Raw genomic sequence first — 144,179 nt, 5'->3', positions numbered from 1 at the left:
ACATTCTCACTTTTCTCTTAAGGCTGGCACACCTCCATTTCCAGACTTTTGATGATTAAATGGAGATAAGAGTCTCTTGAATTTATCTTCTTGGGCTGACTTTGAACCGTGGTCCTCATATCTCTACCCCGTGAGAAGCTAGGATTACAGGTGTGAGCTACTGGTGCTCAGTTTTAGATTTCCTCTTACCATTTTGCTTACCAAATTGACAGTTTTATACCAGTTTGGCAATTCTTCATGTTAATTTCTTTTTATTAAGGCAGATTTGGGGAATTTCTCTTTTTTATTACCTTTAAATAATTAAACAAGGGGTTTCAGTTCGACGTGTCAGTTTGTGAGTATAAGGCATGTTTATTTTATTATTTTTTAATTATCTTTAAGTAGTTGTATAAAGGGGTTTCAACTCACCGCTCCCATCATTCTCCCCTCTCTCTCCCAACCCCACTCTTCCTCTCAAGTTGCCCAGTTCCATCCTCACATATGTACATTGAATTTTATGACTGTATTCATCTATTCAAATATTATGATTCAATTAGTCTATCCCTCCCTCCCTCTCTCTCTTTTTTTTTGTCAGTCATGGGACTTGAACTGTGGGCTTGGGCGCTGTCCCTGCGCTTTTCAGCTCAAGGTGAGCACTCTACCATTTGAGCCACAGTGCCACTTCCGGTTTTCTAGTGGTTTATTGGAGATAAGAGTCTCTCAGAACAATCCCCAAGTTGAAAATGGTTAAAGCCAGAAAACCAAAGGATCTAGGCCTATGAGTCTCTATTTGGAAGAGAATTCTCCATCAAACCAGAGTTCTTGCTTGGTTTTTATGGGAATGAGTAGTGACATGATATGGGGGTGGAGCCGTTACAGGTTTGGAGGTTAGTATGTTACCACAATAGCCAGACTGTGGCAGGTGCCCTGTCTCAAAAAGATGCCACTTGCCAGCTTCAGCCAACGGTTGTCCAGTAGCAATGTGGGACTGTCTGGTCAATCTTCTGCTTTATTCCAAGTGAACCTTGAATTCCTGATGTTTTTATGGAAAACTTCTTGCTTTGTAAGTGATTTTTTTTTTCATTTAGGGATGGGTGATAAAGTGGTGGCCTAGCATGTGTAAGACCCTGTGTGATTGAGGCCTGGCTCCACAGAAAAATTAAAAATAAAAAATAAGGGGACGGGGAGATGGGAAGGGATGGAAAGGGGAAACAAAGGAGGAGGCAACAATGCTTGATGAGAAATGTACTCATTACCTTGCCCATGTAATTGTAACCCCTCTGGAGGTATTTTCACAATAAAAAAACTTATTTAAAAAATAAATAAAAATACAAAACAGTAAAAAAAAAAAAAAAAAAAAAAGAGTCTCTCAGAATTTCCTGCCTTGGATGGCTTTGAACCACGATCCTCAGATCTGAGCCTCCTGAGTAGCTAGTATTACAGGCATGAACCATCTGGTGCCCAGAACCACAGCTTCACTTCCAGTTTTCTGGTGGTTAATTGGAGTTAAGGGTCTCACAGAGCTGGGAAGGTGGCTCAGTGGTAGAGCGCTTGCCTTGCATGCATGAGGCCCTGGGTTTGATTCCTCAGCACCACATAAGCAAAAAGAAAAAAAAAGCCGGAAGTGGTGCTGTGGCTCAAGTGGCAGAGCACTAGCCTTGGGCCGAAAAGCTGAGGGACAGTGCCCAGGCCCAGAGTTCAGGCCCCACGACCGGCCCCCAAAAATAAAAATAAATAAATAAAGGAGATGTACAAAGGGTTACAGTTACATAAGTCAGATAATGAGTACATTTCTTTTGGGACAATGTCACTCCTTCCCTCACTCCCATTTTTATTTTCAGTGTCAAATGTAACACTTAAAATTTCTTCTTTTATTTTTCTGTCTGTGTGTGGGCATGCACACGCGTGCGTACACGCACACACACACACAGGTGCCAGTATTGATGCTTGAACTCAGGACAGCCTGGGCACTATCTCTTAGCTTTCTTTTTTTTTGGGGGGGGGAGGGTAGGTCCGGTCGTGGGGCCTGAACTCTGGGCCTGGGCGCTGTCCCTCAGCTCTTCAGCTCAAGGCTAGCTCTCTACCACTTGAGCCACAGCGCCACTTCCGGCTTTTTTCTTTTTGCTTATGTGGTGCTGAGGAATTGAACCCAGGGCGTCACGCATGTAAGGCAAGTGCTCTACCACTGAGCCATCTTCCCAGCCCTATTTCTTAGCTTTCTTACTTAGGGATTGCACTCTACCACTTGAGCAACATCTCTACTTCAGACATATTGCTGGTTAATTGTGGATAAGAGTGTCTGCCTAGGTTAGTTTTGAACCTAATCCTTCAGATCTCAGCCTCCTGAGTAGCTAAGACTACAGGTATGAGCCACTGTGCCTGGTTTCCTCAGGCTTTTTTAATGCACAGTCAGCTCCTATCTCAGGTCAGCTGGATTCCAGTGCAAAATCATCAGGAAGTTTCTCCTACACTACGGAAAGGAAAGGTCCACTCAATTAGGTAGATTAAGCTCTTCTGTGACACAAGGGTATCAATTAGTCAATTTCTTCTCCTAAGAGATTAACTAAGTCTTAGGTAGATGTTATAATGGATGCATAAAGCTATACTTTGTTCAGTGAAATTATGTTTTTTTAAAATATATAAGCCTGGGTTGACTCAGATGTATTGGCTCAGATGTAGACAAACCAGATAGCAGCAGGCCTTGTTACAGGAGTTGTGAGAACGCTGTTATTATTGTATTGTGTGGAAAACTCTTCTTGGTGAGGATCTGCTTCATCAATGGTCTCCATACAGGTCTATCTAGTACTATGCTTTGGAGCAAGACTTCATAAAAGCAACGGGAAAGTCTACTGTGAAGCCAGGCACGTGTGCTCAAGCTTGTAATCCTAGCTACTCAGAAGGCTGAGATTTGAGGATTGCAATTCAAAGCAAGCCTAGGCAGGAAAGACCATGAGAGTCTTGTAAGGTCCGCTCCTGGATGGCTAGCAGACTCCACCCTCCTCGCAGCAAAGTCTCCACCCAGTACCTGCGTTACCTAGGCAACTGGGACACCTGGAAGAGGTCACATCTGCATCCGCTGAGGTCACATCTGAATTTGATGTGGCCACACCTTTCCCCGCCCTTACCTTACATAAGGCCTAGCCCAGGCCCAGACCCTCTCTTGCTCTTCTTTTCTAGCTCTCTCTTGCTCTTGCTCTTCTTTTCTAGCTCTCTTGCTCTTGCTCTTCTTTTCTAGCTCTCTCTGCTCTCTCTCTGCTCTAGCTCTTTCCTCTCTCTTTCCCAGCCACGTGGAGTGCCAACCTTGCCTGGTCCCAGCAGGTCTACTGAATAAACCTACCCCTTACCTGAATACCACGTGCGTGCTGGTGCTGTTCTTACTCGGCTACCTCTTTTTAAAAACCTAACAAGTCTTACCTTCAATGAATTAATAAAAGGCCAGAAGAGGAGGTATGGTTGAAGTGGTAGAGCACCAGCCTTAAGTGAAAAAGATACAAAAGAGGCCAAGTTGTGAGTTCAAGCCCCACTACCCGCATGCACATGCGCACACACACACACACACACACACACACACAGCTTGCATAGTTTCAGTGGGCTATTTATAAGACACAGTACTTCTTTTTTTTTTTTTTTTTCCAGTCTTGGGGCTTGAACTCTGGGCCTGGGTGCTGTCCCTGAGCTTTTGTGCTCAGGGCTAGAGCTCTACCACTTGAGTCACAGCTTCACTTTCAGCTTTATTTTTTGGTAGCCTACTGGAGATGAGTCTCATGACCTTTCCTACCCTGTCTGGCTTTGAACTGCGACCCTCAGATATCAGCCTCCTGAGTAGCAAGGATTATGGATATGAGCCACTGGCACCCAGCCAACTTTCCTCATTTTATCCATCCAAAAGACTGCTTGAACCAGCACATTGATCATATTGAACACTTATTGCCATCTAGTCTTGCCTATTTTATCATCTGGGTTTGTTATAGTGACTGTACTTTCAAATCTTCTAGCCCGTAAGTATCAGGTATGAGGTGAAATAATGGTCATTCCTGGGCCATATTTTGTCATTCCCATCTCAGCTGTCACAGCCATTACCTTTAGCATGTTCCTGGCATGTCCTAGGCATGTTCACTGTCAAGCCTTTTTTTTCCCTCCTATACTGGGGTTTAAACTCAAAGTCTTACATTCTCACTTTTCTCTTAAGGCTGGCACACCTCCATTTCCAGACTTTTGATGATTAAATGGAGATAAGAGTCTCTTGAATTTATCTTCTTGGGCTGACTTTGAACCGTGGTCCTCATATCTCTACCCCGTGAGAAGCTAGGATTACAGGTGTGAGCTACTGGTGCTCAGTTTTAGATTTCCTCTTACCATTTTGCTTACCAAATTGACAGTTTTATACCAGTTTGGCAATTCTTCATGTTAATTTCTTTTTATTAAGGCAGATTTGGGGAATTTCTCTTTTTTATTACCTTTAAATAATTAAACAAGGGGTTTCAGTTCGACGTGTCAGTTTGTGAGTATAAGGCATGTTTATTTTATTATTTTTTAATTATCTTTAAGTAGTTGTATAAAGGGGTTTCAACTCACCGCTCCCATCATTCTCCCCTCTCTCTCCCAACCCCACTCTTCCTCTCAAGTTGCCCAGTTCCATCCTCACATATGTACATTGAATTTTATGACTGTATTCATCTATTCAAATATTATGATTCAATTAGTCTATCCCTCCCTCCCTCTCTCTCTTTTTTTTTGTCAGTCATGGGACTTGAACTGTGGGCTTGGGCGCTGTCCCTGCGCTTTTCAGCTCAAGGTGAGCACTCTACCATTTGAGCCACAGTGCCACTTCCGGTTTTCTAGTGGTTTATTGGAGATAAGAGTCTCTCAGAACAATCCCCAAGTTGAAAATGGTTAAAGCCAGAAAACCAAAGGATCTAGGCCTATGAGTCTCTATTTGGAAGAGAATTCTCCATCAAACCAGAGTTCTTGCTTGGTTTTTATGGGAATGAGTAGTGACATGATATGGGGGTGGAGCCGTTACAGGTTTGGAGGTTAGTATGTTACCACAATAGCCAGACTGTGGCAGGTGCCCTGTCTCAAAAAGATGCCACTTGCCAGCTTCAGCCAACGGTTGTCCAGTAGCAATGTGGGACTGTCTGGTCAATCTTCTGCTTTATTCCAAGTGAACCTTGAATTCCTGATGTTTTTATGGAAAACTTCTTGCTTTGTAAGTGATTTTTTTTTTCATTTAGGGATGGGTGATAAAGTGGTGGCCTAGCATGTGTAAGACCCTGTGTGATTGAGGCCTGGCTCCACAGAAAAATTAAAAATAAAAAATAAGGGGACGGGGAGATGGGAAGGGATGGAAAGGGGAAACAAAGGAGGAGGCAACAATGCTTGATGAGAAATGTACTCATTACCTTGCCCATGTAATTGTAACCCCTCTGGAGGTATTTTCACAATAAAAAAACTTATTTAAAAAATAAATAAAAATACAAAACAGTAAAAAAAAAAAAAAAAAAAAAGAGTCTCTCAGAATTTCCTGCCTTGGATGGCTTTGAACCACGATCCTCAGATCTGAGCCTCCTGAGTAGCTAGTATTACAGGCATGAACCATCTGGTGCCCAGAACCACAGCTTCACTTCCAGTTTTCTGGTGGTTAATTGGAGTTAAGGGTCTCACAGAGCTGGGAAGGTGGCTCAGTGGTACAGCGCTTGCCTTGCATGCATGAGGCCCTGGGTTTGATTCCTCAGCACCACATAAGCAAAAAGAAAAAAAGCCGGAAGTGGCACTGTGGCTCAAGTGGTAGAGCGCTATGGACAGAGCTGAGGGACAGCGCCCAGGCCCAGAGTTCAGGCCCCACGACCAGACCCCCCCCCCCAAAAAAAGAAAAGAAAATACTATTTTAGCCGGGTGCCAGTAGCTCACGCCTGTAATCCTAGCTACTCAGGAGGCTGAGATCTGAGGATCATGGTTCAAAGCCAGCCTGGGCAGGAAAGTCCGTGAGACTCTTGTCTCCAATAAACCACTAGAAAACCGGAAGTGACGCTGTAGCTCAAGTGGTAGAGTGCTCACCTGGAGCTGAAGAGCACAGGGAAAGTGCCCAAGCCTAGAGTTCAAGCCCCACAACCGACAAAAAAAAAAAAAAAGAGTCTCACAGACTTTACTGCCCGGGCTGCTTTTGAACCTCAATCCTCAGATCTCAGCCTCCTGAGCAGCTAGGATTACAGGCATGAGCCAACGGTGCCCAGCAGGGCTTTGATTTCTTACTTGGCTTTTTTCACTCAAGGTGATACTCTACCATTTAAGCCATGCCACCAGTTCCCAGAGCAGATTCTAAAAAGGCAGAAGTAGAAATATCAGAAACAGAAATAGACCCAAGAGTTTACATGGATTACCAAGCCTGACTACAATAATGGTTATAGCATAAATGAATTAAATGATCACAGTTTGCTGGACAGAGTCCATACAATATCATGAGTTCTTTTTTTAAATTTTGTATTGTGAAATTACATGGGCAAAGGTAATGAGTACATTTCTTTTTTTTTTTTTTTTTTTTTGGGGGGGGGGGCCTGGTCGTGGGTCCTGAACTCTGGGCCTGGGCGCTGTCCCTCAGCTATTCAGCTCAAGGCTAGCACTCTACTACTTGAGCCGCAGCGCCACTTCTGGCTTTTTTCTTTTTTGCTTATGTGGTGCTGAGGAATTGAACCCAGGGCCTCATGCATGCAAGGCAATTGCTCTACCACTGAGCCACCTTCCCAGCCCCCAATGAGTACATTTCTTATCAAGCATTATTACCTCCTCCTTTGTCATGAGTTCTTATTAGATCTTCAAAATGTAGTTATGCCTGAGCACAGATAGTCATGCCTGTAATCCTAACTACACAGGAGGCTGAGATCTGAGGATCACAGTTTGAAGCCAGCCCAGGAAGGAAAAAAGACTAATCTCCAATTAGCCAGAAAAAAAAGTCAGAAATGGAGCTGTGGCTCAATTGGTAGAGGAACAGCTTTGATTTTTAAAAAAGCCAAGTAAAAGTCTCAAACCCTGAGTTCAAGCCCCAGGACATACAGACACACACAGATAACTCACACATACACACAACCACATATGTGCATGCAGGGAAAAAATGGGCGAGAAAAAAATAATTCTGGGGAGGAGGAGGGGAATAACAAAATGCAAATAACAAAATCTTATCTCCAGTTAACCAGAAAAAAGACAATCTGGCTCTGTGGATCAAGTAGTAGAGTGCTAACCTTGAGAAAAAAAAAGAAGTGAGAGCTGGAGGCCCCAAGTTCAAGTCCCAATGGCAGCATACACACATTCTCTCTCTCTCTCTCTCTCTCTCTCTCCCCCCTCTCTCTTTCCTCTCTCTCTCTTTCTCATGCATACAAAACTTTCCCAAGAATCAGGGGTTCACAGCTCATGCTTGTAATCCTAGCTAGTCAGGAGGGTGAGATTTGAGAATCATTGTTCAAAGCCAGCCCATGCAGGAAAGACTGAGATTCTTAGCACCACTAAACTACCAAAAAAAATCTGTAAGGAGACCTGTAGCTCAAGTGGTAGAGTGCTAGCCTTAAGCAAAAGAAGCTCAAGGGACCCAGGCCTCGAGTTAAAGCCCCAGGACTGTAATAACAACAAAAAGAATCCTTAACTATTTCCAAATCACCCCTCTAGAAGTATGTCATCACCCTACAAACTCCCACACCAAATTTACAAACCACAACTGATAAATGAGTTTCAGTCTAGACAATCATATCATGGTCTCTTTGAGACTTGCAGACAAGACATACAAATTGCTCAATGCTTACACAAAGACTGTCAGCTAAGGTTTCTTTCTTCAGAGACTTTAACCATGCTATTTAAGGAAATATAAGTCTAACTTTTGCACTTTGGCTCTAATTAAAACTTAATATGGTCAAGCATTTGTGGCTCATGCCTGTGATCCTAAACTACTCAAGAGGATGAGATCTTAGGATCAAGGTTTGAAGCCAGTCTGGAAAGAAAAGTACAAAAAACAATTTCTCTCCAATTAAGCAGCAAAAAGCCAGAGTTGGAGGTATGGCTTAAGAGTGTCAGCCTTGAGCAAAAATCAGAGTATGAGGACTTGAAGTTCAAGCCTCAGAATCAGCACCAAACCAAACCAAACCAAACAAAATTCATAGCTGGTGCCAGAGGCTCATGCCTGTAATCCTAGCTACTCAGGAGGCTGAGATCTGAAGTAGTGGTTCAAAACCAACCCAGGCAGGAAAGTCTGTGAGACTCTATTAAACTTCCAAAAAAATGCCTGAAGTGGAACTGTGTCTCAAGCAGTAGAGCATTAGACTTGAGCAAGAGAAACTCAGGGACACAAACAAAAAAATAAATACCATTATTATTATACATGAATTCAGCTGGATAATTTCCTTTATTTCTTCTCATAGTAATTTTAATTTGGTCACGTGTTAGCATACAGACTAAATGTGAGGATATTCTTCTGAACATATGGCTTCCTGTTGTTGTTGATTGTGGGGCTTGGACTTGGGGTCTGGTCACCTTCCCTGAGCTTTTCTGCTCAAGGCTAGCACTCTACTTCTTTGAACCACAGTTCTACTTCCAGTTTTGTGTGGCTAATTGGAGTTAAGAGTCTTACAAACTCCTGCCTGCGATGGCTTTGAACCACAATCCTCAAATCTCAGCCTCCTGTGTATCTAGGATTACATGCATGAGCTATCTATCAGTCTAGTGGTGAATGTTTCTTTTGCACTGATGATTGATTGCCAGTACTTGCGCTCAAACTCAGGGTCTGAGTGCTGTTCCAGATTCTTCTCAAGGCTAGTGCTCTACCACTTGAGCCATGATTCCACTTCCATTTTTAAAAATATATGGTTTTTCTTCTCTCTCTTTCTCTCCTTTTCTCATCATGTGTATATTTATGTGTGTACATAGACACTGCTAATAGCACTTGAATTCCAGGTCTGGACACTGTCTCTTACTTTTTCACTCATGTCTAGCACTGACCATGTGAGCCACAGATCTACTTCCTGCTCTTTGACAATTAATTGGAGATGAGTGTCTAGTGGAGTTTTCGCCTGGTGTGATTTTCAACTGTGAAACTCAGATCTTACCATCCTGGGTAGCTAGAACTATAGGTGTTACCCAGCTGTGCCTGTTTTTATGTACTTTCTTTAGCTGTGCTCTTCTGTTTGCATCTCTTTCCAGTTCAAAGTTCTTTATTCCCTTTTTTCTGGGGGGTGGGGGGAGAAGGGGTGGGTTTAGGGGCCTGGTCCTGAGGCATGAACTGAAGGCTTAGGCACTGTCCCTGAGGTTTTTTTTTTTTTTGTGCAAGGCTAGTGCTCTAAAACTTGAGCCTCAATCCCACTTTTGGCTTTTGGGAATTAATTGGACATGTATGTCATGGACTTTCCTTCCAGGGTTAGCTTTGAACTGAAATCCTCAGATCTCAGCCTCCTAAGTAGCTAAGATTATAGGTGTGAGCTGCTGATGCTGGCTTCTCCATTGACTTTGATAATTACTGAGCAATAAGTATTACCTGTGTAGAATGTTAGATTATTTTAGACTTTGCCAGAAAACCATGCAGACATGGTACAGAGAACAAAGAAAGGTTTATTGTCAGAAAAGCGGCCAGCAGGACCCCTTCTCACAGGGAGAAGTGAGAAGAAGCCCTGGCTATTGTCTGAGGTGACCTATATAACTAGGAAGTTTATTTAGGAGGGGCTAGAAGGGGCTAGGAGGCGGAGATCCTGGTGTGGATGTAAGGACCAGGGGCTTCATCGTGGAAGACAGAATTTATGGCTGCTGCCCAAATTGTAGATAAGGGACCCCGCAGTTGCCCAGACCTGAAGATCACTCTAAAGGGCTCCTGTTGCCTTATATGGTGGTAGCTGCCCCAGAGAAGTGCCATCCCAAGGTAGAGGGGGTTGGCAGCTGATTATTTACTGGCTGATTACTTGCTGTCTTTGCTACATAAGCCTAGCATTTGCCTAAAAGGGGAGCATGCTAAGCTGTGGAAAGAGAAGAGTGTACTAAGCTATGGAAATGGAGCTCTTTGGGCTAAAATAGAGCAACTTCAATTAAGTTACATTTTAAATCATTCCCTGGAAACCAAAGGTTTAAATTACTATTTATCGAAACAAATTTACAAAATGGAAACAGGTGTTTTTTTGGTTTTTGCTGTTGTTGTTGGTGATGATGATGATGTTTGGCTTTTGGTTGTGGGTTTTTGGTGTTTGTTTTGTTTTTTTTTTGTCTTTTTAATGGGAGCAAGAGGGAAATGCAGAAATAGAGGGACAAAGGGTAAACAAATAACAGTCATGGTATTCAATATACACTATGTGGAAAATGAACTGTGCAATTTGTGGGTGGAAACTGGGAGAAAACAAAGGAAGAAGTGACATTGTTCAAAAAAGAAATGTACTCATTACATGACATGAAATAGTAACCCCTCTGTAAAACAACTTAATACTAATAAATTTATATTTTAAAACAACTGGAAGTGCAGCTGTGACTCAAGAGCATAGTGCCAGCCTTGAGTGAAAAAGCCAAGGGAGAAATTTGGAGCCAAAGAAATTTGGAGCTTTAAGCTAGGATGGTAATCCTAGCTACCTGGGGGGTTAAGATAGGAGGATTGTCATTCAAAGTTAGCCCAAGCAGAAAAATCTGCGAGATTCTTCTTAGCATTATGCCCACCTTTGGTCCTCAGCTCCAACCAGACTGAGCTCCTCCTGGTCCCAGAGTTCCCACCATACAGCTGGCCACTTCCTCTTTCCACCCAGATCCATCTGAGTACATACCTACCTCACTTCCTGTCCCCCAGTCCCTCCAGCTACCTGGATAGGGACAGATGCCATGTGCTTCCTCTCCTGAGAAATATGGCCCCTCTAATAAATCTTATTGAAGTGACCCTGAGAGGAGACTGGTACAGCTTCTTTCCAGACTTTGCCTTAGTTTTAGGGGTTTTAGGAAAAAAAAAAAAAAAAAACAAGGTTAACTCGACCTTGGCTCCAACCAGCCCAGTTCTTGGAATGGAAAGAATGCCTCTAGGTTTCCCTCCTCTTAACAACTTAACCCACCTTCATTGTTCTGTTAAGGACTGACCCATTAAACAGGTAGCCAGTTATCTGGCTCATAATGGCAACATCACGAGTTACCATAAATTCCACCTTTTTCACTGCTTATGTTAAACTCCACCAAACTCCTCCTTTGTGTATGCTTACCGTAAGCTCCGCCTTACCATTGAATTCGTGAGTCATTTAAACCAAAAGTGATAGGCTGGTTTAAACAGCCATTATGTGACAAAGTGTAACCTCATTGGCCACCTGCATGTGGTCTAGTATGACTGTGCAATCTTTTGGATGCATGACCAGACTTGACCTTGTGAATTTTGCCTTTAAAAACCTAAGTACGTGGGCCGCTCTAGGTCGCAGAATCAGCTCCTGAGCCTGTGCTGCCCTGGCAGGTCAGTGTAGGAACCTTCTCAATAAAGTTGCTTCTTTATTAACAACTTTGTTGCGATGGGCTCTGTCACTCTGGATGACTAGGTGGGCTTGCCTGCCTGAGTGGGTCTTCCTACTACACTTACAATAATCTTTCTCCTCTGCCTGCTTGCCTCCATGTAGTTCCCTGGGATGGACATGGAGGATCCTTTCAATTCTCATCTCCAATGACTTATTAGCAAAAAGCCAGAAATGGAGGTGTGGTTCAAGTAATAGAGCACCAATCTTGAGAAAAAAATAAGCAAGCAGGAACACAAGGCCCTGATTTCCCCCCAAAGCAAAACAATACAAAGGAAAGAAAACAAAACTGGAATTCTGCCAATAAGCAAGAAGAAAGGATGGTTGTATTTTTTTCCTTTTTGTGCCAGTACTGGGGCTTGAACGGAGGGCATGGGCACTGTCCTTGAGCTTTTCCTAGCTCTACCAGTTGAGTGACAGTTCCATTTGTGTTTTTTCTGGTGGTTAATTAAAGTTTCATGGACTTTCCTGCCCAGGCTGGCTTCAAACCATGATTCTCAGATCTCAGTCTCCTTGGTAGCTAGGATTACAGGTATGAGCCACCAATGCTGGTACTCACTGTTGCATTTTGCACCTTTTGTTAAAATTATAACCCGAGGTACCCAGGAGGCTGAGAGCAGAAGATAATGGTTCAAAGCCAGCATGGGGCAGGAAAGTTCAAGAGACACATCTCCAGAGAAGGAAGTGGAGCTGTGGCTCAAGTGATAGAGAGCACTAATCTTGAGCAGGAGGAGCTCAGAGGTGGTGCCCAGGCCCAGAGCTTAATCCTTAGGACCAGCCAAAACAAAACAAAAAAAAAGTAAGGATAAAGTCTAGAAAGGATGTAGAGAGAAGTGGCCATCTGAGGGCCTGGGTACTGTTTACATCTGAGCCACTGAGTCTGTGCTCAAAGCATGGTACTTGCTGGTTGATTCATTCTTAAAAGTCAGCAATGTGTCTACAAATAGAGCTTCAAAATAGGGAAATATGACATGATAGAGAATATGTTTTAGTCTGAGCTAATTGTAGAAAACTGGTAAATAATTTTTTCTCCTAATTAGTTTCCTAAAGTCTACTCAGTGGTTGTGTGTGTGTGTGTGTGTGTGTGTGTGTGTGTGTGTGTGCATGTGTATGAAATTAGGGCTTGGTTGCTGGCCCCCTGAGTTTTTGTGCTTAAGGCTAGGAAGATACCACTAGAGACAGAGTTCCACTTCCAGCTTGTTTTGGGGGGAGTAGTGTGGGGAGAGTTAATTGAAGATCGGTATCATGGACTTTATTTCCTCAGATCTCAGCCTTCTGAGTAGCTAGGATTAAAGATGCTGGCCATTGGCTCCCAGCCCCACTGTTTGTTATTTACCAGTAATTAGGACCTCCATGTCTCCTATTGTCAGAGATGAAAATCATGACCAATTGTAAATTAGCAGTAAGGAGTTTTTAAAGGTTTTTCAGAGTTTTCTAAAAGTTTAAAGTAGATACAGGCATTGTAGAAAATGGAGAAAAGTACGATTAAAATACTTATGATTTCACAAATTAGAAGTTATCAGCACTATGGATTCCATACTTTCAATCTCTTATGACATTTACACGTTGTTGGATATAAATATTCAGTATATAATATACATATAACTATATAACACTATATATAACTATATGTATAGATATATAATCACTTTTTGCCCAGGCCAACCTCGATAATGATCCTATTTCACACATCCCACTGTAGGTGAAATGACAGATTCAAACCACCAAACCCAGCTTTACAACACACTTTCTTATCATTGTTTTTCTGAATTATTCTTATGTAGTTATACAAAGAAGTTTCAATTCAACATGTGAGCTTATAAGTGCAATGAATCTTGACCAATGTGCTGCTTTTTTTTTTTGGTCGATCATAGTGCTTGAACTTGGGGCCTGGGATCTCTCCCTGAGCTCTTTTGCTTAAGGCTAGCACTCTACCACAGCTCCAGTTCTGGTTTTCTGGTAGTTAATTAAAGAGTCTCACGATGACTTTTCTGCCTGGGATGGCTTCAAACCGCAATCCTCAGCTCTGAGCCTCCTGAGTAGCTAGGATTACAGGCATGAGCCACTGGCATCCAGGTGCAACACACTTTTTATGACTGCATTCTATTTGGTTGGGTTCACATTCCAACTTATTTAACCAATCCCTTAATTATTGGGTATTTCCATTTCTTCTGGATTTTCATTACTCTAAATGATGATGAATACTATTTGTAACTCACTCCTACCCCTGATTCTTTAATAATAGGAGAGGATGACCATTGTATTTGGGTATCTCTTGTTTCTGTTTGCTCAGAATTCCTATCCTAGGAATTGAAGTCTCTCTTCCTCATTCATTTTCTTCTAGGCACTGCCTCTGCCATCAGTGAGGATATCTAATCACATGGCTGGGGTTGATTGAAGTACCCAGCTCTTGTCACTCAGCACAGGGTACAGGAGGAACAATTAGAGGGAATTTTCTGAGCCTAATAATGCAAAGAGAGTAATATCTGTTTCTTTCTAGATGTGTGTGTGTGTGTGTGTGTGTGTGTGTGTGTGTGTGTGTGTGCATGTGTGCACATGCACGCATGCATACTAGTCCTGGGCTTGAACTTAAGGCCTGGACACTGTCCCTGAGTTCAAGAATGGCTGATGCCCTACCATTAAGCCACATCTCTACTTTCAGCTTTTTGGTGGTTAACTAGAGATAAGAGTCTCATAGACTTTCCTGCCCTGGCTAGCTCTGAACTGTGGTCCTAAGAAATGAATCTCAGCCTCCTGAGTAGATAGTATGATAGGTGTGAGCCACTAGTAGCTGACTCCTTCTGCCATTTTTAAAAGACACTGAAGACCATTTAAAATGGATTCTAATGAGTTTCATTTTGATGAAACATATGTAAGAAAACACAGCTGAGCAATAGATCAGAAAGGGGGATCCTGATGACAATATTGGAGTACCTGCTCCAAAGAAAGATGCCAATTACCAGAAGCCCTCTAGACTGGACCAGTTCCTTGGCCTGATGATTTTCATTTCTTTCTTGTATTCTTTACTGTTCATACCAGTTCTGGTGCAGTTTAAATTAGATACAGGTATTATAGACAGTAGAGAAAACTATCATGCAGCACACTCAGGGCCTGGGAGTTCTCTTTTAACTTTTCTGCTGTACCAATTGAGACACATCTCCATGTCTGGCTTTTTTTTTACTTTAAAAAAAAATGATACACAGAGAAGTTAGAGTTAAGTAGTGAGTACATTTCTTTTTGAACAATGTCACCCCCTTGCTCTCTCCCACTACTTCTGTTTTTTTTTTTTTTTTTTACCAGTTAAGAGTCTCATGGGGTTGGGAAGATGGCTCAGTAGTAGAGCGCTTGCCTTGCATGCCTGAGGCCCTGGGTTTGATTCCTCAGCACCACATAAGCAAAAAGAAAAAAGCCGGAGTGGCACTGTGGCTCAAGTGGTAGAGTGCTAGCCTTGAGCTGAAGAGCTGAGGGACATCGCCCAGGCCCAGAGTTCAGGTCCCACGACCGGACCAAAAAAAAAAAAAAAGAGTCTCATGGACTTTTCTGCCTAGGCTGGCTTTGAACTGAAGTCCTCAAGTCTCAATTTCCTGAGTACCTAGGATTACAGGCAAGAGCCACTAGTTCTTACCTCCTTTCTTATTTAAACTTACTTGAGCTGAAATGGCATTTTTTTTTCATTGAAATTTAAAGTTGTTGTCTAATGGATATGTTCTTAAGGTTTCCATACATGTTTCATTTTCTTTTCCAGAACAAATAGAGTTAGGGAGTATGGGATTTTAAACTGAAGTAAGTCAGTATTGCTGCAAAGGGTCAATATAGACTTACAATGTGACACATTCCCACTGAAATTTTTCATATTGTTATTCAAAAGGAGAACACCACATGGTTCATGAGATGGAGGTGTGTGGAGAGTGAAGAAAAGTAAAGCTGGAGGGAGAGAGGAAGAGAAAAAGAAGGGGGTCTGCAAGGACAGAGAAGTGAAGAGAAAAAGAGAAGGAACTTTGGGTGAGTGGGATTATATAGGGAAATTTGGGAAGTATAACCAAAGTGGATGTTACTGTAAGTGATCTCAGAGCCTTAGGTACCTCTCACTGTCCTAAGGAGGCATGATGGGGTGTTTCAGGCAGTGACATCAGCAGATGAGGAAGTTTCCTCATAGCCTGGGGTCATATGCTGACTCACAGTCAGGTGATTGTTGGTTTCAGGCAGGTGATTTCTGGTAAGGCTACATGTTGTCTTTCACAAAGAGGAAAGGATGAGGCACTGTTCTCCCCAGAAGACCTAGTTGGTATCAGTTCCTGATTAAAGCAAAGCATTCCAGTCAGATCAGAGAAGGGTGAAGACTGTGATGGAGAGAGATCAGAATAAGATTGTATTTTAATAGTGCATCAGGTAAAGTAAAAGTTTTTGTAATTGGAGATTGAGATGAGTCAATATACAAAGTAGCCAATTACCTATTGTGTCTCGAACACCTTTAATTCCTTCACAACTTCAGAAGCAAAGTTAAGAGAGGTCTGAGGATGGATCAGTTTATGAAAGAGGGTTAGGGAGGGGGACCCAAGATGGTGAGGGAACAGTAGGGAAACAACACAGATCGCTCTAACCAAATAAAGAGTTGGAGTTCCAATGCTCAGTTTCCCCAAGAGACTGACAACAGCAAAAAGGCGAACACTGGAGAAATACAGGAAGTGAAAAAAGAAAAGGAAAAAACTACAGAACCTACAAAAAGGTGGAAACGTTCGAAGAACCTTCCCCTACCCTGGTGGCAAGACTCTGTGCCAAGCTAGCAAAGTGGCCCTGCCCATGGCTGCCAGGGACCCCAGAGCCACAGCAGTCCTTAGAGCACCAGCAAAAAAGACTCCCATGATGCCAATGCTGGACCCAGACAATATAAACAGAGACAGAGACTGTGAAACTCAGACCCAGAGCCCCACCCCACCACCTGGCCCAGTTTACAATCATCTCAATGGATGCGGAATGCGGTGGTGGCCAGCGACCTACAATGCACAGAAACAGCAATCTGCCACAGCACTGCTGGACAGCCCCCAACCAGTTCCAGGATAAGTGAGTATCCCACGGGGGATGCCCCCTCCACCCTGCCATGGGAGATTAGTGCTGGTGGTAACCCCCAGAGCTTGATCTGGATCCCTCCCCCTACCACATGGGCTACTGGTCCCACTGAAGCTGGGAGTTGTGCAAGCACCCTAGCAACCGGTGGAACACACCCAGCCCACCAAGGTTGACCAAGAGTACCCCTGGGAGGAAGCTGGAACATGGCCCATTGTGCCCGCAGGCCTCAGTAGCCAATGGCTGAAGAAGTCTGACCTGTGTGTCCTGGGTGGGAGACCCAGCAGCCCAAGTCAGACTCAGCAGCCTAAGTCTCACCAGAGCCCAATCTGTGTGTCCTGGGCTGGAGATGGGGCAGCTCAGGCCTCTAGTACCTGGCTAAAGTTGGGAACAATGAGTGGGTTCCAACAACTGGTGGAGTACATCCAGCTCACCTGGTTGCCAAGGGCCCCTGGGAGGGAACATGAACAGTCTAGGCTGCTGGTCATTGGCTGAAGTCAGGAACTTCCTGTGGGCTCCAACAGGTGGCTGAACGAGCCCCACCTGTGTCCCAAGTGAGAGCCTTAGCTGTCTAAACCACCCATCCCTGACTGAAGTCAGAAACTGAGCACAAACCTCAGCAGAGGGTGGAGTGTGTCTGCCCACCAGAATCCAACAAGAGGGAGCCCTATGTGAGACAGATTAGCAGCTGGAGGTCAGCCCCTCCCTGAACAGAACTGAGACCCGGTAAAGCCTCTCTCAGCCAGCCCAGGGTTAAGAGTGGCTTCAACAATTACCCAGGAACCAACCCAGAACTAAGTGAAGGCAGCCACCTATTGACCAAAACAGTCAGAGTTCAGGATTTGTCTCCAATAATTTCTGAATCCTCATGCAAAAATCACAGTGAAAAATTACAAGATTCATCAACAGCCAAGGCAGCAAACCACCCCCAAAGGCCAGCAGCCACCCAAGGAAGAACTCTAGTGAAAGCAAAAAAGAAATGGAAGACAAATGCCACATCCAAGAGTTGATAGAGGCAATGACTTAAGAATTAAAGCAAGAAATGGAACAGAAATTTAAAGAACAAAGAAACAAAGGATCAAAAGAGATCCAGGAGTTCAAACAATAGATGCACTCAAAAATAGATTCAGTACACACCTCTTTAAAAGATGGAATTAGTACTTTGAGAACTGACATAGAAATCATAAATGGTGGGGAAAAACAAGTCGTTTAAGGATACAGGTGGACCCGTTGCAACAATGAGAAGTACAAGTTGTCATGTCGAAAACGAACTTTACAACTTTGGGGGGGAGAGGATAAGGTGAGGGGGAGGCTGGGAAGGGATGTGAAGGGTAAACAAAGGAGGAGGCTGCAATGCTTGAAAAGAAATGTACTCATTATCTTGCCCATGTAATTGTAACACCTCTGTACAGTATGTTCACAATAAAAAAATTTAAAATAAAGAAAAGAAATCATAAATGGTTCAATTTCCTCCATGCAAACCACAATGGTAGCCATAGTTAATAGAATGAATGAAATGGAAAATAGAATATCAGGTACTGAAGACAAAATGCAACAACTGGAAAAAAGTCATAGATGTGGAAAAACTCAAATTATGCAAAAGGGAAGTTCATGAGCAAGCAGACAATGCCAAGAAATTTAACCTTCATATAATTGGGTGAGGAATACCAGAACAGAGGGATGCAACACTTATTAATAAGATTATTGCCAAAAAGGTCCCCAAACTTAAAAGTGAAAATCTTACCTACATAACAGAAGCATACAGAACACCTAGCAAACAGGATCCTAGGAGAAACACTTCTGGGCACATCATAGTAAAAATGGTAGATTTGAACAATAAAGAAACGATCTTACCAAAAGCAAAGAAGGAGCTATACTACAATGGGAAAAATATCAGAATCATTGCAGATCTCTTCACACAGACACTGAATGCGAGAAAAGCCTGGGAAAGTACCATCTGAGCCCTGAGAATCAACAACTGCCAACTCAGACTGGTATATCCAGTGAAGCTTGCATTCACATTCAGCAGAGAAATGAAAATTTTTAATAGTAAAGAGAAACGAAATTAATTCATAAACAATAAGCCAGCACTACAAAGAATATTAAGAGGGGGATTACAATCTGAAGAAAACAATCAAGATCAGGGATCCTCATCAGACAGATATCACTAGAAGACCAAATTAGTAAGCAAAGGAAGAAAGGAAAGAAGAAAATCTTAGGAAAGCAGGAAAATGACAGGAAACACAACACACCTCTCTATAATAGCCATAAATATTAATGGACTCAATCCACCAATAAAAAGAAAAAGAACTGCAGATTGGATCAGAAAACAAGATCCATCCATTTGTTGTCTTCAACAGACCCATCTCACAGCCAAAGATAAGAACAAACTCTGAGTGAAAGGATGGAGGAAGATCTACCATGCAAATGCTCCCAGCAAGAAGGCAGGAGTTGCCATCTTGATATCTAACAAAATAATTTTTCCATTAAAATCAATACAAAAAGACAAAGAAGGACACTACCTATTAATACAGGGAACAATCCAAGAAGAAGATATCATCATTATAAATTTATACTCTTCAAACTTTGGTGCACCCAAATATGTTAAGCAAACACTTTCAGACTTACAGGAAAAAATAGGTCCAAATACAATAATACTAGGAGACTTTAATACTCCACTCTCACCAAAAGACAGGTGTACCAACTAGAAGATTGACAAAGAAGCCTCTGAATTAAATGATGCCATGTCTCAAAGGGATTTAGTTGACATCTACAGAGTTTTCCACCCAACAACAACCTAGTACACATACTTCTCAGCAGCCCATGGAACTTTCTCCAAAATAGATCATATCATAGTCCATACAAAGAATTTAAGCAAACACAAGAGGACTGACATAATCCCCTCTATTCTATACAACCACAGTGGAATCAAGCTATTTTTAAATAACAAAGCATACCACAGAAATTATTAAAATATATGGAAATTGAACAGCACGCATCTGAGCAACACTTGGGTCACAGAAGAAATTAAGGAAGAAATTTAAAGTTCCTACAATTCCATGAAAATGAATATACATCACAAAGAAACCCATGGGACATGGCAAAAGCAATCCCAAGGGGCAAATTTATTGCCCTCAGTACACATATCAAGAAAATAGAGACAGGGGCTGGGAAGGTGGCTCAGTGGTAGAGCGTTTGCCTTGCATGCATGAGGCCCTGGGTTTGATTCCTCAGCACCACATAAGCAGAAAAAAAAAAGCCAAAAGTGGTGCTGTGGCTCAAGTGGTAGAGTGCTAGCCTTGAGCTGAAGAGCTGAGGGACATCGCCCAGGCCCAGAGTTCAGGCCCACGACCGGACCAAAAAAAAAGAAAAGAAAATAGAAACAAAGTAAATAATTTCATGATGCAACTAAAACTGCTAGAAAAGCAAGAAAAAAATTGAACCCAAAATTACTAGAAGGAGCAAGATAACCAAAATAAAAGCTGAAATTAATGAGCCAGAGAGTAAGAAAACTATAAATAAAATTAATTTTAAAAAGCTGTGTTTTGAAAAAAATCAATAAAATTGATGGACCTCTGGCAAGATTAACTAAAAAAAGAAGGGAGGAAACCCAAATAATAAGATCAGAGATGCCATAGGAAAAATTACAACAAACATTCAAAACATCCAAACAATTACAAAGAACTATTTCTAGAAGCTATACTCACTATGAAAGGAAAACCCAGCAGAAATGAATGAATTTTTAGAGAAATACAAATTGCCCAAACTGAACATAGAAGAAATAAATCAATTAAATAAGCCAATAACTTACAATGAGATAGAGAAAGCAATCAGAAGTCTTCTAACAAGGAAAATCCCAGGACCAGATGGATTCACTACAGAAGTCTATAATACGACCTTTAAAGAGAAAATAACATCCATACTTCTCAAACTCTTTTGAGAAATAGAAACAGAGGGAGCAATCCCAAACTCAAAGTATGAAGCCAATATCACACTCATCCACAAACCAGGCAAAGATTCAACAAAAAAAGAGCACTACAGAAGAATCTCTTTGATGAATGCAGATACAAAGCTCCCCAATAAAATTTTAGCCAATGGAATCCAGAAACATATCAAAAAAGTCATACATTTTGATCAAGTAGGCTTCATTCTAGAGATGCAGAGATGGTTTAACATACTTAAATCAATAAATGTAATCCATCAAATCAACAGGTCCACAGTGAAGAACCACATGATTATCTCCATTGACGCAGAAAAGGTTTTTGATAAAATACAACATTCATTCATGTTAAAAGCTCTGAAGAAAATAGGAATAGAAGGAACATTCCTTAAAACAATAACAGCCATGTATGACAGACCAATAGCCAATATTATGCTTAATGGGGAAAAACTACAACCAATTCTCCTAAAATGAAGAACAAGGCAGGGTTCCCAACTGGGTGGCCACATGCAGATAATGAAAAGTGGACCCAGCCTGTCACCATGCACTAGCATCAACTCAAAATGGATTAAAGACCTTAACATCAAACCTGAAACTCTGAAACTACTGCAGGACAGAGTAGGAGAGACACTTGAACTTACAGGCACAAACAGGAACTTCCTGAACAGAGTCCCAGGGTCACAACAAATTGGAGAGAGACTTGACAAATGGTACTACCTTAAAATAAAAAGTTTCTGCACAGCTAAAAACATAGCTACCAAACCTGAAAGACAGCCAACTAATTGGGAAACATATTTACCAGCAATATACCAGACAAGGGCCTAATATCTGTTATATACAGGGAACTCAAGGAACTAATCCCTCCCAAATCTAACAAACTAATCATGAAATGGGGAAGGGGGCTAAAGAGAGACTTCTCAAAAGAAGAAATAAAAACAGCAAAGAAACACATGATGGGGGCTGGGAAGGTGGCTCAGTTGTAGAGCGCTTGCCTTGCATGCCTGAGGCCCTGGGTTCGATTCCTCAGCACCACATAAGCAAAAAGAAAAAAGCCGGAAGTGGCACTGTGGCTCAAGTGGTAGAGTGCTAGCCTTGAGCTGAAGAGCTGAGGGACAGCGCCCAGGCCCAGAGTTCAGGCCCCACGTCCGGATCCCCCCCCCAAAAAAGAAGAAACACATGATGAAATGTTCACCATCCCTGGCTGTAAAGGAAATGCAAATAAAAACAACCCTGAGATACCACCTTACCCCAGTCAGAATGGCCCACAACCTAAATTCAGCTGATGACAAATGCTGGAGGGGATGCAGAAAAAGAGGAACCTTACTGCATTGCTGGTGGGAATGTATACTAATACAACCACTTTGGAGGTACCTCAGAAAGCTAAATATAGACCTCCCCTATCATACCACTCCTAGGCATCTACCCTGAGCAACAGAAACCAGGATACAAGGACACATGCACCTCCATGTTCATTGCAGCACTGTTCACAATAGTCAAGATACGTAAACAACCCAGATACCCCACTACAGATAAATGGATCCAGAAATTTTTGTACCTATATACAAGGGAATATTATGCAGCCATTAAAAAGGACAAAATAGTGGCATTTGCAGGGAAATGGATGGAACTAGAACAAATCATTTTGAGCAAGGTGAGCCAAGATTAGAGAGACAAATGGCACATGGTCTCCCTGATATGTGGATGTTAAATCCAAAATGCAAGGAGATATGAGAAAGTAAATAGGACTCAAGAAACAAAGGACCTCCACTTAATTTGGCATATTCTTTCTAAATGACTTCCATTTTCTTGACCACATATATGGTATATACTTATGTATGTGTGCATCTATATCTATCTGTCTATCTATATATATATACATATGTATGTGTGCATCTATATATCTATCTATATCTATCTATCTATATATGGTTAAATTACTCAAGGTAAATTGCCAACTTCAAGTTGTGATCTGAGGCAGAACATTCCAGAAAGAAACTGTGTTTCTCTCCACACTAGGAAGAACTAGCAATTCTGAGTCAAGCCAGTGGGAGCCAAGATGGAAAGATCTAGGTAAGGAGGCCAAATTTACATTGCAAAACAAATTCCAGCACATCACTGGAGTGAATCAGAAGGAGCTATTGCCACATTTTTTTTTTCTTTCTGCTTGTTGGATAGTTGTGGAAATAAAAGTTGGCCTGGCTTCTGGTGGTTCATATAGGTAGTCCTAGCTACTCAGAAGACCCAGATCTTAGGATCCTGGTCCAAAGATGATCTGGACAGAAAAGTCTGTGGAGCTCTTACCTTCAATAACCCAGCAAAAAGCTGAAAGCGGAGGTGTGGCTCAAGTGGTAGAATGCCAGCCTTGAGTGAATAGTGAAGCAACTGTGACACTCTGAGTCCAAAACCTAGCAGTGGCACAAACATGTACAAGTGCACACACATGCACATGCACACACACATCCACACACAAATTTATTCCAGTTTCACTGAAATAAACAAACTCGATGAGACATCACTAGACTTGGAAGGAGCTCCTACACCAGGCTCTATAAACCAAGCCAATTGGAGTCATCCATGAGTCCTTCATGACCATCCCAGGGGACCACACAGAGGCAAGCAGGCACAGAAGAAAGATATTATAAGGTTTATTAGAGGGGCCATATCTCCCAGGAGAGGGTGCAATGGTGTCTGCCCCAATCCAATTGGCAGGTTGCTCGAGGGCAGGAAGTGAGGTAGGTGCAGGCTCATGTAGGTCTGGGGGGAGAGAAAGACTGGCCAGCTATATGGGGAACTCTAGGGCAGGGAGGAGTTCAGGTCTGGGGGAAGCTGAGCATCAGAGAAGGGGATAATACTAACATTCCCAGCTCTTTTGTTTAATAATAATAATAACTAGGTATCAGGCCTGGGGTATGGACAGATGTAATTTCTTCTGGAGCTACTTCTTGCTGTAAAGAGGCAAAGTAGTCAAGGGTTCCTGATTCGTTGCTTGGCTGGGTACCATCCAAGAAGCATTTGCTTGACAGTCTGGTTGGTAAACATCCTCATCTTTTCCATGACAATAGTTATCTAAAAGGCAAGACACAATTAGTAAAAGGCAAAAATTACCGCTATCAGGACCAAGAGAAGAATAAACCAGGGAGGGATTGATTCCAAGAAGGGGCTATCAAAGACCCAAGATTGCCTTTGCTGTCTCATATTGGAGACATAGCATGGTACCTGGCTCCCTGCATCCTGGAGGGGGAGTAAGACTTTTCCCGCTTTAGGATCATAGTAACCTGGGGAGGAGGTAGCAGAGATATTTAAAGGTAGCAGAGCCAGTGGATGTCATGGGCTCTTTTGGCTACTTCCTTCTGGCCTGGGGGCATCAAGGAGTCCCTGGAGCTAGGGTCTTTAGGGTATGGGTCTGTGGTGGGCAAGGCAGGGCAGTGTAAGTGAAGTCTCTGGTTGCCTTGACTTGTTCTCAGGTGGTGTCCTGGGTAGGGGTTGTTATCCTGTTAAAAGAAACTTTTGGAAAGGTCAGGCAAAAGGCTGACAAGGTCAGTTAACATGAATAACATAGGAGAACATATACTGGCCATAGGCCAGAAAAGTTCCATTTAGAGCATAAACCCAGTTGTGGCCCATTACAGGGAAGGAGAAATAACTGGACTTGGGGCAGGAAGAGGGGTGTCTAGGGTTTTGGCAACTGGGTAGGGGAAAGCATAGTGGACTGGTTGGGAGTAATCAGTCAGAGGCTACTATAAATACAAATAACAGTAACAAAGACAAGTCTATAATTTTCTGTCCAGTTAGAAGGTAGACAGGTATGGATACATAGCAACTATTTCTCTTGATCTCCTAGCTCTGATTAATTTTGAAAGTGTGAGTGTAAAGTTACTCCATTTAGAATGTTATCTCCTTTTACTCCTCTCCATGGGTCCCCATTGTCAGGACTGACTTGGTCCTGGGTCTCAGGTTCGTTGCTGGGATAGCTTGTCCCAGTTGGCATTTACAGGGATTGGACTCAAGGCCTGGGCACTGTCCCTGGCACTTCTGCTTGAGGCCAGTGCTCTATTACTTAGAGTCACAATGCCACTTCCAGCTGTTGGTTGGTTACGTGGAGGTGAGAGTCTCTCAAACCATGGCTTCAGCCTGAATCTTTGTTAGAGGGATTCTCTGTGCCCAGGCTGGCTTTGAACTGTAGTCAAAGGAGTCTTTGTCACAAAAGCCCTTTTTATTTCCAATTAAAGCAACAAGGCAATCAATGAAGATACAGGTTACTTGAAACTTATTAACAATTGACTAACAATTACTTGCCAGAGTTTTATAATGACAAAACTCAGTAGCTGTTTTCAAACGGCAACTGAGTAGCACTCTAGGTACTGCAACCTGTCTAGAATGCTTATGTACAACATTTAACGTTTGGCAAATGCATAGACCTTTTCCTGGGTTACAGCAATGTAGCCGTTTAGCACTCCGGTTTGCAAAAACATTTTTCTGTCTGGCTGAGGAAAGTTGATCTCTAGTGACCCTAACAATGCCTAAATTGCCTGTGTAGGCCTTTAGACAGATTTCAATAGGGACATAATCTGAGGTCCCCAAACTTTCTTACCTTGACAGATGAATTTATATGACTGGTGCCAGCGCCAAAGTTACTGCCAATTAGGACTTTGAGCAGATACAGGGGGTTTGGGAGTTAAACTATCCCCCACATTTTACAACCTTAGCTTTTTACTACCCACTATCACAGATGACTGGAAGTTATGAAGTTATGAAGTAGACAAACATGGGCATTAGAAAGGCATACTTATAAACTACTTTCCAAGACCTCCAGGCTCTGATCACTTTTGGAAGGACTGAACTCAAGTAACTTCAGGATCTGACACCATCTCTGTCATCTAGCTGGGATGGCCCAACTTTCCCCTAATCCTTTTTTTTGGGGGTGGGGCATGGAGGTGAACTCAGGGCCTGGGCTCTGTCCCTGAGGTTTTTAACTCAAGGATAGTACTCTGCCACTTTGAGCCACAGCACCACTTACAGTTTTCTGGTGGTTAATTGGTGATAAGAATCTCATTAACTTTCCTGGCTGGGCTGGCTTCAAATCATGGTCTTCAGATCTCAGCTTCCTGTGTATGAGCCACTGGCACCTGGCTCCCTTAGCCTTTTCACTCACACAGGTGCTCCGCCACTTTAGTCACACCTCTACTTCTGCCTTTTTGCTAGCTAATTGGAAATAAGAGTCACAGAGACTTTCTTGCCCAGGCTGGCTTTGAACCCTGATCCTCAGATCTCAGCCTCCTAAGTACAGGCACAAGCCACCAGTGCCCAGCTATCCAGTGGCTTTTTATAGGCAGTTTTCTAGGATTCCAGGTTTTACTTTGAGGACTCTGTTCAGGAAGTTCTTTCTGTGCTTATAAGTTCAAGTGTCTCTCCTACTCTGTCCTGCAGTAGTTTCAGAGTATCAGGTTTTATGTTAAGGTCTTTAATCCATTTTGAGTTGACGTTAGTGCATGGTGACAGGCTAGGGTCCACTTTCATTTTTCTGCATGTGGCCACCTGCCACCCAGTTTTTACAGCACCAGTAGTTGAAGAGGTTATGATTCTTCTGTACATCTTTGGCTCCTTTGTAAAATATCAACTGACTGTATGTGTGTGGCTTTATTTCTGGGTCCTCTAGTCTGTTCCATTGGTCTTCCAGCCTCTTTTTCTGCCAATACCAAGCTGTCTTTGTTGTTATGGCTCTATAGTAGAGCTTGAAATCCGGTATCCTGATCCCTCCTGCATTTTTTCTTTTGCCTAGAATTGCTTTGGCTATTCTAGGTCTTTTGTTGTTCCATATGAACTTTTGGACTGTTTTCTCTATTTCAGTAAAGTACATCATTGGGATTTTAATGGGAATTGCATTGAATGTGTATATCAATTTCGGCAGTATGGCCATTTTCACTATATTAATTCTGCCTACCCAGGAACATGGGAGATCTTTCCATTTCCTGGTATCCTCTGATTCCTTTTTTTAGGCTTTTATAGTTTTCATGAAATAGACCCTTTATATCTTTGGTTAGGTTAATTCCTAGATACTTTATTTTTATTTTTTTTGAGGTTATTGTGAATGGGGTTGTTTCCTTGATTTCCCTTTTTGCTTGTATGTTATTGGTATACAGAAAGGTGACTGATTTTTGTGGGTTAATATTGTATCCTGCTACTTTCTGGCTCTACATTTTTAAAAATTAGCTTACATTAGTTAGTTATACAGAATGGGATTTCATTGTCATCTTTCTACTATCCTCCAGATCTCAGCCTCCTCAGTAGTTAGGTTTACAAGTGTAAACCACCAACTGTTCTTGCTCCATCCCACTTGAATTGGTATATTTTATGTATGTAGTATGGATTGCAGCCTGAAAAGAAAAAAATAGATTATTTCAGTTATACCTATTGTGTCTGTGGTTTAACACTTAATCCTGAAAATGACCAGATAATGTAGTGATACTGATTTTCTCAAGGATAAATTTATGATTAGGCTAGTGCTTTCCCTAAGTACTTATAAAGCAGAGTGTATGGTTTTTTGTTTTTGTTTTTGTTTTGTCATGGGATGGGGCTTGAACTCTGGGCCTGGGTGCTGTCCTTGGTAGTATTCTACCACTTTGAGCCATAGCTCCACTTACAGTTTCTGGTGGTTAACTGGAGATGAGTCTTATGAATTTTCCTGCCTGTGCTGGTTTTGAACCACAATCCTCAGATCTCAGCCTCCTGAGTAGCTAGGCTTAGATACATAAGCCACCAACTCCCAGCTTGTATGAGTCATTTCTAAGTGACTGCATTTTACTAGGTCTTGATAAGCCGAATCAATTTGCAGTTTGGGATTTGTTGTTGTTTTTGAACTCTGGATCTTGCACTTGCTGAGCAGACATTCTGCTATGAGTTATAACCCCACCTTTTTTTCCTTTTATTTTCGTTTTTTTTTTTTTTTGTCGGTTGTGGGCCTGAACTCTGGGCCTGGGCACTGTCCCTCAGCTCTTCAGCTCAAGGTTAGCCTTCTACCACTTGAGCCACAGCTCCACTTCTGGCTTTTTCTGCTTATGTGGTGCTGAAGAATTGAACCCCAGGCCTCATGCATACAAGGCAAGCACTCTACCACTGAGCCACTGTCCCAGCCCTTCCTTTTATTTTCATGTATGGTCTTGCTCTGACTATCCTGGAATGAGGTTCTTTTAGGTGTCCCAAATGGCTGAGATGACAGGAGTGCACCATTGCACCCTCTGCTGAGATGAGATCTTGCTAACTCTTTGGCTGGGCTAGCTTTGAAGCAAGATGTGCCCAACCTCTGCCTCCACAGTAGTTTTTGTGTTGGTATTTGATAAATACTTCAAGAGTTGTACAAAGGGTTTTCAATTCAACATGTCAGTTTGTGAGTGAAATCCATCTCGATCAATGTCATCACTCCCATCTTTCCCACAGATTTTGACCTATCCTTTTAACTTACCTGGTTTCATTGCATTGAATATTATGACTCAAATTTCCCACCCTTCTCTTCATTGGTCTGCCCACCTCTTCTTGCTTTCATCTCCTTCTGAAAAAACATGTTTTGGTTTCCTGGTATTCATTTGGTTAACTTATAAGTTAGTTGTTCAGAGGGGTACACCATTGACATCCTCCACTGTGTATACACTAATTTGTTTGTGTATATATGCATATGGCTCTCTATATATTTTCATATAAATCTCCCTTTAACAAAACATATATAATTTGGGGCAATACTTGGTTTGAATTTAGGACTTTGGGATTACTAACCAAGCATTTTTCCATATCCCCTGCCCTGGTATATCATTTCAACCATCTAAAGACAATTTAAAAACTTCTAATATTCAGATTAAGGATAAGCTGGTTAACAATTGGAAGTGATTTTTCTCTCTTTTTTGTTCTAGTACTGTGACTTTGAACTCAAGGAGTGGACACTGTTGCTGATCTTTTTTGTTTTGGGCTCAAGGCTGGCATTCTACCTCTTAAGCCACACCTCTACTTCTGATTTTTTTTTGCTGGTTAATTAGAGATAAAGTCGCACTAATTTCCCTGTCTGAGCCTCCTGAGTCTAGGATTACAGGCATGAGCACTAGGGCCCAACTGGAAGTAATTCTCTGAGTTTCTTGTCAGAAGGTCAGCTTTGTTCTCTTCTTCTCAAAGCCACTCCTCTGAGTCACCTTACAGAAAGTTGATTTTCATTATATTGTAGTCCCATCCCCCTTAATCCATCGTATCACTTTCCTCCACTTTCAGTTTCCCAGAGTCAACATTTCAAAAATTTTAAGTGGAAAAATACAGAAATAAATGATTCATAACTTTTAAATTGAAGCCATGCTTAATAGATTAATGAAATCTTATACCATCCCAGTCTGTCCCATCCAGGAGGTGAATTATTCCTTTATGGATTTTTGTTGTTATTGTTGGTTATGGGGCTTGAACTCAGGGCCTGGGCTCTGTCCCTGAGCCTCTTTGTGCTCAAGAATTACTCCTTGAATCACAGCACCACTTCCGGTTTTTGAGTGGTTTATTGGAGTACCACAGAGTACCACAGGAACTTTTTTTTTTTTTTTTTCAGGCTCAAGACAGTGTTTTATTTCTATAATGAATCCATGAAAGACACTTTTCACACTGGCAAATACACTGAATGTCTCAACAACTTTACACTGTCTCCCAACAAGACTATCAGTTCTTTTTTTTTTTTTTTTTTTTTTTTTGGGTCCGGTCGTGGGGCCTGAACTCTGGGCCTGGGCGCTGTCCCTCAGCGCTTCAGCTCAAGGCTAGCACTCTACCACTTGAGCCACAGCGCCACTTCCGGCTTTTTTCTTTTTGCTTATGTGGTGCTGAGGAATCGAACCCAGGGCCTCAGGTATGCAAGGCAAGTGCTCTACCACTGAGCCACCTTCCCAGCTCAGACTATCAATTCTTAAAGACAGGGAACACCATTTATTTTACAGTCCTCTTAGCATATGCCACATGGAGGCAGCCCAGACCTCAGAGCACTTACTGTCAAAATTAAAAACTAAACTAGATCCACAATCTCCAGGCATGCAAGCTGAAGTTCCAGTAGGGTTTGAGGACTCCATCACAAGACAACTGAATCTTCCAGGGGACAAAGTAAACCAAAGCCATGTTCATTTGATCCCAGCCACAGTGATCCTTACAGTCTGACCAGCCTAGAGCCTGGGTTGAAACTGAAGGATGGCAGCAATGCCCAGCAATCTCACTGAGTTCCCACAGGGGCTTTTTGTCCGGGCTGGCTTTGAACCGTGATCCTGATCTCACAGCCTTCTGAGTAGCTAGGATTACAAGCATGAGCCATGGCCTCTGTGTGTGTGTGTGTGTGTGTGTGTGTGTGTGTGTGCTGGTCCTGAGCCGTATGTGTGTGTGTGTGTGTGTGCTGGTCCTGAGCCGTATGTGTGTGTGTGTGTGTGTGTGTGTGTGCTGATCCTGAGGCTTGAATTCATGGTCTGGAGACTGTCGCTGAGCTGTTTTGCTCATGGCTAGTGCTACCACCTAAGCCACAGCTCCACTTCTGGCTTTTGGTATTTAATTCCTGCGCAGGCTGGCTGTGGCCTGCGATCCTCAGATCTCAGTCTTCCAAGAAGCTAGGATCACAGGTAAGCTACGGGAAGCTACCGCTCTTTACAGAATTGTGATGTACTTAAGAAAAACCCTCCGGACATCTAAGACGAAGACGAGTGAGTCGCGTCGTAACACACTGGGAGACAAGTTTGAGGCCTGAATTTAGTGAGGGCGAGCGCGAGGACCACAGACTCGCTCACCGTCCAGCCCGGTGGGCGCCGCAGGGCGGAGCCTGCGCTTACGACAAAAGACTACTTCCCGTCGCTGTTCTGTGACGTCAGAGAGAGTTGGACGAGCCCCGCCACTTGGAGGCTGAGGGAGGCCCCTCAGGGGCCGGCGCTGTGGAGGTTGCGGCGGCCGCGCTCGGGGCCGGGGCCGGGGCCGGGGTCGGGGCCTGCGCCGGTGCTGAGGAGGCTGCGGCGGCTGCGGCGGCCCGGGGGCCGGGTCTGAGCCAGGTGAGTGCGCGGCGCCGCGGCGGCCCGGCGGCGGGAGGGGAGCGGCGCCACACGCGCCCCGCCTCTGCACGGCCGAGGCTGGTGTCGGTGTCTTCGGTGTCCCGGGAATGCGATGCCGACGGGGGTGTTGGACGTGTCTCACGGCCTGGGCTCTCCACGCTCCCGGATGGGACCGGCCTCGCGGGCCGGGGAGGCGGCTTCCAGCCCCGGGGAGGGGGCTTTGGCCTTGGTGAAGTCGCTCTTCCTCTCTCGACTGTGGGTCTCCGGCATCCAGGCTCCTCACCCGGCTTCGCGGTCGCGCGTGGCCTTGCTCTGCGCCAACCGCGCCGCGCCTCGGCCGGTGTCTTCGGGGACCAGGCTGGGCTCGAGCTTCTCGGTGTTGGGGCTACGGGGACGTCAGATTGCCGAACCCGCGAAGATTCAAAACAATTTACAGCCAGGCGCCAGTGCCTCCCGCCTGTCAGCCTAGCTACTTAGGAGGCTGAGATTTTAGTCTGGAGGTTCGAAGCCAGCCCAGGCAGGAAGCCTCTTACCTCCAACAACCCAACAACCCTCGTCACAAAAAAATCTGCCCTTCAGTTGGAACGCACACCTTTCAACATCGTTTTCTTCCACTCATCCTTTCATCCTCCCACTTTTTTTTTTTTTTTTTTTGGGTCCGGTCGTGGGGCCTGAACTCTGGGCCTGGGCGCTGTCCCTCAGCTCTTCAGCCCAAGGCTAGTGCTCTACCACTTGAGCCAAAGCACCACTTCCGGCTTTTTTCTTTTTGCTTATGTGGTGCTGAGGAATCGAACCCAGGGCCTCAGGCATGCAGGGCAAGCGCTCTACCACTGAGCCACCTTCCCATCCCCCTCCCACCTTTTTTTTTTTTTTTTTGCTTAGCTTTGGTATCTAGAAAAAATGGTTGGTGTCTCATATGTGTAAATAAGAAAGATCAAATCCATCGTGTGGGGGTTATTTCACCTTTAAAAAGTTGTCAGGTTGACAGCAAAAGAACAAACTACTTTCAAAACTCAGGCTCTTGCGTTTGCTGATGTAACTTTTGTTTTCTGGGCTAATGGGGTTGGAAAGGGGTCGGGGGTGAGGGCAATATCCAAAGATGTGATAGGGTTTTCGTTGCTAGGTAAAATACTAAAGGAACACCCCTGTGCCAATACCCGTGCTTAAACTGAAGGCCTCACAATCTCGCTTAGCTTTTTTGCTCAAAGCTGTCTTTCTACCACTTTTGTTTTTTGTTGCTTATTTGGAGATGAGACCGGACTTTTCTGCCTATGTTGGCTTTGATCTGGGATTGTCTGATCTCAGCCTCCTGAGTAGTTTAGGATTATAGGTGCGAGCATCATTGCCCTACTTGGGGTAATTTTTTATAGAAGCAGCTGACTTGGAAATGGCCTGAGAATTAGTCTTATTCCTGATAAAATATGAGGAAACTACTATGCTTATGACTTTAGGATGGGATTGATGAATGAGAACTTGTCTTCGGTGTGATGTTTGAAAGTTGATTGGTCTTCCCTCTACTGTAAGTTTTTCTTCAGCCTTATTTTGCTTTCCTAATAGAGATTTTTGTAAGTACACTGTCTATTGTATACATATATTGTATAAAGTACTGGAAACCTCTTTGAATTTGACTGGCTTTTCTCTCTATGCCTCTCTATATAAAACAATTAAGTTGTTTATTGTACTCCTTCCCCTGTGGCTGAGAGGCAGTGCAAGTGAATCAACCCTCTGGTGTTTATTTGGAGAGAGAAATTATTCCAAGATAGGATGTTAAATTACAATGTTTATTCGTTGCCTAGAGGTATGAGTCATTTTTTTTCTTGGACTTCACTGAGCTTTGTAACTTATAGGCATGGATGGGAAGGGGAAACTGGGGGGAAAGTGAAGGAAGGGGTGACATTGTTCAGAAAAAGAAATGTACTCATTACCTTACTTTGAAATGATAACCCCTCTATATAACACTATAATAATAACAATGAAGTTATATTAAAAAAAAATTAAAGAGAACAAAAGATGAGATGTTTTCCATTTTCCCATTTGGCTGGGATTTTTGAATGACATGCATAGTTGGTGTAGTTGTGTTTTGAAAGGCCCTGCCACTGGAGAATCAGAAAATTAGACTTAGAAAAACCACATTCAATGAGGATAGCTCTTCTCTAGATTTTTTTTTTTTAATTTTTAAAAAATTTTCTATCAGTCATGGGGCTTGAATTCAGGTCTTGGGCACTGTCTCTGAGCTTTTTGCTCACCACTCTACCACTTTGAGCCACAGCACCACTTTGTTTTCTGGTGGTTAACTGGAGATAAGAGTCTCCTTCTGCCGGGCGCTGGTGGCTCACGCCTGTAATCCTAGCTACTCAGGAGGCTGAGATCTGAGGATCATGATTCAAAGCCAGCCCGGGCAGGAAAGACCGTGAGACTCCTATCTCCAATAAACCACCAGAAAACCCGAAGTGGCGTTGTAGCTCAAGTGGTAGAGTGCTTGCCTTGAGCTAAAGAGCTGAGGGACAGCGCCCAGGCCCAGAGTTCAAGCCCCACGACCGACAAAAAAAAAGTCTCCTCCTTGGGCTGACTTTGAACCACAATCCTCAGATTTTAGCCTCCTGAGTAGCTATGATTACAAGGTGTGATCCACCCATGCCCTGGCTGTTTTTTTTTTTTTTTTTTTTTTGTAAACAACAAATAATTCAAAGAATAGAAATGTAAGATTATTTGTGCAAATTATAAGTTGTCCTTAGCAATTTCTTATTCTGAAATTTAATTTATTTTTATATTATTATAAAGTTGATATACAGAGTTGCAGTTATGTGAATCAGGTGAAGAGTACATTTCTTTTTGGACAATGTTACCCCCTTTTTTCTGTTGTTTTTTTTTCTCTTCTGTCTCTACTCACAAGTTGTATAGTTCATTTTTAAATGTATCTAGTGAGTACCATTGTGAAATTTAATTTCAAAAGCTAGGACATAATAAGAATGAAGTAATAATTATACCATCTAGAAAATGATAAAATAGTGGGTTTAATTCAACCCTTTTCAGAAAAAACTTTTTTTCTTTTTTTTTTTTTCTTTTTTTAAATTTTATTTTATTTTATTTGAGAACATACTGTACAGAGGGGTTACAATTACATGGGCAGGATAATGCATACATTTCTTACCAAGCATTGCAGCCTCCTCCTTTGTTTACCCTTCACCTCCCTTCCCAGCCTCCCCCCTCCCTCCCACCCAATCATACCCCCCCTCCCCCCCACCACACCGACATTGTAAAGCTGGTTTTGACATGACATTTTGTACTTCTCATTGTTGCAACAGGTCCACCTGAATCCTTAAACGACTTGTTTGTCCCCGTCTCCTCCACATGTTATACTGACATCAAATACAGTGAAAGCGGGGGTTACACTGTGGGGGAGGGACATACAAAGCAACAAAGAAATAATCTTATAAATGTGTTAGAAACACATGCATGAAAGAAACAAAAACATTAAAATACATATTTGAGGGTTTGTTTTCCTAACATCACATTATCTGACTTTTTCTGCTTGACTCATACATATACTAGATATTGCAAATAAGGGAAACCATGGGACCTATGTTTCTTTGGGCCTGGCTTACTTCACTTAATATAATTTTTTCCAGGCCTTTCCATTTCCTAACAAATGGGGCAATGTCATTCTTTTTTTTTTTTTGGTCGGTCGTGGGCCTTGAACTCTGGGCCTGGGCGCTGTCCCTCAGCTCTTCAGCTCAAGGCGAGCGCTCTACCACTTGAGCTACAGCGCCACTTCCGGTTTTCTAGTGGTTTATTGGAGATAGGAGTCTCACGGTCTTTCCTGCCCGGGCTGGCTTTGAACCACGATCCTCAGATCTCAGCCTCCTGAGTAGCTAGGATTACAGGCGTGAGCCACCAGCGCCCGGTGGGCAATGTCATTCTTTCTGATGGAGGCATAGAATTCCATTGTGTATATATACCACATTTTCTTGATCCATTCATCTACTGAGGGGCATCTGGGTTGGTTCCATATCTTAGCTATGGTAAATAATGCTGCAATAAACATAGTTGTGCTGGTAGCTTTAGTGTGGTCTTGTTTGTGATCATTTGGGTAAATGCCCAAAAGTGGGATTGCTGGGTCATAGTGGAGTTCTATGTGAAGTCTTTTGAGGAACCTCCATACTGCTTTCCAAAGTGGTTGAACAAGTTTACATTCCCACCAACAATGAAGTAAGGTTCCTTTCTGTCCACATCCCCTCCAGCATCTGTTGTTGTTAGAGTTCTTGATTTTTGCTGTTCTAACTGGAGTGAGGTGATATCTCAATGTTGTTTTGATTTGCATTTCTTTTATGGCTAGGGATGTTGAACATTTCTTCATGTGTCTATTGGCCATCCTTCTTTCTTCTTCAGAGAAGCTTCTCTTTAAGTCTTTCGCCCACTTACTTATTGGGCAGTTGTTTCTTTGAGGGTTTGTTGTTGGGTGGTTTAATTTTTTGAGTTCCAAGTATATTTTAGATATGAGACCCTTGTCCGTTGTATGGCTAGTAAAGATCTTCTCCCAATCCGTGGGCTTTCTATTGATCTTGCTAGCTATGTCATTTGAAAACTTTTTTTCTTTAAGTAAGGAAAACATTGTCTTAGTAAAGTAAGCTAACACTCTAAAAGGTGATATCCAGTGATCTGCTAAAAAGACTTTAAAAGTGATTTTTTTTTTTTTTTTTGGTCAGTCATGGGGTTTGAACTCTGGGCTTGGGCGCTGTCCCTGTGCTCTTCAGCTCAAGGCGAGCACTCTACCACTTGAGCCACAGCACCACTTCCGGCTTTCTAGTGGTTTATTGGAGATGTCTCACGGTGTTTCCTGCCCTGGCTGGCTTTGAACTGTGATCTTCAGATCTCAGCCTCCTGAGTAGCTAGAATTACAGGCATGAGCCACTGGTACCCGGCTAAAGGTAAGTTTTTTGATAGTACATTTTTTGTTGTTGTTGGTCATGGGGCTTGAATTCTGGGCCTGGGTGCTGTCCTACAGCTCTTCAGCTCTACCACTTGAGCCACAGTGCCACTTCTGGCTTTTTTCTTTTTGCTTATGTGGTGCTGAGGAATCGAACCCAGGGCCTCATGCATGCAAGGCAAGCGCTCTACCACTGAGCCACTTTCCCAGCCCCTGATAGTACATTTTTTAAGAGGGTACAAATTAAAGCCAGAAATTATGAAGATGATTTTATGTTACATAAATAATTGTAGGGTAAATTAAGTGAGTATCTGAGAATTCCATCAAAAGCAGCAGATGGGCAAGTTATAATTAGGTTAAATTTGACCATATGCAGAAAGTTTGCTATTGGACTTTTTTTTTTTTGGGGGGGGGGGGGGGTCCGGTCATGGGGCCTAAACTCTGGGCCTGGGCACTGTCCCTCAGCTCTTCAGCTCAAGGCTAGCGCTGTACCACTTGAGCTACAGCATCACTTCTGGCTTTTTTCTTTTTTCTTTGTGGTGCTGAGGAATCGAACCCACGGCCTCCTGCATGCAAGGCAAGCGCTCTACCACTGAGCCACCTTCCCAGCCCATCAATTGGACTTTTATATTTAAAAGCACTATAGCTTTTTGAAGGAAATAATGAAAGCAATCTTTGGCCTTGAACTCAGGGCCCTACTTCCAACTGACTAATTGGAGACAAGAGTCTCTTGGGCTTTCCTGACTTTGAACCTTGATCCTCAGATCTCAACTTCCTAAGTAGCTTGGATTATAGGCATGAATCAGCCTGCATCTGGCTTGTTAACTTAAAATAATAATTAAATGACTCCTTTCTTTTTCCCTTCTCTCTAATGTTTTTTTTTTTTCGTGAAAATACTGTACAGAGGGGTTATAATTACATGGGCAGATAAAATGAGTACATTTCTTATCAAGCATTGTAGCCTCCTCCTTTGTTTCCCCTTCCCATCCCATCTCATCCTCCCCCCTCCACACAACCCCCTTCCCCCCCACCAAAGTTGTAAAGTTCGTTTTCGACATAGGACTTGTATGTCTCATTGTTGCAATGGGTCCACCTGTATCCCTATTTAAATGATTTGTTTTTTTCCCTTCTCCTCCACAAGTTTAACAACATCAAATACAGTGAAAGCAAGGGTTATACCTGGGGGAGGGACATACAAAGCAACAAAGAAATAATCTTATAGATGTGTTAGAAACAATCGCATGAAAGAAAAAAACATTTGAGGTAGTAGACACCATTTTTGTTCTTTTTGTTGTTGTTGTTGGTGGTCGTGGGCCTGAACTCTGGGCCTGGGCGCTGTCCCTCAGCTCAAGGATAGCGCTCTACCGCTTGAGCCACAGTGCCACTTCCAGAAAAAAACATTTGAATACATATCTTAGGGTTCATTTCCCTAACATCAACTTATCTGACCTTTTCTGCTTGACTCAGACATATACTAGTTATTGCAAATAAGGGAAACCATGGGACCTATGTTTCTTTGGGCCTGGCTACTTCACTGAATATAATTTTTTCCAAGTCTTTCCAGTTCCTAAGAAATGGGGCAATGTCATTCTTTCTGATGGAGGCATAGAATTCCATTGTGTATATATATCACATTTTCTTAATCCATTCATCTACTGAGGGGCATCTGGGTTGGTTCCATATCTTAGCTATGGTAAATAAGGCTGCAATAAACATAGTCGTGCTGGTAGCTTTAGTTTGGTCTTGTTTGTGAACATTTGGGTAAATGCCCAAAAGTGGGATTGCTGGGTCATAGGGGAGCTCTATGTTGAGTCTTTGGAGGAACCTCCATACTACTTTCCAAAGTGGTTGAACAATTTTACACTCCCACCAACAATGCAGTAAGGTTCCCTTCTTTCCACATCCCCTCCAGCATCTGTTATTAGAGTTCTTGATTATAGCCATTCTAACTGGGGTGAAGTGGTATCTCAATGTTGTTTCGATTTGCATTTCTTTTATGGCTAGAGAGGTTGAGCATTTCTTCATGTGTCTATTGGCCATCCTTCTTTCCTCTTCAGAGAAGTTTCTCTTTAAGTCTTTAGCTCACTTATTTATTGGGCAGTTGTTTCTTTGAAGATTTGTTGGGGGATTTAATTTTTTGAGTTCTAGGTATATTTTAGATAGGAGACCCTTGTCTGTTGTATGGCTAGTGAAGATCTTCTCCCAATCTGTGGACTTTCTATTGATCTTGCTAGCTATGTCCTTTGCCATGCAGAAGCTCTGCAATTTCATGCAGTCCCATTTGTCCAACCTTTCTTTGATTTGTTGTGTTTCTGGGTCTCTATTAAGAAAATTTTGGCCTGTGCCAAGGAGACCTAGTGTTTCTCCTATTCCATCCTGTAATGTTTTCAGAGTGTCTCCTTTGACTCTGAGGTCTTTGATCCATTTGGAGTTGATTCTGGTGCAGGGTGATATATAAGGATCTAGCTTTAGTTTTCTACAAGTGATTAACCAATTTTGCCAGCACCATTTGCTGTAGAGGCTGTCTTTCTTCCATTCTATTGTTTTAGCTCCCTTATCAAAGATTAGATGGCTATAGGTCTGTAGGTTCATTTCTGGGTTTTCAGTTCTATTCCATTGATCCTGAGGTCTGTTCTCCCTAATGTTTTTTGTTCAAATCATAAGCATTTGGCAATGTATGTCCAGTATTTACATGTACTTTACATAAACTTTCAGTATCTAGGTAAGTACTCATTGACTGGATATTATTATTTACAGCCTTTAGAGAGAGAGAGAGAGGAATGAGAGGCAACAAGGAATAAGATACTGCCTAGTACACTAAAGTGTGTTGTGATTTCTCTCTCAAAGGATGTTTCATCTAATAGGAGAGAAATGTACCCATCCAAATTAACTAGGGTACAAAATGCTTATCTGGAAGCAAAATAGGGAGGGATTGAGTTCTATCAGACCACCTGAACAAGGCCTTTGTGAACATAATTCAGGTGATCTAGTCCAATGATAATAACACTCACTGTATAATGCTACTTGTTATTTGGAACCTTTTTCTTACTTTTTCCCTTACTTACCTGGGTTTAATCCTCACAACTGTCTGGAGTGTTTTTATTGTTCTCATTTTACTAGAGTAAATGAAACATTGAAGTCAGAGTGAGCCAGGCGCCTCTGGCTCATGTCTAGAATCCTATCTATTCAGAAGCCTGAGATATGAGAATCATGTTTGGAAGTTGTCTTGGTCAGTCCAAGAGATCTTATCTTCAGTAAACCACCAAAAAGCCAAAAGTGGATGTGTGGCTCAAGTGGTAGAGCACCAGCCTTGAGCAGAAAAAGCTAAGGGACATCATTCAAGACCTTAGTTCAAGCCCCAAGATCAACGCGCTCATGCACGTGCACACACACACACATACAAAATTCCAACCTACAGATTCTGGCTTGCTCATATATTTATCAGTTACCTTACTTTTCCTTCCATTCAGAATTGCCTTTCTCAGATATACCTGTCAGGATTCAGAAATGAGAACTTGTAACTGTTATTAACTTCTTTACAGAATAGAATGTTCAAATCATTGTGGTTTTTCTCTTGAATTTTTTTTTTTCCTGCCAGTCATAGGGCTTGAACTTAGTCAGGACTGATGCTGCGCCACTTGCCACAACTCTGCTTCCACCTTTGGTGGTTAATTGAAGAGTCTCATGGACTTTCCTACCCAGGCTGCCTCCTTCGCAGGCTATCGCTGAACTATGATCCTCAGATCTCTCAGCCTCCAGAGTGGCTAGGATGATGGCTGTAAGCCATGGGTACTGGGCATATCTTGAATTTTTTTTTTTTTTTTTTTTGTCAGTTATGGGGCTTGAACTCAGAGACTGGGTGCTGTCTCTGAGCTCTTCAGCTCAAAGCTAGTGCTCTACCACTTGAGCCACAGTGCAACCTCTGATTTTCTGGTGGTTAACTGGGATAAGAGTTTGATGGATTTTCCTGCCCAGGCTGGCTTTGAACCGTGATTCTCAGATCTCAGCCTCCTAAGTAGTTAGGGTTACAGGATTGAGCCACCAGCCCTGGCTTATCTTGTAATTTTTATTTTATTTTTTATTTTTTTATTTTTTGGGTCCATCGTGGGGCTTGAACTCTGGGCTTGGGCGCTGTCCCTCAGCTCTTCAGCCCAAGGCTAGCGCTCTACCACTTGAGCCACAGCACCACTTCCGGCTTTTTTCTTTTTGCTTATGTGGTGCTGAGGAATGGAACCCAGGGCCTCAGGCATGCAAGGCAAGCACTCTACCACTGAGCCACCTTCCCAGCCCTTATCTTGTAATTTTTAAAAGCCACCTATTGTTTTTGGATATTACATTTAACTATTTATTGACTGAAATTCAGTGTCAGTACTTTGTTTTTATCCACAAATAACTGTGCTGATAATGGCTAAAATAGGGTTTGAATAGTGTTGCATATGTATACAATGAAAGGAGTTTAGTTACTGATATTTAATGTTGGAGCAACTTTGAAAGTTTATTGAGGGTGGTTCAAAGCCAACCCCCAGGCAATCAGAAAAATATCTGGAAGTAGAGGTATGGCTCAAGTGGTAGAGCTGAAGCCTTGATCAAAAATGCCAAGCAAGAGATCAAAGCCTAGAGTTCAAGGCCCAGAATGTATAGTAAAATCATTGTTATTCTCATCCCAGAGATGACCTGGTTTCAGCCTATTCTGAATAAAGTAACAAACTTTCCTATCACTCTACAGGAAATAGAAACTTCTTTGGGATGTTGAAATAAAAGTTGCCTCTTAATACCCTAGTGAATAATGAGTTATTTAAAAAAATAGTCCATGCTGGGCACTTGGTGGCTCATATAATCCTAACTGTACTTGGGAGACAGTGATCTGAGAATTGAGCTTTGAAGCTAGCCCAGGCACAAAAGACCATGAGATTATTATTTCCATTTAATCATCAAAAAGCTAGCAGTGGAGGTATGGCTCAAATGGTAGAATACCAGCATTGAGCACAAAAGCTCAAGGACAGCATCCTGAGTTCAAGCCCCAGGACCAACACACAAAAAAGAATGGCATAGGGGCTGGGAAGGTGGTAGAGTGCTTGCCTTGCATGCATGAGGCCCTGGGTTCGATTCCTCAGCACCACATAAATAGAAAAAGCCTGAAGTGGTGCTGTGGCTCAAGCAGTAGAGCACTAGCCTTGAGCTGAAGAGCTGAGAGACAGTGCCCAGGTTCAGAGTTCAAGCCATAAGACCAACCAAAAAAAAAAAAAGAAAGTTTATTTATGAATTTTCAGTGTATTACCTAAAAATTGGAATCACAGTAAATTCAATTGATTCAAAGGGAGTATAGGGAGTAAATGGTAGTGGGACTATTGTCTACAGAAACTCAGGCTTTTCTGCTCCTTTGTCATAACACTGATCTCTTAGTGTAAGGAGAGTTACAGAGACTGGTATCTGAACAAATATATGTAAGTTCTTGAATATATGGAGTACGTTGCAGAAGATCCTCATATTGGTATAGTATATGGTTGATGAGCTTAAACGTAGTGGGAAAAGTAGCAGTACTAGTTCCTGGATTTAAAACCCATAATTTTATAATAGTAGAATATGGCAGAGATACAAAGCAAAAAACCAAAAACATTTCATTTTTTGTTGTTATTATAAAGGTGATGTACAGAGGGGTTGCAGTTATATGTTAGGTAATAAGTACATTTCTTTTTAGACAGCTTTACACCTTGAAATTTGCTTTTTAACATAATCTTAAATTAGTAGTGATGGTATACTATTACTTTACTATCCCATGATTGACAAAATCTTCTAGATCATCAACCAACAATTTTATGGAGATGCTTAGAAGTCAACTTCATTATAAAACATTTACAGGTTACTCTAAGTACAGGTTTTGCAAGTTGTACTTAGTAAAAAGGAGCATGACTTGGTCCATTAAAGAGAAAGCAGACATACTCTCACCCTCCTTACAGAAAAAAATTGGGGGGGGGGCATTCTTTCCTACAACAGGGATGCCATCTAGGGGCACTGGTCCATTCTTCACCAGGTACAGAATTAAGAGGCAGAGGAGCAGTGAAGTAGGAAAGCAGCAAGATAATTGAAAATAGAGTACAGACTCTGTAGAGAGGCAACCTGGGGTTGAGAGTCCTATGAAGTCCCTCAGGAAAGTGGCCTTTATGCTGTATTATTCATTTTCTTCCTACCATGGTTGTGATTGGTCAGTGAAGGTTCACTGGTGAATGTGGGTCCCTCATTGGTCTATGATACGGGGCATGCACATGGCAGTAAGTTTGGTCATACACTACCAGGCATGCACTACCTCACTCCTGAGGTCAGATTTTGAACAGGAACCATGGTCTTTATGAGAATAAGCCAAGGGAATTATGGGAACAGGAAGTACCATGATAGGCTGCATGCTGTCTGGTATGTTATGTCTTCTATTTCCTAACATTTCCCATTTCTTTTCCTTAGTAGAATTGCTTTGTCTGCACTGAAAACCTCTTGACATACATAGCCTCCCTCTTAGATCATCCCTGAACAGATCTCAGGGGAGAACTTAGGCTATTTAATGATCTGAGCATTCACATTGGTATGTCAGTTGTCTGTGGCTTACAATAATAGCATTAGTATTATGCTTAGCTTCCTTTCCTTCCTCCCTCTCTGTCTCTGTCTCTCTCAGTCTGTGTCTCTCTGTTTTTTCTGCTTATGTGGTACTGAGGAATTGAACTCAGGGCCTCATGCATGCAAGGCAAGCACTCTACCACTGAGCTACCTTCCCAGCCCTCTCTGTGACTTTCTGTCTCTCTGTCTCTCTCTGTCTCTCTCTCTCCCTTCCCTCCTGGTTATGGGTCCAGAACTCTGGGCCTGGGTGCTGTCCCTCATCTCTTCAGCTTAAGGCTAGCACTCTACCACTTGAGCCATAGCACCAGTTCCGGCTTTTTCTGCTTATGTGGTGCTAAGGAGTCGAACCCAGGGTCTCATGCACTCTACCATTGAGCCACTTTCCCAGCCCTCTGAAAGACTGCAAATTAATTGCAAAGTAGCAGAAGTGAAGGTGTGGCTCAAGTGATAGAGTGCTAGTTTTGAACAGAAATCCAAGTGAGAGTGGGAGGCCTTGAGTTCAACCCCAGTATGGGTGTACACACACACACACACACACACACACACATACACACACACACACACACACACACACACACACACATACACACACACGTTAATGGTAAATCAGTTTTTTTGATGATGGCTTCTAAATCTGCTGCATATCTTTATGTCTTGCTCAGACTTGTCTCCTGGGCTCAACTATTTGCTATGGAGTCTGAACTATCTATCACTGTCTCCTAAATATCACTAACTAGTATATTCATGGATGGATGACTTGACTGCCCAGAGCTGAACTTACCTTTTCCCATTCTAGAACACCTTTCTCTTGCTTCTTATTCTCCAGCTGCCGCTGCCGCTGCTGCTGCCACTGCCACTGCCGCCTCTCCTCCTCTTCCTTTTCCCTCTTCCTTCCTCTCTTCTCCCTTCTCCTTCCTTCCTTCTTTCTCCTCCTCTTCTTCCTCTCCCTCCTTCCTTCCCTTTTCCCCTTCCCACCTTCATTTTCCTCAAGATTTTGCTGGCTTTTAATTCATAACCCTCCTGCTTCAGCCTCCTGAAGTATTATTGTTTACTTGGTAGCCTAATCCACAAATCTAGAAATCATCCTTGACTTTGGCTTTTATCACTGATATTTTATCACACATTTAATCATGAGTCTGATTAAATATCTCTATACTTAAAACTTTCCATGATTCTTCATATCTTCCTATAGATTCACTTTATTTGTTTTCTGTCTGTACTGGGGCTTGAACTCAGGGCCTGGGCACTGTCCCCTGGCTTTTTTGTTCAAGGCTGGTGTTCTACCACTTGAGCCACAGCATCCTTTCTGGCCACGTTGGTTAATTGGAGATAAGAGTCTCTGGGACTTTACTGATCTGGCTGGCTTGGAATCTTGATCCTCAGATCTCAGCCACCTGAGTAGCTAGGATTATAGGTGGGGGCCACCAGCCTGGCTCCTACTCAGTTTTGATTGGATTTGTATAACTCTAGACCACACATTTTCTTTTTCAGCAACTTAGTTTGCTGGCTAATTTCTACCACTTCGTTTCATTCATGCTGGTGTTAGAGAGTGATTTAATTTTAAAAATTTAGGGCACTTTCCCTTTCTATGACTACAAGGCCCTAAGCTCATCTCCAAGTTCAATCTACCATTACAGTGCAGAGTATGGCACTTTTTTCCTTAGTATGACACACAAGTCACTTTATGATACAGCACTTTTTTCATTCTATGCCTTTATCTCTCAGTGTACTTACCTTTGTAGCTGTACTAAACTGCCTTACCTGTGTCCAATACCCTTTTCCAGTTTTTGGCTAGTTCCTATTCTTCAGTGCTTTTTTTTTTTTTTTTTGGTACAGGTTCTGGGGTTTGAACTCAGGAGCCTAGGCTTTGTCCCTGAGCTTTTCTGCTCAGGGCCAGTGTTTTATCACTTGAACCACAGCTCTGCTTCTGGCTTTTTTTTTTTTTTTTTTTGGTAGACTTTACTGCCTGGGCTGGTTTGAACCATGATCCTCAGATCTTAGTCTTTGTATTTATAGGATTATAATAAGTATAAGCAACCACTGGCTGGCTTAGTACTGCTTTATGTTTTGCTTTGTTTTTTAGTACTCTGTTCTAACTTTTTTGTTGTTGTTGTTCATGGGGCCTGGCCTCTGGGCCTGGGCACTATCTCTCAGCTTTTCAGCTCAAGGATAGTGCTCTATCATTTGAGCCACAGCACCACTTCCAGATTTTTCTGCTTATGTGGTGCTGAGGAATCGAACCTAGGGCCTCATGCATGCAAGGCAAGCATTCTACCACTGGGCCACCTTCTCAGCCCCAGTTCTAACTTCTGGTGTCTCTGTGCCAGTCTATCTAATCTATCTTAACCTATTTTATCTAGCATCTTTTTAATCTGTTTTATCTAGCTAATTTTTCAAATTGACCTTACACATCTATTTAATGAACGTTTTCTGTCGGTCAAATCCATCTTATCTGCCTATTGAATCTATCTTATCTGCTTATAATTCATCTAATCTGCCTAGTATCTAGCTGCCTTTTATCTAAAATTTATTATCTGTTTATCAGGATCCCTGGCACCTATTTTATCAATTTAATCAATCTTATCTGTCTACCCATCTGATCTTAAACTCTGGTCCTCAGCTGTGCTGCCTTCTTCCTACTTTCCTTCCCTTTACTCTCTCCTCCCTTCTTTCCTTTCCTTCTACTGGAGGGTAAGAAGGGGGGAGAAAACTAATACCCTGATTCAAATTACTATGATTTTATTTTTCATATTGTAACTTGAGATGTAACCCAACTCTCCAAATGTATTGAGATTTATTTATTTATTTTTGGTTGGTTGTGGGGGCTGAACTCAGGGCGTGAGTACTGTCCCTGAGCTTTTTATTTTAAAGACAGCCTGCCCCTACCATCTTAGTATTTAAAAAAAAAAATTTTTTTTTTTAAAGCAAATCTGCAGGGCTGGGAAGGTAGCTCAGTGGTAGAGTGCTTGCCTTGCATGCATGAGGCCCTGGGTTCGATTCCTCAGCACCATATAAACAGAAAAAAAGCAGGAAGTGGCATTGTGGCTCAAGTGGTAGAGCGCTAGCCTTGAGCTGAAGAGCTGAGGGACAGTGCTCCCCCCCCCCAAAAAAAAAAGCAAATCTGAGTAATTTAGGAACTACATAAAATTTGTAATTTCTCTTAAGAGCAAAATGGATCTGAAACTTATTTTACTTGAGTAAAAAAAAAAAAAAATCTCTAAACTTTTTAGATTTAAGTGAGAATACAAAAAGAATGAAACCTCCTAGCTTCTAATTCATTCTTTTTCCTTGGGCCAGTAGTAAGGGTTGAACTCAGGGCCTTGGACTCTCTCCATGGAGCCTCTCACTTCCAGCTTTTTGTTGGTTAATTGGAGATAAGAGTCTCAGACTTGGCTGCCTGGGCCAACTCTGAACCTTGATCCTCAGATTTTAGCCTTCTGGATTAGATTAGGAAGGATTACTGGTGTCAGCCACTGCCCCTGGCTTTGCCAATATTTTGCATTAAACTCCCTTTATTGGATAGACAAGACTGTGGAGAGCCACTGTGTATATTAGGATAGTGACTCAGCAAGGGTGTGCATATTAGTGGAAAAGTTTAAACCTTTGCTCTGTGCCTTAAATATTGTGTGTTTTCCTCTTTTGCTTTCATCAAGAAAGGACCAGGAAAGTAGCTCTTTTCCTTCCTTTGTATGGCCAAAGAAAGGATTACAAACTAATTGGTTGTATTGAAAGCATCACACGGACTGAGTTTCCTTATTTGTCTTGGAAGGAAATTGAAACTTGGGTGTGGGATGACTGGTCTGTGTTTTGTGATGCTGGGTTCAACTTCCTTGTATTTCATGATGCACCCCTAGTGTTCATGATATGGAAGTCATTCAGGAGACATTAACTCACTATATGTGGCTTTATTTTCTTTCAGCAATGCAAAATTTACTTCTGCAGAAGGGTTTGCCATCAGCCTACATGTGACTTTTGTATGTTCTTACTGGGGCTTGAACTCATGGCTTGGGTGCCCTCAGCCTGGTGCTCTACCACTTGAGCCATATATCCACTTCTGACTTTTTGCTCGTTAATTGGGGATAAGAATCTCTCAGCCTGGGATGGCTTTGAACTGGAATCCTCAAATGTTAGTCTTCCTGAGTAGCCAGTATTACAGGCATGAGTCACTGGTATCTGTCTCTTGTGGTTTGTTTTCAATTTTTCTTTCCCAGCCTGCCTTTCCCCAATGCATATATAATACATATAAAGGCTCTTTCACCTGCCTGGTCTTTGGTAAAAGGCTTTAAAACCATTAATAGTATTCATTCCTTTCTGTGTAGTCAGAGAGCAGTAAATTGCTCTCCAGCCTTTTCTGAGGCCTTTGATATATCCTAAAAACACCTGACGGATAAATGTAGACTGAAGCAATATATAAAGAAGTCCTGGGAAACAAAAATAAACTTATGGATTAAAAGGCCGAATGATTAGAGAGCTGAAATGCAGCCAGTTGCTCGTGGCTCATACTTGTAATTCTGGATACTTGGGAGTCTGAGATCTGAAGATTATGATTGGGAGCCCGCCCAGGCAGAAGAGTTAGTAAGACTCTTATTTCCAATTAACCAGCAAAAAAGTCAGAAGTGGATCCTTGGCTTTCATGGTAGAATACTAGCCGTGAGCACAAAAGCTGCACCAAAAACAAAAGAAAAAAATATACAAACAATAATAGAATAGAAAAGTACCTTGGAGGGTTTAATAGTGTTAAGTTACTGGTTTTAGTGAGATTGTATGAAAACCAACTCACAAGTAAGTTTTCTATTTTCAAAGAAAATCCTTGAAAAAAGAGGAGCTGTTTACCTTCCCTGAGTGACAGTTTCTGAAATAACATGGTAAAGGAGTTAGGGGATCCCTTCACTTTGCATTATCTCATAATGCTTTTACAATTAAATGACCAGCCCAGGTGTATCCTCACATCTGTAGTCCCAGACATTGGGACAATCATGGCTAGCCCAGGTAAAAAATAAAAATTATAAATAGAAAAAAAGACATCTCTCAACAAATGAGCTGAGTGTGGTAGCTCATCACTATGATCCTATCTACGAGAAAGCCATGGATAAGAATATCATGGTTGGTCCTAGGCAGAAATTAGGAAACCCTATCTCCAGGACAATTAAAAAGGGCTGGGTGTATAAATTAGGTTATAGAGCATGTGCCTAGGAAGCATGAGGTATGAGTTCAAACTCTAATACCATTTTTAAAAAGCTACCCCTATTTGAATATTACACAATGTATACAGGTATCAGAACACCATGGCCCCCATAAATAGGTATGTGTCAGTTAATTAGGTACATTATAAAAAATTAGATAACTGGAGTTTGCATATAATTTAGTTTTTTTTTTTTTTTCTTGGTGCTGGTATTAGGGCTTGAGCTCTGGACCTGAGCACTGGCTCTTGGCATTTTTACTGGTACTATACCACTTGAACCACATTCCACTTCTGGCTTCTTGCTAGTTAGAGATAAGTATGTCATAGATTTTGCTACCTGGGCTGGCTTGGAACTTGTATCCTTAGATTTCAGCTTCCAGCTAGGATTACAGGAGTGAGCCACTAGCATCCCAGATAATAATATATACACTTTTAAATTAAAAAAAAATTTTTTTGGTCAGACGTGGGGCTTGAACTCTGGGCTTGGGCGCTGTCCCTGTGCTCTTCAGCTCAAGGCGAGTACTCTACCACTTGAGTCATAGTGCCACTTCTGGTTTCCTACTGGAAATTTCCTACTGGAAATTGGAGATAAGAGCCTCATGGACTTTCCTGCCTGGGCTGGCTTTGAACCGTGATCCTCAGATCTCAGCCTCCTGAGTAGCTAGGATTACAGGCGTGAGCCACCGGTGCCCGGCTTTAAATTTAAATTCTGATTTAAAAAAAATTCTGTGCCTGTCTTGAGATTTGAAATCAGGGCGTAGGCACTTTGCTCTGCCACTCAGGGCTCTACCACTGGAGCCATAGCACCACTTCTGCATAATTAAAAAAAGATTTTTTTTTTTTTTTTTTTGTTGGTTGTGGGGCTTGAACTCCAGGTACTTGAGTCACAGCTCCACTTTAGGTTTTCTGGTGGTTAATTGGAGATAGAGTCTCATGGACTTTCCTGCCTGGGTTGGCTTGAAACAATGCTCCTCACATCTCAGCCTCCTGAGTAGCTGGGGTTAGAGGTGTGAGCAGCAGGCAGCAGGCATAATTTAAATTTTTAAATGCAAGTTTCTGCCCCAGTTCTAGAGCAATGCTCCTAGTTATGTTGAGCTTAGGTTTCCTTCCTGGGAAGGAGATATGGTGCCCATCTTATTTATCCAACTAAAAAATACTCAAACCCCCCCCCCCTTTTTTATAAATATTCCTAGTGTTGCTAAAAATCTGACTCATTCTTGGAATTAATTCTCTAAACAAGTAGATGAACACATACTAGGTCTTCTGAGTGGCACAATAAGGTCCCATGATGTCAGGATACTGGGTGGCATTTCTGTGGATGCAAGTCCTATAGAATAGGAACTTTTCTGGGTTTGTGTCAGGTTATCAAGACCTGGTTCTGGTATGAAATAGCCTGAGAGCCAAAAAACATTAGGGGACTGGTTTTCCTGGACATTAATCTAGTGGTGGCTGTCATTTATGGGCATGATCTGAATAGCTGTTGCTTGAACTATGAGAAGTGCTTGCTTATTGGGTCACCTTCTGTGCTGGAAGATGCTCTTTGTAAAAAGCAACTGAGCCAGATGCAGTGGCTTATTTGTGTAATTCTAGCTACTTAGGAGGCTGAGATCTGAGGATCACAATTCCAAACTAGCTCAGGCAGAAAAATCCATGAGACTCATTTCCATCTATCTAGCAAAAAGCTGGAAGTAGAAGTGGGGCCCAAATGGTAGAGCACTAGTCTTGAGGAAAAAGCTAAACAACAGAGCTTAAGGCCCTGTGTTTAATTTCTAGTACCAGCACATACATGCACACATGAAAGTGCAAGTCGAGGGCATGCTGGTAAGGAAAGGCTGTTGGTCTGTGAGGCTCCGGGTTCTGCTTCTGCCTGGTGAAGAGGAACCATGGCGCTCTGGGTCACCAGAAACATGAAAATTAATGCTGAAAATAGGGTCAACGTCACCATGGCAGGTGAAAAGCATGTGCTTGTGCCCACTGCGGCAGCTTCTAAACCCGGGCTGAGACCAAGAACTGCTCTTGGAGATATTGGTAATAAAAACAGTGAACAGCTACAGGCCAGAGTGTCTCTGAAAAAGGAAGTAAAAGCTTCAGCTACTGGAAAAGTTGCTAAAAAGCTACCAAAACCTGGTAAAGAGGCCCCTGTGAGTGTGGGCGAGATAGAGTCTGAGCCAGAGCCAGAGCCTGAACCTGAACCTGAACCTGAGCCTCTAAAGGAAGAAAAACTTTCACCTGATACTCCCTCTCCAGGCCCAGTGGAAACATCTGGATGTGCCCCTGCCAAAAAATATTTGTGTCAGGCTTTCTCTGATGTAATACTTGCAGTGAATGATGTGGATGCAGAAGATGGAGCTGATCCAAATCTTTGTAGTGAATATGTGAAAGATATTTATGCTTATCTGAGACAACTTGAGGAAGAACAGTTTGTCTGACCAAAATACCTGCTAAGTCAGGAAGTCACTGCAAACATGAGAGCCATCCTAATTGACTGGCTAGTGCAAGTTCAAATGAAATTCCAGTTGCTACAAGAGACTATGTTTTTTGTTTTTGTTTGTTTTTTGGGTCCGGTCGTGGGGCCTGAACTCTGGGCCTGGGCACTGCCCCTCAGCTCTTCAGCTTAAGGCTAATGCTCTACAACAGCGCCACTTCTGGCTTTTTTCTTTTTTTGCTTACGTGGTGCTGAGGAATCGAACCCAGGGCCTCATGCATGCAAGGCAAGCACTCTACCACTGAGCCACCTTCCCAGCCCCGCTACAAGAGACTATGTACATGATAGGTTCATGCAGAATAATTGTGTGCCCAAGAAAATGCTGCAGCTGGTTGGTGTCACTGCCATGTTTATTGCAAGCAAATATGAAGAAATGTATCCTCCAGAAATTGGTGACTTTGCTTTTGTAATTAACAGTACTTACACTAAGCACCAAATCAGACAGATGGAAACGAAGATTCTAAGAGCTTTGAATTTTAGTCTGGGCCGCCCTCTACCCCTGCACTTCCTTCATAGAGCATCAAAAATTGGAGAGGTTGATGTTGAGCAGCATACGTTGGCCAAATACCTGATGGAACTGACTATGATGGATTATGAAATGGTGCACATTCCTCCTTCTCACATTGCAGCAGGAGCTTTTTGCTTAGCACTGAAAATTCTTTTTTTTTTTTTGGGGGGGGGTCCAGTCGTGAGGCCTGAACTCTGGGCCTGGGCACTGTCCCTCAGCTCTTCAGCTCAAGGCTAGTGTTCTACCACTTGAGCCATAGCGCCACTTCCGGCTTTTTTCTTTTTGCTTATGTAGTACTGAGGAATCGAACCCAGGGCCTCAGGCATGCAAGGCAAGCTCTCTACCACTGAGCCACCTTCCCAGCCCTGAAAATTCTTGATAATGGTGAATGGACACCAACTCTACAGCATTACCTGTCTTATACTGAGGAATCTCTTCTTGTTATGCAGCACCTGGCTAAGAATGTAGTCATGGTGAATTGGGGGCTTACAAAGCACATGACTATCAAGAACAAGTATGCTACATCTAGGCATGCTAACATCAGCATTCTACCACAGCTGAATTCTGCACTAGTTCAAGACTTAGCCAATGCTGTGACAAAGGTATAACTTGTACATTTGAGATGGAGTACTATAATAATAGCTGCAAATAAAATTGGCACCATGTGCCACTTGTACATACTATACTACATTTACTTGGTTTTTAACGAAGGATGTGGCCATTTTTGCTTTTAATAGCTTAATTCATCTAAATGTCATTTCTTCCTATTCTGGGGTAACCTGTAAGTCATATTAAAAAGGTTTTTTGGGTTTTTTAAAAAATCTTTTTTGTTTTTAAGCTGCTTTCAGTTTACCAGGGACTCCAACTGATGTATATAATTGTCACTTACATGTTTATATACTTGACTGTTTTAATGTACCTAGATTTTCCTTTTGATATGGTAAAGATACATAAGACGGGCTGGGAAGGTGGCTCAGTGGTAAAGTGCTTGCCTTGCATGCCTGAGGCCCTGGGTTCGATTCCTCAGCACCACATAAGCAAAAAGAAAAAAATCCGGAAGTGGCGCTGTGGCTCAGGTGGTAGAGCACTAGCCTTGAGCTGAAGAGCTGAGGGACAGCACCCAGGCCCAGAGTTCAGGCCCCATGACCGGACCCAAAAAAACAAAAAACAAACAAAAAAAAGATACATAAGACGGATAGTCTCATAGGACATAACTGCATGTGAGCTAAGTCATTTTAGAGAACTTCTTACCTAGTTCTGTTTTTCAGTCAAAGCTCACACCATCTCATCCCTAGTTTGTGTTGTTTCTTCAGGTGCTTGCTGCTCTGTTTTTACCACTCTCTTGAGCTATCAACTTTATTTTTTTCTTTACTTTCTCATTTTAAAAATCCAGTTTTCATTTTATGTATTTGTTTTTGTTTATTGGTTAGGAAAATAAAACAAGATGTTCAAAACAAAAAAGTTAATTTGCCCAACCTTTCTGAACCTCATCTGTTTAAAGGATATTGACAGATTAGATGCATCTAGCTCCCCTACCCTCTCTAAACATCCATATATATGAGTTGCCCTGGAGAGTTTTCAATGGGCCCATTCAGTACACAGCAATATTCCTTCCAATGTGTAGGCCTTTCTGTGTTTGTTTATACATCACATACTATGGATATACTGTATGTAATGTACATAACTATTGCCCTGTTGACATTCAGAATACATTTTTCATTGCCTAAACAATGCTGGTTAAAGATCACTTTATACAGTTGTTTTCTGATGTGATAGATCTCCCAAAGTGTTTATATTCACTCAATCACATGACTTTCTCAGTGTTGTCAGCAGTGTACACAAGTGCTTTTCTCTGCATCTTTTTTAAATCTAAAAGTAATCTGTCTTAAATCTTTGTGAATGTAACTAGCAACAACTACTCTATCTCGTTTGTTGTTTTAACTTATACTCTTTTACCTGTACATGCTATGTTACCCCAAGTTAAATAAATGGTTGGTCTTATCAATGTGAAAGGAAAAAAACAAGTGCAAGTTGAGACACTCTTTCATCACACTTACCTAAAGCCAGAGGGATTAGTGGTTTACCTTGTTTCTGCTGGTGTTTTCCACCTATAGCTGTCCTGGAAGCCCCCAATTCTCCATCTTCCTGCCTCATCCTTCCTTCTTCTAGGATTATAGGTGTGTTCCTCCATGCCTCATTCTCTAAGTTATTTATTTATCTACTACTTACTTTGTCCTAGTACTAGGGCTTGAACTCAGGACCTCACTCTGTTGCTCTACCACAGGAACCACACCTCTTCTCTATTATTTACTTTATTTCCTGTCATCTGTAACAGGCATTGTCAGTTAGGATACAACTTTTTTAAACTAACTTTCAGCAGAGCACTGGTGATTCTCCTATAATCTTAGTTACTCAGGAGCATGAGATCTGAGAATCTGAGAATTCAAAGTTAGTCTGGGCAGAAAAGTCCATAAGACTTTGTATCTCCACTTAACCAGCGAAAAGCCAGAATTGGAGCTGTGGCTCCAGTGGTAGAGCACTAGCTTTGAATGAAAAAGCCAAGCAAGAGTGCAAGGCCCTGTATTCAACTTCCAATGCTGGCACAGAGAGGGGTGGGGGAAGTGGAGGAAGAAAAAAAAGGAAGGAAGAAAACACTCTGGAAGATTATATTGCTAAATAGGTTATGAATCCAGGCTCTGGTGTAAGGCTGGTTAGGTATCTATTCTTTTTTTGTGTGCCAGTCCTGGGGCCTGAACTTAGGCCCGGGACACTATGCCCGAGATGCTTTTTCTCAAGGCTAGTGCTCTACCACTTGAGCCACAGCTTTACTTCTGCCTTTTTTGAAGTAGTTTAATGGAGATGAGAGTCTCACAAATTTTTCTACCTGGGCTGGCTTGGAACAGCGATCCTCAGATTTCAGTCTGTTGAGTAGGATTACAGATGTGAGCCACCAGCTCCCAACTGGTTAGGTCTTTTTTTTTTTTTTTTTGTGGGTAGTGGGGCCTGAACTCTGGACCTGGGCACTGTCCCTCAGCTCTTTAGCTCAAGGCTAGCACTCTACCACTTGAGCCATAGTTCCACTTCCATCTTTTTCTGCTTATATGGTGCTGATCGAACCTATGGCTCATGCATGCAAGGCAAGCACTCTACCATTGAGCCACCTTCCCAGCCCCTGGTTAGGTCTCTTTTATTGGTTGTATTCACTTGAGCTGGTTCTTTAACTAAGCCTATGTGTTCATTTATTCATGTGCGTACACGTTCTTCAATGGAAGAACAAAGCTAAGAGAGCATTGTGCATGCTCATCATTTAGCACTGCAGATACACACGTGACATATATGGCTATTTTTAAAAAATCAGTTGATAGCAAATGTAATAAAATAGATTAAGTTCAAGAAGGCATTATTTGAAATCCGCTGAGATAGGAACTAGTTAAACAGATTATAGAAAGGCAACTTTATTTTCAGCTCAGTCTATTTTCTCCTTGTTGTTGAGCCACAGTGCCACTTCTGGATTTTTCTGCTTATGTAGTGCTGAGGAATCAAACCTAGGGCCTCATGCATGCAAAGCAAGTACTCAACTACTGAGCCACCTTCCCAATCCCTCTATTTTCTGTTTGAAGGAGATAATCATTTCCCCTTTTAGCAAATTAGACTGAAAGTTGAAGAATTCTTGGTTATGCAGTGAAAGAGCATAAAAGAAAACCTGTAGAAAGAGCATAAAAGAAGACCAGTAGAGATTCCAGCTCCCTTCCTCTCATTTGAGTGTGGTACTGGTAATGAAGTTCTTTATTTTATGGAGAACATGAGACTAGTAAGTGAGTTTGAATTTCAGCACAGAAAATTAGGTTAGATGTCAAAAGAACTTTCTAATACTAAAATGCCAAAGGCCTAAGAAGGACTCTTTTGTCACTACTGTGATACTATGCCAGTGGAACTTTACCTTTTGTACTTCCTGAGGCCTTTTTTAGGGTTCCTGGGAAACCATCTAGATGCAACTCAGATCTGGACTTCATCCCCAAATCCCTGCCAGTGAATTCTGGATGCCATCCATTGAGATTTGTCCTGGTCATGTAAGAAAACCATTCATGATCTTTTTCCTTTTGGAAGTTTTGGGATATGAACTCAGAGCCTCATACTTGCTAAGCAAGCACTCTACCCACTTGAGACATACCTCCAGCCCTTTTTGCTTTAGGCTATTTTTAAAGAAAGGATTTCATGTTTTTCCCCTTAGGTTGAGCCTGAACTAGCCTCCTACCTATAGCCTTCCTACTACCTACAACCATGCACACTTCCTTTGTGAAATGGAGTCTTGTTAACTTTTGCCTGGGCCAGCCTCAAACTGTGGCCTTCCTGATTTCTGCCTCTTAAGGAACTGGAACTCCCATCTCTGCCCATGAATTGCATGATTCACTTTTGTTAATGTCCAGTGCAGCTGCTGCACATTTTCATCCACTTTCCACTGATTCTGTGCTCTCGCCGCTTTCCCTCAGAGGTGCATGTGTATCACTCTGTAAAGAAAGAATACAGAGTCATCAGAAAATGAAAAGACAAAATAAGCAAAGTTGCTTTGTTTCCTTATCCTTGCAGTTTGTTTGAGAATGTATATTATTTTATGTACATATGAAGAGGCACTTGGGTATTACAACTTGGTGTTTTTCTCTTAAGACTATCCTCTTTGTCTCACTGTATATGGGTGTCTAAAATCCTTTTTTTTTTTTTTTTTGTCAGTTGTGGGGCTTGAACTCTGGGCCTGGGCACTGTCCCTCAGCTCTTCAGTTCAAGGCTAGCACTTTACCACTTGAGCCACAGCACCACTTCCTAGGATCCTGTATAGTTGTCATATCCTGTTGCGTTTTCATGATTTCCCTTTCTGCTTGTGCATTGTTGGCGTACAGAAAAGGCTACTGTTTTTTTGTGGGTTAATTTTGTATCTTGCTACTTTGCTGAGGTGATTGATTAGGTCTAGGATTTAGGAGTGGAGTTTTGGGGGTCTTTCAGAAAATAGAGATAGTTTAATTTCTTCTTTCCCTACATAGATCCCTTTAATGTTCTTTCCTTGCCTAATTGCTCTGGCTAAGAATTCAAGAATTGTATTGAAGAGAAGTGGAGAGAGTGGCCATCCTTGCCTTACTCCTGATTTTAGGGGAAATGGATTTAGTTTTTCCTCATTTAGTATTATATTGACTGTTGGTCTGTTGTATATGGCTTTTATTGTTTTAAGAAATGTTCCTTCTAGCCAGGCTAGAAGGTGGCTCACCTGTAATCCTAGCTACTAAGGAGGCTGAGATCTATCTGAAGATCATGGTTCAAAGCCAGCGCAGGCAGAAAAGTCCGGGATGCTCTTTTTTTTTGGGGGGGTGGGGGGGATGTTCCAGTCGTGGGCCTGAACTCTGGGCCTAGGCGCTGTCCCTCAGCTCTTCAGCTCAAGGCTAGCACTCTACCACTTGAGTCACAGCGCCACTTCCGGCTTTTTTCTTTTTGCTTATGGGGTGCTGAGGAATCTAACCCAGGGCCTCAGGCATGCAAGGCAAGCGCTCTACCACTGAGCCACCCTCCCAGCCCTGTTCGGGATACTCTTATCTTCAATAAACAACCAGAAAACGAGAAGTGGCACTGTGGCTTACCTTGAACTGAATAGCTGAGGGACAGTGCCCAGGCCCAGAGTTCAAGCCCACAACCAACAAAAAGAAAAAAAAAAAGTTCCTTCTATTGCTAGTTTCACCAGAGCTTTTATCGTGAATGGGTATTATATTTTGTCGAAGGCTTTTTCTGCATCTCTTGAGATGATCATGTGGTTCTTGTCCTTGGCTCTGTTGACATGGTGAATTACATTTATTAATTTGTGTATGATAAACCAATCTTATACGGGATGAAACCTACTTGGTCATAATGTATGATTTTTTTTGTTTCTGGATTCTGTTGGTAATACTTCATTGAGGAACTGTGTTCATCAGAGAAACTGGTCTGTAGTTTTCTTTTTTTGTTGGATACTTAATCTGATTTGGGGGTGCGAGTGATAGTGGCTTCATGGAATGAGTTTGGGATTGCTCCCTCTGCTTCTTTCATGGAAAAGCTTGAGGAGTATTGGTATATTAGCTCATCTTTAAAAGTCTTATAGAATTCAGTGGCGAATCCATCTGGGCCTGGGCTTTTCCTTATTGAGAGACTTCTGACTACTTCCTCTATCTCATATGGTTTGTTTAGTTAGTGCATATCTTCTTGGTTCAGTTTGGGTAGTTTATATGTTTCTAGAACCCATCCATTTCTGCTAGGTTTTCCTTCCTTAGTGAGTATGGATTTTGGAAGTAGTTCTTTGTAATCATTTGCATTTTTTGGATATTTGTTGTAATGTTTCCTGTGGCATCTCTGATCTTGATGATTTGAATTTCCTTTTTTCTTTTTTCATTAATCTTGGCAAGTGGTCTGTCACTTTCACTAATTTTTTTCAAAAACCAGCTTTTTGTCTCATTGATTTTATGTGTAGTTTAAAAAAATTTTTTTCTAGGTGCTGTCCCTGGACTCTTCAGCTCAAGGCGAGCACTCTACCACTTGAGCCACAGAGCCACTTTCGGTTTTCTAGTGGTTTATTGAAGATAAGAGTCTCATGGACTTTCCTGCCTGGGCTGGCTTTTGAACCGTGATCCTCAGATCTCAGTCTCCTGAATAGCGAGGCTTACAGGCATGAGCCACCGACGCCGGGCTAAAATCAGGATTTTGTTTTGTTTTGGTTTTGGGTTTTGTTTTTTGTTTTTGTCGGCTGTCGGGCTTGAACTCTGGGCCTAGGTGCTGTCCCTGAGATCTTCAGTTCAAGGCTAGCGCTCTACCACTTAAGCCACAGCTCCACTTCCTTGAGTAATTTCTACAGTATCGTTTGCTGTTAAGAACTAGTTTGATTCTGTGATCAGAGAGGATTCAAGGGATTCTGCCAGTCCTCTTGTATTTGCTTAATTAGGTTCTTTGTCTGAACTATGATATGTATGATATAATTTGTTTTGGAGAATGTTCTATAAGCTGCTAAGAAGAATAAGTATTGGGTTGTTGTTGGGTGGAAAACTCTGTAGATGTCTGTTATTTAGGTTATGGTGTCATTTAATTCAGAGGCTTCTTTGCTTATCTTTTGTTTGGTTGACCTGTCCTTTGGTGAGAGTGGAGTATTTAGTTGTTCCATTGTTTGGTCCATAGACATTGACCACTATGATTACCTCTTCATGGATCATTCCCTTTATTAAAATGTAATGACTTCCTTTGTCTCTTTGTACTGATTTTTTTTTTGTCAGTTGTAGGGCTTGAACTCTGGGCCTGGGTGCTGTCCCTGTGCTTCTTAGCTCTTGAGCCACAGCACCACTTCTGGTTTTCTTGTGGTTAATTAGAGATAAGTCTCACAGACTTTCTGCCTGAGCTGGCTTTGAACTGCAATCCTCAGATCTCAGCCTCCTGAGTAGCTAGGATTACAGGCATAAGCCACCTGCACCCAGCTTTTTGTACTGATTTTAATAAAAAGTCTATTTTTCAGATATCAATATGGCTATTCCTACCTTCCTTTTTTTTTTTTTTTGACTTATGGGGTTTGAACTCTGGGCCTGGGTGCTGTCCCTCAGCTCTTCAGCTCAAGGCAAGAGCTCTACCACTTTAGCCACTTCCAGTTTTCTGGTGGTTAATTGGAGATAAGAGTTTCATGGACTTGCCTGCCTGGGCTGGCTTTGAACTGCAGTCCTCTGATCTCAGCCTACTTAGTATTCAAGATTACAAGCCTGAGCCATTGGTGCCTAGCTTACTCCTGCCTTCTTACAGGGTACATTTGCATGAAGATCTTTTTCTATTCCTTCACTCTGAGTTTGTTTTTCTCTTTGGCTGTGCTATGGGTCTCTTGGAGAAAACAAATGGATGGATCTTATTTTTTGATTCAATCTGCTGTCCTTTTTATTTTAATTGGTGAATTGATTCCGTTAATGTTTAGGAGAAGTATGCTATGTTTTCTGCCATTGTTTTCCTGTATCTTGCTTCTTTCTTCCTGTGCTTACTAAGTTGGTCTTCTAGTGATTTTTGTCTGATGTGTTTCCTTGATTTTGATTGTTTTCTTTTGATTATATTCCTTCCTTTAGTATTCTTCATAGTGGTGGTTTAGTATTCATGAATTCCTTAAATTTTTTGTTTGTCATGGAAAGTTTTAGTTTCACAGTCAAATATAAGTGATAGCTTCACTGGGTACACCAGTTTGGGTTGGCAGTTGTTGATCTTCAGGGCTTAAACAGTACCTTTCCAGACTCTTCTTGCATTGAGGGTTGTGTGGAGGGTTTGAGGTCTGCAGGAATTCTGATTTTCTTTCCATTGTAATATAGTTCCTTCTTTGATTTTGAAGCATTTAGAATCAATTACTCGCTATTCAAGTCTAATGTTTTTACTACGATGTGTCTAGAAGTGTTTCTTCTTGGATCCTGTCTACTAGATGTTCTATATGCTTCTGTTAGGTGGATGAAATTTTTCTCTCTTAAGATGGGTGAAGTTTTCTCTATCTTACTGAATAGGTATTCCATGCTTTTACTATGAAATTTTTCCTCCTTGTCAATTCCAATTATACATAGAGTTGATTTCTTGGCTGAGTCTGCCAGTTCTTAGATTTTTCCTTTGGTAAGTTCTGAGTGTTTTTTCCATACCTTTGACTTTCTGTTCCAGCTCCTCTGTTTTATCCTAAACTCCTGATATTTTGTTTTCCATCTCATTCATTCTGTTACCTATGGCTGCCACTGTGGTCTGCATTGTGGAAATTGAACCGTTTGTGCTGCTGATATTGGTTCTCAAAGTGTTAATTTCATCTTTTAATGAGGTATATACTGTGTCTGTTTTTATCTGCACCTCTTTTTTGATGTCTTGGAATTCCTTTGCCATTTCTTCTTTGTGCCCTTGAAATTGCTTTTGCAACTCCACTTTTATTTCATTGGCTAATTCTGTCATCATTTCTTTTATTTATTTTTTTATTAAAAAACTTTGTTGTTGTTGTTTTCCTTGTTGGTCATGGGGCTTGAACTCTGGGCTTGGGCACTGTCCTTCAGCTCAAGGTGAGCACTCTACCAGTTGAACCACAGCACCATTTCCTTAAAAAAAATTTTTTTTGGTCGGTCATGGGGCTTGAACTCAGCCTAGGCGCTGTCCCTCAGCTTTTCAGCTCAAAGCTAGCACTCTACTAATTGAGCCATAGCACCACTTCTGGCCTTTTCTGTTTATGTGGTGCTGAGGAATCAAACTCAGAGCCTCATGCATGCAAGGCAAGCCCTCTACCACTGAGCCACCATCTCAGCCCGTTATCATTTTTTTAGTGTTTTTTTTTTTTTTTTTTTAACCTCCATTTCTTCATCATTCTCACTGGAGTTCTTTCCTGGATTTCTGTTGACTTTTGGATTTGGTTTGTTGTCTTAGTTGTGCATGAATCTTGTAATTTTTGTGATTTATGCATTTGGGTTCAGGGATTGTGAGGGTCGTGGCCTGAGCTTGGCCTGTTGATGTCCAACAGGCGGCAGCCTTGGCTTGGCCAGGGCTAGTTCAACTAGGTAGACTAGCCCACACTGGGTCCCAAGGCCAGCTAGTGTCTGTGCAAGTGCTCAGTTCTGGACTAGCCGAAAGGAGCTCAGTGCAGTCTTCAGTAGGGGCTGGGACAGTTAGATTGAAGCCTCTGGCAAAGGGGTTGGCTTCAGAAGGGTTGGGCTCCCCATGGATGAACAGGATTTTGTGTGCACCTTGGCCCACCCCAGGTTGGTTCTCTCCTACAAGTAGCAGGCACTTGGCTCTCTATGTCTTGTGTGCATGTGAGAGTCATTTCAGCTCCCAGCAGGGAGTACTCTATCAGCTGTAGGCTTGTGCACACACAATTCACGGCTCCCAATGGGCCAATGTACACACTATTTGCAGCTCCTGACAGTCTGGCATGTGCACATGTTTTGCAGGTCCCAACAGGGGCCTGCACATGTATTCACCAAGCATTTCCTAGTGGGGGAATGCTCTGCCAGCAGCTGTTTTCTCAGATCTGTCTTTCGCAGAAGGCTGGAGGAGGGAGCAGTGGGGGACTCATTCAGGGATAAAGGGGCTGATTCCCGTGGGTGTGTAGGCTTTTTTCTCAGACAGTCTGGTTACTCTCCTAATAGGGCTGTGGAGGACACAGGGTCCTAGCACTCACCAAGTATGAGTCCCTGTGACCTCCCTCTGGAAGCCAGCAGGTTGGTTTGGGGGAAGTGAGGATGGTCTTTGACCTCTTGGTTCTCTTCAAGGGTGGTGTTCCTTCTTGGGCAGGAGCAGAGGTCCAGGTCATGCTCTGTCTCCCATGTGTGGGGGTGGGCCCAGCAGGGTACTCACCAATCCTGGAACTGGTTGTGGCTGATGGTTGGTGCTGTGGCAGGTCTCTGGATCTGTGCACTGCAGCTCTCAGTTGGGTCTGTTCTCTTGGGCCGCCTTGCTCCACAGCATTGGTTTTAGTTGAGCGTTGACCCATTGGAGCTGTCTAGGTTTGGGTGTTTCAGTGGCTCATCCCTGGTTTCTGTGTTTGTGTGCTTCCAGGTCCAACACTGGGACTTTTCTGTGTCTGGATTCTGCAGTCCGCTGGTGGTCCTGGAGTCCCAGGGAGCTGTGAATTGCTCTCACTACTAGGTGTTTCTTAAAAAGGGTGAAGTGGAGCCAGTGTGAAGGTTCATGAGTGTAATCTCAGCATTTGGGAGGCTGAAGCAGGCAGAATGTGAGATTGAGGTTAGCCTGGCTGCACTTTAAGGGAAAAGGAGGAGAGGACATCATGGTTTATGCCTGTGATCTCAGCGAGTCCAGAGGTTTAGACCAAGATGATCACATCTGGATACCAGTCTCAGCAAAAAGTTAGTGATACCCCATCTCTATAAGTAAACCACGTACAGTCGTCATGCTTGTAACTAACAACAAAAAGGGACGCTTAGGTAAAAGGAGTCTGATGCAAGCCTGCTATTAGGCAAGTAACACAAGACTATTGAAAAAATGTCTAAAGGCAAAAATGCTTAAGAGCAAGGCTTAAGTGTGAGTGTGAAGCCTTGAGTTTAAACTTCAGTAACTATCTCCCTTTAAAAAAAAAAAAAGAAATGAAGTGGATTTATTTATATCCAAGTATGTCTGCAAGATTATAAAGGAAAACAAGTGAAAGAGACTCACAGTCCTGCCTCTCATAATACCTATTTAAGCTACTAAGTGAGACACTAAACTTCCATTGCCTGGCTTAGATTCAGGGTTCTTATTAAAGTACTTGCCTGATATGTTTTAGGCACTCAGAAAAGTGACTGAGATCCAATCAACTGTTAACTGTTGCTATGTCCTTCTAACACTATAATGCACCATATAATCACACACTTTCACTATTAACTGTCCGTATAACATGTTTTTCCTTTATAATCTTGCAGACACACTCTTATCTCCAATTAACCAGCAGCAATAAGCCAGAAGTGGAGGTGTGGCTCAAGTAATAGATAACCAGCCTTCAGCAAAAGAGCTAAGAGAGAATATGAGGCCCAGAGTTGAAATCCCAGTATTGGCACATATACCCAACTGGGGGCATGGTTCAAATGGTAAAGCAGCAAGTCCTGTGTGTAGTTCCCAATACTACAGACATTTTTAAATGTAAGTTTTGTGATGGTCTTACAACTAGATCTTTACAATGAAAGTTGCCTTCTCATATCTCTAGTGAGGCCTAGAAACAGGCTGAGCAGAGTTGAATTCATAGGCTGATTAATGGCAGGGTTTGCCTGACCATTTATTTGAATTACAGGATATCCTTGATAACAACCAACTATACAATTTACTTTTTATTCCATTTTAGGCATTTATTTCTTCTATTTGTTTTCCAGATAATCCAGAATTAGATCCTAAGGATTAAAAGTCAACAAAATGGTATAGTCTTATTTAATACTCAGTGATATGCGGTTCAGGAATTAATGATAAAGGTTATTCATGAGCACTTTTTTTGGTCTTGTAGAATTTTTGTATTTCGGTGCCTTAATATGGTTGCTATGTTCCAGATTTTCTCAGGGTTTCTGAAGTCAAATACTCAGTATGGCTAATAATGAAATAGCACTGTGATGAGTCACGTAGGCATGTCTGTTTTTAGTTGGAGGTTTTCTTTAGTTACTTGTGATTGTCAGAAAGTCTGTTGGGCGAGTTGTAAGTGACTCAAAAGCCAAAAGGCCCTCATAACTCCGAGTCCTTATACTTAAGTAAGCTTGATCACATTAGGTTCTAATTTTGGTCTTATCTAATTCTTTTCCCTAAAAACATTGCTGTTTCTGGTTCTAAATATATTAGTCTGATGCCTTTTAAGGAGTAGTTTGCATGTTGATGGCTTACTCCAGTAATCCTGGCTATTTGGTAGGCTGAGATCTGATGAAGCTGGTTTGAAGCCAGGAAGAAATTTTGTAAGACTCCTTCAATTAAACAACAAAAACGCAGAAGTGGAGATGTGGCTCAAGTGGTAGAAAAAGCTAAGAGTGTGAGGTCCTCAGTTCAAGCCCCAGTACTGGTTCATACAAAAAGAAGGAACAACTTTTATTTGAAAGGAACAGAAAAAAAAAATCATAATAAACTAAAGATAAGAAATATCAAGAAAGCTAGGCATTGGTGGCTTATGCCTGTAATACTAACTACTCAGGAGGCTGAGATCTAAAGATTGTGGTTCAAAGCCAGCCCAGGCAGGAAAGTCTGTGAGACTCTCATCTCCAGTGAACCATCAGAAAATGGAAAGTGGTGCTGTGGCTCTAAGTGGTAGAGTGCTAGCCTTGAGTGAAAGAGCTCAGGGACAGCACCCAGGCCCTAAGTTTAAACCCCATGACTGACAAGAAAGGAAAAAGAAATATTAAGGAATAGAAACAATTGAGAATTGCACATAAATGTCTCCCACAGCTCAGTAATGTAGATTTGAATGTTTTAAATGGGGAGTTAGAATAGTACTATATTTGAAATGTATGTTTTAAATTGTATATTTAAAATCCTCTCTTAATCTGTCTGTTTTCAAGTTTCAGTGTATATGCAAATACCTGTCTTATTAATTCCTATTAGTTTTTTTTTTGTTTTTGTTTTCTTTTGTTTTAGTTTAGCTTTATTTTATGGGGCTTGAACTCAGGCCTAAACTCTACTACTTTGAGCCACAGCTCTGTTTTCAGTTTTCTGGTGGTTAATTGGTGATAAGAGTCTTATGGACTTCCCTGCCTGGTCTGGCTTTGAACCGTGTTCCTCAGATCTCAGCCCCCTAAGCAGCTGGGACTACAGGTGTGAGCCACCTGGCACCCAGCTACAAGTTTATTTTTAAGAAACTGAAATGCAGGCCGGGTACTCATGCTTATAATCTTAGCTGCACAGAAGGCTGAGATCTGAGGATTCTGATTTGAAACAGAAAAGTTTGTGAGGCTCTTATCTCCAGTTAACTAAGAAGAGGTGTAGCTCACTTGGTAGAGCACCAACCTTGAGCCAAACAAAGCTGAACTGGAAAGTCCGTGTGACTCTTGCTTCTAATTAACTACCAGAAAACTGGAAGTGGCACTGTGGCCCAAAGTGGTGGAGCACTAGCCTTGAGCAAAAAGAGCTCAGGAACAGTGCCCAGGCCCAGAGTTCAAGCCCCATGACTGACAAAAAAAACAAACAAGCAAGCCAAACAAGATTGAGAGGCCCTGAATCTAAGCCAAGTACTAGAGAGAGACAGAGAAACAGGAAAATGATAGATGGGAAAGAGAGAGGGAGAGAGGGAAAGGATGGATGGAGGGAAGGAAGAAAAAAAAGAAAAAAAGGAAATTAAATGAAATGTGAGTGTTCAAAGATGACTGAGCTTTTTATAGTCAGCCACTGGGTGATTCATCTGTCCAGTCTGCTTCCAAAGCTAGCTCCGCCTTTTCCTTTCCTAGGATGTCACACCACCTCTCACCACTTGTCTCCTTTCCTTGCCTAGTGCATTCATTGGCTGTTCTTTGCTCACATTAAACCTTCATCTTTCAGCACAAAATCTGCATTTTTGGCTGGACTAATATTTTGAATAAGACATTATCTTCCTTAAAGCAGGCCAAGGTTTTTTTGTTTGTGTTTTGCTTCATTTTGTGGAACTGGCGATTGAACCTAGGGCTTTGAGCTTGCTAGAAAAGTATCTCTTGACCCATGGCCTCAGTCCCTTTGTTCATATTTTGGTTTTGAGATAGGGTCTCTACTTTTTCTCCCAGGCTGGCCTTGAACTTGGGATCCTGCCTTCACTTTTTGAGTATCTGGAATTACAGGTATGAACTAGCTCTTAAATAAGTCTTGAAAATGATTGAGGTGAGATTTCCACTGCCTTTCTTCAGTTCTATTTCTTCTTTTTTTTTTTTTTCTGTCTTTTATTTCTGGTGCTAGTATTAAGAGCTTGAATGTAAGGCTTGGTATGTTGATCCTTAGTTTTGCTTTTGTTTTTGTTTTTTGGGTTTTCTTTTGGTCCTCGAGCTTGAACTCAGGGCTGAGGCACTGTCCCTGAACTTTTTTGCCCATAGGACCACTTCTAGTTTTCTGGAGGTAAATAGGAGATAAGAGTCTCATAGACTTTCCTGCCTGGACTAGCTTCAAACCTCAATCCTCAGGTTCTCAGCCTGTTGAGTAGGTAGGATTACAGGCATGAGCCACCAGTGACCAGCTCAAGGCTGGCTCTTTGTCACTTGAATCACAGCTCCACTTTTGCCTTATTTCTGATTAATTGGAGATAAGAATCTCATAGACTTTTCCTGCCTAAGCTGGCTTTGAACCACAGTCCTCACATCTCAGCCTCCTGAGTAATTAGGATTACATTTGTGATTTACAGATATCTGGCCAGTTACCTTACTTTTGGAGTTTGATATGAACCTTTTGATCATCAATAGTAAAGCCACCTGAGAAAGGGACCAGTTTGAGCTCGTGTAGTTGCATGCAAGTCTCTGTTCCAGTTTGAATTGATTTTGTACAGGATGAGAAAGAGACTAGTTTCAATCTTATACATGAGAATATCTCATTTTCCTATGCTGATGAGGCTGACATTTCTCCAAACTTGTATTTTTGGCACATTTTGTCAGTGATCTGATGGCCTAACCTATGTGAGTTTAATCTGCATTTCTGTTTCTGTGCCAGTACTGTGCTGTTTTTGTTACTATGGCTCTTTTGTATACTTTGAAGACTAATATTGTTTCTTCTCTATCTTTTCCTCAAGATTGCATAAATTGTTTATAGTCTTTGTTGCAGCTACATAAATTTTATATTTTTTTCTATTTCTATGAAGAATGACATTGGAATTTTTTTTTTTGCATTGAAACTATAGACTTTTTGGCAATGTAGCCACTTTCATGATATTAATTATTTTATCCAAGGACTATGGGAGATTTTTTTCATTTTCTAATATCGTCCTCAATATTTTTCTTCAGTGTTTTATAGTTCTTATTGCAGAGGTTTTCACCTTCTTAGTTAAGTTTATCCTTTTATGCTTTTTGTTTTTTGAAGCTGATTATTTTCTGAAAATTTTTTCACACCTGATTTGTTTATTAGTAATTAATAAGTGGCAAAGCTACTTATGTGTGTGCATGTGCGAGCATGTGCGCTGATCCTGGAGCTTGAACTCTGGGCCTGGTTGCTGCCCCAAGCTTTTTTGCTCAAGGCTAATGCTCTCCAACTTGAACCATAGCTCCATGTCTGACCTTTTGACTTGCCTGTTCGGACTGACTTCAAATCTCAATTCTCAGATCTCAGCTTCTTGAGTAGCTAGGATTATTTATAGGCATGAGCTACAAGTGCCCAACTATTGTAAATTTAGTGTACAGAGGGGTTACAATTATATAAGTAAGGTAATGAGTACATTTAAAAATATTAAAAAAATGTATTATAAAGATAGAGTACAGAGAGGTTACAGTTACATGAGTAAGGTAATAAATATATTTCCTATTAAGCATTGTTACCCCCCTCCTTTGTTTTTCCCCTACTATCCCTTCATTCTCTATCTCCCTATCTCCTCCCTTCCTCCACACTAAGTTGTAAAGTTCCTTGTAAACAGAGTATTGTATGTCTCATTGTTACCATGGGTCAACCTGTATCTTTGTTTCAGCATTTTGTTATTCCCTTCCCCCCAGCTAAGATTTTTGAATGTTATTTTGTATCTTTTTTTTTCTAATTTTAAACATTTGGTTTAAGTGTTTTTTTTTAAATATGTAAACCTTTGCTGTCATTTTGATTTTGTTTGAGATGAATTTCTGAAAGTAGAATTATGACAAAAGATAAAGGTATCTTTTACAGTTTCTGTTATTTTTATTTACTTTTTTATTTTATTTTTTTGGGGTCCAGTTGTGGGGCCTGAACTCTGGGCCTGGGCGCTGTCCCTCAGCTCTTCAGCTCAAGGCTAGCACTCTACCACTTGAGCCATGGCGCCACTTCTGGCTTTTTTCTTATGTGGTGCTGAGGAATCAAACCCAGGGCCTCAGGCATGCAAGGCAAGCGCTCTACCACTGAGCCACCTTCCTAGCCCCTACAGTTTCTGTTAAAGTTGCCATTTTCCCACCAGAAAGGGTTAGCACATCACAGATGATACAAGAGAAAGGAATCTGAGGATAATTTAGGCTCTGACAAGACAGTCTCCCTAAATTGTGGCTACTTTGATATAGGGAACCTGTTTCATTGCTTTAATGTTTCTTTGTCTTCAATTTGTTGTTGTTGTTGGTCATGGGGCTTGAACTCTGGGCCTGGATGCTGTCCCTCAGCACTTCTGCTCAAGGCAAGTGCTCTACCACTTGAGCCACAGCACCACTTCTGGTTTTCTGGTTATGTGGTCAGTGTTGTCTAGACAAGTCTTAAGGTCAGTGCCAGCAGACCAGAGGCTTCAGTCTACTTTCTATGAAGCAGCCCACTTTGCTTCCTATCTTATCTAATTGAATTATCTTCAAAACAGTACTTTGGCTGGCTCAGTGGTAAATGTTAACACTTGAATACCTTTAAATTAATCAAACATTTACTATTCCACCAGGTACTGGTGACCTAGACCTATAATCCTAGCTCCTCAAGGTTTAAGGTTTGTGGTTCAAAGCCTGTGTGGCCCAGAAAGTCCATGAGAATTTATCTCTTAACCAGCAAAAAACTGGAAATGGAGGTATGATTCAAGTTAGTGGAATACCAGCCTTGAATGAAAAATCTAAGGAACAGCACCTAGACTCTGAGTTCAAGCCCAGTAATGGTACTCACAAACTATACATTATATAGTTTATAGTTACAGAACTTCTTATTACTTGACTGGGTTCACATATTTGTGTTTCCTACCTGATTCTTTTTTTTTATGGAAACATTTTATAATTTATATATGAAAATCTCGTACAAAATCATGTAAAATGACAGGAATGAAGTCTGGGCTTGGGCGCTGTCCCTGCGCTCTTCAGCTCAAGGCAGCTCTCTACCACTTGAGGCACAGTGCCACTTCCGGTTATTGGAGATAAGTGTCTCATGGACTTTCCTGCCGGGGCTGGCTTTGAACTGTGATCCTCAGATCTCAGCCTCTTGAGTAGCTAGGATTATAGGCGTGAGCCACCAGCACCTGGCTTCCACTAGTATTTTTCTGTCTTTTGGTGCTGGTCCTTCACTAGGGCACTGGTCCTTCATGTTTTTGTTCAAGGCTAGCATTCTGCCACTTGAGCTGCAGCTCTACTTTCAGATATTTTGGTGGTTGATTGGAGAGAAGAGTCACAGAAGTTCATGGCTGGGTTGACTTTGAATTGTGATCCTCAGATCTCAGCCTCCTGAATAGCTAGGATTATAGGTATGAACCACTGTGCCCTGCTCAAAATTAATCTTTTTTTTTTTTTTTTTTGCTTTGTGAATAATGCTTTTTTCTTTGATTATTAGATTTTTATTTAAATCTAATGTAGAATTTTTGCAAGTAGAGTTAAGCATTTCCAGAGCTTGTTACATGGAATAGGAAAGTTTTTCCCTTCTATTAAATAATTTGTTTTTAATGTGTCCTTTCAGTGTCTATTACTATGGCAATGATGGCAGGGACTACAGCCTCCTTTCCTATGAGCAACCATACCCGGGAAAGAGTGACTGTGGCCAAGCTTACACTGGAAAATTTTTATAGCAACCTGATTGTTCAGCATGAAGAGAGAGAAACCAGGTATATAAAATTCTGGTCACATTTTTGTGAAATAAACTATGCTGGGCATATTAGTGAACCTCTGTAAGGCTATAGGAGGAGAATTGTGAGTTTGGGGACTACATGATGAAACTAAGAAAGAGGGGGTGAAGAAGGGAGAGAAGAAGGGAGGAAAATGGAAAGTAAGAAAAAAGGAAATAAACAAGGAAGCAAACTTGCTGTGATTGGACAGTAAGCATATGTTTCACAAACAATCTGGATATTATAGATAATTATCTGCTGACTTAATTTTTCTGCCCTGATACTGTATCTAGTTAGATTTTTACAAAATAATTTTCTGGGAATCCAATGCTCTGCATGTCAGCTCAAAAATAGTGGTATATCTTTTGCATTTTCTTTTAGAATGCTGCTTTATCACAACTGTCTTTAATTTCTAGTATTTTCTTACACTTATAGTGTTGTATATGTATCGGTGGGGATGGAATAATGTTAATTTTTTTTAAATTCGGGGCCTAGATGCTGTCCTTGAGCTTTTTCATTCAACGCTAGCCCTCTACCACTTGAGTCACAGTTCCACCTTCAGCTTTTTGATGTTTAATTGGAGATAAGATTCTCACAGGTTTTTATGCCCAGGCTGGCTTTGAACTGCAACCCTCAGATCTCCTAAGACACAGATGTGAACCACCATGCCCAGCTCTCTTTTGTTACTTGATCTACTTACTTAACCAAGTTGGAGTACCATTTAAAAAGTTGAAAGCGGGGTTGGGAAGGTTGCTCAATAGTGGAGTGCTTGCCTTGCATGCAAGAGGCCCTGGGTTCGATTCCTCAACACCACCTAAACAGAAAAAGCTGGAAGTGGGCACTGGCTCAAGTGGTAGAGTGCTAGCCTTGAGCTGAGGGGCAGCACTCAGGCCCAGACTTCAAGCTCCACGACCAGCAAAAAAAAAAAAAGGTAGAAAGCTAGGTAGTCACTTAGCCTATATTATGCCTATAATTCTAGCTAGTAGAGAGGCTGAGATTGTGAGGATTGTAGTTTGGGGCTACCCTGAGCAGAAACATTCACAAGCCTTCTCCTCAATTGAATACTAGATATGATTGTGCAATGGAAGCCTAACATAGGCACATCATACCCAAGGGTGCACCTGAGCAGGAAGCAAGAACTCAGCTAAAAAATAACCAATAGAAAACAAGTCTGCACATATGTCTCAGCAGTGAGCCTGTACTTAATAAGCATGAGGCTTAGAGTTCTAATCCCAATACTGAAAAAGAATTTTTTTGGGGGGTGGGGTCTGGTTGTGGGGCCTGAACTCTGGGCCTGGGCACTGTCCCTCAGCTCTTCAGCTCAAGGCTAGCACTCTACTACTTGAGCCGCAGCGCCACTTCCAGCTTTTTTCTTTTTTCTTATGTGGTGCTGAGGAATGGAACCCAGGGCCTCATGTATGCAAAGCAAGCACTCTACCACTGAGCCACCTTCCCAGCCCCTGAAAAAGAATATTTTAAGTTAAAAAATAATACCTGAAATTGGCTGTATCTTGAAAAGCAAATGTGATAGAGTTATATGCATAAAGTTTTCAAAGAATTCTAATGAAATTAAATATACTTGTTGCACTGAACATCTATCCTTGAGTAGGAAAATTAAGCTTCAAGTAAATGATTTACATTTTACCAATAAGTGTTAGAATTAAGATTCAGATACAAGAAAGGATAGACATCTTAAAATGTATGCTTTCAACATTATTACCTTCCTCTACTAGTATAAGCATGAAGAAATAATATTTTAGGTAGCTAGAATATTAGATAATAATTCTCTATTAGAATATTAGTCATCTTTATTAACAGTTCGTTACAGGAAAGGAAAGGAAGCTTTAGCAATAATGATTTGAGCTAAAGATGTAGGTCAGTAGTAGAGTACCTGCCTAGCATATGTAAGGACCTAAATTTGTCCCCCAGCACTGGAAAAAAATAAACTAAAAAGCCTCATAGTGGCTCAAACCTGTAATCCTAGCTACTTGGAAGGCTGAGATCTGAGGATCCCAGTTCAAAGCTAGTCTGAGAAAAGAAGTCTAAGACATTCTTATCTTTAATTAGGCAGCAAAAAGTCAGAAGTGGAACTGTGGCTCAAGTGGTGACTAGCATTGTGAAAAGGCTCAGGGACAGTGCCTAGGCTCTGAATTTAAGCCCAGTACTAACAACAACTTTGGCCAGTATGAAAAACAAAATATACATATATATAATATGTATATATATGTATATATTTGGTAGTTATGGTGGTGGTGGTCATGGTCATGGTTATGGTGCTCATGGGGCTTGAACTCAAGGCCTGAGTACTATCCCTGAGCTCTTTCACTGAAGGCTAACATTCTACCATTTTGAGACATAGTTCCAGTTCCAGTTTTTAAGTGATTAATTGGATATATGAGTCTCATAGGGACTTTTTCTGCCCAGGCTGTTTTCAAACCAAATCTCGATCCTAGGATCCAGCCTCCTGAGTAGCTAGGATTACAGGCATGAGGCCAACACGTATATCTTGAGAGTTCTTTGTAAACACCTGAATCTTGATTCAATGTGGAAGTTTCTTTTTAGCCTAGCATTCAGAGTGGTTAACTTAAATAAATATATTTCTTAAATAGAAATAAGAATACATGTAAAATTTTAACTGTCTTGTCTTTTGAAAAGGCAGAAGAAATTAGAAGTGGCCATGGAAGAAGAAGGATTAGCAGATGAAGAGGTAAAGTGATCTATAGTAACTGTACAAAAATTAATCCCAGTGATTTTATCAATGTCAACTGGTTTTATAACGTAATACTTCTATAACTTTTAAACTCTTTTATAACAAATGATTTCACCATTTGACTATGGGCTTGTTTGTTGCAATTCTAGCCACCTTTATAAGGAGGCAGTATTTTTTTTTAAATTTCAACAATATTTGGTGAACATTATTTACGGTATTCTAGATGAATAGAACAAAAATTTTAGGCCCCTGAGAGTCTATAGTTCAACTCTTCTCAAAATTTTTTATAAGGCCAAGTGCTGGTGGCTCACACCTGTAATCATAGCTACTCATGAGGCTGAGATCTGAGGATTACAAAAGTGGAGATTTATATTAAGTGGTAGAGCACTAGCTTTGAGTGAAAAAGCCAAGTAAGAACATGAAGCCCTAATTTAAGTCCTAGGATTGGCACAGACAAACAAAATCATTTCTAAATATTTTTTAAAACCTTCTTTCTTATGGGTGGGGACAGTGGGAAAGAGTGAGACAAGGGGTGACATTGTCCAAAAAGAGATATGCTCTTTATCTGATGTGTGTAACTATAATCCCTCTGTATATCCTTTATAATAACAATTTTGTCGGTCGTGGGGCTTGAACTCTGGGCCTGGGTGCTGTCCCTGCGCTCTTCAGCTTAAGGCAAGCGCTCTACCGCTTGAGCCACATGCCACTTCCAGTTTTCTAGTGGTTTCTTAGAGATAAGAATCTCATGGACTTTTCTGCCTGCGCTGACTTTGAACTGTGATCCTCAGATCTCAGTCTCCTTAGTAGCTATGATTATAGGCATGCGCCACCGGTGCCCGCTAAAAATTCTTTTAAAAAACACAAAAAAATTCTTTCTGCAGTCCAGCCCTACTATCCTAATTTCAGCTACTGTACATTTCACCTACAGAATGACTGACCTGAAAGTCTATTTTCTGGCCATTTTTTTTCTTCACATTATAATCCGAATGATCATAGTTTCCAGAGTTGCGCATTTTCCTTCTTTGCCTTCTGAAGGTAAGGGAAAACTCCTGCACACCCATGTGTAGAACTCTTTACCCTTTATTTTCTCTCTTTCTAACTTCATTTCTGGCCACCCTCTGCCTTCCACAATGGCCAATATGGAATTGCCAGAGCTTTTAGATCTTACTTTGCATATCCTTTCCGCTGGGAAATGTTTTCTGATTGCTCAGTTATTTGTCCTACCCTCTATCCTAATTGTGCTTCTCTCCCATGGCAGCCTTAAAATGCAGCTTCCCATAGAGGGAGACATTAATGACCTCCTATTTTTGATGCTACATCACAAAACAAATCAACATATGGATTTTATTATTTTTAAGTACTAAATATCTACATCTTCACAGAGACTAAATTATTTTGTAATTTAAAACTTCTTAAAATAAGGACCCTTGGTGACTATTGTGGGTAGGGTCTAAGATTAGTTTTATACAGAGTTTTGCCTTTCCATCTAATGAGTCCAGTTACCTGTGTTATACAAGTTTTAACTCTGGATCTTTGTTGCATACACACTTGATAAGTTCATTTAAGCTTAAGTTTGTTTCAGTGATTTCTCTTAAAAGAAGAAAAAGTGTGAGTAGCATTATCTTTTTGAAGTATTATAGCATTATATTGTCAAAGTACTAGTCATCAGAAGTTGTACTTTTAAAATAAGTATGAGATACTGGCCAGTAATCTTGTATTATTTGATATCTACATGGAGCAGTGGGAGATCTTTTACATTTGAATGTAAGTTCATTTAGATTTTAATTCCATCTCTGTGATATTAGGCAAATTAATAATAACCCAGTGAAAGAGGAAATTATTTTACAGCTGATTGTGAGCATTTTAAGAAATAAGTTAAAATGTCTAATCTTAGTGGACATTCCATTCATTCATATCCATCTTCCTTCTTTCCTTCCTCTCTCCCTTCCCCTCTCCTTTCCTTCCTTCCTTCTTTCCTTCCTTCCTTCCTTCTTCCTTCCTTCCTTCTCTCTCTCCCTCCCTCCCTTCTTTCATTCTCTCTCTCCCCTCCCCCTTCCCTCTATCCTTCCTTCCTTATACTGATTTTAGGCTCAAGCTAAATAAAATAAATGTGCTTCACATTTTATAAATAAAATGTGCATCATATTTTAATCTCTAAAGCTAAAAAGGGAAATTTTGTAATGTCTCATTCAGTAAATCATATGATTGTGTGTGCAGGTATGTAAATATGTATATATGTTATAGTTCTGGAGGGATAGTTCAGGATACAGACCTTGCCTATTATGTTTAAGGTGCTAGGTTTCATCCCTAGCATGGCCAAAAATTAAGAAAAAATGCAATAATAAATATTTATACACTATAAGATATGGCAGTCTTTAGTAAAACCAGATGCTGAAGAGCTGGTGGCTCACACTGTAATGCTAATTACTATGGTGGCTGAGATATGAGGATTGACTTGTTTTCTTGTTTTTTTGTTGTTGTGGTTTTTGGTCATCATGTGGCTTGAACTCTGGGCCTGAGTGCTGTCCCTCTGCTCTTCAGCTTAAGACTAGCAGCACTCTACCACTTGAGCCACAGTGCCACTTCCAGTTTTCTGGTGGTTTATTGGAGATAAGAGTCTCACAGACTCCCGGGCGCTGGTGGCTCACGCCTTTAATCCTAGCTACTCAGGAGGCTGAGATCTGAGGATTGCGGTTCAAAGCCAGCCCGGGCAGGAGAGACCTTGAGACTCCTATCTCCAATAAACCACCAGAAAACCGGAAGTGGCGCTGTAGCTCAAGTGGTAGAGCGCTCGCCTTGAGCTGAAGAGCTGAGGGACAGCGCCCAGGCCCAGAGTTCAAGCCCCACGACCGACCAAAAAAAAAAAAAGAGTCTCACAGACGTTCCTGCCTGGGCTGGCTTTGAATGGAGATCCTCAGATCTCAGCCTCCTGAGTAGCTAGAATTACAGGCGTGAGAAACCACTACCTAGCGAAGATTGTGACTTGAAGCCAGCTTGAGCAGACAGATCTGTGAGGCGCACGCGCGCGTGCGTGTGCGTGTGTGTGTGTTGGGGCTTGAACTCAGTGCCTGAATGTTGTCCCTGAACTCTTTTGCTCAAAGTTAGCACTCTACTGCATAAACCACAGCACCCAGCTTAGAGAGTCTTATCTCCAGTTAATCAGCAAAAAGCCAGAAGTGAGCCTGGTGCTAGTGGCTCATGCCTGTTATACCAGCTGCTTAGGAGGCTGAGATCTGAGGATTGTAGTCCAAAGCCAAACTGGGGCAAGAAGGTTTGTGAGACAATTAGCTACTCCAATTAACTTCTAAAAGAGCCAGAAGTGGACCTGTGGCTCAAGTGGTAGAGCATTAGCCTTGAACAGACCCTGAATTCTAGCCCTAGGAACATCACCCCCCCCCCCCCCCCCCCCCCCCCCCGCAAAAAAATAAGCCAGAAATGAAGGTATAGTTCAAGTGGTAGAGTAACCACCTTGAGACCTTGAGTGAAAAAGCCTAGGGATAGCATGAGGCCCTGAGTTCAAGCCTCAGTATTGGCACAAAAAAGACAAACAAATATCCCTGCAGATTACCCATCATCGGAAAAATAATGTTTCATGAAAGAAGTATTAGTTGATTTTGATGGGCAAAGATCTTCCATCTTCTGCAGAGTATTACAATTTGAATCTTAAAGGATGGGAAAATTTTGTATTATAGACAAGTAAAAGACAAAATTATATGTATATATAAATATATGTGAACATGTCAACATAAGTTGATAGCGCTAGTGGAAAGCTACTCTTAGAATAATTAACTAAGAAAGGTAGACTATTTGCTAGATGACTGGGAATCACAACCTAGTTGATGAATAGCCTCCTGACTAGCTAGGGTTATAGGTGTGAGCCACCAGCACCTGGCTCATTGGTGTTCTTTAATTTGAATTTGCTTCAGACACCTGAGCTGCAAAGAAGTATACTACAAAAAACAAAAATCTTGAGATCGAATTTGTTTTTGAAGTTATATAATATTACAGGTAACTAATTCCCATTATGGTATTACATGATCCATACAATGATGATTCTTCCTTTTTGGTATAAGTTGTATTCAAAACTATGTAAGCATTATTAATGGCCACATTATATAAGTTGTCAGATATTCCAATGAACATCATCTCATCATTAATTTGGTTGATTCCTGTCTAGATTTTTAGTACATGTTATGAAACTGTACAACTGGCTAGACTTTTTTTTTTTTTGTCTTTCGTAGGGCTTGAACTCCAGGCCTGGGTGCTGTCCCTTTGAGGAATCGAACCCAGGGCCTCATGTATGCAAGGCAAGCACTCTACTGCTGAGCCACCTTCCCAGCCCTATGGCTAGACTTTTTAAATTAAACAAGTTTCTGCACCTATACTAACTAAACTCTGTTTTTTGGTGCTGGTATTGGGGCTTGAACTCAGGATGTTCTGATCTTGGCTTTTTCACTCAAGGCTAGCATGGTGTCACTTGAGCCACACCTTTACTCCTTGCCTTTTATGGTTAATTGGAAGTAAGTCTCATGGACTTTCCTGCCTAGAATGGCTTTGAATTGTGATTCCTAGATCTCACCTTTCCAAGTAACTAAAGATTACACATGTGAGCCCCTAGGCCAGGCCTGTACTCTTTGTTATGTCAACAAAGCAAAAGCTTTTTTGCTACCTTCTTGGAGAACATGTACTATACTGCCACCACGTGGCCTTTTCAAGAAGTCATAGTTTTAAATTTGAAAACAAAGTCCTTTAAGGCTGTGAATTCTTACAAACAAAAAAGAGTACACCATTAATTTCTTCTTTTTGTAAAAAGAAGTAAAATCTTCCTTACTGTTGATGTAGAATGTTAGTTTTTATCATTATATAGTTGTAACTTTTTTTTTTTTTTTTTTTGGGTCAGTCATGGGGCTTGAACTCTGGGCTTGGGCGCTGTCCTTGTGCTCTTCAGCTCAAGGCAAGCGCTCTATTGCTTGAGCCACAGCACCACTTCCAGTTTTCTAGCGGTTTATTGGAGGTAAGAGTCTCACGAACTTTCCTGCCCGGGCTGGCTTTGAACCACGATCCTCAGATCTCAGCCTCCTGAGTAGCTAGAATGACAGGCGTGAGCCACCAGTGCCCGGCTTATGGTTGTAACTTCCATTGTATGCAACTATTTTATAGATTTAAAGCCCAGAACATACCTATTAAGTCTGTATATCTCTTAGGAAAATAATGCTTGTTTCATTTTTATGTTAATTCTCATTGCCTGATTTTTGTGTGTGTGGTGTGTGTGTGTGTGTGTGTGTGCGCGCGCGCGCGCACGTGTGGTGTATGTGCGCGCGCGCACGGATTTGTGTCTGTACTGAACTCAAGGCTTCACTTAGCTATTTTGCTCAAGGTGTTTTGACACCTCTCCTTCCCACTTTATGCTAGTTATTTAGTGACAAGAGCTGCACAGACTTTACTGCTCAGGCTAGTTTTGAACCAATATCCTCAGATCTTAGCTTCTTGAGTACCTAAGATTACAGGTGTGAGCTATCAGCACCCAGTTACCACCTGGTGCCTTACCAAAAAAATGTTCTGTTTCATTTTGTTGTCCAAATTTTCCACAGTACCTCTATGTTTTGTAGTCAGCAGCTATCAAAAGGCTATTGGTCAAAGCTTTTTAATTGCATACATAACTTTTATTTTCACACCACTATAATTTCCACCACTAATGTATAAGTTCACCTAGGTGTTTGAATCCAAGATGTAATATCTTTATTTCATCTTCTTTAATATTCCTAGAGGTATCAGAAATTCTATTCTTATGTTTAAGTATTTAGATAGTTCACCTAACTCTGTTTAGAAGATACTGGCAGGCACAGGGATGGTGCAGTTGTTTCTGTTAATTTCAGCTGATATTTTTTTTTGCCAATCTTAGGGCTTGAACCCTGAGCCTGAGCGTCTTTTGCTCAAGTCTAGCACTCTACCACTTGAGCCACAGCTCCACTTCCAGCTTTTTCTGTGTATATGGTACTGAGGAGTCGAACCTAGGGCTTCATGGCATGCTATACAAACACTCTACCGCTGAGCCACATTCCCAGCCCAATTTCAGCTGAATTTAAGAGCAGTATTTCTGAACCATTACGGACATTGTGACTTCTTCTGAATTGAGCCAGTTGAAAATGAGCAGGTGTTTAAATTTTTTCACAATGTTTGTTGTTGTTTTTTGTTTCTCATTCTGTGTTACCTCTATTAAAAACTATCAAAACCCCAGAATTTTTTTTTATTGTGAAAATACTGTACAGAGGTGTTACAATTACATGGGCAAGATAATGAGTACATTTCTTATCAAGCATTGTTGCCTCTTCCTTTGTTTGCTCTTCCCATTCTTCTCCCCCCCCCACCCCCTCCCAGAATTATTTTTGGTGAGGAAGAAAAAGTGACATTTAGAACAACAGAATAAATACCTATTCTAATTGTAACCCTCAGGTATTAATGTCATTTTTTTTTTTTTTTTGTCCAGGGGTTTGAACTCAGCATCTGGGCACTGTCCCTGAGCTCTTTTACTCAAGGCTACTTCTCTACAATTTGAGGCACAGTTCCATTTCAGCTTTTTTTGGTAGTTAATTGGAGATAAGAATCTCACAGATTTTTCTGCCTGGCTGGCCTCAAACTGCAATCCTCAGCTCCCATCCTGAGTAGTTAGGATTACAGGAATGAGCCACCAATATCTGACAATGTTATTTAATTTTTATAATCTTTGTAGAAGCAAATATGAAAGTGATGAATATTTTATTGATTTTTTTTGTGCCATTATTGGTTCTTGAACTTAGGGCCTAGACAGTGTTTGAGCTTTTTTGCTTGTGGGTAGTGGTCTACCATTTAAGCCACAGTTCAACTTTTGGCTTTATGGTAATTAATTAGAAATAAGAGTTCACAACCTGGGTTAGCTTCAAACTGCAGCCCTCAGATCTCAGCCTCCTGAATAGCTAGAATTTAAGGTGTGAGCCACCAGCATCCAGCTTATGTATGTTTCTTACAATTCTGTATTTTCAGGAAATTTGTTGTCAATTCATAAGTTTGTTTAAATTTGTCTAAAAGTAAATTCAACTAGAACATTATGATTTGGGAATCATAAATCTTAGTAGTTGTAAGAGAACCATCTTGGGAATAAGAATTAAAGCAAAGTAGATTTTCTGACAGAATTTTCTGACTATCAGAATTCTTATTGTTTTATAATTAAATTGGCATATAGAAGAAAGAATTATATGTGAACTCGTTAATTCTTTTTTTTTTTTTTTCTGTTTGGTCGGTTGGGGGGCTTGAACTCTGGGGCCTGGGCACTGTCCCTGAGCCCTTCAGCTCAAGGCTAGTGCCCTACTGCTTGAGCCACAGCGCCACTTCCAGTTTTCTAGTGGTTTATTAGAGATAAGAGTCTCGGGGCTGGGAAGGTGGCTCAGTGGTATAGTGCTTGCCTTGCATGCATGAGGCCCTGGGTTCGATTCCTCAGCACCACATAAGCAGAAAAAAAAAGCCAGAAGTGGCGCTGTGGCTCAAGTGGTACAGCGCTAGCCTTGAGCTGAAGAGCTGAGGGACAGCGCCCAGGCCCAGAGTTCAGGCCCACGACCGGACCCCCCCCCCCCCCCCCACACACACACAAAAAAAAAAAAAAGAAAAAAAAGAGTCTCACAGACTTTCCTGCCCAGGCTGGCTTTAAACTGTGATCCTCAGATCTCAGCCTCCTGAGTAGCTAGGATTACAGGTGTGAACCACCGGCACCCAGCTTATCATTAATTCTTTTATGAATTAAGTTAGTAAGTTACATAGGTGAAAAATGATTGTAATGAGATTAATCTTAGTTAATCTCAAGATTAGTTCATCTCAATTAAGATTGAGATTAATTAAGGTGAAATACTAAAAATGATTCTTGGCCACATACTCTGTAAGGTCCACATTCGTAAATCTCAGGAGGCTGAGGTTCTGAGGAGCCTGATTCAAAGCCAGCTTGAGCAGAAAAAGCTGAGAAAAATCTTACGTTCAATTAACCAGCAAAAATCTGGAAATGGAGCTTTGGCTCAAATGGTAGAGCACCAAGCTTGAGTTAGAATGCTCAAAGACAGTATCCAGGCCCTGAAATCAAGCCCAAAGACTGACAAAAAAATAAATACATAGATAACATTAATTAGCAAACACAGATAAATGCACACAAATGTTTTAAGATTGTTTTATTCTTTCTGTGTTTAATGAATATTTTATGATAACTAGATTATAGTACAAGTGTATACGATTTAAAATATTTTACCTCAGTTTTATTTTAAAATCTGTTTTTAAATTGTCTCTTTTCTTTAGAAAAAATTACGTCGATCACAACATGCTCGTAAGGAGACAGAGTTCTTAAGGCTCAAGAGGACCAGGCTGGGCTTGGATGATTTTGAGTCTCTGAAAGTTATAGGAAGAGGAGCTTTTGGAGAGGTAAGCTGTTTTTCTTCAAGTTATCATTGTTGAAGGTATGTATCCTAAATGGTTTAAAATGTAATTCTGGGAATGCTACCAAAGGCAAGTTGTTACTTTCTTTAACGGTATCTGCTTTTCACTCTTGAACAAATAGGTGTGACTGTTTTACTTCTATAATATATAGTTTATTTTCTAGGTGAGGCTGGTCCAGAAGAAAGATACAGGCCATATCTATGCAATGAAGATATTAAGAAAAGCTGATATGCTTGAAAAAGAACAGGTATGAGTTCTTTCATATCTACAGTGCAAAGGAACACCACCACAATTAAGTGGGGGTTTTTTTGTTTGTTTTTTGTTGGTTGTGGGCTTGAACTCTGGGCCTGGGCACTATCTCTCAGCTCTTCAGCTCAAGGCTAGTGCTCTACCACTTGAGCCACAGCACCACTTTCGGTTTTCTGGTGGTTTTTTTTTTTTTGGAGATAAGAGTCTCATGGACTTCCCTGCCTGGGCTGGCTTTCAGCCGTGATCCTCAGATCTCAACCTCCTGAGTAGCTAGGATTACAGGTGTGAGCCACGGGCACCCAGTTTCAATTAAGTGTTTTAGAGTAAGTGCTTATATTGGAATTTTTTAGAAGAAATCAGTTTTTATGTAATCTGTTAAATTTTTTTGCTGTGGTTTTATTGAGAAAAGGTCAAATTATGTTGCTCAGGCTGGCCTGGAACTCAAGATTCTTTTCTCTCCCCCTCTCAATGCTAGGATTATAGACACAAACCTACACACCCAATTGTAATCTACTAATTAATTTGTGACAGCTTTCTAATGTAGTGTTTTTCAGTTCTTATTTAAAATGCCTTTTAATTTTATAATCTGTGCATTAGTCTGCTTGGGGCATTATGACAAAATACCACAAGCTGGGTGGCATAAATAGTAGAAATGTACTTTCTCATAGTGTGGAGACTGGAACTCCAAGGCCAAGGTTGTGGTAGGATTTGGTTCATAATGAGATCTCTCTTCCTGGCTTGAAGATGGCTACCTTCTCTGAAATCCTCACCTGATCTTTCCAGCAAAAAGAGAGCAAGCACACTCAGAAATTCTGGTGTCTCTTCTTAAAGACCCTATTCTCATCCTTATTACCTCATTTAGCCATAATTATTTTCTTAGAGGCCCCATCTCCAAATGAAGTCACCCCAGGATGGAGAGACTCAGTCTATAACATAATGCTTTCTGAAAAAATTTCTTTTTTGAATATACTGAAAATTAGGACCAGGTTTCATTCAGCAGCTTTCAATCCTATCCCATATCAAAGAAGCACAACTTGTTTCCTGAAGATTTGCTAATTGCAAAATCTTTTCACCGGGTGCCAGTGGCTCACACCTGTAATCCTAGCTATGAGGAGGCTGAGATCTGAGGATCATGGTTCAAAACTAGCCCTGGCAAGCTGGAGACTCTTATCTCCAATAAACCATCAGAAAATCGAAAGTGGCACTGTGGCTCAAGTGGTAGAGCACTAGTTTTGAGCTGAAGAGCTGAGGGACAGAACCCAGGCCCAGAGTTCAAGCCCCACAACCAACTACCCCCCCCATCCCCCCCCCCCCCCCACAAAAAAAAATCTTTTATGGGTATGTGAGTGTATGTGCTCACACACGTGTTTGTGTGTGCATGTGTGTGTGCATGCATGTACTCTTGCCGATACTAGATCTTGAACTCAGGGGCTTGCCCCTCACACACCTTTTTCAGCTTCAGGCTGGCACTTGAGCCACACCTTCACTTCTGGCTTTTTGCTGATTAATTGTACATCATAAGCATCTCCTAGATTTTCCTGCCCAGGCTTGTTTTGAACTGGTATCCTCCTGAGTATGTAGGATTACAGATGTGAACCACTGGCACCCAGCTTATCAGTCAGATTTTCATCTTTTTTAGGGGGGTCCAGTCGTGGGGCCTGAACTCTGGGCCTGATCACTGTCCCTCAGCTCTTCAGCTCAAGGCTAGCACTCTACCACTTGAGCCACAGTGCCACTTCTGGCTTTTTTCTTTTTGCTTATGTAGTGCGGAGGAATCAAACCCAGGGCCTCATGCATGCAAGGCAAGCGGTCTACAACTGAACCACCTTCCCAGCCCAGATTTTCATTTAATTACCAAAAAGCCAGAAGTGGAGCTTCTGTGATTGATAGAGTACCAGCCATGAGTGAAACAGCTACGGGACAGTGCCCAGTTCCTGAGTTCAGGCCCCAGTATAGGCACAGCAAAATAAAATGAAATACAAAATTTAAATTAGATTAAAAAATGTTTATATTTTGAAGGAAGAGCTAGCAGAATTTGCTTTGATGGGCTGTTGAAGAGGTAGAGAATGAGGAAGAATCTTGAGGGGAAGGAAGAAAAATCAAGGAGAAAGAATTGGGGAAGATAAATTGCCTAGGCAGAGCATAGCTATCTCAACATTTACTGCACTAGGAATAATGCAGTCCTTTAGATGATGTCTTAAGTAGATCATATTTTATTACCCTGGAACAGTTTGCAAATGTGTTCTTACATGCTTTTGGTCTGAGTTCATAATGGTGAAAATTTCAAAAGTGAGCCGGGCACTGTTGGCTTCAAGGCCTGTAATCTGAGGATTACAGAGATCAGATATCTGAGGATCATTGTTTAAAGCCAGCCCAGGCAGGAAAGTCTGTGAGACTCTTATCTCCAATTAACCACCAGAAAAAGCCAGAAGCAGTCCTGTGGCTCAAGTGGTAGTGGGCTAGCCTTGAGCAAAAGAGCTCAGGGACAGTGCCCAGGCCCAGAGTTCAAGCCTCAGGACTGTCCCTCTTTCCCCTCTCCCCGGCAAAAAAAGAGAATATTTCAAAAGCATAAAATCAAATCTTGTTAGTCCTTGAAGAAAGAATATATAATTCAAAAACATCTGACTCCTGGCCCTTGTGGCTCACACCTATAATCCTAGCTATACAGGAGGCTGAGATCTGAGCATCCCAATTCAAAGCCATCCTAGGCTGATAAATCTAACAGACTCTTAGCTCCAATTAACCAGCAAAAAACCAGAAGTGGAAGTATGGAATTTCCTGATATTCTCTATTTCATGAGACCATGAGCACATGTGTTTCCATTTTTTTCCTAAAATTCCAGATGTCCTATATTACTAGATGGCTAAAAGACAAGCTTAAAAAATGTGTAATGTGTTAGTTTTTTCAATACATTTTCATCTAGGTGGCTCATATCCGAGCAGAAAGAGATATTTTGGTGGAAGCAGATGGTGCCTGGGTGGTGAAGATGTTTTACAGTTTTCAGGACAAGAGGAACCTTTATCTAATCATGGAATTTCTCCCTGGAGGTAAATTACAGTGGCTGACTGGCAGAGCACATCTTTATATACAGTAATGGCATTGATTCTTGTATACATTCCTTCCTCTGAAGGTTTACACAACAGCCATGGTTTCTCAGAATTTACTTCCATAATAATGCTCATTTTTACTCCGAGTCTTTTATTTTGAATGATGAGTTAGGTCAGCACATTTTAAATATACTAGTCTGGGTCCATTCTAAGCAAGGTACTATTGTAAATATAGCGTTAAGAAAAACAAGCCAATAAACCAAAAGAGAAAACCCCACTGGGCAAATAATAAATAACGTACAGAAGAGATACATTGGTTAGTTGAAAGAAGAAATGTGTAAGCTTCTCCAGCATTCAGGAAAATGCAAATTGAAGATGAATAAATCCCATTCCACACTCATCAGATTATCAAAAACTTTATAAACTCTTTATTTTTGCCAGTCCTAGGGCTTGAACTCAGGGCCTGGGCATTGTCCCTGAGCTTCTTTTCCTCAAGCACTCTACCACTTGAGCCACAGAGCCACTTCCACCTCTGTTTATGTGGTACTGAGGAATTGAACCTAGACATGCTAGGCAAGCACTTTACCACTAAGCCACATTCCCAGCACTATGTACTCCTATGATGCTGAGTATATGTGAGACTGTGGGGGTCACTAGCCTCTTGTAAACTGATTTCTCCTTTTTTTTTTTTTTTTTTTTTGCTGGTTTTGAGGCTTGAACTCTGGGCTTGGACACTGTCCCAGAGCTTCTTTTGCTCAAGAATAATGCTCTACCATGTGTCACAGCACCACTTCTGGCATTTTCTGAGTAGTTTATTGGAGATAAGAGTCTCACGGACTTTCCTGCCTAGGCTGGCTTTGAACTGCTGTCCTCAGATCTCAGCCTCCTGAGTAACTAAGATTATTGGCATGAGCCCCCAGTGCCCAGAGATTTCTAACTTTAATGGAGAGAAATCCAATGAAGCTGATAATGCATGTGTCCTACAACCCAGAACTTCACATACATTAGTTATTCCCAAGAGATTCCCAACATGTACAAAAGAGACCTGTAAAAGAAACACTGGGTGCCAATGGCTCACACCTCTAATACTAGCAACACAGCAGATTGAGATCCAGAGGACCATGGTTTAAAGCCAGTCTGGACAGAAAAGTCTATGAAACCCCATCTTGAAAATAACTAGCAAGCTTGCACTACTGGCTCACACCTATAATCCTAGCTATTCAGGAGGCTGAGATCTGAGGACAGTGCCCAGACCATGAGTTCAAGCCCCAGGACTGGCAAAGGAAGAAAGAAAGAAAGGAAGGAAGAAAGAAAGAAGAAAGAAAGGAAGGAAGGAAGGAAGGAAGGAAGAAAGGAAAGAAGGAAAGAAAGGAAGGAAGAAAAGAAAGAAAGAAAGAATGGGAGGGAGGAAGGGAAGGAGAGAGAGAGGAAAGGAAGAAAGCTAGCAAAAAGTTGGGCAGAAGCTCAAGTGGAGGAGCACCAGCAGATGTGCTTATAATCAAGAGGCCCTGAGGCCAAACCTAGTGTATTTTTAAAAAATCTAGGAGAGCCAGGATGCCAGTGGTTCATGCCTGTAATACTGGCTACTAAGGAGTCTGAGATCTGAGGATCATGGTTCAAAGCTAGTCCAGACAGAAAAGTCCATGAGATTCTTATCTCCAATTAACCACCAGAAAACCTTAAGTAGTGCTGTGGCTTAAGTGGTAGAGAGCTAGCCTTGAGCAGAAGAGCTGAGGGACAGCACCTAGGCCAAGAGTTGAAGCCCCACGACTGACAAAAAAAGAGAGAGAGAGAATGTTTACTGCTACATTAAATTTATAATAGTGAAAACTTGAATGCAAGATGAGTTCCCCTCAGAAGATGGGAAAATAAAATCCAGCATAGTTACATGGTGAAATAGTTAAGAGTAGTTAAAAGTTACAAACTATGTTCGTTTTAACATTAAAACTCAGAGTGAAGTAAAATAAAACAATCTGTGAAATCATACAGTGACACCATTTATGTAATTTTACTGTTATTATTTTATTTTGAATTAACAAATTTGTGATATGAGGGGGTTTCATATTATGCATTGTTGTATTTCCATACATGCACATAGTACACTTGGAACAAATTCATTCATGTCCTCCACCATATTTCTATTCCTCCCCTCTAATCTCCTCTATTTTTCCAACCGCATTTGTGAGAGGTAGGGGTGTGTGTGCGTGTGTCTGTCTGTCTGTCTCCTTGGGCTTGAACTCAAGGCCTGAATGCTATCCCTGAACTTTAGTGCTCAACGCACTCTACCACTTGAGCCACAATTTCACTTTTGGCTTTTTGGGTAGTTAATTGGAAAAGAAAGAGTCTCATAGATTTTCCTGCTCTGTGTGGCCTCAAGTTGTGATCCTCAGATCTCAGCCTCCTGAGTAGCTAGGATTAAGGTGTGAGCCACTAGCGCCCAGCAAATATTTGGCTTTTTAAGCTTGGCTTATCTCATTGAACATGGTGATTTAGTTTTATTCATTTTCCTGCAAATGACAGCATTTTCATTTATGGCTCAGTAATACTCCACACTATACGCACACACCATAGTTTTTTTTGTCCATTTATCGAGTTATTCAGAACAGTTGATTCTACAGTTTATCTGTTGTGAGAACAGAGTTGCAATAAACTTGAGTATGCAGGTCTCTTTGTGTGTCTGTGCGTGTGCGCGTGTGCATGTGCGTGTGCGTGTGCGTGTGCGTGTGTGTGTGTGTGTGTGTGTGTGTGTGTGTGTGTGTGTGTTGATCATGGAGCTTGAACTGTGGGCCTGGGCACTGTCCTCAGCTCAAGGCTAGCGCTCTAGCACTTGCCACTGTGCAATTTTTTGGTGGTTAAGAGTCTTCCAGTTTTCTGGTGGTTAAGAGTCTGGAGATAACAGTCTCACAGACTTTGCTGCCCTGGCTGGCTTTGAACCATGATCCTCAGATCTCAGCCTCCTTAGTAGCTAGGATTACAGGCGTGAGCCACCTGTACCCGGCAACAGGTCTCTTTCTTATATACTGATTTACTTTGCTTTGCATGAATGCCCAGGGGTGATATAATAGATCATAAAATAGGTTTATTTTAGCCTTTTGAGGAACCTCCATACTTATTTCCATAGTGGTTGCAGTAGCATACACTCTTACCAATAGTGTATGAATGTGCCTTTTTCCCATCCCATCATCCTCTTCAGCATTTGTCTTTTTTTTGTTTTCTTGATGATTGTCGTTCTTACAGAGATGAGACAGAATCTTAGTATAGTTGTCATTTGTAAAATGCAAGGATGTCAAACATTTTTTTTCTATGTATTAGCCACTTGTATTTATTTTTTGAAAGCTGTACATTTCATTTACCTATCAATTGGATTATCTGTTCTTTTGCTGTATTATTCTAGATATTAATCTAGATATTAATAATAATCCACTGAATACTTGGCAGATATTTTTTTCCCATCCTGTGAATTGTATCTTTTTTGTTTTGTTTTGATGTGTTGTGTATATGTTAGTACTGGGGATTGAACTCCGGGCCGCTTGCTCTTGCTTGATTTTTCCATCAAAGCTGATGCACTTGAGCCAACTTCCACTTCCTGATTTTTTTGCTGGTTAATTGGAAATAATAGTCTCATGGACTTCCTGCCTGGGTAGCTTCAAACCTCCTCAAATCTCAGTTTCCTGAGTAGTAAGGATTACAGATGTGAGCCACCAGGTCCCAGCAAGTTAGCTGTATCTTGATTCTAGTAATTGCCCTTTTTTTTTTTTTTTGGGAGGTCTGGTCGTGGGGCCTGAACTCTGGGCCTGGGCGCTGTCCCTCAGCTCTTCAGCTCAAGGCTAGCGCTCTACCACTTGAGCCACAGCGCCACTTTCAGCTTTTGTTTTTTCTTTTTGCTTATGTGGTGCTGAGGAATCGAACCCAGGGCCTCATGCATGCAAGGCAAGTGCTCTACCACTGAGCCACCTTCCCAGCCCCAGTAATTGCCCTTTTTGATGTGCAGAAATTTAAATTTTTTATTCTCATTTGTCCTTTATTTTATTTTTATTTTTTAAATTGTTATTATAAAAGTGATGTACAGAGGGGGGGTAGTTACATATTCCCTCCCATTCCCACCACAAGTTATCCACAAGTATCCAGTTAGTACTTTTTTTTTTTTTTTTTGGGTCCAGTCGGGGAGCTGAACTCTGGGCCTGGGCGCTGTCCCTCAGCTCTTCAGCTCAAGGCTAGCACTCTACCACTTGAGCCACAGCGCTACTTCCAGCTTTTTTCTTTTTGCTTATGTGGTGCTGAGGAATTGAACCCAGGACCTCATGCATGCAAGGCAAGCGCTCTACCACTGAGCCACCTTCCCAGCCCCAGTCCAGTTAGTACTATTGTCATTTGTCTTTTATTGTTCTTATATCTGGGTAGTTGGAATCCTATTCAATAAACAGATTACTATAGGTGGCCTGTAGTAATCAAGATTTCAGGTCTTATATCATGATCTTCAATCCATTTGGAGTTGATTTTTCTTCTGCAGGATGAAAGGTAGTCTAATAGATGATCAGTTTTCTAGCACCATTTGTTGAAGAGGCTGTCATTTCTCCAATATACTTTTGGCTCCTTTGTCAATAATCAGATAGCTATATTTGTGAGGTTTTATTTCTGAGTCTTCTAGTCTGTTCCGTTGGTATTTGTGTCTGTTTCTATGCAGTACCAAGCTGTTTTTGTTATGATTTGAAGTCTGATACTGTGATACCTCCAGCATTGCTCTTTTTAATCAGTATTACTTTGGGTGTTCAGGGTCTTTTATGGTGTCAAGTGAATTTTAAGAATAATACTTTGATTTCTGTGAAGAATGACCTGGGATTTTGGTGAGGATATATTGAATCTGTAGATTGCTTTCTGTAGTGTGTCAGTTTTCCATGAACTTGAGAAATGTTTCCATCTTCTGTCTTCAATTTCAGGTTGTGTAGTTTTAATCACAAAAGTCTTTTACTTCTTTGGTTAAGTTTATACTTAGGTGTTTGTTTTTGAGGCTATTGTGAATGGAATTGTTTTTCTAATGCCTGCTTATTGCTGCTATAAAGAAGAACTCCCTTTGGGTTTTTTTTTCACGTATGTTGATTTTATTGTTACATTGCCCAAAGTGCTGATAGATTTTGTGGAATAATTTTTTCCTGTTTAGTATGATGTTAGCTATGAGGTTGTGATATACAGCCTTTACTATGTTCAGTTATAGTGCTTCTTTTCCTAGCTTCTTCAGAATTTTTATCATAAAAGGATGCTGAATTTTGTCCAAAGTTTTTCTCATTAATTGAGGTAATTAAGTGATTTTTATCCTTCATTCTGGTTTTGTGCTATATCATTTCCCTGAAATGAAACCAGTTTTGAGTATGGTATTTGATATGTATTTATTTTTGTGTAAGACTAGAACTTGAACTCAATATCTGATTCTTTCACTAATTGTCTGATGTTCTACAACCTGGGCCACACTTCTAACCCTGGTGTATGATAGTTTTTTCTTTTTCTTATTTTTTGTGTTAGTACTGGGACCTGAATTCAGAGACTAGACACTAGCCCTTGGTTTTTTTGCCCAAGAATAGCATTCTATCACTTTGAGCCACTGCTCTCCTTCCAGCTATTTTTGGTGGTTAATTGGAAATGAGGGTCTCACAGGCTTTCCTGCCAAGGCTGGCTTTGAACTATGATGTTGAGATCTCAGCCTTCTGAGCAACTAGGATTACAGATATGAGCCACCAGCATACAGCTTGATCTTTTTAATATGTTGATGTATTTGGTTTGCAAGTATATTGAGAACTTTTGTGTGTGTTCATTGGAGATTGGTCTACATCCTCTTTTGTTATCATGTTCTTGTCCAGTTTTTGAATGAATGTAATAAAATGACTTCATTAGAATAATGTTGGTATGATGCTTCCCTATCCATTTCATGGAAATATTTGAGGAGTACCGGTGTTAGTTTTTTGTTAAAGGTCTGGCGGAAGTTGGCAGAGATTCTGCCAGAGGCTTTTCTTGGAAGATTTTTCAATTTCATTGCTTTTTATAGATCTGTGTATGTGGCTTATATCATCTTGGTTCAGTTTTGTACCAGGGTCTGCCTGAAGGTGTGTCCCAGGTCCTGTGCTTCGATCTCTCAGGTCCACCTGGCAGTGAGCACTCTGCTATTTATAGGTTTGGTGTTATTTCTGCAGTGATGCTCAGGGCTACTGACTGTCAATCAGTTCCTTCACAACAGTTCCTTGTTGCTTTATCTTCTTAGCTCACCCATATGAGCCACCATTTCCTGGGTGTTCAACTTCTCCAGTTATGTCAGTCTCTAACAGGAGGCTCACTCTCAATATGGCACCTCCTTGCTACTCTTTGTGATATGAGGAGCAATGGGTTTCTTGTCTAATGCTTACCTGTCATGCTGGGGAAGTCATTGGTCCATAGAATTCCTACAGTGGGGTTTAAAACTTTCTGGTGGTTTGGATTTGACCCACAACTAAGTTTGCCAGTTCAAGGTTGCCTGGGTTACCTTGTGGAGGAGGAGGCCTTGGTTTCTGCTAATTCCACCAAGCAGAAATACAAATGGTTTAATTAACTCTGTTACCTTTCTGTTTTACCACATGTCTGGCTATCTTTTTCTGTGGTGAGGTTTGTAGTGTTCTTCCAAATGCAGTCTCTCCTTTGGTTATCAGACTTTTCTTACTCATGGAATCTTAAAAGTTTTTATTCCGGTCCTTTCCCCATTTTACAATTTAAAGAACATGCAAGAGTATACATTTATAGATTAATATGTATATGAAAGCAAAATTTAAAAGTAAGGAGGAAGAGCTGGCTGCCAGAATCTTGGTAATCTTTGCTAACACTGGTAATTCTTTGCTATTCAGAGGCTGAGATCTGAGGATGGCAATTCAAAGCCAGCCCTGGCAGTACAGTTCATGAGACTCTTATCTCCAGTAAGCTACCAAAAAAAAGTCAAAAGTGAAACTGTGGCTCAGGGGGTAGAGTGTTCACTTTGAGCAAAAAAGCTCAGGGTCAGTGCCCAAGCCCAGGCCCTGAGTTCAAGCCCCAAGACCAGCACAAAAACAAAAACTAGTAAGCTGGAAGGATATACACCAAACCAAATCCATCTATCATTGCTCTGCTGGGGGGGGGGGGGGGGAAGGAATAAAGTGGGAATGGAGGAAAAAGAATCCTTCTATATATTATTATTATGATTATTATATTATTATTATATATTTTGTGTGCCCTACTAGGGCTTGAACTCAGGGTCCAGACACTGTCCCTGAGCTTGTTTGCTCAAGGCTGAGTTCTACAACTTGAGTCACAGCTCCATTTCTAACATTTTGGTAGTTAATTGGAGATGAGTCTCATGGCTTTTTTTTTTTTTTTTTTCTTTGCTTGGGCTGGCTTTAAACTTCAGTCTTCAGATCTTGGCCCCTGAGTAAGTGGGATTATAGGCATGAGTCATCAGTACCTGACTTGCATATTATGTTTTTCAAGACTTAAAGCATATATTAAAAAAGTTATCAGTTGCCAGTTGTGTGTTAGAACTATATTAGGGTTTATAGTAGTTAAAACATTTCCTTTTTTAAAGAAAAAAAACTTGAAAATAAAAGAATGTTTAGAAGTAACTTTTTTAGTGGGCTGATACACTATATTACTTGGACTAATAAGCTCAGCTATTTGTTTCTATATGCCAGAACTGGGACTTGAATTCACGTAATTGTATTCTTGGTTGGCTTTTGCTCAGGGCTGGCACTCTACTACTTAAGCCATACCTCTACTTCCTGGTGTTTTGCTGCATAATTGGAGATAAAAGTATCTCTTGGATTTGTCTTCCTAGGCTGGCCTGAGCTTTGATCTTAATATGTTAACCACCTGAATAGCTAAGATTACAGGCTTGAGCCACCAGTGCCCATTTCAGGCTGTATTTGAAACTTCAGAAGGGAATGTATCTAGATATTCTGATTCTTTTGCACAATTTGGCATTTACCTTCATCAATTTATTCTGAAGACTGACTTGTAGATGATCAGATCTGCTCTAATTTGATTTGATACTCTGTCCCAGAGCCATTACATGTGACATCCCACAAGTGGTTATAAGTGTGACCATGAAGTGCCAAGTCAAACATAGAAAAAAGCAGGTCAAAGGCAGCTCATGCCTATAAAAAAAAGCTAGAAGTGGAGCTATGGCTCAAGTGATAGAGCCCCAACCTTGAGTAAAAAAGGTGAGGGACAGGGCCCAGGTCCTGAGTTCAAGCCCTAGTACTGGTACATGTGCACAAACACATACACCCACACATTCACACACTCATACACAAACTTTTGCAGCATATTTTTCCCTTCAAGGCCTTTTCAGTTAACATGGTACCTTCCTTTATTTAGGTGACATGATGACATTGTTAATGAAGAAGGATACCTTGTCAGAAGAGGAAACACAGTTCTACATTTCAGAGACTGTTCTAGCAATAGATGCAATCCACCAGTTGGGTTTTATTCATCGAGATATTAAGCCAGACAACCTTTTATTGGATGCCAAGGCACGTGACTCAACTAGAGGCTTATTAGGCTCTGCTGTTGTTTTACAGAATAATAGAGCTGGTAGTTTGGTTGAAAATGGTCACCCACAATTTCAGACATTGGTAAACTACATTGTTTCATAGAATGATGTAGTAAGATAGGATTGGAGGGGAAGGACACCATGGGGATATGACTCCTGTTTTGTCTGTTTCCTACTTTTTAAAATCATCATCCTGAGATGTTTTATAATTTTGCATTTTCACCATGATGAGTTCTTTTTTCTTATTGGGGCTTGAACTCAGGACCTGGGCCCTGTCCCTTATCTTTTTCATTTAAGGCTAGTGTTCTACCACTTCAGCCACATCTCCACTTCTAGCTTTTTAGCTGGTTTGTTGGAGATACTAATCTCATTGATTTGTCTTGGACTGACTGGCTTCCCACCAGGATCCTCAGATCTTATCTTCCTGTGTAGGCCTGAGCCACCAGGTCCCAGCCAATATGAGTTCTGAGCTAAGAATTTTTATAATACATTCTAAAAGAAGAGTTTCTAATAAGATGTTTTTGTTTTTAGTTGCTATTTTCAATGTTAATATATAATCTGGTGTTACTGGGACTTTTTATTTTTAGGGACATGTAAAGTTATCTGATTTTGGTTTATGCACGGGGTTAAAGAAAGCTCACAGGACAGAATTCTACAGAAATCTCACACACAACCCACCAAGTGACTTCTGTAAGTTTGCTTTGTTACTTTTTTCACCTCTTCCAATTAAAATATAGCTGCTTTAATTCAATACTATTAAGAACAGAAGTTTTCTTCCTCTCTCTGCTCCCTAAATTGATCCATGTGTTATATATGTATGTGTGTCTGGCTGTCTGGCTGTGTGATTTGGGGTTTTGGTGAGAGTTTTCCCCTTATGATGACAATTTTGTCCTGTTGAAATTAGCATTTCAGAACATGAACTCCAAGAGGAAAGCGGAAACATGGAAGAAGAACAGGAGACAGTTGGTGAGTCAGCCACATTTTATATATGAGTGTTTGCACCCATACTGTGGATAGAAACCAGGGCTTGGGCACTGTCACTTAGTTTTTTTCTTCAAAGCTGGTGTTCTACCTCCACTTGGTTGAGGAGATAGGAGTCTCTCAGTTTTGTCTGGCAGGGCTGGCTTGAACCTTGATCCTCCTGAGTAGGGAGGCTTAATAGGCATGAGCCACCAGTACCCAGCCAGTTGCTGATATTCTTAAGATTAGGAATGTGCCTTTAGAAAAAAATTAAAAATGAAAATGAAAAATTAAATGGAAAAAACTAAATGTATTTTTATTGTTATTATAAAGGTACAGAGGGGTTAATATTTTCTAAGTGAGGTAGTGAGTACATCTCTGTCACCCAAGAATGTAATGTGCCTTTTGATTTTGTTTTCCTCGTTTTTTTTTTTTTTTTATTCAATGCCGAATACATATAGATACTTTAGAAACATTTGTTCAACCAAGTGATGAAAAGGTACTAATTCAAATAATACTCTTAACACCCATTAAAACCATATAAATGAGCCGGGCACCTGTGGCTCACTCCTGTATCCCTAGCTACTCAGGAGGCTGAGATCTGAGGATCACTGTTCAACATCAGCCCAAATCTGTGAGACTCTTATCTCCACTAAAGCACTAGAAACCAGAAGTGGCGCTGTGGCTTAAATGGTAGAGTGTTAGTCTTGAACTGAAAAGCTCAGGGACAGCACCCAGGCCCAGAGAGTTCAAGCTGCATGACCAAAACAAAACAAAACAAAAAATATAAATGGCTTCTGGATCATTGAGTTCATTTTCTCACTAATCCAAGTAATTACAAACTATGCTAGAAAATCTTTCCAGGGTCATAGCTTGTTTTTTTACATGTAATAGACTCAGCATGCCACTAAGGCTGGCCTCAGTCTCACCGTCCTTTTGTTCAGTTCAGTTCAGTTCAGAGTTGTTTTTAAACATCAAGTTCTGCATGAAGGTGAAAAACATTTTCCCTTTAAGTGTATCTGCTTTAGATTAGATTTTATAGTTGAGAAAAGAATTGCTGTATTTCATACTTATAATAGGTGAATGGTGTGGTAGGGGTCTGACATGTTGGCACATCCCAGCATTCAGGAGATTGCGTTGGCTTCATAGTTGAGACCCTATCTACAAAGCAAAACAAAAATATGGCAGTAGAATTAACAGATGACAGAGTGTTAACAGATGGTAAGTGCTCATATTGGTGTTTCCCAAGGGAGAAGTCAAGAGTAATGTATTGGTATTTGGAGTAGGAAAGTTTCTCTGCCCACTAATTACAGTCACGTAGTCATAGAGATGACAGAATCTGCTGTCACATATTTTCAAACAGTTAGGACCCCTTATTGAAAACAACTGCCTTAAAGATAGAATTTTTGTAGGATTTTATGGGAATTAAGAATTAAAACAAAAAAAGACTAGTCACCAGCCTGAAATCCTAGGTACATGAGGGTCATGGTTCAAAGCCAGTATGGGGAGAAAAGTCTGAGACTCATCTCCAGTTAACCACCAGAAAAGCTAGAAGTAAAGGTGTGGCTCAAGTGTTAGAGTACTAGCCTACCTGAATGGAATTACAGACATGAACTAATAGCACCCAGCTTACTTGAGCTTCTTATAGGAGAGAAATCACATTTCTATAGCATCTTATCTTACTCAGTACCATCACTAAACCTTACATTTGATAAACATGGAAAATATATTAGTCAAAAAATCTACTTCCTTGGAAGTGGTGCTGTGGCTCAAGTGGTAGAACGCTAGCCTTGAGCACAAAGAAGCTCAGGGATAATACCTAGGCCTTGAGTTAAAGCCCCAAGACTGAGGGGTGGGGGGGAGTGACTTTCTTGTCTAGTGTTATTTTTTTTTTTTTTCAATCGTTTGTTTGAAGCCAAGCACCCATGGCTCATGCCTATAATCCCAGCTACTTAGTAAGCTGAGATCTGAGAGTCATGATTTGAAGCCAGCCTGGGCAAGCATGTCCATGAGACTTATCTCCAATTAACCAGCAAAAAGCCAGTAGTAGAATGTCAGCATTGAAGCAAAAAAGCTAAGTCCTTGAGTCCAAGCCCCAGTACTGGCACACATACTCATACTCTCACACACACAGAATGCCGGTTTAAAAAGCTGTTCTTTTGCAGGCATACTCCACAGTTGGGACACCAGATTATATTGCGCCAGAGGTGTTCATGCAGACTGGTTATAACAAACTGTGTGATTGGTGGTCTCTGGGAGTCATAATGTATGAAATGTTAATAGGTATGTTCTGTTCTTAATTTATATACACAGTGTGGACATTTCTTTTGAGTGCTATTGTTTGAACCTATTTACAGATATGGACAAAAATAGCTGCACTATTTTAAATTCACTTCCACCTTCTCAGTGTTATGGACATAATGATAAATACCAGGTCCTGTTGCAAGAAGCAAAGTTGGTTAACCTCAGCTGGTTCCCAGTGGTCATAACCTATAATCCTAGACAACTGATAAGACACTTAAGGTTCAAGGAGTAGAGTGCTAGCTTTGAGTGAAAAAGCTAAGCAAGAGCTCAAACCTTGGGCTGGGAATGTAGCTTAGTGGTAGAGTACTTGCCTAGCATGCATGAAACCCCAGGTTCGATTCCTCATTATCACATAAACAGAAATGGTCGGAAGTGTTGCTGTGGCTCAAACAGTAGAGTGCTAGCCTTGAGCAAAAAGAAGCTCAGGGACAGAGCCCAGGCCCTGAGTTTAAGCCCCAGGACTGGCAAAAAAAAAAAAAAAGGAGTGGGAGTGGGGGGGGAGAGCTCAAGCCTCAGTACCAACACCAAAAAAAAAAAAAAAACAACTTTGGCTCTTCAGGTGAATTGAGAGGATGGATACCCTAAATCCATTATTGATATATCACTCATAAAATTATAAATGTGTGGGCTGGGAATGTAGCTTAGTGGTAGAGTGCTTGCCTAGCATGCATGAAGCCCTGTGTTCGATTGCTCAGTATCACATAAACAGAAAAGGCTGGAAGGGGTACTGTGGCTCAAGTAGTAGAGTGCTAGCCTTGAGCAAAAGAAGCTCAGAGCCAGTGCCCAGGCTCTGAATTCAAGCCCCAGGACTGGCAAAAATACATAATAAATAAATAAATAACTATAAATGTTAGCGTTACTTTATTGTTATCAAAGTATTCAGGGTTGTTTTGTTGTGGCAAGTCTTTGGTAGATGTAATTTAATTGATCATGAAAGTTGATGGAACCTTTGTTTTTCTTACTATGTAGGCTATCCACCTTTCTGTTCTGAAACACCTCAAGAAACATACAGAAAAGTGATGAACTGGAAAGAAACGCTAGTATTTCCTCCAGAAGTACCTATCTCTGAGAAAGCTAAGGATTTAATTCTCAGGTTAGTGGTTAAATTCTTGGAGTACCTTAGGGTGTCCTAAAACCTCACTGGTCAAGTATCTGTTTCATTTTTGTAGGGGGAGAGAGAATGTCATTGATTTATATAGGCCAGCTTCCTAAAAGGAAGTCCACAGGGAAAATGTGGGAAGAGGAAAAAGAGCTAATTTAGGGAATTGAAAAAAATTTTTTTTTTTTTTGTCGGTCGTGGGGCTTGAACTCTGGGCCTGGGCGCTTGTCCCTCAGCTCTTCAGCTCAAGGCGAGTACTCTACCACTTGAGCTACAGTGCCACTTCCGGTTTTCTGGTGGTTTATTGGAGATAGGAGTCTCACGGTCTCTACTGCCCGGTCTCTACTGCCCTGGCTGGCTTTGAACTGCGATCCTCAGATCTCAGCCTCCTGAGTAGCTAGGATTACAGGCGTGAGCCATCAGCGCCCGGCTGAAAAAAAATTTTTTTAAGATGGAAAGGTTCTTACATAGTTGCAGATATTTTTTAAAAGCAAAAGGTCATAGCCAGGTGCTACTGGCTCACACTTAAAATCCTAACTACTTAGGAGGCTGAGATCTAAGACTCGAAGTTCAAAGCCAGCCTGGGAAGGAAAGTCCATGAGACTCCTATCCAGTTAAACAAAAGAAAACCAGAAGTGATACAGTGGCTCAAAGTGGTAGATTGCTAGCCTTGAGCAAAAAAACTCAGGGATAGTACCCAGGCCCTGAGTTCAAGCCCCAATGACCGACAAAAAAAAATAAATAAAAATAAAAATGTAATGACGCAGTGCTATTGAAGAGAAAGGGGGGGGGGGGGAGTCTATGTATGAAATGCAAGCAAAATTTCCATTCTTTTCATCAACCAAGAAGTGGTGTTTGGTACAGTTTTGTGTGGCTGCAAAGAACAAATATTGGGGTAACTTGTAAAATTAGATGATTGGTAGATATTATATAAAATATTCAAGATGGAACATGATCTTTGATGTATCCATTCTGCTTTTGCATACCTGTAATCCTAGCTACTTGGGAGGCAGAGATCTGAGGATCACATGAAAGCAAGCCTGGGTGGGAACCAGCAAAAGGCTGGAAGTGGAACTGTAACTCAAGTGGTATAATGCCACCATTGAACAAAAAAGCTGAGGACATTGCCCAGGCCCTTAGTTCAATCCCAGTATCAGTGTTCGTATATACATAGTGCACACCCACACGTACACACATACATGCATGCACACACACACCAGAAAAAAGGAAAAATGAAAAAAATTGAATTTATTAAGGGTATTTGACTTTGGAATTTCTTCAAGTGGAAAAAATAGCCCTAAAATACTTCGCATTTTATCAGTATAGTATCTAGAATATTATTATAGGCAATCAGAAAGAAATGGCTTCAAAATATTTAAATCATATTCCTGAATAATGCCATTTTCCACAATAAAGATAGTTAAAACGTCAGTAAACAGAAAATAATTGTAATGCTTAAAAAAAACCTAAACCTTACAAAATAATGCAACTTCAGTGCTTTAAATGTAATTTAAACTTTTTTTTTTTTTTTTTTTTGCTCTAGATTTTGTATTGATTCTGAAAACAGAATTGGGAATAATGGAGTAGAAGAAATAAAAGGGCATCCTTTTTTTGAAGGTGTAGACTGGGGACATATCAGGTATGTTCCTAGATTTTGAATCAGAATGGTTTCTAGATTTAGTGGGTAATTTACCTCTATTTCTGTCTGATATAATGCAAGAAGCAACACTGTTACAATGTTACTAAGTCAGGTTTTTGTTGTTAGTGATGTGTGTGTTGGTGGAGAGACTTGAACTCAAGACTTTCACCTTTTTTTTTTTTTTTTTTTTGGGGTCCGTTCATGGGGCCTGAACTCTGGGTCTGGGCGCTATCCCTCAGCTCTTCAGCTCAAGACTAGCACTCTACCACTTGAGCCACAGCGCCACTTCCAGCTTTTTTATTTTTGTTTATATGGTGCTGAGGAATCGAACCCAGGGCCTGCTGCATGCAAGGCAAGCGCTCTACCACTGAGCCATCTTCCCAGCCCCTTGAACTCAATACTTTCACACTCTTACTTAGCTTTTTCCCTTAAGGCTGATAGTCTACCACTTGAGTCATACCTTCACTTCCAGTTTTGCTGGTTCATTGGAAATAAGAGTCTCATAGACTTTTCTACCTCGGCTGACTTTGAACCAGGATCCTCAGATCTCAATTTCCAAGTAGCTAGGATTATAAGTGTGAGCTGCTGGTGCCTGTCTAGAATCCTAACTTTTTAGTTTTGAGGCAGCTTACAACTTTATTTACTTATTTACTTCTGCCAGTCCTAGTACTTGAACTCGAGGCCTGTGCACTGACCCTGTACTTTGTGTTCAAGGCTAGCTAGAGTCCTCTTTTTTTATTTTTTTTCCCCAAGCCTGAACTCAGGGCATAGGCGCTGTCCCTGAGCTTGTTTTGCTCAAGGCTAGCACTCTACCACTTGAGCCACCATGCCTCTTCTGGCTTTTTCTCTTTATGGGGTGCTGAGGAATTGAACCCAGGTCTTCATGCATGCTAGGCACGCACTCTACCACTGAGCCACACTCCCAGCCTAAGTCCTAACTCTTAGCTGCTGAATGTATATGGTTATTAAAGCATGTTTAGATCATTTCATTGATATCTTACTACTATTGTAGCCCACTTTTTTTTTTTTTTTTTTGGGTCCCGTTGTGGGGTCTGAACTCTGGGCCTGGGTGCTGTCCCTCAGCTCTTCAGCTCAAGGGTAGCGCTCTACCACTTGAGCCACAGCACCACTTCAGGCTTTTTTTCCCTGCTTATGTGGTGCTGAGGAATCGAACCCAGGGCCTCATGCATGCAAGGCAAGCGCTCTACCACTGAGCCACCTTCTCAGCCCCTGTATCCCACTTTTTAAGGTTGGAAAGATGTTTGAAGACTACCAATCCAGTCTCTCAGTTTTATAATCAGAGAGCAGTCACAAAACAGGGACTTGCTTGTCCAAGTTCATACTGATAGTTGATGACCAGAAGGGTTAAAGCTCAAATATCCAGAATTTATGGTTCTCTCTCTCTCTTTTTTTTTGCTGGTCGTGGGGCCTGAACTCAGCCCGGGCGCTGTCCCTCAGCTCTTCAGCTCAAGGTTAGCACTCTACCACTTGAGCCACAGCACTACTTCAGGCTTTTTCTGCTTATGTGGTGCTGAGGAATCGAGCCTAGGGTCTCATACATGCGAGGCAAGCACTCTACCTACCACTGCGCCACCTTCCCAGGCCCCCCCAATCTTTTTTTTAATTGTGAAAATACTGTACAGAGGGGTTACAATTACATGGTCAAGATAATGAGTACATTTCTTATCAAGCATTGTAGCCTCCTCCTTTGTTTCCTCCTCCCCTCCCTTCCCATCCTCCCCCTGCCCTCCACCCAATCCTTACCGCTCCCTTCCCCCCCCCCCCTTTTTTTTTTTAAAAAAGCTGGAAGTGAAGGAAGCTGTGGCTCCAGTGGTAGAGTGCCAGCCTTGAGCATAAAAAGCTCAGAGACAGCACACAGGACCAGCACCAAAACAAACAAACAAAAAAAGCAACGTAACCTATAAAGCTAAGTATGGTGGTATTCCTTTATTATCTCAACTACATGAGAGTCATAAATAAGAGGATCATGATCCAGGATTGTCCTGGGCAAAACTCAGAACTCCATTTGAAAAATAACTGAATAAAACCAGCTGGAGATATTGTTCAAATGGTAGAGCGCTTGCTATACAAACCTAAGTTCAAACCCTACTATTGCCAGAATAGACAGATGATAGATGGATGGATGGATGGATGGATGGATGGATGGATGGATGGATGGATGGATGGATAGATAGATAGATTGATAGAATGAGAATATTTTTTTATAAAAATACAATAAAAATTCCAATTAAATGAAATATATTAAAAAATTATACTATACTAGTTTGAAATCTACTTTCTTATTCTCAAGTTCACATTAAATGTCTTTGGCCTTTCTAATATTCATAAAACAGCATGCGGAATTTTCAAGAGTTATTCGTTGAACTATTAAAGAGTTAAAGAGCGCCTCATCATGGCTGTTTGCTCCCTGTTTTTATAGGGAAAGGCCAGCAGCAATCCCTATAGAAATAAAAAGTATTGATGACACTTCAAATTTTGATGACTTCCCTGAATCTGATATCTTACAGCCAGGTAAGAGAGTTTTATAATAAGTTGTCATTCAGAAGTTGAAGGTGATGATAGTTCACTAATGACAGTTTTTTTGCCCATGGTTCCTTTTTCCTCTCTAGTGCCAAATACCACAGAACCTGACTACAAATCCAAAGACTGGGTTTTTCTCAATTATACCTATAAAAGGTTTGAAGGGTTGACCCAGCGTGGGTCTATCCCCACATACATGAAAGCGGGGAAATTGTGAATGAAGGTCACCTTCACCCACAGCCAAGAGAACTCAGGTAGATGCATCACAACGCTGGCTTGGAAATATGGCACTGAAGACTGTGGTGCTTACTGACTGCAGAGGAAACACTTCCGGTTTAAGGGTTTGTAGGACTACTACCGGAATGGGTAATGCTAACTAGCTATGTTTTTTAATATTTTTTTTCACTTAATTATATGAAGGTACTAGAATACAAGGAATGTACATACCTTTCTAACTGCACTACCTATGTGCATATTAAAGTCCATTCTGCCTGTGTGTACTGTGGCTTTGAACTGTAACAGCTCTAGTCAGTTCAGGAGAAATACATATCCTTTAAACCCGGGTAAGCTATCCTATAGTAACACTGTGGTCCTGCTGATTTTGCTGATTTACTGTACATGTTATGGGTCTAGGTAATCAGTACAAGCCATCTTCCATAGTTAGTGCTAGAACATTCACCCTGCTGGTTTGGACATTTATAGAATATGAAGACAATTTTAGTGATGGTTTTTAAGACATTTAAAAAGAAATACACTACATCCTTAAAAATATAATTTATTGTCAAGTCACTACATAAACTCCACAGTTGGGAGTGACATGTTTCTAATAAGGAAGAGGAAGTTTAACACCTTCACTCAAACACCCCACTAAGATACTTAATTTGCATATAGAAGTATTGATGAGCTTTATTTATATTCATAGTCTGTATATTCATAGGGAAATATCCTGTATAATATAAAATGTAAAGTTGCTTTTCCTGTGACAGGATTCTTTCTTTTTTGACAAGAAGACATGACAATAATTTGAATTTCAGAAATGATCATGAAAGCTATTTGTAGAACCTAGTATATTTTTATTTAACTATTTTTTAATGTCAAATTTCTGATCTTGTAAAAAGACTTGCAGAGAACTAAGAGCTACTTACTTTGGTTTTCTAGAAAGTTGCTACATATCATAGCTGGTAACCTTTTAATACTTCTGATGAAATTTTTTCCTTTGTTAAACTTGTATTGTTGTGTCAGTGTTTTTATTTATGCTCCAAAAGTACCAAAGAATCTGAACAGAGTAGGTGATCCTATGGAAGCACTGCATTCAAACAGGAAAGATTTTGATAATGGCCAGCCCTGTTCGGGTTCAGTTCCATCACTGTGGTCAGTACCATGGAACCAAAAAGGAAGAACAGACCAGAGGGTTGTCATTAGAGTACTGGGCTGATAATGTCCCTTCAAATTCTCTGAGCATTTACCCAAGAATCAAGTAGTCTTTAGTTGTTCAACATTTTCTTGTAAATTGACCTTGCAGGGTTCTGGCTCTACAGCTGAAAAATAATATGTTGCCAAAGAATGACTTGTTTATTCTGTTAATTGATAGAATTACAAATCCTCTGTTCCAAACCTTAAGCAATGATTTATGTGCAGAATGTCTTTCCTAAGGGAAAACAATTATATACAAACATTATGCAAATCTACAAAAGCTTGGGCTCAGTGGTAGAGCGCTTGCCTTGCATGCCTGAGGCCCTGGGTTCGATTCCTCAGCACCACATAAGCAAAAAGAAAAAAGCTGGAAGTGGCACTGTAGCTCCAGTGGTAGAGCGCTAGCCTTCAGCTGAAGAGCTGAGGTACAGTGCCCAGGCCCAGAGTTCAGGCCCCACGACCGGACACACAAAAAAAAAAAAATCTACAAAAGCTTTTATAAATGTGCTGCTAGTAACTCCACAAAATTCCAGTGAGGCTGCTCTTGTGTCTTATTTGTTCTTGTATTTTCAATGATTTGGTGAGTTCTTAGGTGTTCATCTAGAGTCCATCGCTGGTTTTCTAGTTTGGGTCATGTGGCCCAGTACTTAAGAGAGGAACTATAAAAATTGAACTCCACTAACTGATCTTTCTAGTTATAGCTGCCTTTATTTTAAAACAAGACAAAAAAACCCCAAAACAACAAAAAAAGACCCTTAACATCTAAAAAGGTTTATGAGATTTTCCAACTTCTGCCCATGTCATTGTTAAAGGGATTGCCATAGCTAAAAGATATTTTTTCTGAAATGTTAAAATTGAGAGCATAGAAGATGACTACTTTGCTGCAACCATAAATATTTCCTGTTTTATTTAAATTTTACTCATTTTAAAAAGGACTGTATTGCCAGTGTAATGAATAGATAAGATATGAAGAAACTTCAATATTCTTTTGTTGATGCATGCTAACTATTCTAGTTTAGAAAATTCATGAATTTAAAATAACTGAAAGGAAGATTGAGACTAATGGAGAGGAATTGACCAAATTGCTTCTAATTGTATCATAATGGAACATCTTATTTTCAGAAAGAACATGAAAATAGCTATAATTTCTTAACAGTGGAAAGTTTACTTGGTGTAGCATCACGTTTTACCCTGGCATTGAATGATTTACAATCTAGTGGGAATTCTCATTAAAGCATTTCTAAGTGCCTATCTAAAAGCAATTAAAGACTGTGTCTGCCCTTTGGAAACTAAGAATTTCATTCATCATGCAAATTAACCAGATAATTTGCAAAAGACCCTTGAGAGTGACTTTTGTCTGTTGCCCATTTTCCATGTTTCAGGTGAATCATTTAACTGAAATGGCAAAACTATTTAGTTAACTAGGTATAATGACATTTTCTTTAAATTAGACTAATTTAAGAGTTTTATTATAAACTGCATGTTGGGTTTTCTAAGTATATGGAAAGCTGTACAGTTTAGATTTCTTGGTTCCCTAATGTAGACTTTGACCTTTTTTAATTAAAAAAATGTTTGTATTTAAAAGCAAGTTTTTCTTTTATGTATTTGTTGACATAGATTTAAAAATCTAAAAATATTGAAGCATCAAGCTGTCTGAAGATAGAAAATCATCACTTATAAGTCAACCACTTTAAAATCTACACATGGTTTAATAATCTTGTTAGTTTCATGGAAATACCAAATGTGGACTCTTGAATCTTTGGTTGCTAAAGCTTAAAATAGTTTTAATTCCTTAACAGCATATGGGTTTTCACACCTATGTAACTTTGCATGTTCATTCAGAAATTAAAGTATTTTAGGGTAGAAAATCTTTATACAACCCCTCAGTCTCTCCTGGTAGGAGAAACCTCAAATAAATTAAGATTTATTTATATATTTATGTATGTATTTATATATGTATGTATTTATTTTGTGCATGCATACTGTAGCTTGAACTCAGAGCAGCATATTCTTACTTAGCTTTTTCACTCAAGGCTGGTGCTTTCCCACTGGGGCCACATCTCCACTTCTGGTCTTTTTCTACCTAATTGGAGATAAGAAGCTCAAGGACTTTTCTGCCTAGGGTAGTCTAGAACAGCAATCCTCAGTCTCAGCCTCATGAGTAGAGTTACATGTATGAGCCTTCTGTAAAGAAGTCTAATTTCCATGATAATCCAGATGATTAATAAAGATAATATATTGCTCTAGAACCTCCTTCAGCACCCCTTTGGCCACCAAGTTATAGAGCATGCTTCTCTAGCAGATTATACATGCACTTAGGATCTCAGAAAAATGTATGGATGATATGACAGAGTTGTTACTTGGGGGAATGACTGCAAGTGACATTGGGTAAAATGGCTTCACCAATAAGGGAAGTCACGATGGCTCCTGCGTGTATGGGACATGTTAAAGCAGCAGAGGGAGTGTGGAGTTCTACAAGGGAGAAAGAAACATTGTCTAAATCTTCAGGAAGTTGCATTGATCAGAGCCTAGATTTTACCATGGACATTTCTCACCTGACATTATGTGATCAAGTTCCATCCACACAATCTGACCAGGGCCTTGACCCAATTACTCACACAAAAGTGAGCTGGGTCTGTTTCCCAGTATACCCAAACTTGATTTGCTAAAGCTGAGAAATCAGATCATTGGAGGGCTGCACATGGGTCATGTTATTTGAGTCCACAGCAGAATTAAAGGCAAAAGGACGGTGAGCTGATTCTCTGGTATACTTCCCAGTATTTTTTTCCAAATTAATTAGTAAAGAACAGGTGTGTCCCCCTTCCATTTGTCCTGCTGCAAATAGTTAATTGTTGGAAAAATTATCAAATACTGGGAATATATGAAAATGTTTACCTACCATTGTTTCTTTTTCTTTCTTCCTTCCTTCCTTCCTTCCTTCCTTCCTTTCTTTCTTTTTCTTCTTTCCTTCTTTCTTCCTTGTTTTCTTTCTTCCTAGGACTTGGAATGTGTGAAAATGTTCACATTTATTTCATCTTTTTTTGTGTGTATTTTGTTTTGTTTTTAAGTAAACGCTGCTAGGCACCCATGCCTCAAACCTGTAATCCTAACTAGTCAGGAGGTTGAGATCTGAGAATTATGGTTCAAAGCCAGCAAGGGCAGGAAAGTCTATGAGACTCTTTATCATCAGTTAAACTCCAAAAACCCAGAATTGGAGCTCTGGTAGAGTGCTAGCTTTAAATACAAAAATCTAGGGACAGTGCCAAGGCCCTGAGTTCAAGCCAAAGGACCAGCACCTAAATAAATAAATAAATAAAGTGCATATTTTTACATTCTTTTTAAAAAATTATTTTCTACCATTGGGACTTAAACTCAAGGCCCTTAGTTTGTTTTGGCACTCTATCATATGAGCCATACTTCCACTTCCAAATTTTTGCTGGTTAGTTGGAGATAAGAATTTCTTACCTTTTTCCTGGGCTGGCTTGGAACCAAGATCTTCAGATCTGAGCCTGCTTAGTAGCTAGGATTAGAGGGAGGCATGAACAACCAGGGGCTGGCAGAACTCTGTTTCTTAGCCAGTGACACAAAGTTCAGTTATGGTGAGTGAGCACAGGTTTGCTGGTCAGTAGTGGGAAAGACATCCCCTGCATTGGGCTAGGGGCTCTGCTTGGTGCCTAGTTGGTGTTGCACTCCCATTTTGGCTGGGGCAATCCAGAAATGTACCTGAGTCCCCCATCAACCAGGTCCCTATCCCACACTCGTGGCTTTGGTCTGGTACACTGTATTCTCAAAATGAGTACACTGACAAATTCTTGGCCCCAGAAAGTACTTCCATTATTTTCTGCTATGGAACAAGCCACTGCCAAACTTGGTGACTTGTTGTTGGGTGCGGGTGGCTCACAATTTATAATCCTAGCTTCTCAGGAGGCTGAGATTTGAGGATCATGATTTGAAGCTACCCCAGGCAAGAAAGTGTATGAGACTCATATTCAATTATGTACCAAAAAAGCCATTAGCGGAGCTGTGGCTCAAATGGTAGAACGCTAGCCTTAAGAGAAAAATCTGAAGGACAATGCCCTGGCCCTCAGAACCAGCAAAAAGATGAAAGAAAAAGAAAACCACCAAAAAATTCAGTGACTCGAAGCAACCAATCATTTCTTCTTCTGAGTTTTGGGCTGTGGTGGAGTCACTCTTAGGCTGTGGCTGGCCACTCTGGCTGTGCTGGAAAGTCCTAGAAGACCTTGCTCCTATGTCTGGCACTCAGTGGCACCTCTACCAGAGTTCCCCATCTCCTTTCTGTCCCCCATTCAAGAGTCTCACAAATTTCTTTAGGGCATGACCCTTGGCCAAGAACAAAAGAAGACACCACGTTTTACAGGCTTCACTCAGAAGGGCACAATATGGATCTATCCCTTTCTACTGGTCACAGCAGCTTCAAGACCTCCTGCCCGGACTCCAGGTGGGAGGGTGATGGTCTCCATGGAAGTGGACTTGTCACAGCAGCTTCAAGACCTCCTGCCCGGACTCCAGGTGGGAGGGTGATGGTCTCCATGGAAGTGGACTTCCACTGAACTGCACCCAGAATTGAGCCTGAACCAAGCTTTCAAAGACAAAAACCACATGTTGGGGCTGAGATCAAGCCTTAAGTGTTATACAGGGGCTGGGAAGGTGGCTCAGTGGTAGAGTGCTTGCCTTGTATGCATGAGGCCCTGGGTTCGAGTCCTCAGCACTACATAAGCAGAAAAAGCTGGAAGTGGCGCTGTGGCTCAAGTGGTAGAGCGCTAGCCTTGAGCTGAAGAACTGAGGGACAGCGTCCAGGCCCAGAGTTCAGGCCCCACAACTGACCAAAAAAAAAAAAAGTATTATACATAAAGCAACCAGCTAGATCAAGGAACAGGGCTTCCCTGGGGCTAAACAACATGGTTCATCTGCATATTCTGAAGCAGAGCTGTCCTAGCTCTCCTGGAGCTAAGCATCTGCAGTTCTTATTTCCTGAGTTCCAGGAAGTCCTGGAGTTAGTGGAAATGTCTCTAGCAACTTTGGACATCTGATGACTAGGTCTGAGAGAGCACATTAGACCAGTCAGCAGTCAGAAGCTGGGACTGGGTGGGGTGGATAAGGGGCTTGACTGGAGGCCTAGGTAGATGTCTGGATTATGGGGTATGTATGGGAGACCCAGGAAGCTGCCAAGGCTAACTAATAGCCCTGAGTCTAAGACTCACTATAATACTAATAGCAGGTAAAGAATGTAAATGCCTGTCCAGTTAGAAGGTAGGCAGGCATGGATATTAGATCGACAAACTTCTTAACTTATTTCCTTTGATCTCCCAGATCTGGTTAATTATGGAAGGGCAGGCACAAAGTGGCTGATGTGACATCATCCTCTCTTACTCCTGTCCACAGTTCCTTGTTGTCAATGCTGGCCTCATCCTGGGATTTGCTCGTTGCTGGGATAACTCATCCTACTTTGCATTCATTTGAACTCAAGGCCTGGGCACTGTCCCTAAGCACTTCTGCTGGAGGCTAGCGCCCTACCATTTTGAGTTACAGTGCCACTTTTAGCATTTGGCTGGTTGATTCTTGAGCCATGCTTCCAGTTTGGGTCTTTGCTGGTTAGTTGTGAGATGGAGTCTCAGAGGGATTTTTCTGCTCTTGTTGGCTTTGAACTGCAATCTTTGTCACAAAAACTCTTTCTTATTTCCAACTAAAGGAACAAGGAGATCAATGGGAATAAGCAGAGCTTACCTGCGCTCTGTCCAGAATTCAACAACAAATACTTGCCAGAACTCCACAATGACAAAACTCAACAGATGGGATGAGAGTTTTATAGTATAGCGGCTGACTGGAAAACCTGATAACCAAAGTTCACAAGAGGCTCTCCTGGCTTATACCTGTTTGAATAGCATAACAACATAGCCAGCATTTTCAGGTCAGGCTGGGTAAGGTTGCCAGAGAGTGTCCCACAAGAGTCTTAGTTTTTGTAAATCTAAAGCAGTCTTTTACCAAGAATCAGCTGCATGTGATGGAGTCAGTCTACCATGGTGGAGGTAGTCAGGATGGTTCAGGCAGAATCTGAGCTAGACTGCGTCCCTTGGAAGAATTGTCAAATCTCCTGCTTAGTGGCTTACAAATTTATATACAGACTGGTTAAAGACACTTGACTTTAGATGGACCTAAAGAATGACATGCTGGTTTTACATCAGTATTAAATCACAGCTAACTCCATTACATACCAATTTTAATGAGCTTTATTTTAAGAATTTATGACATATTCATACCATCTGCTACCTACTAGAAACTTCTGGAGTTTGTCTTAATTTCTACCTTTTCTATTTTGGAACAAACACTTAAGACAAGTCTTACTTTCCAAATACTTTCTTATCCAAAGGTGTTTCCTCAGTTTCCCTTTCCTTTTTACTAATTTTCCTCTTGGTTTACATTTCTTTATGACAGCTGGTTGGACTCCCTCTCTTCTTACATCATTATCTTGAATATGTACACACACATGTAAATAATTTTTAGTGGCAAGAGATTTTTTTTTGCCAATCTTACTCCTGCAGATGACCAAGGCTTAAGACAAAACTTTTTTTTTAAACAAAACACTTTAGCTGGAGCTCATTTTTCAGGGCTTGATTGCATTAGCAAGGCATTTGACTAGTTTTTGAACCAGGCTCTCTTCTTGCAACTGCCTTCTTACAGAAGGAGACATAGCACATAGTAGACTCTGATTTTCCCTCTAGAAACACAAGTCCAAACAGAAGGATTAATCCCTGGGTTTTTGGGGAAACGCATAAACATAAAACAGGAGAGAGAAATAAGAGATTTTTGGAAGATTTTTCAGTGACTCCAAAAAGATGTTTGGATGGTATATTTGGCATCAATGAGCTGGCTGTCAGAGTGGTGGAAAGACCACAGGGTCCTGGAATTTTTCAGGGGGTGCACTTCCCCTGTAGGGGTTTCCATTGCCTGGCAGCTAGCCCACTGAGACCATCTACCAGTGGCTTATGGAACCCAGATGCCCTCCTTGGCATTGGGATTTTGGTGGGACTTTTATAATAAGGTTGGGAAATTTTTGAAGGATTAAATCTTGGAGCTCATTGATACACTTAATACAGCTAAGAAATAGGCCAGAGAAGATAGAACAAAAACAATAGCAACTGCTGGGTGCTGGTGGCTCACGCCTGCAATCCTAGCTACTCAGGAGACAGATCTGAGGATCACAGTTCAAAGCCAGCCCAGGCAGGAAAATCCGAGAGACTCTTATCTCCAATAAATGACTAGAAAACTGGAAGTGGCACTGTGGCTCAAGTGATAGAGTGTTAACCTTGAGCTGAAGAGCACAGGGACAGCACCCAAGCCCAGGTCCAAGCCCCACTACCAACAGCAACAACTGAAAAATAGCAACAAACCAATTGAGCTCAAATGGAGAGCTCAAGTGGGATGCCATGGTGACCAGACAAGAGCAAGCCAGGAGACAAGCCACAAGACATGAATGTGGAGGCACATGTCATGGCGTCTTCTTGATGCTTGAGCTGTTCCAGGCCTCAATGGGGTATATTTAGAGGCTGGTGATTTTAGCCATTTAGGAAGTTAATTAATGCAGAATCAGAGCACTGGGTAGAGAATTTCCTCCCAGCAAGAGTACCAAGATGGCTGCAAGAAGTTACTTAGAATTAGAAATTTGACAATAGAATAAGTTTAGACATCTTTGCCAACAAAATATATTAGATGATCTGGTCTCAGTTTACATGGCCTGCGAAGAAAGGCAGTAATTCTTTTAGCAGGGCATATCAGAATAGGAATTGAAATCATTTAACACCTAGAAGAATGAAGAAGAGTTAGCTTGGTGGAAGAGTGGGGGAGGGTGTAGAAAACCCACCAGGTGTCTCTTGTCTCTTCCTAGGTGTCAGTTTCCAAGGCCAGTAAAGAGAATTGGGGGAGGGGGTTGCTGAGCAGGTTTTTAATGAGAGGAGGTGATTGGATAGAGGTTTCCAGATAGGGATGTGCCCAGCACACACCTGGACCCTAAAGAGCCCAGCTCCAGGGATTCCTTGATACTCCCAGGCCAGCAAGAAGTAGCCAAAAGAGCCCATGACACCCGTTGGCTCTGGTCCCTTAAATATCTCTGCTACCTGTTCCTCAGGTTACTGTGATCCTAAAGCAGGAAAAGTCTTACTCCCCCTCCTCCAGGATGCTGGCAGTCAGGAACCATGCTATGTCTCCAATCTGAGACAGAAAAGGCAATTTCAGGTCTTTGATAGCCTCTTCTGGAAATCAGTCCCTCCATGGCATATTCCTCTCTTGGGCTGCTAACAGCAATTTTTGCCTTCACAGCAATTTGGCCTTTTAACTATTGTCATAGGACCTTTACCGACCAAACTGTCAAGCAGATGCTTCTTGGACAATACCCGACCGAGCAACAAAGCAGGGACCCCTGACTACTTCACCTCTTTATAGCAGGAAGTAGCTCCAGAAGAAATGACCTCCGCCCATACCCCCAGCCTGGTACCCCTATTTTTATTAAGCAACAAAGCAGGGAATGCAAGTATTATGCCCACCTTTGGTCCTCAGCTCCACCCAGACCTGAGCTCCTCCCAGCCTTGGAGTTCCCACCATACAGCTGGCCCTTCCCTCTCTCTGCCCAGACCCACCTGAACTCCCATCTACCTCACTGCCTACCCCCAGACTCTCCTGCTACCTAGAGAGTGAAGGGTGCCATGTGCTCTCTCTCTGGGGGAAATATGGCTCCTCTAATAAACCTTATAATCTTTCTCCTGTGCCTGCCTGCCTCTGTGTGGTCTCCTGGGATGGATGTGAAGGATCCTTTCAGTCGTCACCTGACCCCTATGTCCTGGAGCCTCAGGTCTGGGTCCTGGGCCCATGCCTCAGACCCTAAGCCTTCAGCTGGAGACTCGTAGCAGCCCAATACCCGGACTTTTGGGTGTGGGTTAAAGAAAAGTTGGTACTATGAGTCTGAATAAAAGAAAAGAATGTCACCTTAGGAATCCCAAGTCCACTTACCTCGTGCAGATGAATGAAGGCCGGTGAATTGGATGTGGGAAAGCACTGGGTGGCAGGAGGGAGGCTGCATGGTGGCTACGTCAGTCTGGAAGAAGTCCAGGCTCCGGGGTTGGCAACTCTGAGTGAGAGGGCAACTAGCACAGAGATAATTGAGAACCAGACTCCCAGGAAGCTTGCATGAGCAAATTCACCAAAATAAACCTAGTTCCTGGCCATGCACCACTGTTAGAGTAAATTAGACGCAGCCAGAAAACCATACGGACATCCAGGTAGGATGTACCCAGTAAGGGATCAGCAAGACCCCTTCTCACCAGGTGAGAGGAAGTGAGAAGTGCCAGCTATTATCTCAGGTGACCTTTAATGACCTCTGGGATTTGGGGGATCTTGCTGCCTTATATAGTCATAGCTACCTCAACAGGGAAAGGGGGTAGGTGCTGATCATTTGCTGCCTTTACTACATGGACCTAGGGAAAGAGCATATTAAGTTATGAGGGAGGAGGCTTCTGGGCTAACACAATGTCTCAATAAGAAGGGATTTCTTTTTTCAGCTAGTACTGGAGCTGGAACTCAGGGCCTGGGCACTGTCCCTGAGTTTTTGTATTCAAGGCTAGTGCTCTACCACTTGAGCCAAAATGCCATTTTCTGCATTTTGGTTATTAATTAGAAATAAGAATCACAGACTTTCCTGCCTGGGCTGGCTTTGAACCATGATTCTCAGATCTCAGCCTCTGAGTATCTAGGATTACAGGCTGAGCCACTGGTGCAAGGTTCAGTTGGCCTATTTTATTTTTTTTCAGTTGTGGGGCTTGAACTCTGAGCTTAACTCTGGGCTTGGGCGTTGTCTCTGTGCACTTCAGCTCAAGGTGAGCACTCTACCTCTTGAGCCACAGCACCACTTCTGGTTTTCTAGTGGTTTATTGGAGATAAGAGTGTCATGGCCTTTCCTGCTGAGGTGGCTTTGAACCATGATCCTCAGATCTCAGCCTCCTGAGTAGCTAGGATTACAGGCAACAGCCACCAGCACCTGGCTTCAGTTGGCCTATTTTAAACTGTTGTTCTTCTGTTTCTTTATTTGCTATATTAAAAGGTAACATGTTTTATTTATTTATTTTTTACCTCAGAATTTGTTTCTCTATTAAAAATACAGTCTTTTTCAATACTCCAGAGTCAGCAATTTAAGCCTGACACTTAACAAGTCAGTTTAATTGTAAAAACTGTGAAGACACTCAGTCTCACATTCTTGTTGCATATCAATAGATTCTTATATATTCAAAGGAGGAACTTTCCTTCAAATATGCATATTTCCTCAGGATACAAATCTCCTCTGAAGAGGCAAATACCATTGCAATATACAAATTTGTCAGAATGTACTACATTCACTGGCTACATAAGCATCATCTGAACATATAAATATTGTCAGAATATGCAAATTCTCCTACTTTGTAATGTTATCAGCATATGTAATTACCATGTAACTATGAAAATCCTTTCAAATTTGTAAATATACTTGAATATATAGTATAGTCTATATGTAAATTTCATCTGAATATAATTCTTACCTGACTATGTGAACATCTGAATATATACATGTGATCTGAGCATTCAAATTTTTACCGGGATGTGTACATTATTATGAATATTTAACATTTAAATATTATTTGATCATGTAAATGCAACCTGAATGTGTAAATTAGCATAATTATGAAAGTGTCACATTAATATGCAAATATAGCCTGAATATGCAAAAATAACCTGAATATGAAAATATGGTGCTATGCCTGGCGCCAGTGGCTCATGCCTGTAATCCTAGCTACTCAGGAGGCTGAGATCTGAAGATCACAATTCAAAGCCAGCCTGGGCAGGAAAGTCCATGAAAAAGAAAATATGCTGTTAATATGTAAATAAAATATGAATATGTAAAAGTCAATGAATACGTAACCACTCTGATTATATAAATTTCTCTGAACATATAAACAAAACAAATGTTTTATATTTTCACTTTTTTATTGTGAAAATACCATACAGAGGGGTTACAATTACATGGGCAACGTAATGAGTACATTTCTTATCAAGCATTATTGCCTCCTCATTGTTTTTCCTTCCCATCCCTTCCCATCCTCCCCCCCCATGCCTGCATGCCAAAGTTGTAAAGTTTGTTTTTCGACATAATATCTCGTACATCTCATTGTTGCAATGGGTCCACCTGTATCCCTATTTAAATAATTGGTTTTTTTCCCTTCCCCTCCACAAATTATACCAACATCAAATGCAGTGAAAACAGGGGTTATACTGTGAGGGTGGGACATACAAAGCAACAAAGAAATATCTTATAAATATGTTAGAAACAATAGCAAGAAAGAAAAAACATTTGAGTCCTTATCTTGGGGTTCATTTCACCTAACATCAACTTATCTGACCATTTCTGCTTGTCTCAGACAATACTAGTTACTGCAAATAAGGGAAAGCATGGGATCTATGTTTCTTTGGCCTGGCTTACTTCACTTAATATAATTTTTTTCCAAGTCTTTCCATTTCCTAACAAATGGGGCAATGTTATTCTTTCTGATGGAGGCATAGAATTCCATTTTCTTGATCCATTCATCTACTGAGGGGCATCTGCGTTGGTTCTATATCTTAGCTATGGTAAATAATGCTGCAATATACATATTTTGTGCTGGTAGCTTTAGTATGGTCTTGCTTATGATCATTTGGGTAAATACCCAAAAGTGGGATTGCTGGGTCATAGGAGAGCTCTATGTGGAGTCTTTTGAGGAACCTCCATACTACTTTCCAAAGTGGTTGAACAAGTTTACACTCCCACCAACAGTGCAGTAAGGTTCCCTTTTGTCCACATCCCCTCCAGCATCTGTTGTTATCAGAGTTCTTGATTATAGCCATTCTAACTGAGGTGAGGTGGTATCTCAATGTTGTTTTGATTTGCATTTCTTTTATGACTAGGCAGGTTGAACATTTCTTCATGTGTCTATTAGCCATCCTTCTTTCCTCTTCAGAGAAGTTTCTCTGTATATCTTTAGCTCACTCATTTATTGGGCAGTTATTTCTTTGAGGATTTGTTGTTGGGGGATTTAATTTTTTGAGTTCCAGGTATATTTTAGATATGAGACCCTTGTCCATTACAGGGCTAGTGAAGATCTTCTCCCAATCCATGGGCTTTCTATTGATCTTGCTAGCTATGTCCTTTGCCATGCAGAAGCTCTGCAATTTCATGCAATCCCCTTTGCCCAACCTTTCTTTTTCTTTTTTCTTTTTGTTGGTCATGGAACTTGAACTCTGTGCCTGGGAGCTGTCCCTCAGCTCTTCAGCTCAAGGTGAGCACTCTACCGCTTGAGCCACAGTGCCACTACTCAGTTTTCTGAGTGGTTTATTGGAGATAAGAGTCTCATGGACTTTCATGCCTGGGCTGGCTTTGAGCTGCATAAGAGTCTCAGGGACTTTCATGCCCAAGCAGGCTTTGAGACACAATCCTCAGATCTCAGCCTCTTGAGTAGCTAGGATTACAGGCATGAGGCACTGGCACCCAGCTATATTTTCACTTTTTAACAGTTCCAGTCATCCAAATAACAACAGACCAAATAGAAGAAAATCACATTGTGAACTTCACTATATAAATATTTCATAAACGTTAATAGTCATAAAATAACTGAACAATTTACTTCTCATCAAATACTTCTTTTGAGAAAAAAGAAATGGACTCAATTCTAATGGACTCTGGTTTTCAAGAGTTGTGGCTGAGGCTGGGAATGTGGCTTAATGGCAAAGTGCTTGCCTAGGCATGCATGAGGCACTGGGTTAAATTCTTCAATACCACAAAAAAAAATTTTCAAAAAAACCCAAAGGGGTATCTCTCTGTCTCTGTCTGTCTGTCTGTCTGTCTTTCTCTCTCTCTCTAATTATGGCTGAGAATAAAGTCATTAGAGACATGCCATCTGGGCCTCAGTTGTGACTCAGAGTTACTGCTTTCTAATCCTGAGTTTGTCATTTAAGCTCTCTGTGCCTCAGTTTTCTCATTTGTAAATCAGGGATATTGATTATATATCCTCTGGAAGAATGTGAGAATATAGGTGATTCAATACAGAGCCAAAACTCAAATCCAGGCTCCAGTGGCTCAGTCCTGTAATTCTAATTACTCAGGAGGGTAAGATCTGAGGATCATGATTTGAAGGCAGTTAAGTTCATGAGACTCTTATCTCCAATTAAATAGCAAAAGGCCATAAGTAGGGGGAGTTCTCAAGATGGCGACGGGGCAGTAGGGAAACGCCACAGCTCTCTCCAACCAAAAAGAGAGTTCGAGTTCCAACCTTTAATCTCCCCAAGAGACCGACAACAACAAAAAGACGAACACTCAGAGAAAAACCAGAGGTGGAAAATAACAAAAAAAGAAAGAGAGGAAAAGAAGAATTTCAGAACAGAGAAGAGCGAAGACCCCTCCCCCAACCTTTACTGGCCGCGCGGCAGTGCGCCAAGCCGCCGGCCAGCCGGCCCGGCGGGGGCTGCCGGAGCCACAGAGACACAGGGGGCTGCTTGCAGATCACCAGGTACCGGATTGCAGAACAGCGGATCGCCAGGAACAGAGAAACCTACCAGCCGGGAGTCTCCAGGAGGATCCCACCCCACCCATCACTCTCCACCGGAGCGGAGAGGCTCCATCCCGCCAAAGCCGCCCGGCACCAGCAGCGCCACAAAGGGACCTGTCCGCAGACCACCCGCCCAATCGCGATCGCAACGACCCAGCGGGGGGCCGCCCAACCCAGCCCGCAACCACCCCAACTGAACTCGGACTGCAACAACAACTGACGGACTGCAACAACAACTGACGACCTACAGGGTGAGTACCCATCAGGGGACAGGGAATCCATCAAGGGAGACCAGAGCTGGAGGGAATCCCCAGACCCTGACCTAGACTCCCTACCCCAACACCCGGACCACAGGACCCACTAAAACTGGGAACTGTTCGAGAGCCCCACCAGCCGGTGGAGCACACTCTGCTGGCCAGGCCAGAGCAAGAGCGCCCCGGGAAGGGAGCTTAAATGCTCAAGCCAGGAACAGTGCCCCTGGGTCAAGACTACCAACAGTAGAAGAAATTTGAACTGTGTCCTCCAGGCTGCATAACCAAGGTGGTATACACATTAGCACAGGCCTAACGAGCGCGCTCCAGGCTGGGGCCGGAACCAGGCCAGGGGACCGGCGCCTGAACAAAGCAAAAAGGGTCAGAAGTGGGGCTGTGGCTCAAATGGTAGGGTGCCAGCCCTGAGCTGAAGAGCTGAGGGACAGCACCCAAACCTAGAGTTCAAGCCCACAACCAGCCCAAAACAAACAAACAAAAACACATCAGGAGCCCATAGCAGACTCCAGTATTTGGGAGAGTGCATCCAGAGCATCTGATCTTCCCAAGAGCACCCGCAGGAGCAAACACAAGCAGTCTAGGCTGCTCAACCCTTCCAAAGGCGGGAATTGCTACAGCAGAGAGCTGAGAATCCTAAGTGAATAGCAGCTGGAAATAGGCTCCCAACAGAATCCAGATCAGACACAGACTCTCTCTACCAATAGAGAATCAGCAACCAAGCAAAGACAGACACACCAAAACAAGATTGAAGAGCAGTCTCCTGAACCCCCATGCGAAAATCACAGAGAAAAATCACAAGGTTTACCACTACCCAGGACAGCAAGCTCACCTCAAAAGCCAGCAGCCACGCAGGGGAGAGCCCCAGTGGGAGCAAAGCAGGAATGGAAGACAAAAACTACATCCAAGGGTTGCTGGAGGCAATGACTCAAGAAATAAAGCGAGAAATGGATCAGAAATTGAAAGAGCACAAGGATGAACTATCAAAAGATATACAGGATATCAAACAAAAATTGGATGCAAAAATAGAAGCTGCACAAACCTCAGTAAGAAGTGAGATAAACGCCAAATTAGAGGTAATGCATACTGATATCACCTCATTGAGAGGTGAGATCAGTACTCTGAGAACCAACATTGAATCCATAAAGGGATCCATTTCCACCATGCAAACCACAATAGAAGCCACGGTCAACAGAGTGAATGAAATGGAAGGTAGAGTGTCAGATACAGAAGACAGAATACACCAACTGGACCAAAAAGTGACAGATATGGAAAAATCACTCAAATTAAACCAAAGGGAAATTCAAGAGCAAGCAGATAATGCTAAAAAATTTAACCTTCGCATAATCGGAGTGGACGAAGGTGAGGAATTCCAGAGCAAGGGAATGCAACACCTATTTAACAAGATAGTCAATGAAAATTTTCCCCACCTCAAAAACGACCATCTTAACTACATCACAAAAGCTTATCGAACACCCAACAAGCAAGATCCCAGGAGAAACACTTCTAGGCACATAATAGTAACAATGATGGATCTGAATAATAAGGAAACAATCCTGCATGCAGCAAAAATGAAGAAGGAGCTATACTACAACGGGAAAAAAATTAGAATCACTGCAGATCTCTCCACACAAACAATGAATGCAAGAAAAGCCTGGGAAAGCACCATACGAGCCCTGAGAGCCAATAACTGCCAACCCAGACTGATATACCCGGCAAAGCTAGCATTCACATTCGATGGAGAACTGAAAACTTTTAATAGCAAAGAAAAACTAAATGAATACATAAACATTAAGCCAGCATTACAAAGAATTCTAAGAGGGGGGACACAACCTGAAGAAAGCAACCAGGAACTGGGACCTGCCCCAAACAGGCATTACTCAAAGTCTAACTGAGCAAGCACAGGAGGAAAGGAAAGAAGAAAAACTTAGGAAAACGGAATGGCAGGGACAACAATGCATCTCTCTATACTTTCTCTTAATATAAATGGGCTGAATTCGCCAATTAAAAGAAAACGAACTGAGGACTGGATCAGAAAACAAGACCCATCCATCTGTTGCCTTCAGGAGACCCACCTCTCAGCCAAACATACAAACAAACTCAGAGTGAAGGGGTGGAAAAGGATCTACCAATCAAATTCCCCCAATAAGAAAGCAGGTGTAGCTATCCTGATATCTGACAAAATAAACTTTTCATTAAAATCAGTACAGAAAGACAAGGACGGACATTACATATTAATAAAGGGAACAATCCAAGAGGAGGATATAACCATCATCAACTTATATGCCCCAAATATCGGTGCACCCAGATATGTTAAACAAATGCTCTCAAACTTACAGAATAAAATAGATCCCAATACGATAATACTAGGAGACTTTAACACGCCACTCTCACCAAAGGACAGGTCTACCAACCAGAGGATTGGCAAAGAAGCTACCGAATTAAGTGAGGCCATACTTCAAGCGGAATTAACTGACATCTACCGAGTATTTCACCCTAAAACAACACAGTACACATTCTTCTCAGCAGCTCATGGAACTTTCTCCAAAATAGACCATATCATAGTTCATTCAAGGAACTTAAGCAAATACAAAGGGATCGACATAATCCCCTGTATCCTATCTGACCACAGTGGAATCAAGCTAGCTCTCAATAACAAAGCATACCGCAGAAATTTCTCTAATACATGGAAATTGAACAGCACACTCCTTAACAAGGCCTGGGTAACAGAAGAGATCAGAGAAGAAATAAAGCATTTCCTAGAACTCAATGAAAATGAAAACACCTCACAAAGAAACTTGTGGGACACAGCAAAAGCAGTCCTGAGGGGCAAATTTATTGCCCTCAGTGCCCACATCAAGAGAATGGAGACAGACCAAGTAAATAATCTCATGTTGCAACTAAAACAGCTAGAAAAACAAGAAAAAATGGGACCTAAAGCTACTAGACGAAGCCAGATAACCAAATTGAGAGCAGAGATTAACCAATTAGAAAATCAGAAAACCATAACCAAAATAAACCAAACAAAAAGCTGGTTCTTTGAAAAAATAAACAAAATTGATGGCCCGTTGGCAAGATTAATTAAAAAAAGAAGAGAGGAAACCCATATTAATAGGATTAGGGATGCCACGGGAAACATCACAACACGTACCCAAGATATCCAAACAATTCTAACAGACTACTTTCAAAAGCTATACTCTCTAAAGGAAGAAAATCTGGCGGAAATGGATGCATTTTTAGAGAAATACAAGTTACCCAAACTGAGCAAAGAAGAAGTTAACCAATTAAATAAGCCAATATCCTATAATGAGATACAGGAAGCTATCAAAAGTCTTCCAACAAAAAAAAGCCCAGGACCAGATGGATTCACAGCAGAATTCTATAAGACCTTTAAAGAAGAACTAATACCCATACTCCTCAAGCTCTTCAGAGAAACAGAGAAGGAGGGAGCTATCCCAAACTCATTCTACGAAGCCAATATCACACTCATCCCCAAACCAGGCAAAGACCCAACCAAAAAGGAGAATTACAGGCCAATTTCCTTGATGAACACAGATGCAAAGATCCTTAACAAGATTCTAGCTAACAGAATCCAGAAACACATAAAAAAAATAATACACTATGATCAGGTAGGCTTCATCCCAGAGACACAGGGATGGTTTAACATACGTAAGTCAATAAATGTAATCCAGCATATCAACAGAGCCAAGGTCAAGAATCACATGATTATCGCCACAGATGCAGAAAAGGCCTTTGATAAAATTCAACATTCATTCATGCTAAAAGCTCTGGAGAAAATAGGAATAGAAGGAACATTTCTAAAAACAATAAAAGCCATTTATGACAGACCAATAGCCAATATTATACTTAATGGGGAAAAGCTACAACCAATCCTCCTAAAAACAGGAACAAGGCAAGGATGTCCACTGTCTCCACTCCTCTTCAACATAGTCCTAGAACCCTTAGCCAGGGCAATAAGGCAAGAGAAAGACATTAAAGGGATCCGCATAGGGAAAGAAGAAGTGAAACTATCCCTTTTTGCAGACGACATGATACTATACCTCCACGATCCCAAAAACTCCATCCCCAAACTTTTAGAAATCATAAGTCACTTCGGCAAAATAGCAGGATACAAAATAAACCCACAAAAATCAGTTGCCTTCCTATACACTGATAACGCACAGGAAGAGAGGGAAATAAAGGGAGCAACCCCATTCACAATAACCTCCCAAAAAATAAAATATTTAGGAATTAACCTAACCAAAGATGTAAAAGAACTATTTAATGAGAACTATAAAAAGTTAAAGAAAGAAATTGCAGAAGACACTAGGAAATGGAAAGACCTCCCATGCTCCTGGATAGGCCGACTTAATATAGTAAAGATGGTGATACTTCCAAAATTAATATACAAATTCAATGCAATTCCTATTAAAATCCCAATGACGTACATCACTGAAATACAGAAAACAGTCCAAAAATTTATATGGAACAACAAAAGACCTAGAATAGCCAAAACAATTCTAGGGGATAAAGACAATATGGGAGGGCTATCCATGCCGAACTTCAAACTCTACTACAGAGCTATAATCACAAAGACAGCATGGTACTGGCACAAAAACAGACCCGAAGACCAATGGAACAGAATAGAAGATCCAGATATAAATCCACAGGCCTACAGCCAGCTGATATTCGACAAAGGAGCCAAAGACATACAATGGAAGAAACACAGCCTCTTCAACCGCTGGTGCTGGGAAAACTGGGCAGCCACATGCAGAAAACTAAAAGTGGACCCCAGCCTATCACCATGCACCAACATCAACTCAAAATGGATTAAAGACCTTAACATTAAACCTGAATCTCTGAAACTACTGCAGGACAGAGTAGGAGAGACACTTGAACTAATAGGCACAGGAAGGAACTTCCTGAACAGAGTCCCAGGGTCACAACAAGTTGGAGAGAGACTCGACAAATGGGACTACCTTAAAATAAAAAGCTTCTGCACAGCTAAATCTATCGCAACTAAGCTAGAAAGACAACCAACTAATTGGGAAAAAATATTTACCAGCAATATATCAGACAAGGGGTTAACATCCTGTATATACAGGGAACTCAAGAAACTAATCCCTCCCAAACCTAACAAACCAATTACTAAATGGGCAAGGGAACTAAAGAGGGACTTCTCAAATGAAGAAATAAAAATGGCAAAGAAACACATGAGGAAATGTTCATCATCCCTGGTGGTGAAGGAAATGCAAATAAAGACAACCCTGAGATACCACCTTACCCCAGTCAGAATGTCCCACATCCACAAATCAGCCAACGACAAATGCTGGAGGGGATGTGGAGAAAGAGGAACCCTATTACACTGCTGGTGGGAATGTACACTTATACAACCACTTTGGAAAGCAGTCTGGAGGGTCCTTAGAAAGCTAAAGATTGACCTCCCTTACGACCCAGTCATACCACTTCTAGGCATCTACCCTGAACAACAGGAACCAATATACAAGGACACGTGCACCTCCATGTTTATTGCAGCACTGTTCGCAATAGCTAGGATATGGAAACAACCTAGGTGCCCCACCACAGATGAATGGATCCAAAAATTGTGGTATCTATACACAATGGAATATTATGCAGCCATTAGAAATGACAAAATAATGGCATTTGCAGGGAAATGGATGGAGCTAGAAGGAATCATGTTGAGCGAGGTAAGCCAAGAACGAAGAGACAAACGGTACATGGTCTCCCTCATAAGTGGATGCTAAATCCAAAAGGTTAGTGATACGACAAAACTAACAGGACTTAAGAAACAAAGAACTCCCGCTCATCTGGTTGAACCACTACTAAATATCCTCATGCTGCTGATCACAAATATGGTATATAACATGTGAACACTGTTATATATTACAGACTGTGGTAGACAATTTGCTCCAGGGAAGTTAGAATGAACTTGTGACTTTGAAATTATGTAATCATTTAATCACAATCAAAAAAAAAAAAAAAAAAGAACCTCGGGGAAGGGAGGGAGGGAGGGGATGGTAGGGGGAAAACAATGGAGGGGGTAACAATGTTCAAGAGGAAGTGTACTCATAACCTCACTCATGTAACTGTGACCCTCTGTATAGTAGCTTTACAATAAAAAAATAAAATTAAAAAAAAAAAAAAAAAAAGGCCATAAGTAGAGCTGTGGTTCAAGTGGTAGAGTGTCAGGCTTGAGGGGAAAAGCTAAGGGACATGTCTACTCAGACCCTGAGTTCAAGCCCTAGTACTGAAAACAAATAAATACACAAATAAACAAAACCTCTCAAAATGATGCCAAGAGCACATAAAACAAGTGGTTGTTGTGGTCATTCTCTTAATAGGTTTTAGTTCAGTGGACTAACTGTACTCTTGTGGTTTAAAGAAAACATTCAAATAAAATAATCACAAGGTAAGTACTCTCTGCTATTTCATTTAATTCAGCGGAGATGCATCATTGTATATGTAAAACAAATGACTAAATGCTTAGCCAAGTGCTGGTAGCTCATGCCTGTAATCCTAGCTACTCAGGAGGCTGGGATCTGGGCAGCCTGGGCAGGAAAGTCCATGAAACTCTTATCTCCAATTAAAAAGAAACACACACACCAAAAAACCAGAAGTGGTGCTGTGACTCAAGTGGTAGAGTGCTAGCCTTGAGCTGAAGACTGAGGGACAGAGCCCAGGCCCAGAGTTCAGGCCCACGACCGACAAAAAAATAAATAAATAAAATAAAAATGACTAAACACAGCACTGTCTGGGAGAGAAACACAATAATCTGTGTATAGCAGAGACAACAGAACCAATAAGGCTCTAGTGAAAATTAGGTGGTATTAAAATACAAAAGGACAGAGCTGAGCCTGTAATCCTAGCTACTCAGGAGATTGAGATCTGAGAATCAAGATACACAGTCAGCCTGGGCAGAAAAGTCTGTGAGACTCTTACGGCCAATTAACCAGAAAAGTGAAGAGGACGTGTGGATCAGGTGGTAGAGCTCCAGCCTTGGGCAGAAAAGCTAAGTAAGCACATGAGGCCCAGAGTTCAAAGCCAATACCAGCACACAAAAAACAAAAGAAGGAAGAAGGAGGAGGAGGAAGAGGAAGGACTAAGAGAGGGAGAGAGGAGAGGAGGAGGAAAACAACTTCCTGAGCTTTGGAGTCCTGGTTTAGAATCACTATTACACAGCAGGAAAGAGATTAGTCAGGCTTTTATAATCCCATTGCAACACCAGATTTGAACAATCTGATGTATGTGGCAAGCTGGGTATGGAGCCCACCTGGTGACGTGGAAGTGATGGTGACAGGCCCAGGCTTGCTCCTTTGCTGAGCAGTTTTTCTCTCCAGTAGCAATGTCACTAACAGCTCATGTGCCTTTCCCTTCCAGATGTTACCAAGGAGTTGTACTCACTGTGCCCTGAGTCCAAGGTGCCAAGTGACACCAGGCCAAACCAGAGCACTGATGCCATCCAGAACCATGAGCTTCTCATCAGAAAAATGTCCTTGACACTGGACAACCTGGTGAATTTTCCAAAAATGCCATCTCCCTCCCTATATTTTAAAGCCCTTAATTAAAACACAGGCCAGTGCTTTCATTTGTAAGTGAGTAAGCCAGGATGGATTACGATGCAGTCTCCATCTCTCGGAAGCAGAGGGGGCCTGACAGACTGAGGATTTCAGTGACACCCAGTAGACATTTGAGAATTTGAATTTTAACTCCAAGGATGAGAAATGTTTTAAAGCATTTCATTTTCAAAACAAATTCTTCAGTACTGTACTAATAACTTTTTAAAAAATATTATTTTTGTAGTAGGAAGACCCCTACTCAGGCAGGCAAGCCCACCTAGTCGTCTGGAGTGACAGAGCCCACCACAACACAGTTGTTAACAAGAAGCAACTTTACTGAGACGGTTCCAACACTGACCGGTCAGGGCCGCATCACAGGCTTGGGAGCTGATACTGCAACCCCCAGCAGTCCCCATTCTTTGGTTTTTAAAGGCAAAATCCATGAGGTTGAGCCTGGTCATGCACAGGTGAGCAATGGGATTGTAACACACACAAAGGATTGTACAGTCATACTGACTACACACAGGTGGCCAATGAGGTTACTGTTTGTCTTTAATGGCTGTTTAAAGCAGCCTATCACCTTGGTTTAAAATGGCATGCAAATTTAGTGGGTAAGGCAAGGTCTACCTTTTTTGGTGGGCAAAGGTGGAGTTTACCGTAAACATGTGCAAAAGGCAAGGTTTACCATAAGCACGTGGTGTCGCCAGTTGGAGCCAGATTACAACCTATCTGTTTTATAAGTCAGTCTTTAACTCAATAATCAAGGGTGGGTTAGGTTGTTAAGGGGAGGGGGACCAGATGCATTTTTTTTTTATTCTGAGAGCTAGGCCCATCAAGTCTAAAAATCCCTAAAACAAAGGCAAAGCTCAAAATGGAATCAGACCAGCTTGGGCCCCATCAATTTTATTGTAAAGATGCTGTGCAGAGAGGTTACAGTTACATAAGTTGTTGTAAGGTAAATCATCCCAGAAGCCACATTTTAAAATATGGAATATTGGAGTCTTTATTATACAGTGAACAGGCTGCAGGTTGCCAGTTGTTACAAAGGCCTGCAGCACGCAAATACACATAATATAGCTAGGAAACATGCTAAAGAGGAAAGAAATAACAAAAACAATACCAACAAGCCAATTCAGCTCCAATGGAGAGCTCAATTGAGACTCCATGATGACTGGAGATGAGCCAGGAGGCAGGACACAGGACACGATCACGGAGACACATGTGGCATGGAGTTTTGCTGGCTAGGCTTATCTGGGCCTAAATAGGTCGACACAGGGGGCAGATCCTCAGGAAATTCCAAGTCCCAGGCACTAGACTGACAGATTCAGTAGCCTATCAGCCAAGTGCCTTCTCCTGCCTCCAGGGGTCTGGGTATGCCCATTACCTGGGAGGCAGGTGATGGGGAGGGAGGGGGAGGAGATTTCTTTCCTCCGTCATGAAGACAAGATGCCAGACCCTAGCATCCACCATGTGGCCAATATGGTGCTGGCCAGACCTGGCCTCCTTACTTCAGAGTAAGGTAATTATAAGGCGTTAAGTGAGGAAAGAACATCCAGGAGGAGGTAAAGGTGAAGGAAGGAAAGTTTATTGGGGCACACTCCCAGGTGAAGTCCCTGGTTGAGATCAGAGAAGTTGCCCAGAGTCTGGTTATAGTAGGATTTAAATGGCTGGGGTCAGCAGGAACTTTTAGCACATAACTTATTTTGCAAGTTTGGGCAGTTTTGGGTATCCCGGAAGGACAGGACAACTGGGACAGGTGGTGTATAATTGGGACAGGTGGTGTATAATTGGGACAGGTGGTGTATAATTGGGACAGGTGGTGTATAAGGAAGTGGCTTTTCTCAGCTGCCTCTGCCCTCCAGCAGCCTGACAGTAATGAGTACATTTCTTTTTTTTTTTTTTTGGGTCCGGTCGTGGGGCCTGAACTCTGGGCCTGGGCGCTGCCCCTCAGCTCTTCAGCTCAAGGCTAGCACTCTACCACTTGAGCCACAGCGCCACTTCCAGCTTTTTTCTTTTTGCTTATGTGGTGCTGAGGAATCAAACCCAGGGCCTCAGGCTTGCAAGGCAAGCGCTCTACCACTGAGCCACCTTCCCAGCCCCATGAGTACATTTCTTGTTGAGCATTGTTACTCCCTCTTTTGTTGTTCTCCCACTATCCCTTACCTCCCTAACTCCCCTCCACCCACCTGGAGGTTGTAAAGTTTATTTCCAACATAGTGTCTTGTAAGTATCATTACTGCAATGGGTTTCAAAGCATTTCATTTTCAAAACAAATTATTCAGTACTGTATCAATACCTTTTATCATTGTGCATTGCATGGATGTGTGGGTTTTGCACAGGATGTCTTGGTCATGCTTGGCTTTTTCTGTTCAAGGCTGATACTCTACCACTTAAGCCACACTGTCATTTCCAGCTTTTTCCTGGTTAATAATGGAGATAGGGATTTGTTTGCCCAGAGTGACTTCAAACTGAAACCTTTAGTTCTTAGCCTCCTGTATAGCTAGGAATATAGGCATGAGCCACCATACATGGCTCTTCTTACTTTTTTTAATGTGTTTGTAATAAGGCTTGAACTAGGAACATGGGTACCACCTCTGAGGCCTTTTGCTCAAGACTAGCACTCTACCACTTCGAACCACAGCGCCACTTTCAGTTTTCTGGTGGTTCATTGGAGATAATGAAATAAGGATACTGGGTTTAAGCAACATCACCGTCCTCACAGCCATCTTGGTGCCTTGTTTGATGAAGGGGACTTTCCAAAAGGATAGAGGTGAGACAAGCCATTCTTTGGATTGCAGATACTTAGCTCCAGGAGAGCTAGAAGAGCTCTACTTCAGAGAACATGTAGATATCATGTTATTTAGATTCAGTTTTGCTCTCCCTGACTGTTACCCACCCCAACATGTGTTGTTTTTGTTTTTTAAAAACTTGGTTCAGGCTTGATTCTGGGCTGCAGGTCTTGGTGACAGGAGCCCACCTACAGTTGCCAGCTCTCCAATAAATACTCCCAATTTGACCTCTCAAGTGGCTTCTCTTACAACTGAATTCCTGTGAATTTGGAGGCCCCAGCAAGATCCCAGTGCCAACAGGGCACCTGAGTTCCTTGAAGTCACTGGCAGATGGCCGCTGTGAGCCAACTGCCAAGAGATGGGCACCCCACTGGGGAGGTACTGCATGAGACATTCTAGGGCCCATGGTCTTTCCTCCACTCCAACAGCCATCTTGTGGATACTTGACAGGCCACTAAATTTTTTTGGAGTCACACAGGAAATCTCCAGAGTAAGTCTGTTTTCTTTGTTTGTTGTCTGGGATTGATTCATCTGGAAATGTGGAGGTAAGGGGAATGGATACACTCAAGACATGCCCCACCGCCCTCAGGATTGATTAGTGATGACAATGGAAGGTTTGGGGTTGTTGAGGTGAGAGAGGCCCATCCAGCAGTCTCTCATACTGAAGAGAGTTCTGATTATGGCTGAGGTGGGAGATATGTGGATCAGGCCTGCCCAGTGAGCTCTCATTATTGGGATCCCATCTTAATGTTAGGACCCAGTGAGCATATGTGACTCCACCATGGTTAAGCATCCATCTCGTTTACAAGTCTAGGAAAAATGTGGTTTGCAAATCCCTGATAACAGAGCCTAGAGAACAAAGATGAGAGGCCAGGTGGACATGTCTAATCAGTAACAAGCACAGATGTAACCCCCCCTACCCACCAAGAATGTAAACCCAGCCTTTTTCCCCCTACCAAACCCGTGCACCAAAACTGACCAAAGTGGTAGGCTAGTTTAAGCTGCTTAGGGATAAGTTGTAGTGGGGAGGGGCAGTGAGACCACTCAGTCCACGGTGAAAATGTAGATTTTATTGAGTGAAAAGTGCTGATGAACCAGGACCGCACCTGGAGTTAGGATCCCAGGAAACAGCCCCGAGTGGCAGCCCACATCAGCTTTTAAGCATTTTCTTCTAGGGTGGGGAAAGGGGAGGCTGGGTGTTGGCTTTAGCCAATGATTGTTACAAGAAATGTGCACCTTAAGTTTAAATTTCCCACCAAAGTTTTGCTGGTGGGAAGCAGGGGAATAGAAAAAAGGGTGGTGATGGTTCCACTGGGTTAGGGCTCACATTGCTCAGAAAACAGCAAAAGCAGAGTTATAGAGTTATACAGGGTGACAGGATTACAAAGAAACAATTACAGTTATTAGCTAAAATAGCTAGTTACCAGGGAAGTCTTATCCAAACACACTTACATTTATATCTTAAAATCATTCAGTATCCATTTTACACAATCCAAGTCAAATAGCATATTCCATCTTTATGTCTTCCACCATATCAGTGGGTATTGTTTAAAATCATTATTTTAAAGTACTGTAGATTTCTTACAGAGACAAAGGAAGATTAAGAAACAGAACAGTTTAAATTGTGTTATCAGTTGGTTTCCACAATATTGAACTATGGACAAAACTTTGTCAGTGACCAACTAGAGTTTAAAAAAACATACAAATACCAAAACTATAAACATAAACCTAAGTTGTAGAGCCTTTCTATAAAGAAACCAAACCATGAGGCCAGCATTAATACTTACATGCTTGAAAAGTAAAAAAGATGATGTTTGAGGATTGTAAGCCAGTGTTAGCTGAGTAACTACATTGGGTCCAGAATCATGTTCTGTGATGTGCATTTTTAAAAAGAGAATTGAGAGCTAGATATGTTAATTTCCATTTCACTCTAAGCAACTCAGTAACCCTCACATTTCCACCTACGGTAAGTAAATGGCAGAGCTGGTTGTTTAAATTCCCAAATCTGTATTGTTTAACAAAACATGTAGTTGTACAATGTTGTCTCAATTCAACCTATTAGTTTCTGAGTACAATGCATTTGCTCAGTGTCACCTTTTCCTTTGTTCTCCCCCATCTCTCCCAACCCCACCCATCCCTTCAAGTTCCCTGGTTCAGTTTTCACACATGTACTGTTGAATATTATCACTTATTCACCCATCCTTCTCCCTCCAGTTGTCTGCCCTTTCCTGTGACCTCCCCTGTAACACATGTTTCAGTTTTCTGGTACTCATTTTGGTAAACTTTTAGTTGTTCAAAGGAGCTACACCATTGGAATCATCCATTGAGTATACTACCATCCTTTAGTCAATTCCTTTGTGTATGTGCAGATGACCTTGTGCATGCCGAACCTGACCTTTTCAACTGCTCATCAGTTATATCATTAACAGTTTTGTTAGTATGAAGTAGAAATGATTAGATGTGGAGCCTATTTGTATCTTCTTCCCAGTTTTCTTTAAATACAATTTGAAAGGCTAAGGAGGTATAGACTGCAAATCTCTGCCACAGTACATGATTAAAAACAACAGCCTGGTGCTGGTGGTTCACACCTGTTACCCTAGCTACACAAGAGGCTGAGATCTAAAGATCACAGTTCAGAGCCAGCCCAGGCAGGCAAGTCCATGAGACTGCTATTTCCAGTTAACTACCAGAAAACCAGAAGTGGCAATGTGGCTCAAAGTGGTAGAGCACTAGCCTTGAGTGAAACAGCTCAGGGACAGCGCCCAGGCTAAGTTGCTAGGAGTGAGGCCCACACCTGTGAGCAGCAGAGCCATGACACCCTGAAACCTGGAGACCCACAGGTCCAGGGATAAGCTGAAACTAAACTGGGGCCCAAAGGATGAAAATTCTTATTCAAATTAAACACGCTCCCTATCCTCACCCAGGAAGAGCAGGCTACTAAACAGAAAGGTGTGTGGAGGAGGACCAGTGGACGGAAGGAAAGAAGCCTGTGAGCCTCTACTCTGTCCTGGCCCTGTGTTAGAATCCCCTATGTTCACATTTCTGTATATTCTTCTTTTTTTTGGGTCCGGTTGTGGGGCCTGAACTCTGGGCTTGGGCGCTGCTCCTCACTCTTCAGCTCAAGGCTAGCACTCTACCACCTGAGCCACAGTGCCACTTCCGGCTTTTTTCTTTTTGCTTATGTGGTGCTGAGGAATCGAACCCAGGGCCTCAGGCATTCAAGGCAAGCACTCTACCACTGAGCCACCTTCCCAGCCCCCATTTCTGTATATTCTTGTAGATGGTTAAAGGAGATAGGTGAATATGTGTCTGCCAACTTTTGCAGGCAGTCCCAGCTGGTAATCCATCCTCCCTCCCACCTACTGTACAAGCCGCTTTGGTGAATTCAGCAGCTGCTTTGTGCAGGTGCAGAATCAAGTGCTGAGGACAGATAGACAGCTGTGTACTGGTGGCTCATACCTGTAGCCTTAGTTATTCAGAAGGCTTGAGATCTGAAGATCACAGTCTGAAGTCAACCCAAGTACACAAATCCAAGAGACTCTTACCTCCAATTAGCCAGCAAAAGACAGAAGTGGAAGTTGGGTCAAGTGGTAGACTTCCAAGCTTGAGTGAAAAAGCTAAGAGACCATATCCAGATTCTGAGTTCTAGTCCCAGTCCCAACACCACCCCCCTGCCCACCAAAAAACTCACATAGGGCAGACTGGTTGTCTTACAAGAAATAGTACTAAGCAAGCTACAAGAACAGCTAAGACATGGAATCTAGACATGTAAATTTCATGAAGCTGCAAGGAATATGGAATACTTTGTGAAGTAATTGGTACTGTGTATGTGTGTGTGTGTGAGAGAGAGAGAGACAGAGAGAGAGAGAGAGAGAGAGAGAGAGACTCATAGTCATGTGATCATAGTCTCCCAGACTTTCCTGCCCAGGCTGGCTTTGAACTGCAACCTCAGATCTCAGCCTCCTGAATAGCTAGTGTTATAAGCATGAGCTACCTGTCCCCAGCAAGTAACTGGTATTTCTAACTCTCAAATAGTCAATAGGATTTGTCTTAGAGTGGTGAGTAAAGACAGATCCTTCTTGAAAAATCCCAAGAATAATCCATAGTTCAGAGAATTGATGGGGGAGAACAAAGGGGTGCCATCTTAGGACTTGTGCTGAAATGCTGGGGTAGTTCTTCTGACTAAGGGACAAAGCCCTGAAACCCTTTGATTTCAACAACAGCTTCCCTGTAAGCTGCCATTCCCTTGCAGCCTACCTGGGAAGAAAACTCAAGCATGAAAAAGAAAACATCCAGAACGTGTGCGTGCAAGCCAGGCTTCTGAGACTCCAGAAGGAATTTAACATTTCACATGCCATGCAATGATTATCAGGGTTGTTCATAAATGTTCTTTAATTGAAGTTCTTTGAAAAGGTCTGGAGTTCCATAGTGGTTGTACTTTGTTGTTGTTGTTGTTGCTGATGCATACCTGTCTCTGAAGTTGCAAGAGACAAAGCAGTTGTTGAAAGTGACAGGGTCTCAGGTATCAACAGAAGACCTTCTGGGCTGGAATGACCCAGTGTTCAATTGCTGTTAGGCAGCCACAGAGCCCTAGAGAAGCACCAGTTGCTGGCCTACCAGAAAGGGTGAATTAGCTGTGGCTAATCTAAAAGAATTAGAGGTGACATGAACATAGCTAAGGTGTAGATAAAAACTTACAAAAGAATCTTTAACCTTCTTTCCGTGGTCTTCATAAATACGAGGGTGGTTTTATAAATCACCCAATGACTTTTGGTAAGGGTCAACACTTCACCAGTGGCTCAGATCTGTCATTCTAGCTACTTGAGGTGCTGAGATCTAGAGGATCCTGATTCAAAGCCAGCTAATGCAGACTAAAAGCTGGAAGTAGAACTGTGGCTCAAGTGGTAGCACTATCCATGAGCAAAAAAGTTAAATGGCAATGTCCAAGCCCTGAGTTCCAGTCTCTATACTGGAACAAGAAAAGGAAAAGAAAGAAAAAGTTGAAAGTCATAGCAAAGAGAGAATTAAAAATAGCCCATATCTTTTATATTACACCTTAAAAGTATCCCTTTACTTCTTACAGTCCCCCCAAGTGTACTTAAATGGGAAGCATTTGTTTTTTAAATTATTGTATATAATGCTTTGAACACAATGGAGAATATATCCTAATGCAATTTAAAACTTGTTTAGAAATCTACTCTTAAAAATAAGGCATATTTTGTTCTTATATTATCTGTGATTAATATGCTTTGAGTATTTGTGATCAGAGAATTCTGAAGCTTTGTGAATTCAGTTACAAAAAAATTCATTCAGGGGGTTGGGAAGGTGGTTCAGTGGTAGAGTGCTTGCCTTGCATGCAAGAGGCCCTGGGTTCAATTCCTCAGAACTACATAAACAGAAAAAGCCAGAAGTGGCACTGTGGCTCCAGTGGTAGGGTACTAGCCTTGAGCTGAAAAGCTGAGGGACAGCAGTCAGGCCCAGAGTTCAGGCTCTAGGACTGACCCTCCCCCCCAAAAAAAAATTCATTCAGGTTACCAAAAAAAGCAGTTAAAGGTGCTCTGGGAAAACAAAAAGTTATACACTGTTCAACTTCTGGATGAATTCCCTACCAAAAAAGGAATTCCAGGAGTTTAGAAAGTAGGAGGGATTGGGAAAGGGAAAGAAAAGTGAATAGGTGGGTGGCCTGGCCCTGGAGCTGTTTGGAATGTGAGGGTCAGTGGTGCCAGAATGTAATGTACTTCTCTTGATTACTGTTTGGTGCTGGGGCTTGCACTCAAGAGTGTAGGTGCTGTTCCTGAGCTTTTGTGTGCAAGGCTAGTGCCCTACCAGTGGAGCCACAGCCCTGCTTCCAGCTTTTGGAGGGTTAATGGGAAAAGAGTACCACGCCTGGAATCCTAGCTACTCAGGAGGCTGAGATCTAAGGATCATAGTTCAAAGCCAGCCTGGGGAAGGAACACCTGTTAAGATTCTTTTTTTTTTTTTTTTTTTGGGTCCGGTCGTGGGGCCTGAATTCTGGGCCTGGGCGCTGTCCCTCAGCTCTTCAGCTCAAGGCTAGTGCTCTACTACTTGAGCCACAGCGCCACTTTTGGTTTTTTTCTTTTTGCTTATGTGGTGCTGAGGAATTGAACCCAGGGCCTCAGGCATGCAAGGCAAGCGCTCTACCACTGAGCCACCTTCCCAGCCCCCTCTGTTAAGATTCTTATCTCCAACTAACTACCAGAAAACCAGAAATGGCACTGTCACTCAAAGTGGTAGAATGCTAGCTAGCCTTGAGCAAAAAAGTTCAGAGACAGAGTTCAGGCCCTGAGTTCAAGCCCTACAACCACTACCACCAACAAAAGAGTTATCATGAACTTTTCTGCCCGGGCAGGCTTTGAACTATGATGCCTGGGTCTCAAGCTTCTGAGTAGCTGGGATTACAGGAACAAGCCTCTGGCATGCAGCTTTGTTTTCTTAGTTTTTAGAAACTCTTCTGGTTATATTTAGTCAAATGAAACTGTACAAAATCACAAAGATCTATGGTAACAGAATTTGATTATGCAAATATGTTGTTCTGTATGCCATGGTTAAAATGTGGGAAATTACTACAAAGAGAAGACTTTTGGCTTGGGCTGTTTAAGAGACTCTATAGTATCTCCCACCCCCTAGGTGAAGGGTTCCACAGTGAGATTGAATGAGATATTCTACGTATTTGCTGTGTAGTAGCTCATCCTCAAAATAAAACTGCAGGGCTGGGAATGTGGCCTAGTGGTAGAGTGCTTGCCTAGCATTCATGAAGCCCCTGGTTTGATTCCTCAGTTCCACATACACAGAAAAAGTGAAGTGGTGCTGTGGCTCAAGTGGTAGAGTGCTAGCCTTGAGCTGAAGAGCTCAGGGACAGCGCCCAGGCCCAGAGTTCAAGCCCTATGACTGACAAGACAGAAAAAAAGCATGGTTTGTTTTTCCTCTCAGGAATTAAAATAAGGTTATACATAGTTGCATTAATTTTATTTTTGGACAGTTTGACATTGGTTTTACACTAAAATTGAATTTTTGGTCTGATTGATAAAAATTATTGTTTTAATTTTTTGGTATTCTGAGGGGACAGACTTATTATTGACAACATTACCCACCAGCACTTGGAAAACATTCATTCTATTACAGTGAACTTCCTGCTTTTCCTGACTTACTACACTAAGAATAATAGACAGACTAGAAGAGTCTCTTATGATAGAAATTTTTTAAAACATTGATTACACATCTATTACATAGTACCATTTTACATAATGGTTATTGGACATAATAACTTTGCAGTGTGTGTGTGTGTGTGTGTGTGTGTGTGTGTGTGTGTGTGTGAAACAGGAATTTGAACTTAGAGCTTTGTACTCAACGACTTTGATTTTCTGGCTCTCAGGAAGCTTTCTACCACTTGAATAACATTTCCAGCCATGACTCTTAACAAGTGAGAGGAAATCATTATAGATCACCAAGAGATTCAATAAAAACACAAATCATATAGGTAAAAGTCATATAGAAAGAGAATGGCTCCAAAACTGGTGGCTCACACCTAGAATCCTAGCTCTTTTGGAGGCTGAGATCTGAGAATCACAGTTCCAAGCCAACCTAGGCAGAAAAGTCCTTGGAACACTTATAGCCAATTAACCAGCTTGAAGCCAGAAATGGAGCTGTGGCTATAATGGTAGAGCAGAAAATGCCAAGCAAAACAGCAGGCCCTGAGTTCAGGCCTTTGTACCTTCACTAAAGAAATGACTAAGTGAGAGAATGAATAAGTGAATGAGTAAGTCATTTAAATGCAGAATCAACCTTTTCAAAATGAACATGGCTAGTGTGGGTAATTAATTCAAGGAGAGTATGCCTGCATTCCCCAGGAAACAAGCTCTCTTCCTCTCCACATGCCCAGGACAGAGTATGGCAAGTGTGTGACACTGTCCCCCACTTGGGGACAGATGCATGTGTGTGCCTCCCATCGTCATGCTTGGCTCCATTGTCCCCACCCACAGAAAACCCTGTCAGCTTGGAGGGTGACATGAAATCCCAATTTGTGTAACTAGGGTATTCTGAATGTCCAGACAATATGACTAATTCACTTGTCAAGGGTCCTGCGGGACTCAGCTAGAAGTGCTCCTCTAAAAGTTGAAAATTGACTTGGGAGATAAGATAACCTCTTCCTACTGGAATCTGGCCCTGTTCATCTGTCCACACATAGCTACTAGAATGAACTTTGTAAAATCTCACTACATCTTTCCCCAGCTGGCATTGCTCGGGTTCTTGCTGTTATCTATAGGAGGCAAATCCCTGTTCAGCATGGCATGGCGCTTTGCCTGCAGCTTTTCAAACTTCACCTCCACCTCCCTGGCCTCCCTCCCCACCAAACACACAGAGGCAATTTCTCTAAGGGTTTCTTCCTTCCTCCAGTACCCTCCTCCTCTTAATCTGGTTAACTTGTACATGTCCCAGTTGCAGACCCCTGAAAGAGGCCTTCCCCACCAGCTTCCATCATATATTGTCAGGAGAGAGAGAGAGAGAGAGAGAGAGAGAGAGAGAGAGAGAGAGAGAGAGAGAGAGAGAGAGAGAGTAGCAGTGCTGAGGTTTGAACTCTGGACCTGGATGCTGTTCCTGAGCTTTTTTGCTCAAGGCTAGTTAGCATTGCACCACTTGAGCCACAACTCTGTGTCCAGCTTTGTGGGTGGGGGGAGTTAATTGGAGATAAGAGTTTCATGGACTTCTCTGCCTGGGCTGGCTTTGAACCATAATCCTCAAATCTCAACCTCCTGAGCAGCTAGGATTGCAGACATGACTGGGGCTTAAATTTGGGGCATCACACTGTAACTTGGCTTTTTTTGCTCAAGTCTGGAGCCCTACCACTTGAATCACATCTATCCTTTTGACTTTTTGCTTGTTAATAGGAGATGAGTCTCTTGTATTTGTTTGTCCAGGCTGGCTTTGAAATGGGTCCTCAGATCTCAGTGTACTGAATAGCTAGAATAACAAGCATACACCACCAATACCTTGCTCAGAAGGTGTTTGAAGCCGGTTGAGTCATGAAAATTGCAAAGGTTGTGAAAATACATTTGGCAGTTTAGGTGAAGTGATTGAAGGAATAGCAATTAGATTGGTAGGAAAAGTTAGCCACATTGCCATTGCTAACTAATCTCTTCACATCTTCAGATTGTTTGGACACAACACACACACACACACACACACACACACACACACACACACATAAGTGCAGCTCTGGTGGCTCACACCTGTAATCTGTAAGACAATTATCTCCACTAACCTTCCAGAAAAGCTAAATGTGGCACTGTGGCTCAAGCAGTAGAGTGCTAGCCTTGAGAAAAAGCAGGGACAGCGCCCAGGCCTTGAGTTCAAGCCCCAGGACTGGTACCTACAAAAGTTTTTTTAAACCCAAACAAACAAAAAGCCCTCTTGAAGTTTTAACTCAGGTTGTTGACCTCTCTTAATTTTTTGAGGGGGGGATCCAGGGTGATAACTTACCATTTTAGCTCTGTCTTCCAGCTTTTGTTTTGTCTTACAAGAGTATTCAGACCAGGTAAGACAGAAGGTTGCTGTTTCCTGTGAGCACTATACCTCTGCAACCCTCTGAACCAACACCCTCATCGTCCTCCCCACCCGCCCAGTCTTCCCCCTCCCCACCCTCCTCCCATTCCTTGCCATTCCTCCCCATCCTTCACCATCTTCCCCTCTCTCATTGTCCTCCCCCCTCAGAGACCTCCCCCCTTCTCCCCACCATCCTCCCACCCCCTTCCATTCCTCTCACCCTTCGCTGTCCTCCCCTCCTCCTCATCCTTCCCAGTCCCCGCTGTCCTCCCTCCCTCTCCCCATCCTCCCCTCACTGCCCTCCCCACCCCCACAATTGCTTGCACCAAAGAAGAAAGGTAAAGTTGCCCTCAGCTCCCAACTTCTCCCTTCAAGTGGACTCCATCAAAGGTCTGTGGTATCATTACATGAAAAGGTTTAGGTGTTTCATGAGTCATTATTAATTGAAATAATCCCTAGTAATCATCACCTCAGGAGACATGGAAAGCACATTGTGCCCTGTGAAGGGGACTGGGTGAAAGCACAGTAATGTCACCACCATCCTGAAAGGAGGGACATCAGCCAAGAAAACAAAAACAAAAACAGAAAATGTCCAATGCAGCAGGACTGGTAAACTTAGCAGAGTAAAAGCTCTGAGTTAATCAAACACAGCATACATTAAACATGAATGACAGCTTAGCTCTCTCTGTAGAAGGTATTCATTTTTAAAGGTATGGAAAAAAAATTTGTGTTCCAGATTCTATCCAAAATTACTCTCATTTCCAAGTGCTAGAACTACAGGCATTCACTACCATGTTCAGCTACATATTGCTTTTGAAGGGGAGAAAAGATTGCTTTCCTTATTCAACCTTAAGCTTATGACTGACACTGCTAACAGAACACAGATTTAACATGAGAAAAGTATATAGCATTATTTAGTGTACATTTTAGATGACATGGGAGCCTTCAGAAATGAAGACCATGAGAAACAGGCCAATGTGTACAGGCAGAATACAAGTGGACGTGGTAGCTATGATCTAATGCTGATGGACTAGGGGAAACTGAGCAAGGCCTGGTTATTCAGATTCTTTCTTATACATATTCCTTAGGGGAGTATTTCTCAGATCCTCCTGGAATGATTTTTAAGACTTAAGGAGCTTAGCTTGATTTGTGTGTCTGTCTGTTGGTATTAGAACTTGAACTCAGAGCCTTACACTGTTCTTGTTCAACTTTTTCTCTCAAGGATGGTACTTTTTGTTAGTTAATTGGAGATAAGAATTGCTCAGTTTGTCTGCCCATGCTGGTTTTAGACCTCAGCCCTCAGATCTCAGCCCCTTGAGTAGCTAGGATAAGAGACATGAGCAATCAGCACCTGACCAGGTTATTATTTTAGTGGTAGCTGATTTAATCATTCATCCATAGCTGCAACCACTTAAATGTGTGATTTTAGTGAAAGCCATGGCTGAGTTGTATGTTCAGCAGTCATTTTATATCTGGTTGAATAGAAGATGAGTTGCCTTAGATAGATTAGTTTCCACTCATAAAGATATTTAGTTGCCTTTAAAGCAAAATTCAACCAAGTTTAAGATTGCTTTAAATTGGGGCTGGGAGGTGGCTCCATGGTAGATTGCTTTCCTTGCAAGCATGAGGCCCTGGGTTCCATTCCTCAGTACCACAAAAGCAGAGAAAGCCAGAAGTGCTGCTCTGGCTCAAGTGGTAGAGCACTAGCCTTGAGCTGAAGAGCTGAGTGACAGCACCCAGGCCCAGAGTTCAGGCCCCATGGCTGACCAGGGTGGGGGGAAATTGCTTTAAATCTTAGAACATGGTTGTAATTCTAATATACTGATCCCAAACACATACCTGCTTACGCTATTAATCTGCATTATTTGTTGTTTGAGATTCATTCTTTAACAAAGAAATCTATGTGTCATCAAGCAGGTGAAGTATCAGAAATTGCATCTTTTCTTTTTTCTATATTCTGCAGGAAAGCCCAGGGTTTAAAAACCCAGTCACGAAGCCAGGTCCTGATGTCTCCTGCCTGTAATCCTAGCTACTCAGGAGGATGTGCTTTGAGGATCTTGGTTCAAAGCCAACTCTGGTGGACACATTGAAGAGAGTCTTATCTCTAACCAGCAAAAGACAAAAATAAGGGAAAGGGAGATGGGAGGGAAAAAGAAAATGAGGGAAGAGGTGACACTGTTCAAAAAGAAATGTATTCATTTCCTGACTTACATAACTGTAACCCCTCTCTCTCTATCACCTTAACAATAACAATGAAAAGCATATATGTAAAAAAAAAGACAGAAGTGAAGCTGTGACTCAAATGGTAGAGCACCAGTAGAAAAGACTAACAAGGGGGCAAGGCCCTGAGTTCAAGCAGCGTGTGAGCGCACACACACACACACACACACACACAAATAGAATCATGGGCTTTGGGATGTAGTTGAATTATAGCACTTCCTAAAGGCTCTCAATCCTCAGCTCTGAAAAAAATAAAAATTGTATTTTTTTCTCTGATGCCAGCTACTTTCTAGTTATTTTAGAAACCATTAAACCTGCCTCAGTTCATTTATCTGAAAATAGAAGGAGAAATTAGCTTCCTTATAAACTTCCTTATGATATCAGTAAAGAACTATTTCAGAGCTTTTTTGAATGGCTCAGGAGAGGCACCATAAGATAGAATGTTGGTTTGGGTATGAAAAGCATGCTAATAATACAACAGGGTTTTGGTAAATGACAATTTGGGATCAGCAGCTTGCCATCCAGCAGTGGGAAGGAGAATCCAGTGCAACCCTCTGCAGTTAGAGGCAAGTCCATTAAGTTGCTATGACTAAAAGTGAAGGTGGTGACAGCTGGCTCAGCAGAATGATTTCAGCTCCTTTAAGACTGAAATGTGGGGGGAGGATGGGAAGGGATAGGAAGGGGAAACAAAGGAGGAGGCCACAATGCTTGATAAGAAATGTACTCATTATCTTGCCCATGTAATTGTAACCCCTCTGTACAGTATTTTCACAATAAAAAAATAAAAAAAAATTCATCTATCCATTACAAAAAAGACTGAAATGTAAGGAACTCATAGAGTTTGCCTAAAAACGGTCATGCTCAATTTGAGTTAAATATTTTACTTCTGCCGGGCATTGGTAGCTCATGCCTGTCATTTTAACTACTCAGGAGACTGAGAGCTGAAGTTTGAAACCAGCCTTGGTAGAAAAATTTGTGAAATTATTTTTTTCGGTCGGTCATGGGGTTTGAACTCTGGGCCTGGGTGCTGTCCCTCAGCTCTTCAGCTAGTGCTCTACTACCTGAGCCACTGTGCCACTTCTGGTTTTCTGAGTGGTTTATTTATTATTTTTTATATTATTATTAAGAGTCTAACAAACTTTCCTGCCCAGGATGGCTTTGAACCATGATCATCAGATCTCAGCCTCCTGAGTAGCTAGGATTACAGACATGAGTCACCGGCACCCAGCAAATTTGTGCAATTCTTATCCCCAATCAACTATCAAAAAGCCAGAAGCAAGCTGTAGCTCTAGTGTTAGAGTGATAGACTTGAGTGAAACATATGAGGGCCTAAATTCAAGCCAGAATATGAGCACAACTAAACAAACATTTTACTTCAACAATCCCAATGCTGAAACTCACTGATTAAGTAGCTATTGGATAAAAAGATTCTGTGAAGTTTCCTGGCTAGGTGAGGGGGCAGCAATCTATAGGAGGCTGAGGCAGGAGGATGGTTTGAGCCTAGAGCTTTCAGACCAGTATGGGAGATGCTGCCATCAAAAAAAGGGAGAGGGATGTAAGTGGAGGGGTGGGTGAAAATGTTGAAAGGGGTGACATTGATCAAGATGCATGGTATTTGTTGTCAGATACCTTGTATTCATATAATGTTTTGTAGAATGGGAACTTCTTTGGACAACTACTTAAAGATAATAATAATAATAATAAAGATGCATTTTCTTCGTTAACTGCTTTGTTAAATGGCAACATGTAAGAAGATGGCCGGCCCAGAGTTCAAGCCCTATGACCGACAAAAAAAAAAAAAAAAGAAGAAGATGGCGGGCTGGGAAGGTGGCTCAGTGGTAGAGCACTTGCCTTGCATGCATGAGGCCCTTGGTTCGATTCCTCAGCACCACATAAGCAAAAAAGAAAAAAGCCAGAAGTGGCACTGTGGCTCAAGTGGTAGATGCTAGCCTTGAGCTGAAGAGCTGAGGGACAGCGCCCAGGCCCAGAGTTCAGGACCCATGACCGGACTCCCCCACACACACAAAAAAAAAAGAAGAAGAAGATGGGCACTAGTGTCTCATGCCTGTAATCCTAGCAACTCAGTTGGCTATTTGAGGATTGCAGCTTGAAGCTGGATTGGATAGGAAGGCCTGTTAGATTCTTTATCTACACTTGATGAGCAAAAAGCTGGAAGTAGTTCAGGCTCCATGACCGGACCCCCCCCCCCCCCCCCAAAAAAAAAAAAAAAGAAGAAGAAGAAGAAGAAGAAGAAGGGCACTGGTGTCTCATGCCTGAAATCCTAGCAACTCAGTTGGCTATTTGAGGATTGCAGTTTGAAGCTGGATTGGATAGGAAGGCCTGTTAGACTCTTTATCTCCAGTTAATGAGCAAAAAGCTGGAAGTAGAGCTTTAGTTCAAATGGTAGAATTCTCGCTGTGAGCAGGAAAATTCAGGGACAGGCCTTCAGTTCAAGCCTCAGGACTGACACCAAAAAAATCCCCAAGCAATTTAAAAAAAGGCTTTGCAGGAGTTTGGGCTTAAAGATGGAAGCGGCTCCTTATTAACTAAATTTTCTCATTATTTGACTATTATTTTACTATAGAATGATGTAATGGATGGGGCCATCTTGCATCCATACTTAAGCATTAGTATCTTCTCATTATAGATTGTCCTGACTTTTGTGAGTGGGCTGGTACTGGGGCTTGAACTCACGGCCTGCCTCCTTCTCTTGCTTAGTTTTGTCCACTCAAGATTGAAGCCCTACCACTTGAGCCACAGCTCCAGTTTTGGCTTTTTTGTGCTGGTAAATTGTAGATAAGTCTCTCAGATTTATTTGCATAGCCTGGGTTCAAACCTCAGTCTTCAAATCTCAGCCTCCTGAGTAGCTAGGATTATAGGCATGAGCCACCTTACACCTAGTGGTCATGATGTATATATTTAGTTTACATGCTATCTACCTTTCCCTTACATTTTTTTAAAAAAATACAATTTTATTGTTATTATTAAGATGGCTTACAGAGCGGTTACCATTTCATAAGTCAGGTAATGAGTATGTTTCTTTGTGGACAATGTCACTCCTTCCTCAGTTTCCTCTCCTCACCCCTTACCCAAAGCATCCCTGCCCACAAGTTGCAGAGTTCATTTTCCACATGGTGTCAGCCAAGCACCATGGCTGTGCTTCTTCAGCTTTCCCCCTCCATCTAAGTGTTCGGTGGTGTTCTGCCTTTGGGTTCCTCCAATACAAGAGTATTTCTTTAGTCTGTTTGTATGTAAATGCCTGGAGACACATGTAATTATCATACCCAATTATTAGATCAAGCTTCCACATATGAGACAAAAACACCTGCCTTTTGCCTCTTATCTCACTTAACATGATTGGTTCTAGGTCCATCCATTTCCCTGAAAATGCTATTCTTACTCCTTCTGATGGATGAGTAAGGTTCCATTGTGTATATGTTCCCATTTTTGATCCACTCATCTGTTGTAGGGCCTCTGGGCTGTTTCCATAATTTGGCTATTGTCAATAGTGCAGCAATGAACATGGCTGTGCAAGTACAGTAGCCTCACTTGTCCTGCTGTGTGTCCTGCTGTGCCCTGCTGTGTGTCCTGCTGTGCCCCGCTGTGTGTCCTGTGTACCCCGCCCGCTGTGTGCCCCACTGTGTGTCCCCGCTGTGTGTCCCGCTGTGCCCCACTGTGTGTCCCGCTGTGTCCCACTGTGCCCCGCTGTGTGTCCCGCTGTGTCCCACTGTGTGCCCCGCTGTGTGTCCAGCTATGGATCCCATTGTGTCCCGCTGTGTCCCGCTGTGCCATGCTGTGTCCCGCTGTGCCATGCTGTGTCCTGCTGTGTCCCGCTGTGCCCCTGTGTGTCCCGCTGTGTGACCCGTTGTGTGTCCCCACTGTGCCCTGCTGTGTGTCCAGCTATGTCCTGCTGTGTGCCCCGCTGTGTGTCCAGCTATGTCCTGCTGTGTGCCCCGCTGTGCCCCACTGTGCCATGCTGTGTGTCCCGCTGTGCCCATGTGTCCCGCTGTGTTCCACTGTGTGCCCCGCTGTGCCCTGTTGTGTGTCCAGCTGTGTGTCCCGCTGTGTGTCCTGCTGTGCCCTGCGGAGGAGGCTTAGGTCATTAGATCAGAACCTGTCTCCAGGGCCTGTGAACTGGTCATTCTCAGGCATTCTGGAAAACTCTCAGCCATTTTCCTTCAGATATTTGTTTTTTTGGGGGGGGGGGGGGTCCGGTCGTGGGGCCTGAACTCTGGGCCTGGGCGCTGTCCCTCAGCTCTTCAGCTCAAGGTAGCACTCTACCACTTGAGCCGCAGTGCCACTTCTGGCTTTTTTCTTTTTGCTTATGTGGTGCTGAGGAATCGAACCCAGGGCCTCAGGCATGCAAGGCAAGCGCTCTACCACTGAGCCACCTTCCCAGCCCCATAGATATTTGTTCTTTCACTACTTTTTCTATTCTCTGTAACCAACAGTGATTATTCTACTCTGTAATTTATTTAATATACTTCTTTTTAAAAGGTCTCCTTTAAAAATCTCTCACCAACTTGGATAGTGTTTTGGTCACTGCTTCTTTCTTTTTACTATATATGTTGCTCTTTTCTCTAACATTTCCTATATATTTTATATTCTATATCTAAAAACCAGGTCACTTTTAGGGAGGGATAGGGGAGGATGAGTGAGTTGTGGGAAGTGTGCTCTTAAAAGTTCACCATGCTAAAGGAGCCAATGAGGCCACCAAAACCCTCAACAGAGGTATCTCTGAGTTCATTGTGATGGCAGCAGATGCTGAGCCCCTGGAGATCATACTGCACCTACCACTGCTGTGCAAAGACAAAAATGTGCCCTATGTGTTTGTGAGCTCTAAGCAGGCCCTGGGGCGAGCCTGCGGGGTTTCCAAGCCTGTTATTGCCTGTTCTGTCACCATCAAAGAAGGCTCTCAGCTGAAGCAGCAGATCCAGTCCATTCAGCAGTCCATTGAAAGGCTTAGTCTAAGCCTTTGGCCTCAGCCCTGGTGTCAGCCACCCGCTCCCTCACCCCCTGAAGTCCTGTATCATATTGTCAGTGTTAGCATGTAGTATTTTCAATGCCTTTCTATTATAAAGTATTGTACTAAATCTGGTTTCTAGGTTTTTGTATTGCTTTAGTTTGTTTTACAGAAATGTTTTCCCCTATCTCCCCTTCTTCCTCTGTCATCCTTTTATCCTGTCTTGAAAACTTAGCTAATGCCCAAAATAGGCAGAAAGAATAAGGAGAGACCTAACCTGAGGTAAAGATTTTGTTGCAGCTTTCACCTGCCAACTCCCTTCTATATGCAGGACAGGAATAAATACCTGCCACTTTGCATCCTTTGTGCCTCTCATGCATGGCACAGTGGTTGAGTTTCCTTCGCATTTCCCTCTTTGTGAATGATCATGTATTGTTTAAGAAGGAGATGTATATTCTATGATGAGGTTGATGTCCAGCCATTTACTAATGTGTACTTTACTCCTGGCAGCTCTTGATATGATGCTGTATTCTCACCTGACCCATGCCTCTGAGGGCGGTAGGATAGCAACATACCAAAGGAGAAATATGTGGGTGGAGTGGGAGTGGGTCAACCTGGGCCTTGAAGACTCAGAAGTAGCAAGGACAAAAGGGTCAATTGATACTGGAATGAAGGATTCTGGGGGGGAAAAAAGTATTACCTGGTAGCAGAGACAGTGGAGTCCTGAAATTATCTTTGGGTCAATGGGGATTTCTTCAGTGGCCGCTTAGCACTGGCTGTAGGAGCCCTTACCTTCTCCTGCTGCAGTGTGGGTGCAGATGTATTCTATATCACATGAAAACACAGATGTCTTATTCATTCTTGAGCATCCTAATAAATTTTTTATTAGGATATAATTATATTCATACTCCATTAAAAAAAAAGTTCATCATGCTTCGGAGTAAAGGTGAACAATAACAGTATTTTTTTTTATTTTTTTTCACCTCCCTTCCCAGCCTCCCCCTCCCCCCCCAATCCCAATCCTTCTCCTTCCCCCCTTCCCCCCTCCCTTCCCCCCCACCGATGTTGTAAAGCTCCTTTTGGACATGACAACTTGTACTTCTCATTGTTGCAACAGGTCCACCTGTATCCTTAAACAACTGGTTTTCCCCATCTCCTCGACAAGTTATACTGACATCAAATATAGTGAAAGCGGGGGTTACACTGTGGGGGAGGGACATACAAAGCAACAAAGAAATAATCTTATAAATGCGTTAGAAACACATGCATGAAAGAAAAAAACATTAAAATACATATCTAAGGGTTCATTTTCCTGACATCATATTATCTGACCTTTTCCGCTTGACTCATACATATACTAGATATTGCAAATAAGGGAAACCATGGGACCTATGTTTCTTTGGGCCTGGTTTACTTCAATTAATATAATTTTTTCCAAGTTTTTCCATTTCCTAACAAATAGGGCAATGTCATTCTTTCTGATGGAGGCATAGAATTCCATTGTGTATATATACCACATTTTCTTGATCCATTCATCTACTGAGGGGCATCTGGGTTGGTTCCATATCTTAGCTATGGTAAATAATGCTGCAATAAACATAGTTGTGCTGGTAGCTTTAGTGTGGTCTTTTTTGTAAACATTAGGGTAAATGCCCAAAAGTGGGATTGCTGGGTCATAGGGGAGTTCTATGTGAAGTCTTTTGAGGAACCTTCATACTGCTTTCCAAAGTGGTTGAACAAGTTTACATTCCCACCAACAATGAAGTAAGGTTCCTTTCTGTCCACATCCCTTCCAGCATCTGTTGTTGTTAGAGTTCTCGATTTTTGCTGTTCTAACTGGAGTGAGGTGGTATCTCAATGTTGTTTTGATTTGCATTTCTTTTATGGCTAGGGA

At 41.7% G+C, this 144,179-nt stretch overlaps 2 protein-coding genes across 8 annotated transcripts; both read left to right on the top strand.

The window, feature by feature from the left end:
• The first annotated feature begins 30,471 nt into the window (after positions 1-30,471).
• On the top strand, positions 30,472-100,393 carry Stk38l (serine/threonine kinase 38 like). 7 transcript variants are annotated; one of them, XM_042677456.1, is made up of 15 exons: positions 30,488-30,509; positions 64,419-64,472; positions 68,197-68,341; positions 70,997-71,048; positions 79,365-79,487; positions 79,666-79,749; positions 82,675-82,798; positions 91,163-91,317; positions 91,925-92,027; positions 92,242-92,303; positions 94,463-94,580; positions 95,571-95,694; positions 97,244-97,339; positions 99,780-99,871; positions 99,970-100,393. In XM_042677456.1, exons 3-15 carry the CDS (start codon positions 68,208-68,210, stop codon positions 100,095-100,097), a joined length of 1,395 nt encoding a protein of 464 aa, XP_042533390.1. In that variant the 5' UTR covers positions 30,488-30,509; positions 64,419-64,472; positions 68,197-68,207; the 3' UTR covers positions 100,098-100,393. The 7 variants fall into 7 exon arrangements, with proteins under 7 accessions (XP_042533393.1, XP_042533390.1, XP_042533391.1 ...); XM_042677457.1 differs by lacking the exon at positions 30,488-30,509 and adding an exon at positions 62,094-62,109; XM_042677459.1 differs by lacking the exon at positions 64,419-64,472 and having other exon boundaries at positions 30,472-30,509.
• On the top strand, positions 49,108-50,900 carry LOC122106167 (G2/mitotic-specific cyclin-B1-like). Its single transcript, XM_042677464.1, is given in 3 exon segments — positions 49,108-49,774; positions 49,982-50,354; positions 50,579-50,900. Coding segments are annotated over 3 exon segments (1,287 nt in total). The 3' UTR covers positions 50,826-50,900.
• Positions 100,394-144,179: the final 43,786 nt, after the last annotated feature.

Source organism: Dipodomys spectabilis, unplaced genomic scaffold, assembly GCF_019054845.1.
Source record: "Dipodomys spectabilis isolate Male_0828 unplaced genomic scaffold, ASM1905484v1 ptg000039l, whole genome shotgun sequence".
NCBI lineage: Eukaryota > Metazoa > Chordata > Mammalia > Rodentia > Heteromyidae > Dipodomys > Dipodomys spectabilis.
Note: the sequence above shows the minus strand (reverse complement) of the source record. Positions and strands in the feature narration are given on the sequence as shown.

Bases quoted from the DNA above. Each gene is read 5' to 3' on its own strand.
- Stk38l (XM_042677459.1), top strand. From the start codon at position 68,208: ATGGCAATGATGGCAGGGACTACAGCCTCCTTTCCTATGAGCAACCAT. The intron at 92,028-92,241 runs GTAAGTTTGCTT...TGTTGAAATTAG, and splicing joins CAACCCACCAAGTGACTTCT to CATTTCAGAACATGAACTCC. The intron at 92,304-94,462 runs GTGAGTCAGCCA...GTTCTTTTGCAG, and splicing joins AGAAGAACAGGAGACAGTTG to GCATACTCCACAGTTGGGAC.